The sequence below is a fragment of the Gossypium hirsutum genome, chromosome D08 (assembly GCF_007990345.1).
Source record: "Gossypium hirsutum isolate 1008001.06 chromosome D08, Gossypium_hirsutum_v2.1, whole genome shotgun sequence".
In the NCBI taxonomy this organism is placed as follows: domain Eukaryota; kingdom Viridiplantae; phylum Streptophyta; class Magnoliopsida; order Malvales; family Malvaceae; genus Gossypium; species Gossypium hirsutum.
This window is the reverse complement of record NC_053444.1, coordinates 57,328,281-57,472,459: the sequence shown is the minus strand read 5'-3', so window position 1 is coordinate 57,472,459 and position 144,179 is coordinate 57,328,281. Positions and strand designations below refer to the sequence as shown.

The 144,179-nt window shown below is 32.7% G+C and overlaps 9 protein-coding genes, 2 long non-coding RNA genes and 1 pseudogene across 32 annotated transcripts in view; 6 read left to right on the top strand and 6 right to left on the bottom strand.

Annotated features, from left to right (window-relative positions):
* LOC121219885 (uncharacterized) overlaps window positions 1-2,312 on the bottom strand; it is an 11,440-nt gene extending 9,128 nt beyond the window's left edge. Inside the window, exons 1-2 of the long non-coding RNA XR_005916914.1 lie at window positions 2,277-2,312; window positions 2,124-2,174 (exon numbers count right to left, since the gene is read on the bottom strand). This is a non-coding gene — a long non-coding RNA (uncharacterized lncRNA). The remainder of the gene's footprint in view (window positions 1-2,123; window positions 2,175-2,276) is intronic.
* A 40,063-nt stretch (window positions 2,313-42,375) lies between these two features.
* LOC107929390 (histone-lysine N-methyltransferase, H3 lysine-9 specific SUVH6) lies at window positions 42,376-47,384 on the top strand. 3 transcript variants are annotated; one of them, XM_041098553.1, is made up of 4 exons: window positions 42,398-42,516; window positions 43,223-46,427; window positions 46,662-46,903; window positions 47,233-47,384. In XM_041098553.1, the coding sequence occupies exon 2, from the start codon at window positions 43,257-43,259 to the stop codon at window positions 46,371-46,373; it is 3,117 nt and encodes a 1,038-aa protein (XP_040954487.1). In that variant the 5' UTR covers window positions 42,398-42,516; window positions 43,223-43,256; the 3' UTR covers window positions 46,374-46,427; window positions 46,662-46,903; window positions 47,233-47,384. The 3 variants fall into 3 exon arrangements, with proteins under 3 accessions (XP_016716284.1, XP_040954487.1, XP_016716285.1); XM_016860796.2 differs by having other exon boundaries at window positions 46,662-46,804; window positions 47,233-47,382; XM_016860795.2 differs by lacking the exon at window positions 47,233-47,384 and having other exon boundaries at window positions 42,376-42,516; window positions 46,662-47,151.
* A 2,263-nt stretch (window positions 47,385-49,647) lies between these two features.
* Window positions 49,648-68,173, top strand: LOC107929405 (uncharacterized). 19 transcript variants are annotated; one of them, XR_005916913.1, is made up of 5 exons: window positions 49,724-50,427; window positions 50,501-50,653; window positions 65,994-66,703; window positions 66,779-66,860; window positions 66,944-68,173. XR_005916913.1 is itself a non-coding variant. In XM_041098551.1 (5 exons), exons 1-4 carry the CDS (start codon window positions 50,236-50,238, stop codon window positions 58,079-58,081), a joined length of 501 nt encoding a protein of 166 aa, XP_040954485.1. In that variant the 5' UTR covers window positions 49,728-50,235; the 3' UTR covers window positions 58,082-58,095; window positions 59,537-59,836. The 19 variants fall into 19 exon arrangements, 2 of the variants coding, with proteins under 2 accessions (XP_040954485.1, XP_040954486.1); XR_005916910.1 differs by having other exon boundaries at window positions 49,728-50,427; window positions 50,548-50,653; window positions 66,944-68,159; XM_041098551.1 differs by lacking the exons at window positions 65,994-66,703; window positions 66,779-66,860; window positions 66,944-68,173 and adding exons at window positions 57,529-57,629; window positions 58,027-58,095; window positions 59,537-59,836 and having other exon boundaries at window positions 49,728-50,427.
* Window positions 68,174-77,233: 9,060 nt separating this feature from the next.
* Window positions 77,234-85,506, top strand: LOC121220360 (COP9 signalosome complex subunit 8-like; annotated as a pseudogene).
* A 3,590-nt stretch (window positions 85,507-89,096) lies between these two features.
* Window positions 89,097-90,584, top strand: LOC121219884 (ankyrin repeat-containing protein BDA1). The gene is made up of 2 exons (XM_041098550.1): window positions 89,097-89,741; window positions 89,826-90,584. The coding sequence occupies exons 1-2, from the start codon at window positions 89,214-89,216 to the stop codon at window positions 90,507-90,509; spliced, it is 1,212 nt and encodes a 403-aa protein (XP_040954484.1). The 5' UTR covers window positions 89,097-89,213; the 3' UTR covers window positions 90,510-90,584.
* A 961-nt stretch (window positions 90,585-91,545) lies between these two features.
* Window positions 91,546-92,936, bottom strand: LOC107886418 (expansin-like B1). Its single transcript, XM_016810371.2, has 4 exons — window positions 92,707-92,936; window positions 92,511-92,617; window positions 92,056-92,367; window positions 91,546-91,957 (listed from the first exon to the last, which is right to left on the bottom strand). The coding sequence occupies exons 1-4, from the start codon at window positions 92,840-92,842 to the stop codon at window positions 91,760-91,762; spliced, it is 753 nt and encodes a 250-aa protein (XP_016665860.2). The 5' UTR covers window positions 92,843-92,936; the 3' UTR covers window positions 91,546-91,759.
* A 4,085-nt stretch (window positions 92,937-97,021) lies between these two features.
* On the bottom strand, window positions 97,022-98,125 carry LOC107888059 (expansin-like B1). The gene is made up of 4 exons (XM_016812231.2): window positions 97,975-98,125; window positions 97,779-97,885; window positions 97,331-97,648; window positions 97,022-97,234 (listed from the first exon to the last, which is right to left on the bottom strand). The coding sequence occupies exons 1-4, from the start codon at window positions 98,111-98,113 to the stop codon at window positions 97,052-97,054; spliced, it is 747 nt and encodes a 248-aa protein (XP_016667720.1). The 5' UTR covers window positions 98,114-98,125; the 3' UTR covers window positions 97,022-97,051.
* A 10,795-nt stretch (window positions 98,126-108,920) lies between these two features.
* On the bottom strand, window positions 108,921-110,322 carry LOC107886417 (expansin-like B1). The gene is made up of 4 exons (XM_016810370.1): window positions 110,105-110,322; window positions 109,909-110,015; window positions 109,438-109,755; window positions 108,921-109,339 (listed from the first exon to the last, which is right to left on the bottom strand). Exons 1-4 carry the CDS (start codon window positions 110,238-110,240, stop codon window positions 109,151-109,153), a joined length of 750 nt encoding a protein of 249 aa, XP_016665859.1. The 5' UTR covers window positions 110,241-110,322; the 3' UTR covers window positions 108,921-109,150.
* Window positions 110,323-118,389: 8,067 nt separating this feature from the next.
* LOC107888058 (protein FERTILITY RESTORER RF2, mitochondrial) lies at window positions 118,390-119,997 on the bottom strand. Its single transcript, XM_016812230.2, has 2 exons — window positions 119,781-119,997; window positions 118,390-118,706 (listed from the first exon to the last, which is right to left on the bottom strand). The coding sequence occupies exons 1-2, from the start codon at window positions 119,929-119,931 to the stop codon at window positions 118,522-118,524; spliced, it is 336 nt and encodes a 111-aa protein (XP_016667719.2). The 5' UTR covers window positions 119,932-119,997; the 3' UTR covers window positions 118,390-118,521.
* Window positions 119,998-123,233: 3,236 nt separating this feature from the next.
* LOC107888057 (uncharacterized) lies at window positions 123,234-124,137 on the bottom strand. The gene is made up of 2 exons (XR_001681259.2): window positions 123,660-124,137; window positions 123,234-123,553 (listed from the first exon to the last, which is right to left on the bottom strand). It is a non-coding gene; the product is annotated as an uncharacterized lncRNA (long non-coding RNA).
* Window positions 124,138-126,181: 2,044 nt separating this feature from the next.
* Window positions 126,182-129,103, top strand: LOC107886415 (light-harvesting complex-like protein 3 isotype 2, chloroplastic). The gene is made up of 3 exons (XM_016810368.2): window positions 126,182-126,783; window positions 128,469-128,606; window positions 128,701-129,103. The coding sequence occupies exons 1-3, from the start codon at window positions 126,411-126,413 to the stop codon at window positions 128,943-128,945; spliced, it is 756 nt and encodes a 251-aa protein (XP_016665857.1). The 5' UTR covers window positions 126,182-126,410; the 3' UTR covers window positions 128,946-129,103.
* A 267-nt stretch (window positions 129,104-129,370) lies between these two features.
* On the top strand, window positions 129,371-131,563 carry LOC107886416 (uncharacterized). 2 transcript variants are annotated; one of them, XR_001680761.2, is made up of 5 exons: window positions 129,371-129,666; window positions 129,753-130,028; window positions 130,663-130,848; window positions 130,942-131,076; window positions 131,186-131,563. XR_001680761.2 is itself a non-coding variant. In XM_016810369.2 (4 exons), exons 1-4 carry the CDS (start codon window positions 129,598-129,600, stop codon window positions 131,011-131,013), a joined length of 603 nt encoding a protein of 200 aa, XP_016665858.1. In that variant the 5' UTR covers window positions 129,374-129,597; the 3' UTR covers window positions 131,014-131,563. The 2 variants fall into 2 exon arrangements, 1 of the variants encoding a protein (XP_016665858.1); XM_016810369.2 differs by having other exon boundaries at window positions 129,374-129,666; window positions 130,942-131,563.
* Window positions 131,564-144,179: the final 12,616 nt, after the last annotated feature.

Genomic DNA, 144,179 nt, shown 5'->3' with positions numbered 1-144,179 from the left:
AGTATTTGATGGGTGTTGAATCCACCAATATAAACCTACGCCTTAATTTGTAAATTATGCAGTATAGGGAGTAGGGTCGATCCCTCAGAGACTGGTTTACTGTAAATTGTTGCTCTCTTGACCATATTTATGTCGGGGCAGCTGTCGTGCCCAAGAAATTCGGGGGGATAAAATTTGATGACTTGAAATAAATAGAAAAATAACGTAAAAAGTAAAAGTTGGAAACAGGATAATAAAAATAGTGAAATAAATATTAAGAAAAATTAATTAGAATAACCTCAGCTTTAGGCACGAATTTTCCTCGTCTTTGAACCGATCCTTGAAATTAGATGAACTCCTCTTTTCCAATAAGTTAGTTATAGCTACCAAGGACGCCTTGGACACCAACTCTTCCTTGTGTAAATTAGTTATGGAACATCCCATAACTAACCCTTACCAATCGAACAACCACGAAACATTCGTGATTTAGAACTCCGGCAGCTTTGCGTTCTAGAATAGCCTAGCTCGAACCAATGCCCTCAACCGCGTGGGACATTTAAATCCGGTTACTAATTCCCTTGACGGAACCAAACAACAATCTCCACTTGGCACGCCAATGTGTTCACATAAAACCGATTAGAAACGTTCCTTTCGGAATTCCAACTGTATGTCTAATCACACTAAATCAAACGACGTCTTTTTTAACTTAGTGTTGATCTGACTTTGTGAGTTGACAAAATCATACTCTTAATTCGGAGAAGTAATAAGTATTGGAATATTAGGAGTTAAATGGCTCGGGTTCGTAACTCACGGGTTTTGGCGAGGCTAATTTCAGCCTAAAGCTGAAAATGAGTTTAGTTGGCTAAGGTTTGGGGCATGTTGGTATTGGAATAATTAAATAAGATTGAATAAATGAAAAAAAAATTAAAGTGAGTGGTGAAGGTGACGCAAGGTTGGAAATTAATTGCTAACAAAAAAAAAGGAAAGAAAAGATTGAATTGCAAGAGATAAAAGCTTAATTTAAAAATGAAATGATTAAAAACTTGATGAAAAATTGTATGAAAAGACTTGATGAAAAACTTTGAAAAGAACTTGCTGCAAAACTTGATAAAAAAACTTGGTAATTAAAAACTTGATAAAAGAACTAGATGAAAAATACTTGAAGAAAGAAAAACACTTAATGAAAGACTTAATTGAAAGCTTGATTTATGAATTGATGATTAAAATGAACAATGTAGCCTATATTTATACTAGTATAGAAAATCAAGGAAAATATTCCATAATATAAAAAATATCCCAAAATAATCTCCCACTAAGTCAACAATTTCAGCTAATTAATCTTGGAAAAATTTTTCTTTGGCCCTCATTCTTTGCTTCTTTCTTCAATCTAGCCCAATTGTTTCCTTTTTCTTCTATTTAGCCCCAAATTGCATTCCTGCACAAAATTTAATAAATATAGCAAAATTAGTGGTGTATTTTCAGCTTTTAGATTTGTGCATAAGATTACTACATTTGATAAGATAGTTGGATTTCAGGTTAATGAATTAAATCTCCTTCTTCCTAGATTGATTGATTTGCAATTTTTATCATTTATAGCTTGTTTGCAGTTTTTGATTTGTTTAATTACTTGACTTATGTTCTTTGTTTATATATAGTCACAGATATATATATTGAATGGGGACTAATGCTATTGAAGCATGGGAGACTCCATTTGACTCCTATCCTAGTTCTTTTGAGGTACTATTTTCTAGTTCCTTTCACTTTTTTTCTGTTCTAACTTTGAATCAATTGTATAATTTGATCGTTATCGGGAATAATTACATGCATTTGTTTGTGTTTTTTTTTTTGCTTAAGCAAGTGTTAAAAGCCTTGGAAATTCAATTTGTGGCCTACAAGCTTGAAGTTATAATGTTTTTGAGTTTAGATGTTTAGGTAATTTCATTGTGTATGACTTAAAATTTTAGTTAGTAATAATATTACTAAATAGTGTGTAAAGCATGCTAAATGATAGGTCCAAAGATCAAAAGATAAAATGTTGTTGCCTATGGGATAAGGTCAGTATATCATTTAGAAACAGACTACTCAAAAGAAAAGCAATAACAATAACAACAATAATAACAGTGAGTGACAACAAACCATCTCACCCTGAAGGAAGAACAACACTTTTTAATCAACCATCCAATGTTGCAAACAATCTGCACAAAGCCATTGCCTCCAATTAGGTAAAAACATCCATCCTTTTACTTTTAACAAAGAATTTAACTTAGAGGAAAAACTGTTTTAAAGAATAAATATACCTTGCATCACTATACATATTACTATCTAAGAGTGCACTAATTAATGTAGACTTCCCTTGTTAATTGAGAAAAAGGGTAAATGTTGAACATGAGAAAATAGAGGGAAAAAACACAAGATATCTCTAACTTGTTAGTCTGATTGAAGAAACAAAATATCCTAAGCTCCCACAACCAAGAACAAAGCAAAAAAGAGGGGAGAAACCAGCAAAAACGGGGGACAAACTAGCAAGAACAAGGGAGAAACCAGCAAGAATGAGGGGAGAAACTGCTGTTTTGTTCCCAAATCTGAAAACAAATAAGATTGGGAAAGAAATTAGTTTAACATCTAAGGATAAAATGTTAAAATAATAAATTAAAGTATGAGTATTTTTGTCTTCTAAAAATACCTATTGCCCCAGCTAGAGCTGATTGGAGCTTTTAGCACCAATGGAGATAAGGCTGTCCAGTGCAGCAGAAATTTCTCACTGTGTTGGAAGCCAAGACATCCAAACAGCCAAGCAATTCACGGTAGTGTAGTGAGATTGAAAATCAAGGTAAAAAATTTTAACGCACTATATTGCGTTTGAATCCAAAGGAAGCCTTAATCTGCTGATCTCTTATCATTTTGCTCTAGGGTCTCTTTGGTAAGCTAGTGGGACATGTCTCTTATCATTTTGCTCTAGGGTTTTGTGGTTTTTGGTTTGGCCAGGGTGATTAGTGGTAATAGAGGTAGAATTAGTAAATTTGAATTTAATGGATGAGAAGGAGGTGTCGATTCAATTTCATAGGGATTGGGAAGGGGCTGAGGAAGATTATCGATTTTTCCTGGTGGGAAAAGCCTGGACGAATTGTGTGATTTATTTCTCTTCCTTAAGAAGGACTTTGGTTGATCTATGGCACTCGTTGGGAGGAGTTTCAATCATAGATATTAGAGAGAAGAGGCATTTGTTTCGGTTTTACTATGAAATAGATATAAAGAAGGTAATAGAGGGTATGCCTTGGTCGTTTAACAAACATCTTATTATTTTTCATCGGTTGGGTTAAGGGAAAGATCTATTGCAAGTCTCTTTAGTTTATATGGATTTCTAGGTACAATCTCCCAGTTTGGATAGTTTCGGAGGGTTTGGCATGCTAGTTTGGAAATTTCATTGGACAGTTTGTTCAATATAATGCAACTTTGGTGACGAGGGGGACAAAGAGGTATATGCGAATCAGGGTTAAAATTGATGTGCGAATTCTTTTGAAGCGAAAAAAGAAACTATCAGTGGATCAGAATTAGGAGGGGTATGCCTATTTCTAGTACGAGAGATTAATGCTATTTTTGTGTGTGGGAAGTTAGGCCATGGAGAGGGGTTTTGTCTGGTGAGGATGACAATCTAAGTACAGGAAGTAAAGTTCGGATGGGATGCTTCTTTGAGGGCGCCATTAAGAAGGGAGGCGATGGTGGGTAACATGTGGCTCAATAAGGATAGTTTGGGCAGTAACCAAGTGGGTAGCAACCTATGTGGCATGAATGTGGATGGGCATGGTGAGGGAAGGAGTTTTGGTGATATCCAAATTGTTAATCCTTATCTGAATAGTTGGGATAGGGATGGAGTCATGACTGGGTAGGGAGCTCGTGGATAATTGGAAATGGGCTCTAATTTAGAGGATAACCCATTTGAACAAATTGATGGAACAAAAAAAGACAACGAACACACGATGGGAAAGTAACCAGTTCTGTTAAAACTATTTTACTGAATGAGATTAATGAGATATCGGCAACGGCTGGATAGCAGGTCGGTCGAAAGTAATAAAAATCTTAAGTTGGAACATTCGTGGATTGGGGCATCCACAGTTGGTTAATCGTCTCAAAAATAAGTTGAGGCATGTACATTCCTAGATTTTGTTTATAATAGAGACAAAATTGAATGAAAGAAGAATGGAACATGTGAGATTAAAGTTTAGATATGTTAATGGAATAGGTGTTGGAGCTTATGGATTGAAATGGAGTTTGTCGTTGGGGTGGAGGGGTGATTATATGGTGCAATTGAGGAGTTTTTCATCAAGTCACATAAATGTGAAGATACAAGAAAGAGAGGGTATGTCAACTTGGAGGTTTGCAAGGTTCTATGGTGCACCAGAGGAACAAAAAATATGGGAATTGTGGGACTTATTAAGGAGGATAGGAGATGTTAAGACTTACCATGACTGATGGTGGGAGATTTTAATGAAATTATGTTCTCGTTTGAAAAAATATGAGGCCGATTGTAGAATGAAAAAAACATAGCTCGGTTTAGGGAGGTTTTAAAGGAATGTGATCTAAGGGACTTAGGTTTTACTAGGTAATGATTTACATGGGAAATGGGGCAATTGTTGGAGAATAATGTTAAAAAAATGATTGGTAGAGGGGTAGCCAATTCGGCCTAGTAGGAGAAATTCTTGGGATATTCTTTAAATTATTTGCCTTGTGCCTTTTCTGATCATTACTCGGTTCTAATTGACTTGGGGGACAATAATAGAGGTGGTATGGCTCGAGGCAAGATGGGTTTTAGATTTAATGTGAATTAGATTTTGTTAGAATGTTGTGAACAACAAGTGATGAGTTTCTGGGAGGCAAATACTGAAGAAATTCCTATAAAGTTAGAAAAGCTAGAGAGTGTGCTAAAGAACAAGATAGGATAAAATTCTACTAGTAAAAGGCAAGCTTCAACAGTGTTAAATATACATTTGGCTTATTTGAGTTTGGTTGATCCGGAAGATGAGACTTTAGCAGATTTGGAAGAGGTTAAGTTGGCTTTGAACTTGAAAGCTGATAAGGAAAAGCTATTTTGGCGAATTGGCTTCGGTTTGGGGATAGAAACACGTCCAATTTCCACAATCTAGCAAACCAATGGAGGAAGAAAAAGTACTATGAAAAAGCTAAAAGGTCGAATGGGGAATGGGTAGAAGGGGAGGAGGAAATGGCAAATTATTTTAAGGGGATGTTCGCTGTTTCACAAACAATGAATTGCGACAATATGTTATTTAGGATTATGACATGTATTCAGGAGAGTATGAACAATGAGTTTGTAGTGGAATTTCGAGTCGAAGAAGTTGTGGAAGTAGTAAAGGTTATGGCGTCGTTAAAAGCATCTAGTATGGATGGTTATCCTACGCTCTTTTATCAGAAATATTGGCGCATTGTGGGGGAGAGATATCTTAATAGTGTTTAGATGTACTGAATAAGAGAAAGGAAATAGAAGCTATCAATTGTACTAGTATTGTGCTTGTTCCAATAGTGAATAAACTGAATAATATGTCACAATTTCAACCGATTAGTTTGTGCAATGTGATTTATAAGATAATATCTAAAGCAATGGTTAATAGATTCAAAAATGTGCTAAATAAATGTATTGATGAAGCACAAGCAAAATTTGTTCTGGGTAGGCAAATTACAGATAATGCACTCATTGCATACGAGGTATTACATTCACTTAAGCAGAAATGAGATGACACAAAAAGACATTTTGCACTAAAACTCAATATGAGTAAAGCCTATGATAAGGTAGAGTGGAGTTTCATAGAAAAAGTGATGCATCGTATGGGGTTTTGTGAAGATTGTGTGTCACTAGTAATAGGGTGAGTTAAAACGGTTAAGTATTCAGTGCTATTCAATAGTTTTCTAGGAGAAGAGTTTAAGCCTTCCCGAGGGTTAAGACAATAAGATCCGCTGAGTCCAAATTTGTTTTTGTTATGTGCTGAAGGTTTCTCTACCTTTCTTAAAATGGCGAAGTTTGAGGGGAAGATTAAAACTATTCAAGTGGGTCAAAGTGGCTTGTTTTTAACTCACTTGTTTTTTTGTAGATGATAGTATTTTGTTTGGGGAGACAAATCTAGATAGTGCAAATGCTATTAAAACGATCGTGGTTGAATTTGAGAAGGTGTCAGGACAATTGATAAATTTTGAGAAGTCTCTAGTCTACTATAGCAGCAATGTGCCAAGTGGCATAAAGGAACAAATTGGGGAGGTGCTTGAAGTTAGAATTTCGTGTAACCCAGAATGGTATCTCGACTTACCAACCATGGTAGGTAGACGAAAGAATAAGGCATTTGCTGGCTTTAAAGACAAATTTGCAAAGTGTATTGAAAGCTAGAGAGTACGTCAGTTGTCGCTTGGAGGTAAAGAGGTTTTTATCAAATTAATTTTATTGCCTATTCCAGTTTATACAATGTAATGATTCCTATTATCAGTTACTTTATGTCGTGAGTTGGAAAGTATTATCAGTAATTTTTGGTGAAGAAGTTCTAAAACAAAAAAGGGTATTCACTTGTGCCATTGGAAAATAATGAGCAAACTGAAAACACAAGGAGGCTTGGGTTATAGGGATTTGGCAAAATTTAATATCACATTGTTAGCTAAATAGGGATGGAGATTGGTAACAAAATCAGATTATCTGTTTACTCGAGTTATAAAAGCTAAGTACTACCCAAATAGTGAATTTATGAGTGCCAGTTTAGGATCTCACCCTTCGTATACCTAGAGAAACATTTGGGGTGCTCGGAGGCTACTAAAGAGCAGGGATGGGGTTGAGAGTTGGAAATGGCAGGATGATAAACATTTGGAATGATGCTTGATTGCCAGGCCCTGGACGAGGAAGAGTATTAATATAGAACATTGATATTAATTATACAGTGGTGGTTGATCTTATTGATGCTGAGTCTGCTACCTGGAAGTCAGAAGTTTTGCGAGAGTTGTTTGATGGTAAGCAAATGGATCGAATCCTAACCATTCCAATTGGTGGAGTTCAGCACGGGGATGAGAGGGTTTGGAGAGGTGATAATACAGGGGTATACTCAACTAGGAGTAGGTACAAATGACTGTTTAATAGGGATACAAAGATAAGGGAGGAGGTATAACAAGACATGTTATTACAAAGCTTTTACAAGAAATTGTGGAAGCTTATCATTGCAAGTAAGATTAAAATTATAATCTAGAAATTAGCTAACAATTACATCCCTACTTTTGATCATTTATAGTTAGAAGTTGCTGGTGGTGAATTGTTGTCCATTTTGTCGTTTAATGGAAGAGTCGGTGTGCCACATTTTCTGAGACTGTTAGTTCACCTAGCGTGCCCTGCAGGGTGTGGGTATAGATGTCTACTTTCTAAGGCTGTTAGTTCACCTAGCGTGCCCTGCAGGGTGTGGGTATAGATGTCTTACCTACCAATAAAGGACAAATTTAGAAAATATGGTTAGCAAACATGTTTGTAAACAACAATGTAGCAAAGTGCAAATGGTTAGCTATCGTATTTTAGGCAGAATGGTATCACAGAAACAAAATTTATCATAATGGTGAAAGAAAAAGTGTGTTTGGTCTCATCTCGTTCATTAAAGCCTATTATACTTAAAATAACAACATAGAAGCAACAACAACAACAACAATAGCAACAAACATCATCCAGAATGACAATGAATAGCATCCACCACTATTGAATGTGGTCAAAATCAATTTTGATGCATCTTTTAATAGGCATGAACATAATTCGGTTTCAAGGATAGTATTTAGAGACAATGAGGGGTATATACTAGCAGTGTGTACGTACTCGAATAGTTTTGTGGTAGACCCAACCACAACAGAGGTACGAGCTTGTCTTCAAGCGGTGACAGTGGCTAAAGATTTAGGACTTTGGAGATTGGTAGTGGAAGGGGACTCGTTGACAATTGTAAAAAAAATTCAGTCATTAGGGGAAGAAAGATCGAACATTGCTATGATAATTAAGTAAATTAAAGGAAGGGCACAAAGATTCGAAGAGCTCACCCTTAGATTTGTGGTTAGATCGGCGAATCGAGTGGCACATGCTATGGCAGAGGAATGAAGACAGTGGCCCTCGGCCAGGTTTTCGATTGAAGAGGCGCTGTGAAGGGTGGAAGAAAAGGCTGAAAGGGATAGAAGAAACCTAATGTGAAGAAGTTGAATAGGTTGGAAGAAATGGTTATTGAGGTCTCCGACGGTTCAGATCTATAGGATCCATCATGATTTCTCCAAAACTGTTGATCTGTGGGAAGCAAGACGATGGTTGTAGTTATACTGATGAATGATTCCATGGAGATGAAAGCTGCTATGTTTTGACAAGAGGGTCCTCTCAGTTTTTTCTTCAGTTTTCTGGTTTTGTTGTTAGAGATTGTCGAGTGGATATATAGATGTTTTGAGTCTTGAGGTACTTCTTTGGTTTCTGTCTTTTCATTAATTAGGCACATCCACAGTCAGTTAAGTCACTAACTTAGGGTGAGTTTGGATGGACGGTGCGTTTACTTGCGGTTAGTGTAAAAATAGCAGTGCCGGTGAGATTAGATACTGTAGCGATACTGTAGCGTGAGACAAAAAGTAAGCTAAACGCACCGCACCCAATTGCCTATCCAAACCCACCCTTAGTGACAAGTGTAATCCATGCAATTTGCAATTTCTTTGAAATGATATTTCATTACTTTTTACATCCATGAAAATATAAATATGAATTATTTTAAATATATATTGCATTATAAAATAATATTATGAATCGATAGGTTGGCTGCCAGGCGCAGCCTAGCCTAAGGAATTTGAAATAAAAAAAAATAAGGTTTAACAAGTGGAAATGAATTCTAACACTTTAGTTTATAAATATTGGTAAAGTAAATATTAGCAAATTTTTATACATAAAAATATTGTTAAATAGTTAAATATTTTGATAGATTTTTTTAAAAAAATTTTTTTGGTGAAGCTCGTATTAAAATGCATGGTTTTTTTTATAAAAATAATTAATTATAAAAATAAGCTAGGAAACAAATTAATTATGAAAATGGGATATTTGTTATGATAATTTTGGATGTCACTAAACAAATTAATGTGTCAAGCGGCACCTCCTTAATTAAATAAAAAATTGTTTTAAGGATTAAATGCTAGGAAAATGCATTAAATTTAAGGAAAAACGCGTTAAGACATTAAATGTATGGAAAAGCCATTAAGACGTTAAAGGTTTTTGTCTAGCTATTTTTTTTCACTTTTTCATTAGTTTTTTCTATCAATTTTTTTTAAAAAATTTACCGGTACGGTTAATGTGTCAAGCAGTATCACAAAATTTTTTAACTTTTATTTTATTTTATTTTATTTTTAAAAAAAAGTTCATCTGTGCCGCCAATGTGTCAGGTAACCCCAAAGTTACTATAACAAATACTTTATTTTTGTAATTAATTTATTCTCCACTCCATTTTTATAATTAATTAATTTTTTAATATTATTTTTTATAAAAATTCCAAAATGCTTGCATCTTATAAAAGCATTTGGTGTGGATATTATACATGTTTTTTATTTATTTATGAAGTAATAATATATTATAGGGGATGACATGATTAAATTTTGTCTGTAAAGTGTCTAATTTTAGGAGTATGTTATAATTTTGTCCCATAACTCTTCATATTATTATTTTCAAGATTAAAGTGGATGTGATTGTTAATAGATTTCAAACATGTAATTGACTACTGATTAAATGTTAAAGTTACATATTTTATATAATTAAATTGGTTAATTTATGAGAATGCACCACTAATTTTGCCATATTTATTGAATTTTGTGCAGGAATGCAATTTGGGGCTAAATAGAAGAAAAAGGAAATAATTGGGCCAAATTAAAGAAAGAAGCAAAGAAGGAGAGCCAAAGTAGAATTTTTCCAATATTAATTACCTGAAAATTTTGTTGACTTAGTGGGGGAGATTATTTTGGGATTTATTTTATTATGGGATATTTTTCCTTAATTTCCTATGAATATTAATTTAGTTAACTCCTATGACTAGTATAAATAGAGCATGTATTTTTCATTTATGAATAAAAAAAAACATTTAGCTTTTATCTTTCAAATTCTCTCCTTTCTCACGTAGCCTTTGTTATTTCTTAGTTTGTCTTCCTTCAATTTATTAGTTTTAGTAGCCTACCATCCATTTTACCTTTTTTTTCAACTTTTCACAAATTTATTTATTGTCTTTAGTTTCTTTAACTTTCAATTCCTAAAACTTCCAGCTTGTTACTACTTACCATTTACAACTCCTTTTTCAAAATCCATTTTTCAACCACCCCACTTTAATATATATATTTTTTCCACCCCCATACTCAATCACATCACCCATCTTTTCACCCTTTCTACCTTATTTAATTTATCAAATACCAACATGCCCCAAACCTTAGCCAACTAAACCCATTTTCAGCTTTAGGCCGAAATTAGCCTCGTCAAAACTCGTGAGTTACGAACCCGAGCCATTTAACTCCTAAAATTCCAGTACTTATTACTTTTCCGAATTAAGAGTATGATTTTGTCAACTCATAAAGTCAGATCAACACTAAGTCAAAAAAGATGTCGTTTGATTTAGTGTGGTTAGACGTACAGTTGGAATTCTGAAAGGAACGTTTCTAATTGGTGTTTTGTGAACACATTGGCATGCCAAGTGGAGATTGCTGTTTGGTTCCGTCAAGGGAAGTAGTAACCGAATTTAAATGTCCCACGCGGTTGAGGGCATTGGTTCGAGCTAGGCTCTTCTAGAACGCAAAGCTACCAGAATTCTAAATCACGAACGTTTCGTGGTTGTTCGATCGGTAAGAATTAGTTATTGGACGTTCCATAACTAATTTACACAAGGAAGAGTTGGTGTCCGAGGCGTCCTTGGTAGCTATAACTAGCTTATTAGAAAAGAGGAGTTCATCCAATTTCGAGGATCGATTCAAAGACGAGGAAAATTCGTGTCTAAAGCTGAGCTCATTCTAATTAATTTTCCTTAATATTTATTTCACGGTTTTTATTATTTTGTTTTCAACTTTTACTTTTGACGTTATTTTTCTATTTATTTCAGGTCATCAAATTTTATCCCCCCGAACGTCTTGGGCACGACAGCTGCCCCGACATAAATCTGGTCAAGCGAGCAACAATTTACAGTAAACAGTCTCTGAGGGATCGACCCTACTCCTTATACTGGGATTCGACACCCACCATTTTTGGCGTCGTTGCCGGGGACTGGCAACACTTATAATTGTTTAAATCATCTTCATGACCAGATCTTCATCCGGAGATCTCGAATACGACCCAGAGATCGAAAAATCAGCACGAGCACGGTGAAAAGAAATAGAAGCTCTTAAACGTACAAGTAAAGCAGAAGTTGAGCTAGGACAAGGGCTCTTAGAAACCGACATTGAAAAATTGAGACAAGCAATTCGTGCAGAGGCAATTCGATACGGGAAACAAGTCGAAGTGGTTGATCTTGAGACCGAACCACTTCCTGAAACAAAAGAAGTAGAAGACAACCTCGGTGAACCAGAAAGGATGGCGAACCGAACCATTCGTCAACTAGCCGCTGCTCTCAACGAGCAAACACCGTGATACATCAACTATCCAATTGGAAAAACCTCATTCGAGTTGAAGTCAGGCCTGATCCACCTTTTGCCCACTTTTCGAGGCTTGAAGAATGGGAATCCACATACCCACTTGAGAGAATTCCACATGGTCTGCTCAAGCATGAAACCACAGGGAGTAACCGAAGATGAAATTAAACTTCGGGACTTTCCTTTCTCTTTAGTTAATATAGAAAAATAATGGTTATTTTACTTACCCCCTGGTTCTATTACAACGTGGGATGACTTATCTCGTGTTTTTCTTGACCGATTTTTCCCAGCATCGCGAGCAGCTGAACTTAGGAGAGACATAGTGGGAATTCGGCAAATGGAGAGTGAATTGCTCTACGACTATTGAGAGCGATACAAAAAACTGTGTGCAAGTTGTCCTCAACACGGTTTGACCGAACAATCACTTTTTCAATATTTCTACGAGGGTTTACTCCCTATGGAAATGAAAATGATTGACGCTGCTAGTGGAGGGGCGCTTGTCAATATGACTCCTCAAAGGGCAACAGAACTGATATCCACAATGGCGGCAAATTCTCAACAGTATCGACCGAATTCAGAACCCACAAGATGGGTTAATAGGGTAAAAGTTTCATCCTTAGAAGATAAATTGGATAAGCTCACTAATATTGTTCAATCTATGCTTATAGAAAAGAAGAATCGGACCCAACTGTGTGGAGTTTGTACTACATCTGAACATCCGACGGATTTGTGTCCAATCTTTAACGAAAATTCAATGGCACATGTCGACACTGTCGGAGGTTTTCCGGGACCTCCACAAAGACGATATGATCCTTTTTCTAACACCTATAATCCCGGGTGGAAGGATCATCCCAACTTGAATTACGGAGCTAATCCCCGATATAATCCATCGTACCAACCAAGACCTCCGCAACCGCCACCCAAGCCGAGCACATCTCTAGAAGCTGTTATGGAAAGACTTGCCATCGATGTTGCGAAGTACCAACAGAGGACAGACGCATCAATACAAGAGATAACTAATCAAGTTAGTAAACTCTCGATGGCGGTTAATCGTTTGGAATCTCAAGGTAAATTACCTTCCCAGAAAGAGCCAAATCCTCGGCAGAATGCAAATGCAATAACTCTTCGTAGCGGAAAAGTTCTAGAAACAGTTCCAGACAAAAGTCATGGGTAAGACAACGAATGGGAAAAACAGATCTCTGATCCAAAAGCCAGACCAGAATCAGAAATTCAGAAATCAGTTGTGGCGCCACCTCCTTTTCCAGGGAGACTCGCGAAGGATAAGAAAGAAAAGGAGGAAAAAGAAATCCTCGAAACGTTCAGGAAAGTGGAGGTGAATATCCCTTTGCTCGACATTATCAAAAAAATCCCTCGTTATGCGAAATTTCTCAAGGAATTGTGCACTAATAAGAGAAGGTTAATAGGTAATGAAAGAGTAAATGTAGGAGAAAATGTCTCCGCAGTACTGCAAAAGAAAGTTTCGCCCAAATACAAGGACCAAGGTATGTTCGCTATTTCCTGTGAGATAGGTAATGTAAGCATTAAGAAAGTCATGTGTGATTTAGGGGCTTCCATTAATGTTATGCCTTATCCTATATATAAGCTGATTAACGCGGGTCCTTTGAAAAAGATAGGAGTAATAATCCAGTTGGCAGACAGGTCAGTCATCTATCCAGAAGGGTTGCTTGAAGACGTCCTTGTTAAAGTTAGCGAATTAGTTTTCCCTGCAGATTTCTACATTATTAATATGGAGGACGATAACTCCACTAATTCGTCTGACATTTTGCTTGGAAGACCGTTCCTAAGTACCGCGAGCGCAAAAATTGATGTTCAGAGTGGAACATTGACAATGGAGTTTGATGGCGAAATCGTGAAATTCAAAGTCTACGAAGCCATGAGTCATCCTAACTCATTGTCAAATATTTCCAGTATCGATAGTATAGATTGTTTAACTCAAAATTATTCTGAATATCATGACTTTGATGAGTTAGAAACTGTCCTTTACAGAAGCATTGACATGGATGTATTGAGTCGTCTCAAGGAGTTAGCTGTTATCGAAGATCCGTTGCGAGAAATTGTCAAACACTTGGAGACGCAACCATCGTTGACGAATCGAGGTAACCAATTTGAACTATTACCTTCCCAAATTAAAATGTTGCCTTCAATTTTGCAGCCACCAACCTTGGAGCTTAAAGCATTACCAGACCACCTCAAGTATGTCTTTTTGGGAGAGAAAGACACCTTACCGGTAATAGTGTCAAACAGACTAACCAAAGACGAGGAAGAAAGTCTAGTTCGAGTTCTGAAGGATTATAAGGAAGCTATTGGTTGGACAATAGCCGACATAAAAGGGCTAAGTACATCCACATGTATGCACAGAATTTCCATCGAAGATAACATGAAACCAAAGAGAGATGCTCAGAGGCGCTTTAATCCACCCATGATGGAGATAGTAAAGAAGGAAATTCAGAAAATGTCGGATGCTGGAATGATATACCCGATCTCTGACAGTGATTGGGTTAGCCCGGTTCATGTCGTGCCTAAGAAAACTGGCGTAACAGTGGTGCAAAATTCATTAGGAGAGCTAGTTCCTACCCGAGTCCAGAATGGATGGAGGGTTTGCATCGATTACAGGAAGTTGAACGCAGCTACCCGAAAAGACCATTTTCCACTTCTTTTCATCGATCAAATGCTCGAGCGATTAGCTGGTAAGACTCATTATTGTTGTCTCGATGGATATTCAGAATTTTTCCAAATTCTGGTGGCGCTTGAGGATCAAGACAAAATGACTTTCACGTGCCCCTTTGGAACGTTTGCGTATAGACGAATGCCGTTTGGACTCTGTAATGCTCCAGCCACTTTCCAAAGATGCATGGTAAGCATATTCTCTGATTACGTCAAGAAAATCATTGAAGTCTTCATGGATGACTTCACGGTATATGGTAACTCTTTTAACGAATGTCTCGATAATCTTGCTAAGATATTACAAATATGCCTAGAATTTAATCTTGATTTAAATTATGAAAAATGCCACTTCATGGTTGACAAAGGATTAATTTTAGGTCATATAGTTTCCTCAGAAGGTATTGAGGTCGATAAAGCAAAAACGGATATTATTAACTCATTACCTTACCCCACATCTGTGAGGGAAATTCATTCGTTTCTTGGGTATGCAGGATTTTACAGACGATTCATAAAAGACTTCTCGAAGATCGCGTAACCGCTTTGTAGTCTGTTACAGAAGGATAAATAATTTAAATTTGACCAGACTTGTAAAGATGCATTTGACGTGCTGAAGCAGAAATTGGTCTCCGCCCCTATAGTGCAACCACCAAATTGGAACTTCCCGTTCGAAATCATGTGTGATGCAAGTGATTGAAGTATGGGAGCTGTTCTTGGCCAAAGAATAGGGAAAGAGCCTCATGTGATCTACTACACTTCGAAAACCTTGGATGCTGCCCAAAGCAATTACACAACCACAGAGAAAGAATTATTAGCTCTTGTGTTTGCTTTAGATAAATTTAGATCTTACCTATTGGGAACTAAAGTAATTATCTTTTCTGATCATGCAGCTTTGAAATATCTGATAGGGAAGAAGGAGGCAAAACCTCGACTGATCAGGTGGATTCTACTTCTGCAAGAATTTGATTTTGAAATTTGAGATAAAAAGGGATGCAAAACTTAGTAGCTGACCATCTGAGTTGATTACCGATTCCAGTAGACGACACACAATTGAAAGACAACTTCCCAGATGAAAACCTATTTTCAACAAATGCGGTTCATCCTTGGTACGCAAACATAGTAAATTATCTCGTTACAGGTATTGTTCCTTCGGAATTACCAAGGTCTAAAAAAGATAAGATCAAAAAGGATGCACGGTACTTCATTTGGGACGACCCTTACCTTTGGAAGTATTGCTCCGACCAGGTAATTCGACGGTGTGTAGCAGAAACAGAGGTACAGTCTATCTTAACTTTTTGTCATTCTTATGCATGTGGGGGACACTTTGGACCTAAACGCACCGCACATAAAATTCTCGAGTGTGGACTATTTTGGCCAAGTATATTTTGTGACGCATTCTTATTCTGTAAAACCTGTGAAAGATACCAAAAAGTCGGTAATCTTAGCCGTCGAAACGAGATGCCCCTTAATCCCATCCATATTTACGAAATTTTTGATGTGTGGGGCATCGATTTTATGGGTCCTTTTATTTCTTCTTTCGGTAATTTCTATATACTCTTAGCTGTTGATTACGTTTCTAAGTGGATAGAAGCAAATGCTACTCGCAATGATAATGCTAAAACTGTGGTTTACTTTCTTAAAAGTTCTATCTTTTCCAGGTATGGCACCCCACGAGCATTAATCAGCGACAGAGGAACTCATTTCTGCAATAAACTCGTAAGTGCACTTATGGAAAAATATGGAGTGACTCAACGAATTGCCACTGCCTACCATCCACAAACAAACGGACAAGCTGAAGCGTCAAATCGAGAAATCAAGTCCATATTAGAGAAGACTGTTAAACCTAACAGAAAGGATTGGAGCTTGACACTAAATGACGTAGTTTGGGCTTATAGGACAGCTTACAAGGGACCAATAGGCATGTCACCTTATCGACTTGTTTTTGGTAAACTGTGCCATCTCCTGGTCGAATTAGAGCACAAAGCATTTTAGGCAGTTAAGCAGTGTAATATGGAGATGGAGACCGCATGAAGAGCTCGAAAGTTGGAAATTCAGGAACTCGAGGAAATTAGAAACGATGCATATGAAAATGTTCGAGTTTATAAAGAAAAGACGAAGGCGTTCCATGATAAGATGATCACTAGGAAGCAGTTTTCAATAGGACAAAAAGTTCTCCTATACGACTCCACCTTAAAAATTTTCGCCGGTAAGCTTCGATCCAAATGGATAGGTCCATTTACTATCACTAATTTATTCTCAAATGGTGCAGTGGAAATTCAAAGCGAAGAAACCCGGAAGTGCTTTAAGGTGAATGGTCAACGATTGAAACCCTTCTACGAGAATTTTCAAACGCACACGATTGAGGAGATTGTTCTCGAGGAGCCCAGAATTTCAATAACAGGTCGTCAAGCTAACGACGTTAAACAAAGCGCTGTTGGGAGGCAACCCAAATTTTCTTTTCCTTTATGCAAATAAAATTTTTGGTAAAATGGAAAATGAAAATGCATGTCAAGGATTAGTTCTGTCTAAGGAAAGACTTGGTACTTAAGTATGTCCATTGTGACTCACCTCTCTTTCCTGGGAACTTACTTGGTGCATTTATCACATCTGTTTTACCAAATCTCGTAATCTTGGTTTTTAATAATTTATTTCTCGAGTTTATAGGTTAGCTAATAAATTTGAAAAAAAAACAATTTTAATTTTCCTATTATTATTATTTATTTTTACTATTTTATTTTATTTTCATTTTTATTTTTGCAGGAAAATATTCCAAGACAAAATTAAATTCCACATGTTAACCCACAAAATTCTTTTTATTTTAGCCAAGGCCCACTCTATCTACGAGACCACCCTCCACGATGTTGAAATACATGGGGAGTTTCTTTTTCTTTCTTTCTCCTACTTATCTTTACTTTTATTTTTTAAATTACATTGGGACAATGTAAAATAAGTAGGGGGAGGGAAATATAAATTGGTTCTAATTTGCTTATCTGTCATCGCTATTTTTGCATGTTTTCGGTAAAAGGTAAACTTTTTCTTTTGATAAATTGGGGATGGTACACTTATGGTTTGACCGATTTAGCTATTTAATTCTTTGCATATGAAACTTTTCAATAACTTAGACTTAGTGGGTAAGAAATTTTTTGAGAATTATGAGTTTGCTTGATTGCCTACCTTTTATCATATGTCATATCTTTCAAAAAAAAAAGGGAAACAAATAATAATACTCCTCTGATACGAATGTTAAGAGTGAAAAATTGGGGTTGCACATCGGGCTGAGTAACCGGAACGTGGTGCTTGGGTTGTCATCACATCTCGCGTAAAAAGGTTCGTGTGGCTGTCCAATTTCTTTGCACTCACTCCGCTAACAAGTTATCATGAGTAGGGCGAAATAACCCGCTTAGAGACATCCGAATTAAGTAACCGGAACATGGTGCTTGGGTTGTCATCATGTCTCGCGTCAAAAAAATTCGATAATGTCTTAAGTACAAAAATAAATAAATAAAATAATAAAATGAAAGGTAAGTCTATCAAGCTCTAATAAATTCTGAAATATATTTACTTACTTCTTAGGTTAGGTTATTTGAAATGTTAATGTGCTAGGATTAAATTGTTGAATTATGCAAACCATGAGTATCAAGTCCTATTTTGGAGAAAATTTTTCCTTTTTCAGATACATACAAAATGCTCGAGGACTAGCATAAGCTAAGTAGGGGGGATTTGATTAAATGCTAAAGTTACATATTTTATGTAATTAAATTGGTTAATTTATGAGAATGCACCACTAATTTTGCCATATTTATTGAATTTTGTGCAGGAATGCAATTTGGGGCTAAATAGAAGAAAAAGGAAACAATTGGGTCAAATTAAAGAAAGAAGCAAAGAAGGAGGGCCAAAGTAGAATTTTTCCAATATAAATTAGCTGAAAATTTTGTTGACTTAGTAGGGGAGATCATTTTGGGATTTATTTTATTATGGGATGTTTTTCCTTAATTTCCTATGACTAGTTGGCTCCTAATTTAGTAAATCCTCTAGTATAAATAGAGCATGTATTGTTCATTTATGAATAAAAAAAAAACATTTAGCTTTTATCTTTCAAATTCTCTCCTTTCTCACATAGCCTTTGTTATTTTTTAGTTTGTCTTCCTTCAATTTATTAGTTCCAGTAGCCTACCATCCATTTCACCTTTTTTTTTTCAACTTTTCACAAATTTATTTATTGTCTTTAGTTTCTTTAACTTTCAATTCCTAAAACTTCCAGCTTGTTACTACTTACCATTTACAACTCCTTTTTCAAAATCCTTTTTTCAACCACCCCACTTTAATATATATTTTTTTCCACCCCCCATACTCAATCACATCACCCATCTTTTCACCCTTTCTACCTTATTTAATTTATCAAATACCAACATGCCCCAAACCTTAGCCAACTAAACCCATTTTCAGCTTTAGGCCGAAATTAGCCTCGTCAAAACCTGTGAGTTACGAACCCGAGCCATTTAACTCCTAAAATTCCAGTACTTATTACTTCTCCGGATTAAGAGTATGATTTTGTCAACTCATAAAGTCAGATCAACACTAAGTCAAAAAAGACGTCGTTTGATTTAGTGTGGTTAGACGTACAGTTGGAATTCTGAAAGGAACGTTTCTCATCGGTTTTCTGTGAACACATTGGCGTGCCAAGTGGAGATTGTTGTTTGGTTCCGTCAAGGGAAGTAGTAACCGGATTTAAATGTCCCACGTGGTTGAGGGCATTGGTTCGAGCTAGGCTCTTCTAGAACGCAAAGCTGCCAGAGTTCTAAATCACAAACGTTTCGTGGTTGTTCGATCGGTAAGAATTAGTTATTGGACGTTCCATAACTAATTTACACAAGGAAGAGTTGGTGTCCGAGGCGTCCTTGGTAGCTATAACTAGCTTATTGGAAAAGAGGAGTTCATCCAATTTCGAGGATCGATTCAAAGACGAGGAAAATTCGTGTCTAAAGCTGAGCTCATTCTAATTAATTTTCCTTAATATTTATTTCACGGTTTTTATTATTCTATTTTCAACTTTTACTTTTGACGTTATTTTTCTGTTAATTTCAGGTTTTCAAATTTTTATCCCCCCGAACGTCTTGGGCACGACAGCTGCCCCGAGATAAATCTGGTCAAGCGAGCAACAATTTATAGTAAACCAGTCTCTGAGGGATCGACCCTACTCCCTATACTGCATAATTTGCAAACTAAGGTGTAGGTTTATATTGGTGGATTCGACACCCACCAACTACTGTATTAAAAAGGTGCAAAGTGCATTTATACATGGTGAGTTAATTAGATATAACATTCTCGTTGTGTATAAAGCATTGCATTCTTTTAAATTTGATTAGCGGGGAAATGAGATTCTTTTTCCCGTACAAGGTATATGACCAAGTGAATTGATATTTTGTCGAGGATATGATGCTAGAGTACAGCTTTAGTAGTAGATGAAAGAATTGTTGGGTTTGGGCACCCATAATGGGTGGCTCGTTTGGTTTTGTTGTTAACAACTGCCATTTGAGAGCAACAATTACATGTTTTTTGAATTTAAATTTTAAATAATAAAAAGAACTGCCAAAGTCAATTAAAATTGGATGAAGACAACCAACGTGGAGTGGGTAGGATATAAGTTAAAGGAAGGTCTTTGTTCGTTTTTTTACAGGAAAATAGGGTGTTCATTGAGAAGGAACACACTTCTACTCTCTTGATTTGGGATTTAGTGTTGTGGTACAAAACGTTTTTTGAACGCATGAATTCGTTTCATATCAATATATAGAAACTGTAACTCTGTGACAATCCGGTATTTTTCTTCCCATTTGTCTTTAACCTTTAAATCTCCTATTCGGTGATCCTAAATGGGAGGTAGAAGAATGCCATAATTCCATCTAGAGGGTTATATTAGGGCGACCCATGCAGCTCGTATCTTTTCTTGATTTGATGAGAGTTTTTCAACACTCTTAAAACTAGCTTGGGTAAGCAGATTTCTTAAAGGGACTCAGTTTAGTAGAGGGGATTTGAGATTGACTCACTTGTTCTTTGCACACATTAGCATTATTTTTAGGAGGCTTCTAAGTCAGGTGTGAAAGTTATTAGATCAATTATTCAGGATATGAACTGTGTTCAAGACAGTAAGTCAACTTTAATAATTCTTTGATCTATTTCAATGGTAATGTTCCTGAATCTTGCTAAGAGTTGGTGGTACAAATTCTTGGGGTTTGATGGACCTTTACTCCTAGGAAGTATGATATATGCAGGGATGGTTCATTAAATTAATTTCATCAAAGATGTCAATTTTCAAGTCTAGAAGATCAGTCGACTTACGACGCATTTTTGGATGAGATCCAAATATTTTTAAGTTGAGATGTCTTCATGTTGGTGAAAGAGTTGCCTCTTATATTTGAAATGTACTTTGAATCACCTTATCTTGACTTCAAGTGCTCAAGATATGGTCGTTTCAGTGAAAACTGCACAATTAGAAATTTCTGAATGAACTTATTATGAGATTTATGAGTTTAGGCTTTGATTCAAATTTAAATCATATTGAGTTTGATGTTTAATTTTGATTATATATAACTCCAATAATATATTCATTAAGTTTTATATTTTGGGGATTTATTTATTAAGAATTTTTAAGTATTTTAGACTAATTTAACTTGTAAGATTATGACTAGGTCAATTGCTTGGAGACACCATCCATCTTATTTCTTCTTTTCATTAATCCATCTATCATCTTTTTGTTTCTTTTCTTTAGTTATTTAATTATTTATTTTCCATTAACTTATCATCTAATTCTTTTTGGAAATTTTCAGATTTGAATCCAAGAATTTTGGTCTAGAAGCTACTCATGCAAGAAGTTACTTAGGTTGCAAGAAAGAGTCATAAACTTCGAGTTATTTGTTTGGACTCTTAAAATTCAATCTCGAGCTTCTGCATCACAGGGACCTAAGTATAATGAATGAGAATTTGAGTATTAATGATGAATAATGAATAATGATAGAATGAGGTTCCTAGTGAATAAATACGTCAAATTTAGATTCAATCGGCTAGATTGTGAAATACGAGCATTTCAGATTTAGGGTACAAAGAGACCTAATTGAAAAGTATGTCTAATAGGTTTAATTTAGATGCTTTATAAGTAAAAGACAAAGAAGGCAAGGGGATTGAGGAGCCACAATATTAGTTTGTGCTAACTTAATTTGATTTGATTTCATAATCTTGTTTGGTATTTAAGATTTTAAAATAGTTAATTTTCAAAGGTAATCATAATTGTGTTATGTCATGTTGAGTTGAAAATGAAATGATGTAACAGCCCGATTTTTAGTGGTGACAGAACAGTAGTTTCGAGACTACAAATTTTCGTCATGTCAACTCATAAATATTCTTTATGGATTCATTAGTGTTGCATTTAAGTGATCAAATTTTATAAGGAGCAAAACATAGTAATTAAAGAAAAATGACTAAATTGTAAAAGGTGCAAAATATAGTAATTATAGCATTTAAGTGATCAAATGGCTTAATTAATAAGTGAGGAAGGAATTAAATAATAATTAGGCCTTAATTGATATGTTGGGACGACAAATTAATAGAAAATGATAAAATAATATGTTTCCAATGGTAATTTTGTAAATTAATGAAAGTTAAAACAAAAATTAAAGAACGAATTAATCAAATTTACTATAATTTCTTCTTCAAATGGCTGAAAGCCATAGCTAGGGAAAAGAAGAACTTTGGTTTTCTTGATTCCTTTTCATGTAAGTGAAATTCATACTCTTTTTTTTGTAATTTTTATGTTTTTGAGATCGTTGCAACTAGGTCCAGCTAACTCGTACCTTTATTTTTTAATCTGTTAAAAATTTTAAAAGTTTTCATTGATGAATCTTGAATTTTTTTATGATAACTTTGTATTTGAAGTTTTGATTGTGCCGTTTGCTGATTTTGTGAAGTAATTTTTGTTAGATTTTGATTTAAGGATTAAATTAAGAAAATGTCAAAATTTCAGGGCTTAATAGTAAAATTAATGTTTAGTAGGGACTTTTTAAGGGCCTAGTATATTTATCTAAAAGGTTGACTTGCGAGAAATGGTTTATTTGATGATTTTTGGGTTAAGAGACTAAATTGTAAAAGTTGTAAAAGTTAAGGGTAATTGTGTAAATTTAAAAATAAAAGGGTATAAAGTGTAAAGTGAATTTAAAGGTGTAATGTAAGCTAATAATTGAGAAATCTTACATTTTAGATCAAGACCCTATTGATATACGTGGAAAAGGAAAAATTACGGATTAGTCCTTGAACTTCTACTACTACAATTCAGTCCAAGTAAGTTCGTACAGTTTAGAATTTAACATCTATATAAAATGTTTGATGATATAATGTGATACAATAGATATATTTAATTTTAAGTGATGTAAAGTTATTTGGTAAAAGTTGTTAAATTTTAATACTTGGATCGAATTAAACGCGGGATAGAGTACAATTGAGATATGGTGTGTTATGGGGGATTGGAGTGGAGATTTTTGTGGAGTGATGTATATACATGTTTCCCAAGTAGACTGAGGTTCAGCATTTGTTGTGAACTCTCTTGTTATACTCCTTATTTTGGTGTGTTTTCGGTTGGATTAGCTCTTCGAAGACATTGGTGTGTTATCGAATGGATTGGCTCGTATGAGCATTTGTTGTGTTTCAGATGAATTAGTTCTTATGAGCATCTGGTGTGTTTCGGTTGGAATATCGATGTACTTATATCTGTAAGTCGTTCATCATATTGTAAATCTCTGTAATGTAACTTGTTTAATGATTTTGCTGGTTATGTCATGTATTTAAACTTTGAATTGAATTTAGCAATTCATTAGGTTAAAATTGTGGATGACAGGGAACACATATGGTTGTATTATTATTGACTGATTTGTTATACTTATTTCAGTAAGATTTATCATTTTAATACATCAAACTTACTAAGCTTCAATGAGCTTACTTGTGTTATTTTCTGTTCTTGTAGATACTTTGAAGGTTGGACGGTCGAATCGGCACTCAAGTCACACTACCCACTCATTTTCGGTAGTTTTTGGAATGTTCATTTTGGATTATATGGCATGTTATAGGCTTGTATGTCATTATTATTCTTTTGATATGTAAAATGTTAAAGTATAATTTTAAGTGGAAATAGTTAACCTATATGATGAACTAATGAAGATGTTTTAGTGTAAATATATGGTATGTGTTAATGGAGTGTTGTGTTTAAGGTGCCTATGTTTGGCATATTGGTTAAATGTTAGATGGTGTGATTTAACATGCTTTGAATGATAGTTCTTTTTTTTGTAAAATTGTATATACTTGTGGTATCAATAAGGATACATTGGTTAGAAACTTAGGAGGGTTGATTTAGCATGTTTTTAGCTTGTTTAATGTCACTTTGAACAAGTCTTTTGGCTTGTGAATGGATTACTTAAAGTCCAAGTAAGCTTGAATTGGTTGTGAATGGATTACTTAGAGCCCAAGTAAGCTTGAATTGGTAAACTTGTTGTTTAAGGTTTATTCTGGGTCAACACAGCTTGAGACACGGGCGTGTGACTCAGCCGTGTGAGACACACGGCCTGGAGATACGGCCGTGTGTCATCTGATAAGTTCTTTAGGATGCAAGTCAGTGAGTTACACGGCCTAACACATGGCCTAGCACACGGGTGTGTGGGGCAACTCAAAGAGCTACACAGCCTGGCACACGGGAGTGTGACACGGCCGTGTGACTATACTCAGAGAGTTACACGGGGTGAGGACACGGGCTGGGACACGGCCGTGTGTCCTTAGTTTGACTGTTACACGGCCTAATACATGGGCGTGTGTCTCAACCGTGTGGCCCCTATTTTGGAAAATTTTGCATATTTTTACTACACTTTCCAAACTATTTCAAATTGGTTCCAAATTGTTTCTAGATTATTTTTAGAGCCTCGAGGGATCGATTTAGGGACGTTGTGCATGAGTATGAATGGTTTGTGATGTGATTATTATATTGATTGATAAATGTTCAAATGTTTTTGATTGTTTTGTAATACTCCATAAACCTAATCCAACGACAGAGACGAGTTAGGGGTGATACAAATGGTATATATAGTTGATCACATGGAGATATGATATGCTTTATGTCCTTGATGGCTTGTTGTGATGATTTATAGATGCTTATGACATGTTATGGATATAGAAATGTAATGAAAAGAATTGGTGATATATATGTTTGTAGTATGAGCTTTGACATGGTAAATATTGGTTCGAGTATTAATAGAGTTTTGAATGTGATATACATACTGTGACTATAAAATGGCACTTAATGAATAATTCCATGAGATGATTAGGTATGCTTAATTTCATGAAAGACTGGGTAAGTATAAGAAGGCTATTTGACAATGAATAAGCATTATTAAATGATATCGCATAAATAATTCCAATTCTCTGAGGGTCGAGTACTATCAATAGCTCCAATTCTGGGTAGATTGTGAGCATACGCCAATGTATTAATCAAAACAATGCTCCAATTCCCGGAAGGTCATGAACATAGATTGATACCTTCCTTATAGCTTATGTATTCCTAAAGGATGGGAAAGTTCTCCAATTCCCTGAGAGTTAAGAAAAATACTCTAATTCTTGGAGGGTCTAAGCACTAGGTATTCGTGAGTGTCTAATGATGTAATATCGAAATATTAGTCCATGAGTACGGAACTGGATAATATGGGCTTTAATATAAGTACTAAATTGTTAATCATAAAATTGATATATGAATTGAATTACTTGAATAGAGTAGAAACGAGTGGGCACTTACTTTGTAAACAGAAATTATAGTTAAAATTGTGCTTGGAACTATGGCCAAAATTTCAACCATGAAATAAAAAGTGCAAAAAACATAAAGATCAACATCGAGATTGTTAACACAGCTCGACCTTAGTCTACGTCTACAAGGCCTTACCCAGAGCAGTGATCCACTATATTTCTCATTATACAACCAATGGTTTAAGTCATAACACCGATCTAACTCTCACCAATGTAGCAACCTCACCATTGTACAAAGACCAAATTACTCTCTCACTAAGTTTCCCTATCACATCCCAAAAATTGGGTTAGTATAATCATATTTGAAAACCAATAGTTAGTGAACCGAAAACCATAGTTAGATTAAATAATTAAAATAAATAGGAATAATAAAATAAAATATTAAAATAATTAGAATTAAAAATTACGTTTAGAAATTAAAATTAAGTGTTTAGGAATTAATTTGGTTAAAATGGATTTTAAAAACGAGGTCAAATTTGAAAATAATTTAGAAAGCATGTTTTAATTGAAAATAAGGACTCAATTGAAAAAAAAAGAAGAAACTGGAGGAATTTAAATGGGCAATGGCCCAATTTTTGAAATTTGTTGCCTATTTGACAAACCCACCGTCCCTTCCCTTTCAGTTTCCCCTTCAATCAAAATTTTCTCCAACACCAAATCAGAGCTTTTCTCCCAAAATTGATTCTCAAGCTTTCCAAACACGAATTCCTCTTTTAATTTCAAAGAATACCCGAGTTTTTTCCTTCAATTTCACCATTATCCTTCAAATGCTTTAGCTTAAATTTTATCCTCAACTCGTCGTTTTTGTCAAATTGAGATGAGATTCTGACTTATTATGATTAAACTAAGTGTGTTGTTATTTCAATTCGAGTTTTAATTGATTTAATCAAGATCTTCAAAGATTTATTGAATTTAAATCATTTTTTAGCTTGAAAATGGTAGATCTCATATTACTAAGCTAAGCTTATGTTTTAAAGTGATTTCTAACTCGTTTTGATCAAATTAAAAGGTATTTGAACTTGATTTAACAAATCATTAAGTAATTTAAACAAAATGAATTTTTCCCTTTTTTTTAATGATCATGTGAGCTTGATTTTTTGGAAAAATTAGATCTGTGTAATTAGATCAAATTAATGGTTTAGATATATAATTAGATGATATTTAGGATGTATAAAGTCGAAATCTAAGCTTAGAAACGAGATTTGAGTGGTTAAATATCTATTTCGACAAAACTAGCTACCTTTTCAATATTGTGAATGAAAGGCTTTGATATGTGGTTCTAGAGTGATTTAATTGTGTTTTTTTTGTTATTTTTAATGCCTTTTTTACTATGTTTAATGTGTATGTAAAAAGCCAACTCATTTGGAAGCTTCTATAAGCAAGGAAAAAGGCAAACAAAAGCTTATTTGAGCTTTGGCTTTGAAGAAAAGCTTGATCAAGGTGCGTGGTCTGGTGTGCTATGATTAATGCACAATTAGTGAGTTAAAGGAGGGCTTAAGGGGTCCAAACACCTAATCTAAGTCCTAAGAGTAAGTGTTATTACTTGAGGTTGATATTTTGCAAATAAAGCCTATATGAGTTATAATATGCTTAAGTGAGTAATATGATTATATGTGTGTGAATACATGTCTGAATATGATTTGGACAACTGGTTTTATGCACACACATCTGTTATGTAAGTGCATGTGGCTCAATGAGCAAGTGTTTGCACTTGAAAGTGCATGATATGATATGTGAAAAGTGATGTGAAAGTGATATATGTGTGTGAGTATGCATAAACTAGAAAATGAATGTGTGAAATGGATATATTGGCCTTATGAACTTTTAAAAACATTGGATATAGTTGGCATGCCATAAAATTTGAGTACTTATATATATTCTTTGTTATTGAGACATGTTTGGAGGGATAAGGGAATGTAGAGCATTGTTCCATTCATTGGGACATGTTGGTGTGTTGAAGAGTGTTAGCTTAATGTTACACTTACTTGGGACATGTAGGCTCTTTTGAGTCATTGTGTGATGGAGATCTAAGTATCCAATGAGAGGTATTTGTATACATTTTCATATTCATAAGCTGCCAATGTATTAACATGACATGATATTTGAAAATACTAAGTGATAAATTAGTTTAGCATGCTTGCTTTTAACTTTTGTTTTTGTGGTTTGTTGTAGCATCTTGAGAACTAACTGAGCTTGTTTAAGCTCACACTCTTTTGTTTATTTCTGCAGAGAAATAGCTTGATTGGAGTGGTGAAGTGAGCAAGCTTGTGATCCCAAGGCAAACCAACTCAATTATGTATGTGAGATGGTTTTAGTGGGCAATAAGGGATGTCAATGTGGGTTTATTTTTATGGACTAGACTTTAATTTTGTTTTGGTTTGCAAATGAACTTTCTATGGACTATTTAAGGAATTTATAACTAGTTTGTTGATTTTTTTATTGCTCGGATTGGTGCATGAGTGATGGTAGATGTATGGCTAGGCTTTATGTTGGATTGTATGCATGTGCCTTAGTGAATTATGGTTAGAAATGCTTAAATGACTTGTTGAATGTTTGGACAGATGTAAAGTGACCAAATAGCAAGGTATGTACCTATAATGCACTTTAAATTGCCTTATATGCAAATTTGGTATGTTGAGTAATGGTTTTTGGACTTTAGAAAAGTATATTAGTATAGTTGATGAGTTTGGATGTCAAAGCATGTTAATGTCTAATCTTGGGTGATTGAGCATGACTTATATGATCTATGTAGGCCATATGATATGTTAGAATAGGTGCTTTGGCATGAAATCATAAAAGGGTATGTGTATTTGAGTGTCAAAGTGTCATATGCTAATGCTGCAATTTTTTTTGCAATATATTTCACTTAGACGTCGTTATCGTGTTCTCAGTACAAGCAAACCTTTCCAGGTGATGTCGTGACTTGGTTTTTCGCGTCGTCTCGACGTGGCTACTAAGTGAACTGGGCATGTTTTAATAACTTTACGAATAAGTCCTGATTTTTATACAACTAAATTGGAGGCCTTAAACACCACGTAATGTTTTGAAAATTTACGAGACAATGTTTTATACTATGAATTTCAAAGTGTTATGTTTGATTTCATAAAATTTATGTTTTAGTCCTTAAACTTCATTTTGAAATTTAATAAGTTTTAACTATCATTTTGCATTGAATATTTCAAATATAGTTTAAAATAAAATGCCCAAGGCACTTTTCAGATGGACTTTGTAAATTATAAGTATTTTGCCTATGTTGTGTAAAATGACATTTATACCTCTTCTTTTATTTTGTTGTATTATTATAGACGAAGCATGTTTTAGGCTTTGTATGTTTTAAATTATTTGATTAAGCATGAAAGTGATTGGTATGTTGGGTGATTGGTAAGGAGAGTCACGTAAGTGGCTAATGTGACATTTAAGATTCGAGTCGGTCCATCGTAGTCGGGTTTGGGGCACCACATTCCCCATCGAAAAATTAGTTTTGCAATACAAAAGACTCTTGATTGCTTACAAAAACAATGCACAGATCAAATGTTCTTTCTATCTATTGGTATATTTAACATAGACAGAACTTAAGTTTATATACTACTTAAGTTTTGCTTACATAAGAGTCATAGTCTAATCACTTTTCTATAAAGTCAAGTTAAAAATCAGCACAAGATAATAATTCCATAAGAATCTTGATGCAATCCAATGTCTTTAACTATAGAAAATGACTTTACTTGTTTCGCAAGTAATCAAACTTGAAACACAAGAATCAATCTTCAAGTCTTCAATTCTAACTCAATTGGTCTTCATGTTTTGGGCTCTAACTTGCCCAAATATCTCCACAACAAATAGCCCAATCTTTTTTTTCTAAAATTTGCCAACTATGAAAATAGGCAAGTATGAAAATGAAATAGTGATTGAGTTGTGGTCATTGTTTCAGCAACAAAATTTTTTCATTGCCTTTAAATGTGTCAACAAATAACTTATACTTGAAGTGATCAAGTGGATAACCTAACTCATTAGCAATTCTATATATAATACATTTACTCACAACTTTTTATTATTTATTTATACAACACAAGTAATGTAACACCCATCATACCCGACCCGAACATTAGGTCAAAGCACCGAGATGTTACATTCGCTACCAGAGTAACTTTGGCAATTTCAGATCAATTAATCATTATAAAACTCAAATTATATCATAGCACTTGCAACAACTTATGTACATGCCATATTCTAAAACCAAAATATCAAATCCATACCATTTTCAAGCCTTGGTGATGTAATGAGATGAGATGCGTTGAAATCCCAACCTAAATCTAGAAATTTAATTTGATTATCCACCTACGTGTTTAAAACATGTATTAAGCTCGTGAAAGCTTATTAAGTACTCAGGAATCCAAATATCATTTTTACATTGATTTCTATATATTAAAAATATTATTACTATTACAATTCTTGAATATATCTTAATAATCAACATAGTATATTTTAACAATCAATAGATCATTCCAAATTTATAGGATTAATTAATATGATAATTTACTACTTTTATCTTTTCATGGATTGACAGGAACAAAACTTTTACCACTCTAATTCACTACATTATCACTTCACTGTTTAACAAAAAATGTTATCAGAATCATTTACTTGTCATCTCATTATGTATCATAAACTTTTTATCAGAACTTGCTTACCATAAGTTTTTATTTTATCATTATCTTTTATTATTCAACAGAGGCCCAACGTAGACTTAACATAACACATAGGATATACAAAAATGTTATAGTAATGCACCGAAGTGTAATAACAGAACAAGCCAGCACCCAAGTACGTATTTAGAACAGGACAACACCAAAGTGCATATTCAAAATAGAGAACGCGCTAAATTTTCCTTAATGGTGTGCCATTTATGGAGGTGTTCAAACGGTTGGTTCGGTTAATACCCAAACCGAATTACAATTAACAGAATTACTCAAAATGTTAAAATCTTTAATCATTAATCGAACCAAATTTTTTTTCAAATTCATTAACCAAATCAAAATATTTTGGTACCGAATTAATCGAAAGTTATATGTTTTTTGTCTTTTGATTAAAATAAGTATAAAACATATAAAAAAATACATTGCTAATCTTTATTTTATTTTCTTTAATAGTTCAAAAATCTTTAAATGGATGTGAAAACAACAAATAAGACATTAGAAACAGTACATGAATCTTGAAAGTTAACAACCAAACAAAAAGTTAAACTATAACACCCATTGCCCGCCTCTGTCATCAGATTAGGGTTACGGGATGCTATGACAATTAACTAGTCAATAATACACAATTTCAATTCAAAATTCAATTTAATCATTAATTAATAGATAAACATTCAATAATAATGCTAATCATACAAAAATGAGACTTAAATTGAGCATATGGAACTCTAGAATCGATTCAGAATCAAGCAGGGACTAATTCAAAACAAAATAGAAAAGTAAGGTAAAAACAAAAAAGGGGTCACACAGTTGTACGGCCAGGCCGTGTGACAGCTTGATGCTGTGTGATGCTATGGGACATGTCCATGTTGCTCAATCGTGTGCGAGGACTAAAACTATGTAGGTGGGGGCACACAATTGTGTCTCTAGACCTTGTAACAAACTATGGCCATGTGACCAAATTGACACCTAAATCAAAGAGAGCACATGCCCGTGTAAAGCACATGACCTTCTATCAAACTGTGTGGTAGCCTGTGTGAACCTGAATATGCCTTCGAATGCAAGTCATACAATTACATGCTTACTTAGGCCACGAGTATACCATTAACCAATCGTTCAACATATTCCAATCACACTAAAAACATACAAAAACATGCCATTTCCTTACTTCTAGCCAATATGTTATAAGGCAACTTCACAGACAATATTTTAACCTAATGCTCAACTTCATTTTCTATCAAACTCATACCTAGCAAAACTATGTCATGTAATGTACCATAATGACAAATACGATCAATTTTTCTATCAAGTAACAATTATACTATTATATATCTTAGCATGCATTTATCAACACATTTACCAATTCAACTATTCAACTTGAACATTTCCAAACCAACAATCAAAGTTTACTATCACAACCATTAATCATGCATCAAGTATCCAATGACCAATATATATAACTTTAACACCCAACCATACCATTCACCATGCAAGAAACCTTTCAAAACATTTCCAACCATTATATCACCACATACCAATCCATGATCAACCACATTATCAATCTCAAACATACAACTTATATACAAGAACACATATAAACAAATACAAACTACTCCTATTACATGCCACATATCCCAAATTAAATGCTTTGAAAGTCTATCGAGAGATAGTGGGATAGTGTGATCTTCTACTTGATCCGATTGCCCAGTTTCGCAAAATGATATCTACAAGAAAATAGGAAAAATGACACGAGTAAGCTTTAAGGAGCTTAATAAGTTCATAGGTTGAAACAATACAACTTACCGTATAATCATAGTTTAATAATTAACAAGTTCATTAGCTAACATTAATCTAGTCATCCACAACCATTCAATAGGTGAGTTTCATATATACAAAGCATTTAATAATCTCATTTTTACAATATCATTCATTACTAAGTCATGATATGGTATCGAAAATCATGAGAACATATAAAAGTTATCAACAATGCATCATAACCCAATATCAAATACATATCATCAACATGTCAATTAACCATTGAAAATTTGCTTGATGAACAATATAAACAGATACAGATATGTGGTTATCCACCCAAGACACGCTAGGATGCTCAACAAAGCCAATCCAACCAATAACATGCTTGGGCACCAAGTGCCAAGCCCGTAGGCTAACATCCCTCTAGAAACACGCTTGGGCACTAAGTGCCAAGCCCGTAGGCTTTACATTCGCCCCTAGAAATATGCCAAAATTACTATAAATTTAACTTAATAATCCGTAACAAATGTTGGACTCCAGTATATTCAGTGAATAATAACAAGTCAAGAATCGTCATCTCATCACAAGTCAATCTTGTACAATATGCAAAATAACCTATTGGCATGCCAATTGTATCATATCCTATGTTCACCCGGGCTCATTACAAATCATCATATAACACTTCACAATTCAATTACTTTCTCACCTTGTATTAGTTTATAACAAATCAATTATACATGTACATTCAACAATTCACAACCCAAAAATCAATATAGCATTTCAAATATACTAATCCAAACCGTATGAACTTACCAAGGCTAAACTGTAAAGATAGTAATATCAGGGACTAGCCAGTAATTTTCTCTTTTCTACGATTTTCTACCGGTTCTTGATCTATACAATAATTTATTTCAATTATTAGTCCCAAATACTTTTCAAAAATTCATTTAATGCACATGACTTCTTTATTGCCATTTTTCATAATTTTCCTAAACTTTTACATTTTATTTAATTTAGTCCCTAAAATCGAACAAGCTTATTTTTTTCATAATTAAGTCCAAAACTATTATGCTGGATCCATTATCATCCTAAAATAGCCCTCAAGTAATGAAATTTACAAGAAATTCATGTCATTTTCAACAATTTAATAATTTAATACCTAAACTCAAAACTATGCAAAACCACTTTACAAATTAGTCCAAACTCATTATCGAGCTTCAAACTAATATATTAATAACTAAAAAGTTCCAATAATATCAATGAAAAGTTTTAAAAACTTTGATAGAATCACAAATTAGTCTTTGGGCTAGATAAATTAAGCTGCAACAATCTCAAAAACATAAAATTTACGAAAAACCGATTAAAAAAACACTTACATGCAACGGATATAATTAACTGAATTCTCCAAGATTTCTCTCCTATGGTTTTTGGTCACAAAATGGTGATATGAAGAAGATGACACTTTTGGCTTATTTTCATTATGTTTTACATTTATTTAGTTACTAATTTAACCTTAAATAAATTTGTTAATTTTCATTAATCAATGGCCTTTAACCGTCCATTAACATGCATCATGGTATAATTACCACATAAATCCTCCTACTTTAATTATTTAAGTCATTTAGTTAATAAAAAACCAATAGCGAGTGAATTTTGCAATTTTTACAGTTTAGTCCTTTTTCTTTAATTAACTAGTCAAACGTTAAAACTATTGGACCAAATTTCAACACACTAATATAGTAACTCTATAAATATTTAACGAATGTTTAACATAAATATTTACAGGCTCGATTTATAGAAACGAGGTCTTGGTACCTCATTTTCCAAAATCGCTTGACTAGAAGGACAAACCACTTGTACTTAAATATTCGTTCAATTAGTAGGAACTATCAAATCAAAATTCTATATAATATTATATTTGACTTATAAATATTAAATAATAATATTTACGAACTCACTTGTCAGATTTGTGGTCTCGAAACTACTAGAAAATGGGTTGTTACATTAACAATCATATATAATATATTATTTATTTTGGTTAATTGGTTAATTCGGTTAATTACTCAATTTCGAACTAAATTAACATATAACCAAATTCCAAAACTCATTAACCGACCTCCGACCGAACTAAATTTGGCCATTGACCGATTAACCGAATTGGATCAATTCGGTCAGTTAATTCGATTTTAATCGAACTATGAACACCCCTAGCCATCTATATCCCACTAGTTCTCATCTCGTCTACTTGGGTGATTATATCAATTTCATTTCCTTATTTCAAAATAGAATTTAAATACTTTGGACTTACATCAATTTAGTCCACATTGTAACAATTCATAAACAAAATTTCCAACTTTCTTTAATACATATATCTTACTACTTTTGCATATTTCGCAATTTAGTCATTTCTCTTTTTCAAAATTCTTTCGTTTCATTAAAATAATTCACATAATAAATACAATTTAATAATTATTTCTATCATTCACTATTCTTTGCAATTCAATCTCACTTTCACTTTTCATACATTTACTATTTCATCACACTTTCTTACACATTCTATTTATCAATATAATATTTCACAATTTAACTATAATTTTACACTTTTTTAAATTTAATCATTATCTTTTCACAACTTAAAGAAAAATTGTAATTTGAATTATAATAATCATGTATTTTTGTATTCTTAACAACATTCTTCACTTATTAAATATTTTCTTGTAAACTTTCATAACTTTTCAATTCAGTCCCTTTTGATATAAAAGTTCAATATTCACTAATTAATCATATTAAATCATTTTTTTTCTTGTTACACTTTAATCATATAATTTATCTTAATATCTTATTTCACATATCAATTTTTATATATTTCACTTCTATTATCTCATCCACATATTTTCTCAAGTTTGACAATTAGTCCTTGTCATAATAAAAATTCCATATTTTTCCACAATTTCACATGTTACAATACTTAATGCATATTTCATAATCTCATAACACATTCTTTAAGCTTTTATCATATTTTATTTATTCACATATTAGATTGTTACACACTTTATTTTACTAATTTACCACAAAATTTCACCAAGCCTACATTTTAATCCTTAGTAACAAGAGAATTCATGGGTATTTACCTTTTCCTACTTCAAATCACTTGCTCTTCATTTTTCCTCATCACTTAATTCATTTTCTCATTCTCTTTCTTCATCAACATGGAAAAAACATAGAACTTTCTAAAAGTAAACTTTACCTTAACATCGTTTCCATACTTTTCTAACAATATTAAACTTGAAAATAATATGAAACCTTAATATTCATACCTTGTTCTCTTGGAATCAAGCTTTAGCTTTATTTTCTCTCTCTGTGTAACACCTCCAACTTGTATCCCTTGCCGGAACCAGATTACGGAGCATTACCGGAGTTTACAGATCAAACGGATAGAAATTTCAAACATTTCATATCATCAAAACAAGTCATCAAAGTCCAAATTATAAACATCTCAAATCCAAATCACTTTTGCCTAGTTCATGAGCACTTAAACATAGAATTAAATTCACATGCACCTATCTAGATTTAGTTCAATTTATCATGCCATAATATGACTTCAAAAACAAACACATATTTATATGTATAAAACCAACCAAAATTAAACTTATAACCTCATTTACAATCAAACCACAAAATAACTATTATTTAGACACCTTAGGACATGTCGACACAAAGGATAAACATCACCACATTTGAGTTCGGGGTCGTTGTTGGATGTTAAATCGGTGATCAAAAGTTAAGTACCTAACCTGCGCACGGGAAACAAAATCGTGCACTGAGTATAAACTCAGTGGTATTTCTATAATCCGAATATTTAAAGATAAGAAATTACAAGTATACAATTGAAATATAAACACATATTAATATTTAATTAGTATAACAACCATTATTTCATTTGTTTCACAAATATCTCAATTCTCATACTTGCTATATAAATAGATTTTCACAATGTATTTCAAATTTCATTAAACAATTGCAATATCCATTCCATAGTCATTTCATGAGTATATAACTCATACATTCCATATATTTACAACATATTTCACATTCTATTTTCAATTCACTATTTCACTTCCATTTTTCATACCATACCATTTCAATATCAATTATAAAACTTTATTATTCATTTACCCCTATTAACACGATTGGGACTCAGACGAATACACGGATCCAACCAAAACACACCAGTTTGGCACCCAATTCCTCATCGGATTATTCGAAATATTAAATTGACACCTAGTGTCTCATCGACTCAAAGTCGAAGAAATTCCTGAACTCTTCCAATCCTATGGCATGCCATCTATATCCAACTTAGCCCGATACAGTTAATAGAGTTTCAATTCACTTTTCAAATACAATCAATATTCATTTCAATTCAAATAATCAATATATTCAATATATATACCAATTCAATCAATATAAATTCAATAAATTCATCACATACTAAATCAATCTATTTCAATTGCAAAATACAATAATTCTCACCTCAACACTTACCATATACATTAAATTGAATTATAACAATTAACAACTAAATTCGGATTATAAAAATACAAACTAGAAATTTTGAGCTATTCCTTGTCGAGTTTATCTTTCCCCTTTTTAGTCGAGGATTCCTGTACGACGTTAGCTACGAAATTAAAACAATTAAAATTCATCAATACAATACAATTCAATTGCATATTGCATATTGTATATTTTAATTTTTACTCAACATTTGTCTAAATTCTAATTTAGTCCCTAAACCAAGACTAATTTTATTTCTTCACAATCAATTCTATATTTTCATTCAATTTCCACTTTAAACTAGATTTAACTCTCTAATTTCATTTAAATCCCTAAATTTCAAAATTTTCACAATTTAGTCCCTATTACTCAAAATTTACAATTTATTCTACAATTCAATCCTTTTTCACTTCTAACTTAAAAATCTATCAATTTAATCCCTAATACTAAAATTATTCAACATTAAAAACATTTAAAAACTCAATAATTTCTAAAATTTTGACATGGGTCGGGTAGTATTTAATACTGAGATTCTAAAACCATAAAAATTAGAAGAAAAAGGACTAAATTGACTAACCAATTAAACTTTGAACAATTGAAGCCCCTAAGGCCGTGGCTTTCTCCTTCCTTTCTTTCCTTTTTTTTCTTTCTTTCTTTCTGTTTTGTTTCTATCTTTCTTTCTTTTTATTTATTCTTTATTTATTTTGTTTTATTATGATATAATATAATATAATATAATATAATATAATATAATATAATATAATATAATATAATATAATATAATATATACTTAATAATTAAGTAAAACATATTTTATTATAATATATATTAAATTTATAAATTGCCTCATTAAATAACAATGGTATAATTGCTTCTTTAGTCCCTTTAATTTTTCTTTAATCTATAATTCAATTTTTACCCTCTATGCAATTTAGTGCTTATACCTAATTACTTTTAATTCAAGCAAATTCACTTAATCGAAACCTAATTAACTACACAACTAGCTTCGTAAATATTTATCAAAAATATTTACGAGTTCGGTTTACGGGAACGAGGTCCCGACAATGTATTTTTTTAATTTGATCCTTTTTAATTAATTAACCATCGAAACGTTGAAATTTCTTAACGGAACTTTAATATTACCTTAATGCCACTCCGTAAATATTTTTATAAATATTTACGGCTTAGTTTATAAAAACAAGGTCCCGATACATTATTTTCTAAAACCATTTGAACTTAATAAATCACTTATATAACATAAATTATCAAATCAAAAACTTTTTTTTTAAATCACATTTGACTCGTAAATATTAAATAATAATATTTACGAACTTACTTGTCGAATTTGGTGACCCCGAAACCACTGGTTCCGACACCACTAAAAAAACAGGTTGTTACACTCTCCAACTTCTATTTTCTTGAATCTAAATTGATATTTTTACTCTCCATAGTCTCCTTATTATTTCTCTCTCTTGGTGGTTATGGAAATTCCTTTGATTTTTCGGTGAAAATGATGAATTTTTTATTAAAAGACCAAATTGTAAAGAAAGCAAAATTTTCTTTCTTCTCTCTTTCATGGACGTTGGGAGTATGAAGAATTTTCTTCATCTTTCTTTCTTTTTATATTAATCTTTAATTAAATAAAATATTAACAAATATCTTATAATAAAATAATAAAATATTCAACCAATCATGTTTTAACACTTTTCTTACTTACTTATTATGTTTCTTCAAAATTTCATCAAAATTTCATCCTTAAATCACTACTCACTTTTGATAAAATTGTGATCTAGTCTCTCGTATTTATCCACTTATTCAATTTGGTCATTGCACATCAGTTTCATCTCATAAGAAATTGGGTTATTTTCCATTTTGGTCTTTAAATTTTCTCATATTTATGCTTCAACCCCTCAAATTTTGAATAATTGTACTTGAACCTCAAAACTTTTTACATCTTTATTATTTAGTCCTTACTTTAATTTAGTATACCACAACATAATTTTAAATTCAACTTTCTTTGACACTCCTCAACCTTCTCTTTTATCACTTTCATTTTCTTATTTTTCTTTATCGAGAAATCAATTATACACAATATCAATTTATTATTACTTTTAAAATATAACAATTTTAGGGGTGTTACATGTAAATTATATTTGTTTTATCCATTTTATCTAAAATGCCATGAGGTTAGTGTTAAGTTTTTGAATTTGAATTTTTTATTTTATTTTACCAAAGTTAAAGGAGGCTATTGTTTTCTTTTAATTTATTAAAAATTGATATCAACTTTCAAATTTTAAGTGTAATTGTGAGTAGACATAAATTTCAATTGTCATGTAACACCCCCGTACCCGACCTGGTCGCCGAATCAAGGCATCAAGATGTCACATTCATTGCCGAAGCAACTACTAAAAATTTCAGATCAATGTATCATATTATTTAATTAATATAGATCATTAACTCATTTCAGTAATAATTGAATTTACGATAGAACTAATTATGAGTTAAAGGAGCTCATTAACACATCCGCAATTGATCAAAGGCCAAATTGTATAGTTCATAAAAAAATTTGAACTGTCGTCACGACGTTGGGGTTTCCACATCGTGAAATGACGAACTTGTCATCGTGACGTCGTCTCCATTTTCCTACAAGTTCCACGCTTTATTTTTATTTTTTTATATCATTACATGAATCGTATTCAGATGTCATAACCGCCACTTCATTTTACATATCATCCACTTACATCTATTTCTAATCTCAAGTCCTCATAAAAACATGATATTCAATCCAAGATAACAAAGTTTATAAAATTAACCCAAATATTAAAGTTTTACAAATAAGACCATTGGAGGACTTGCACTTTCAAAGTAGTTTATCCACTTTATGTATATTTCATATTTATTTCTAAATTGTGCCAATCAATTTAATTCTTCGTAAAATTTTAACAAGAATTCAATATCACATCAATTAAAAATTATTCACTTATTATTTTATCAATTCGTTTAAACATATTCACATGTATTAATCATTCCATCACTTACAACCATTTCGAAACATTTCAAATTCATCTACTATATATATATATATTTATATTTTTTTTCCTCCTCCTCCTCTCCATTCCACATCCTTTATGTATATATTTATTAGAATCTTTAGCTTTTTGTATATAAGATGCTTATATGTAACATTGTCTATAATCCCACTATTTACTTATGTGTTCATATCAAAACTGTCCACTTGAGGCATAGTCACTAAATTATTTATATCTTGAGCTGCAGAATTCGAAATTAAGATCCGCTTGATGTTTTTGAAACTAGACTCAAATATATTTTTTGACCATAAAAATTTCAAAATTTATAATTTAGCCAATTAGTACAGTAAATTCTTCAAATTTGCCCATGTTTTGTTGCTTGACAGCTTCGAATTTTCTTTACTAAAAATAAATTATCTCTTAGTACAGGGTTTGGATGATGTTTTTGTTTGTTCCTATTGGAAATAGACTCATTAATAATTTAAAAATATAAATTTAAACCCATAATAATTTTTTTACATTTTTTTATGATTTTCCAAAATCAAAACAGGAGAACCCGAACCCACTCCTACCTTATTTCACAAAAATTAATATATCTCAAACTATAAAATCTCGTTTCTTTCACCGTTTCTTCCATATGAAACTCGACTAATAAGCTTTAATTCTATATTTAATTCAATCTCTAACTAAATTTCTATAATTTTAGGTGAATTTTTCAAAGTTAAGTCACTACTGTTGTCCAAACTATTTTAATGAAAATATTTTCTTTTCCAAGGTTCTTTGCACTATCTTTCATTCAATCACACATAATTGTTATACTTTGGATTACTATACAATTTAGTCACTTATGTTTATTTGTAGATTACATATTCATTTCTTAATCTTAGTACTTTTCACCATGCAAATCACATTCTCTGTTACCAATTTAGTGTTTTAAGTCTCTATTCTTCATCAAATACTTTCTATTTCTAGTATTTAGATTAAATACATGTTTCATACATCTCACTCAAAACATCTTTAACTCAATCTATTGAAATACAAGTAGGTTTAGTATGAAACTTACCTCATTTGTCAAGAATTTCTTCATTTCTTCTTCATTTCCATGCATTTCTCATCTTCACCACTTTCCTTCCTTTTTCTTCTCATTTTCTCCACTTTCATCTACTATTTTCTTCTAAATTGATGAACATATCCTCTAGAATCTCTACTTCATCTTCTCTCTTTAATATCTAAGGAAATTTTCAAAAATTTTGGGTAAAAATGTAAGTTTTCATGGCAAAAGACTAAATTGTAAAGAAAAGAAAACTTCATTTCTCACCTTTTCACTCACGTTGGAAGGATGATAAATTTCCTTCATCCTTCCTTTCTTTTTATACTACCATTTTCTAAATAAAATAATAATAAATATCTAAGGAAAATATTAATAAAATAATATTTAACTAATTACTTAAAAAAAATCACCAAAATATCATCAACGTCATCATTACATTCAAGAATTCTCCCTCTTGCTAATTGACCATTTTACCCTTTATGATTTTTCAAAATTTTATCCTTGAATCATCAATAATTTGGTAAAATTTACGATTTAGTCCCTCACAATTCTTCACTTATTCAATTTGGTCCCTGCATCTAATTCCATATCTTAATAAATTGGATTATTTTCACTTTTGGTCCTTCAACTTTCTCATTTTTACACTTCGATTCCCTAAATTTTGAACATTTATACTTGAGCCAAAACTTTTCACATATTTACGATTTAGTCCCTTCCTTAATACATCATGTCATGCTTCTTAATTTAACTCTCTTTTGATATATTGCAACTTTCATTTTCTTTGATATTATACCTTATTTCGGTAAAATTTTATCTCATATTATTTACAACCAAGGGGGTTTTGAGGATGTTACATATCAAATGTTATTAACTTATTACATATAAATTATTAAATTATTATTTTTTTAATGAGTTGTTGTTGTGTTCTAGAAAAAAATAATATGATGCGTGAATTTTAGTTTAATTAGTCGATTTTAGTTATGATTGTTTTGATCCTTAGTTTATTTATATTATAATAGTTTGATTCTACTTTATGATTGTTTGAACTTGTATTTGTATTTTGCTTAGATTGTATTTATAAAACTTAAAAAAAAAAAACAATGTTACTCAATTTTACTAAAATATAAGGCTTAAGTTCACATTTGGTACTTGAACTGGACACATCTTTTTCTTTTTTCTAATTTGATGCCTAGACTTTTTTTAACCCAATTTAGTACTTGGACTTGATATTTTTTTTCTAATTTGGTACTTAAACTTTCTTTTAGGTTAATTTGGTACCTAAACTTATCAAATGTCATACAAAGTACCTAAAAAACTAATGATGTTAATTTTTTTTTACAAGGGGACAGAAATAGCTAATATATTGTTGACATGTGACAAATGACTTGAAATTTAATAGTAAGAATTATTTCATTTATTTGGAGTTTTCTATGTTTCACTAAACAATATGCTCGAATTTTAGTTTTCATTGGGGTTGAGGTTATTTTGTTTTTTAATGCCATGAATGATTCAAGAGGGATTACATGCTTTAAAGTATAGTTTGATCTTCACAAAGCCCTCAATTCCACAAAAAATATTGTTAGTATTAGAGGAACTGTGTTAAAAAATTATGTTTTGAGGTATGTTTAACGAATTAATATTGAATAAGAAAATATAAATTTTAAAACCCAAAAGAAAGAAATTCATTATTTTAAGATAAAAAATAAATATAAAAGTAATTAAACATTTAAAATATAAAAAAGGAAAAAAAATTATGTCATCTAGTATATGTGGGTCATACATAAATTAATTTTACTAGTCATAAAAAATAAAATTATTGGTATATTGAAGTAATCTATATAACGTCTAGGCCTTATGAACTTAAATTTTTTTTAAGTACCAAATTTGGTAATTTGATACACTTTTTTTTAACACATTTGGTATTTTTTTTTCTAATTTGGTATTTTGAAGTAATTTATATAATATCAAATATCAAATTGGATAAAAAAAATTAGGTACCAAATTAGTAAAAAGTGAAAAAACCCTAATGCGAAATTAGAAAAACATGTCAAGGTGATATTCAAGCCAAAATATAAGGATTAAGTTTTAAAAAGATTAAAATAGAGAAATTAATTCTCCATTTTTTTGTAAAGTAAAGGATGAAATTTAAAATAAACCATATATTTTTTAATTTGCTGTTTGACCCTTTTAAAGTTAAAAGAAAAAATGAAACTGAAGAGCAGAAGAACAACTCTCTCTCGTTTTCGACAATTTCTCTCATCTTCTTCCTACACTTTGGTCTATAAGTGGCCATATGGTTTGAAGATAATTAATGGTGATTATTCCATCCTAATTGTATATAATTTATAATTTCTTTCTTTTCTCATTTTATCTCACCTTTTCTAAATTCCCTTTCAGGTTTTTCTTACTTCTCTTAATTCGATTGCAAATTATTATGGATTTTGATGTGTGTTATTATTATTATTATTTGTTTTAAATGATTTCATAATGAAAAAAAGAATCACCTTTGGAATATGTTTTCCCATTTTTATGAAGATCGAGCTTCGACTCTCTGAGTCTGGTTTCCAAAAAGAGTTCTGGAAAACATTATACATGGAAAAAGAAAAAAAAAATAATTCTTGACTGTCTTTAGGTCCTCGAGAGGTTACGAGAAAAGAGACTTATGAAGCGCATTATTATTTTATCCCTGTGTTTTTTCCTCCTCTGCTACTGTTTGGTTGGATACGGAGTTTGAATTTCATCCTTGGGATTTACTATTTGCTTCGTTTCCCCCCATGTTTTTGATTGACATGTTCTTCAGTATCGGGGCATAGCTTTAGGTTATTTGGTGGCTTGATTTGATTGTTAAGATAGCTCTTTTTGCTAGTTTGAGAAACTAAAGTCCCATGGGCAGTAGGTTAGTTTTCATTATTTTCTGATTTTAGCTTTATTCATGGTTAGAGAATAGAGAATTAGGTTAGTTTTTGTTTAATCTTTGAGCTAATAGCAGCTGAATGATATTAATATTATTGTTTTCTTAGGTTGTTTTTGTGCAATTCTAATTTATGAGTTGAAATGGGGGTTTCCGATAATATGTTGCATAAAGAGATATCAATGGTGGCAAGTAGTAGCCATTCTGAGGGAAGATCAGGAAGGGTGCCAACTGAAAAAGGACACGTAGCCCCTGCCCCCAGATTTAAGCAGCGTAAAGTTTCGGCTGTTCGGGATTTTCCGCCAGGGTGCGGCAGGGTGGCTGCACCAATCACTAGACCAAGTGATCAAGCACAAGGACAGGTAGTATCCGAGTCTGAAAACCCAGCATCATTGCCTGATTCTGTAGAGAGAGTTCAGTGTGAAACAAAGGTTTCAGAAGAATCTGAAAATGCGACTAGTTCAGTAAATGAAGTTTCTGGTTCGCAGAAGGATTTGCCTGAGGAGAATGCTGCATCAATGACTAGACCAAGTGAGCAAGCACAAGGGCAGGCAGTGTCTGAGTCTGAAAACCCAGCATCATTGCCTGATTCTGTAGATAAGGTTCAGTGTGAAACAAAGTTTTCAGGAGAATCCAGAATTGCGACGAGTTCGGTAAATGAAGTTTCTGGTTCGGAGAAGGATTTGCCTGAGGAGAATGCTGCTATTTCTGAAGAGGAGGTTCCAGAAAATGGTGTGGAGTTCCATCCTGGTGAGAGCAGTTTAGCAAGAAACTATCGTCCTCGGAAAGGAGTCACTGTTGTTAGACACTTCCCTCCATTTTGTGGAAGAAATGCTCCACCTCTTAGTGATGAGGAGCGCATGAAATGGCTTACCTCTCTAAAGAACAAGGGTTTCAATCTAGATAAGTTTGTAAATAAAGAGAAGCCCTTGGAAAAGACCTTATGTACTGATGTGAGACAAGCGATAGAGGATGTTCAGGAAATATATGCTCTGGATGGTAAAGTAGAAGGTAGTTCTCCTAGGCTCCCTGTAGAAGAAATTCAAACTAAACCTGAAAAGTCAGCTTCTGAAAAAGTGGGAAAGCGAGGTGCTTATGAAGAAGCTTCTTCCAGGAATGATGTGGAGGAGGATGTGGAAAATACGAATGAAAACAACATCAAGCCTTCTTGTGAAACTTTTCCAAATGAACCTGATAGCAACTCTGAGAAAGTAACTGAGACTAGGGATGATAGTAGAGGTTTGGAGGAAAATCCTATACGTGATATTGTAGTCTATGAAGGGGGAGATAGTTTTGAGAAAAAGCTTTCTGTTTCATCTGCTTTTGAGGGTCAATTGATGGAGGAGGATTGCATTTTTGTCAATGAAGAAGGCAACAGTTTTGAGAAAAAGCTTTCTGATTTATCTGCTTTTGGGGATCAATTGCTGGAGGAGAATCATGGGAGTCAAGAAATTCTATCAACTTCTCCTCATCGACAAGGGAAAATCAGCTTTAAAGCTGACCTGGCTGGTGGTTCATTAAAAAGAAAAAAGAGGAGCAATGCCACGAGGAAGAGTTCTTCCAGAAAAAGGGCTCATCAAGGTCAGGTCATTGTTTGGAACAAGGAAGACTCCTTAGAGCAGGATGAGCTGCACAAAAATGATAATTTTGCTTGGAGATCATACAGTTATGATGTGAGTCTTCCGCCTTGCCCCAGTAGGTCGGATCATGATAATGATGAAATGACTACTCGGAACAAAGTGAGAGAGACATTACGCTTATTCCAAGCCATTTTTCGAAAGCTCTTACAGGAAGAAGAATCCAAGATGAAGGAAAAAGGAAAGGCTCCTAAGAGGATAGATATTCTAGCTGCAAAGATTCTCAAAGAAAAAGGGAAATATGTTAACACAGGCAAACAAATCATAGGACCTGTTCCTGGTATTGAAGTTGGTGATGAGTTTCAGTATTTTGTTGAGCTCAATCTTGTTGGCCTTCATCGCCAGAGTCAGGGTGGTATAGATTATGTAAAGCAAGGTGATAAGATAATTGCTACCAGTATTATAGCTTCCGGGGGCTATGAGAATGATTTGGATAATTCAGATGTCTTGTGTTACATGGGTCAGGGAGGAAATGTTATGCAGAAAGGCAAGCAACCAGAGGACCAAAAGCTTGAAAGAGGAAACCTTGCTTTGGCAAATAGCAGATTTGTCAAGAATCCAGTGAGGGTGATTCGTGGTGAAACAAAGTCTTCGTCTACTTTGTTGGAAGCTAGAGGTAAGACATATGTTTATGATGGACTTTATTCGGTGGAGGAGTTTAAGCAAGAACCAGGACCACATGGGAAGCTGGTCTACAAATATAAGTTGGTCAGAATTCCGGGTCAACCGGAGCTTACATGGAAAGTTGTCAAGAAATCTAAGGTGCGGGAGGGGCTCTGCGTACATGATATTTCACTAGGGAAGGAGGTAATCCCAATTTCTGCTATAAACACCATAGATAGTGAAAAACCTCCTCCATTTGAGTATGTATGCCACATGATCTACCCTGACTGGTGCTGCCCTATTCCTCCCAAAGGTTGTGGTTGCACTAAAGGATGTTCAGAATTAGGGAAATGTTCTTGTGTGATGAAGAATGAAGGAGAGATCCCGTATAACCATAATGGGGCCATTGTTGAAGCAAAGCCCCTTGTCTATGAATGTGGTCCTAACTGCAATTGTCCTCCTTCTTGCTATAATAGAGTCAGCCAACATGGCATAAAAATCCAGCTTGAAATCTTTAAAACTGAATCAAGAGGCTGGGGTGTTAGATCCCTAAATTCTATCTCCTCTGGAACTTTTATCTGTGAGTATGCTGGAGAGCTCCTCGAAGATAGGGAAGCTGAAGAAAGAAAAGGGAATGATGAGTATCTGTTTGATATTGGAAATAACATTGACAGTTCTCTCTGGGATGGTCTTTCAAACCTATTGCCTGATGCGCATTCAAGTTCTTGCCAAGTTGTACATGAAAGTGGTTTCACCATTGATGCTGCACGATGTGGCAATATTGGGAGATTCATAAACCACAGTTGTTCACCTAATTTATATGCACAAAATGTCCTTTATGACCATGAAGATATGAGAATCCCGCACATAATGTTCTTTGCAGCTGAGAATATTCCTCCTTTGCAAGAGTTGACATATCATTACAATTATATGATAGATCAGGTCCGTGATGAGAATGGTAACATAAAGAAGAAAATATGCTACTGTGGTTCTTCTGAGTGTACTGGTAGGCTGTATTAAGGCATGCCAGTAAAAACTGCTTGGATTCCTGAAGAAGCATTGAACATTTGCACTGTATGTGTTTTTTCCCTCATATCCTCTTCATTTATTAGGTATTTATGCATTGACTTAGTGTTATAATATATACATGTGCGTGTATGTATGTAGTTCTTAATCAAATTAGTGCTGTCTGTCATTTAATACTAATCCTTGTTGCTTGCTGCAAATTACAGTCATATGACACGATGTCATTTCTGCATATGTTAGTACCTGGCCTGCTAATGTTTCTGCTGCATTTTTTTTTTGCAGGCATTTGAATATTCAGAGGCTTTACTATAAGCAAGCTTCTTGTTGGTGTTCAAATTTTGTGCTTGAAAAGACCAGATCGATCATCCATGCCATCAATTGCTGGGATCAATTTTGCATTTGAATATTCAGAGGCTTTACTATGAGTAAGCTTCTTGTTGGTGTTCAAATTTTGTGCTTGAAAAGACCAGATCGATCATCCATGCCATCAATTGCTGGGATCAATTTTGAGGAAACGGTTTTAGGTTCTTATTTTTCTCAGCTGTTTATGGTAGTTTTTTTTCTTTTAAAACTATTTGGCAAAATGCTTGTAGCAAGCATGCAAGGAAGGTTGGTTAATTGCAGTCTTGTATTAGGTTCTATCATCTAATGTTATGGATGTACTAGTCACTAAGCAAATTTGTATGCCCGTATCATGTTGATGTATTTTTTAGTTTCTTATGTGTTTAGGCTATTTTTATTTATATAAATTTTGATATCATCTACATTTTGAGATGATGGTTCTGTGTTTGTTTATTCTTTCACGTCATGTTTTAAGGTTTCTTTTTTAATGGCATTTTCTTTTTAATTGCAGAAAATGATCGAATTTCGACGTGAAATGTTCCCTTTCTCGACGCATTTGCCAGGGGATTTTGACCTGGATATTGCAAGGCTAACAACAGTTTTCAAGTGTATTAACAAAACTTCATGAATGCTACGGTGAATAAATAAACTTTTATTAATTTCAAATTTGTTTTTAGGAAAACTACACCAACAATCATTAAACTTCGATTAAAATAACATTTCAGTCATTAAATTTTTAAAAGTGACAAACCAATCACTAATGTTTACAAAAAGTGATAAATTAGTCACCAGCGTTCATTTTTTGTTACAGACTTAACGGGACAGTTAACGTGGCCTATTATGATGCTTCATTGGACTTGACTGGATTTCCATTTAATGGATAATTAATTTTCACTGTATGATCCGACAAAAATTAATTTAATGTGTCAAAAAAACCAACTAAAACATGAAAAGAAATTGAAGAGGCAAAAACAATTTCGTTAAAGAAAAAAAAATTCAGGAGAAAAGGGAAATCAATTGAAATTTATAGGGAATTGTTGGAGAAGGGATTGAAAATATTCGAAATTGGGAAATTATTGTGCAAATTTTCAAGATTGTCGGAATGGTTAATAGAAGAGAACTAGCCGAAGGTCTTTCATTGATTGTAACGGGTAAGTTTATTTTGAATTTGAGTTATTTTGGGTTTAAGAAGTACATGGTTCGGGCTTGGTATAGGGTTTAATAATGATTCTAATTTGGGTTCATCGTTTTTCGGTTTTAGGGGGATTTGGGTTTATGATTTTTTAGATTTGTTAGTTCAAATATGTTGTAATCGCTCGGGCCTGACATGGGGTTGTGCTTTTATGCTATCAATAATTTTAAGTTCCTGAGAACAGCCATGAGTTTATGGTTTCTTGGTGTAAACTATTTGAATTGGAATTTATTTAAAAATTTGTTTAGGGTCGTAAGCTATTCTAATTTAATGGGAGTGAAACATGTTTTGATGTCATTTGTTTTGTGTCATGAAACAAGTTGTGGATGCATGCAAAATTTAGAGAGTGCACCAAATGTAGGAGGGTTAAACTTAGGGCACTGGAATTAATTGACGAAAGATTTATGAGTATCTATTGGAGACCCAAAATGCTGGAACAACAACAATCTGTTATTTGGATAACAAATTGTTTCAAAGGATGTATGTCTGTCTGTAGGCATGCAAAGATAAGTATAATGTTGGTTGTAGAAGGATAATAGGTTTAGATTAATGTTTCTTAAAGGGTTACCTTGGTGGGTATCTATTGCCTCCACCAATGTCCCTCAAAACCATTGATCCAAAAAAAACCATAAGTTGGTTTTTCATTTCAACAACCACAATAAAATTACAAATAACAACACCATCAACCATATTTTTCTCTCCCTCCTTCTTGCATCTTCCATTGTCATGATTTTTTTCAAAACACTCAATAACACAATTCGTAAACGGGGCATCAATGGTAGATCAAACCAGGTGAAAAATGGCATGCATTTTGAAACCTACTCTTATACTTCTTGCACTCAAAAAACCTCATACCTGGGTTTTCATTGGACCAAAAAGTCCTTAAATTGGTTGGGTTTCAACAGTAGCACACCGGATTCACAATGGGTATCTCTATTTCTTCTTCTTTTTCCAGCTAGGGTTCTTCTATTTAGCTAGTAAAAGGATTTGATATGGACATATGGTCATGTCCAACGTGGCACTCTAACGGGCCACGTTAGCTGTCCGTTACGTCTGTAATGGAAAAATGGCTCAAGTGACTGATTTGTCACTTTTAAAAGTTTAGTGACTGAAATATTATTTTAATCAAAGTTAGTGATTGCTGGTGTATTTTCCCTTATTTTTAAGTTAGTATTTGATTCAATATTATTTGATGCATTATTAGTAGAACAAGTAGAGTTTAAATGATATCATGTGTTCTTTGTTATATCTTTTTTTATTGTACTTGATAATAATTCATATTTAAAATTATGTGTATTTTTTAATGTTAATTTTCTTTCTTTTGTTTGCCAATTGAGTCTCAGTTCAATTGGTATCATCATTAGTGTAAAAAGATGTAGATTCAAGTGCGTTGAAGCGCATTATCCTCTTATTTAAGGGTTGGGGAGGGACTATGGGTAGTTTTAAGTATTATATCAAAAAAAACAAAGACTAAGAATTGTGATGTTATACTGATATGAAATAAATAAATGTTTTATTTTTTAGATATCAACTAATCAAATATAAATATTTATATTATAAATAAAATAAACACATAAAAATAATATTATTCTGGAATATGATTTAATAATTTAAAAGAATTTTAAATAATTTTTTTTGAGCAAAATTGAACTGGGCTTTATAAAACAATAGCATAGTGTACAGGAAATAAAGTTTTAAAGACCAAAGTCATTAGGGCGGCCCACTTACCATCCTAGCAAAACAACAGAGAAATAAATAAAAGAGGAAACTTTTGAAAAAAAACAAAACACCTAATTTAAAGCCCACTCACTCGGGAAATTCATTATCCGTCCCATCAGCTATCATTCATAAGTGCCTGACGGTTTCACTTTCCTAAAAACATCCTTTTCCATCCAAAGCAATGCTCCCCTGATTTCCAAAGAATCATTTCCGCTTCAAAACATTTTACTCCGACGTTTTGATTCCCATGGAGCAAACACTCATCTTCCTCACAAAGCTTCAGTCTGGTTCTCTGATCCATTCGTCTTCTAGCGTTTTGACTGCATGACTTGGTACCGCACCTTCCAGGTAAAACCCTTTCCTTTGCTTCAGACTTTCAGTGGCTATTATATCTGCCGCATTGCTTGCTGTGTGATGGACATGCTGAAATTTTATGGATTTGAACTCTCTCTGTATAGTCTTTATATCGTGTATGATGGAGCATATTTCTGATTTACCTCTGGATTTTGAAGTGCATTTCCTTATAACTGAAATCGAGTCCCCTTCAATAAAAATTTTATGTTCTTTCATTTCTAACCCCATTTTCACTGCCTCTAAACATGCATGTGCTTCTGCTGCGAAAGCCGAGTCAACATTCTCGTATATGGTCGCTCTGGAGGCGATCACTCTTTCCCTTCTGTTTCTGGCAACTATTCCCGAGCTTGCTCTAAAAGCCCCCAATTAAAACCCACATCAAAGTTGATTTTTATGTCTTCTCCAGGAGGCAGAACCCATGAGTCTCTGATAGGTGCCTTGGTAAGTCCGTTTTCCTCTAATCTATCCAGCTTCGTTATGTATTTTTGAATAAAGAAGGCAATATCTTTACTAGATTTCTTTATCTTTTTCATGCACATACTTGTTCCTCTCTGTCCGAAGGACCCAAAGGGATACGCAGATCATTCGCCTCTGGGGATTTGAGCAATCATCAAAAGCCCAAGCAAGCCATTCAAACCAGTCTGGAATAGATTTTGAAGTAACCATTGTAAGTTCACTAATTGCCATACTTCTATTGAAGCAGGACAATGAAGAAAAACATGTGTCATGTTTTCTACTGCTTCCCCATATCTTGGGCAGTTTGTGTTTGTTACTAATCTCTTGAAATGTAGATTTGTTTTCGTAGGGATGTAATTTCTTGAGATGCGCTAAACTGTAATCTGGATTTTAGAAGGGAGTTTTAGGCTCCATAGTTCTCGGTAGAAATTCCTAGTTAAGAGTTGTAATGTATTTAACCTAAGAGTAGGAATACCCAATTCATTTAGGGATAATCATGATTACTATTAGAGCTTTATTTAGAAGATGACATGATATTCCTATAATTGCTGTCTTTTTAGATAAAAAATTTGAGAATTCAATAAAAGCACTTATTGGAGGAATTCAGTCTAATTTACATACAGGCGTAATAGGATTTAAAGTTAAACCTAATTACTTTATTTCTATTACAGATCCTCTAATAGAAGAGTGTCTTTGCCTTAGAATTCAGACAAAAAATTTTGATATTAATGATTTAGCAGAAGATCTAGCAATCAGTTGGACTTCTATTAATGAATATACAAATACTGCTGAAGTAGAAATAAAAGAGATTAATAACAAAATTATTGTACTCTTTGAACCAAACCGGTTCACTACTGAAATCCAGCCTAAATTATTAGATATAAGAGATCTGTCAATTCCTAGAGATTGGATGATAGATAAAATTAGTAATGCAAGTACTTCTAAACCAGTAAGTACTATAGAATACATGTCATCTGGAAACAAATTATATTTTAAAAATAATTGTATAACCAATGCAAATGAAAATTTAGTTTTACTTTCTAGTTCTTAACCCGAAGAAGAAGAGGATAATATTAGTACAAACAGTACACCAATAAGAATTAAAACTGTACAAATTCCTATATTTCTTACTGAACCCAGTACTAATTCTAGAAAAACTAGAATGGAAGAAATACAGGTTTCAACGATTGATAAAAAGTCAAACGTTGGAATAAATATAAGAATTACATTCCAGTTTAGTAAATATAAACCATATTCTCTAAACGCTATGATAGATACTGGAGCTACAATCTGTAGTTGCAGAATGAATGCGATCCCTACAGAAAAATGGGAATTAATAAGAAAACCTATAATAATAAAAGGTATAGATGGTAATAAAACCATTATTAATTATAAAGCAAAAAATATACCAATCTACATAAACAATGTTAGATTTGTAATTCCTAAAATTGTATGTTTTCCTAGTATGCAAACAGATATATTATTAGGAAATAATTTTATACTTAGACATTTACCTTTTACTATTGACAAAAATAGTATTTGGTTATCAAAAGAAAAAGATTTTATAAAAATACCTATTGAAAATAATAATAAAGTCGTGTGTAATAAAAAATTTACACCTATTAAATTAGATAATTATTTCTAACAATTGCTGATTTTTTAAGCAGGTCTTATGGATAAAGGTAAAAAACCTCTACATCAAGAAATAGTTGGTGAATGGACAACCGTTCACAAAAAACCCATCAAAGGGAAAGCAGAATCAACATCCAAAAAATGATTTGTACCTGCACAACAAACACTATTTTATCCTAACCAAGGATATTATGTGTCTTATCCAATAGTAAACTAACCACTTGGATCAAATGTTTTAAATTACCCAATGATAAATCAACCAATGGGAAATACTTTTTCATTGACCCCAAACACGGTGGGTCAATTACAATGGTCCCAAAATCCGAATTTAGTATCACAAACAAGTTATGCTGAAGTCATTAAGGGAGCAGAGAATTTGTTGAATCAACAAAAAATTCAAGAATTAAAAGATCTTTCAAAAATTAAAGATTTTTATAATCCTAGTTTATCACCAGAAATTTATGATTTTATAAATGAAATATGGAAAACCCATATTTCACAACAGAGTCAATTTCCGTAGAGCTCTTACCAGATTTTCATTATTTTTAGTTGAAAAAACAACTAAAGAGAATGAAGGTGAAGATTTATTACTTAAATCCATTTTATATAGAGAATGGGATGAATTCTAGTTAGAATTCATTGATATTAAGGAGATAAACAATCTTCTTGATATTTTTCAATATTTTATTCATAAAGGAAAAAATAGTCCTATTATGAATAAGATATTCAGAATTTGTTTATATAACAAATCTAGACAAATTCTGCCTGTGGAATTATTCAACAAAATTAATGAAATTATTTGTAATCAACAGATTCAATTCCAAAAAAACTTTTTCTGAATATTTTCTACAATCTTATGTTTTTACAAATTTTTTTGGAAATAATTGTCCAACTATAAAATATAGATTGGATCACGAACCATTTGATATAACCAATATTGAATGGGGTTTTGTTATAGAAATAATAGTACAAAATTTCTCTTTTCATCTTCTATTAGATTTTCCAGCAATAGTAAAATCCTTTTTACAAACCATCATAAACAATGATGATTTCTTTTACTATTTTTATATTCAAATTAGTACTTTTATAGGTATTTCTAAAAAAGAATTTTTTTCGGCCATACCAAATATGGTTTATTCATACTATGCTTGATAGTCCTCGATTATCAGCTTTAAATGAAGACAAAGAACACCTGGCAAAAACAATTGACAAGTGTCAAAAAGATCCAAACTATTATCAAATCCAAATCGAAATTGATTTAATGGCTAAAGTCAGATATCTTCTTCAAGAAAGAAACTACTACATCAGAACTGATGGAAGAAGAATAATGGCATATTATTCTAGAATTGGTGATAAAGACGAAGAATCCATTCAACTATTAAAAAAGATAGCAGAAATGGATATTAATGATTTCCTGCCTCATATTCTGCAACAAATCAGAAGCGCATGGGAAAATTGCCATCAAGATATATCTAAAGTTCATTATGATGGTTAAAACATCCAGATGAAGACAAAAAGTCATACATCAGGAAAATTATCAAGAAGGTTGAAGTCAACAAAGATGGTAACCTGATGAACAATCCACATACCAACAAAAAAGATTGAAAACGTGGAAATCATGATGATGTAAGCCATGATGGAAGAAATCATGAAGGCTAATCAAAGACATCCAGATGCAGACAACAAGGTCCTGCAACGTGGAAACTGTCATCAAACTAGTGATGATGTAAGCAACCATGACACAAGCAAGTGATGGAAGCGGCCATTAATACAAGCATGCAAAGTGGAAACAACCAGAGCCATGCAATTAAAGTTACAAAAAGACAAATGCGACGTGGAAGCAGCCACATCCATTTGAAGCCGAATCCTTATCAGAAACACTGTTCGGGATTCAAACAACAATTGTATAGGATTTTTAATCTCCTCTATAAATAGAGAGGAAAGTTCAATTGTATAGCATCTTGTAAATTCCGCATAATCTTTCTCTTAGAATTCGATCTTGTAAATTACCAACGACTTTTCTTTATAATAAAAGAGTATATTCCTTTTCGCTCTTACTCTCAAATACTCTACATTATCCTTCCTCCCCGCTTGGTATCAGAGGTGCCGGTGTAACGACTTTCTGGAGAAAGTAGCGTAATATTTATTGTAAATTTTAATCTTTAATTTACATTTCTGTTTGTTTCAAGATTATTTGTTTCAAAACCTATATATGTTAATTTGTCTTCTTGTTGTCGTTGAGTCCGGGGTGGACGTTTAGGCGTTTGATGAAGACGTTAGGATTACAGGCTGGTCTTAAGTACCCGAAGCAAATAATATAGAGCAAATCGAGTGTCAGTTTAAAGATAAAACTTGTGATCATATTATGCATATAGACTCTAGAAATGAAAATAACATTTCATTTGTTAAACCATCAGATTCTAACATTTCATTTGTTAAATCACTCAGAGATGAAATGTTATTTTCATTTCTAGAGTCTATATGCGTAATTTGATAACAAGTTATCTTTAAACTGACACTCGATTTGCTCCATATTATTTGCTTCGGGTACCTAAGACTAGCCTTTAATCCTAACGTCTTCACCAAACGCCTAAACGTCCACCCCGGACTTAACGACAACAAGAAGACAGATTAACAGATATAGGTTTTGAAACAAATAATTTTGAAACAAACAGAAATGTAAATCAAAGATTAAAACTTACAATAAATATTACGCTACTTTCTCCAGAAAGTCGTTACACCGGCACCTCCGATACCAAGCTGGGGAGGAAGGGTAATGTAGAGTATTTGAGAGTAAGAGCGGAAGGGAATATAGACTCTTTTATTATAAAGAAAAGTCGTCGGTAATTTACAAGATCGAATTCTAAGAGAAAGATTATGCAGAATTTACAAGATGCTATACAATTGAACTTTCCTCTCTATTTATAGAGGAGATTAAAAATTCTATACAATTGTTGTTTGAATCCCGAATAATGTTTCTGATAAGGATTCGGCTTCAAATGGATGTGGCTGCTTCCACGTCGCATTTGTCTTTTTGTAACTTTAATTGCATGGCTCTGGTTGTTTCCACTTTGCATGCTTGTATTAATGGCCGCTTCCATCACTTGCTTGTGTCATGGTTGCTTACATCATCATTGGTTTGATGACAATCTCCACGTTGCAGGACTTTGTTGTCTGCATCTGGATGTTTTTGATTAGACTTCATGGTTTCTTCTATCATGGCTTACATCATCATGATTTCCACGTTTCCAATCTTTTTTGTTGGTATGTGGATTGTTCATCAGGTTGCCATCTTTGTTGACTTCAACCCTCTTGCATGTTGTTGAGATTCATTTCTTCGATCTCATCCAAATGTAAAGAATCTGATGAGAGTCTTGGTGGTGAGTTACACATCTCCCATGTATATTTGATTTTTTCTGTAATGTGAGATGGAAATTCTTCTATCTCCATTTCAACAATATTTTTTAATAGTTTCACAGATTCTTCATTTCTTTCCTCCTGGATGTTTCCATTCGGAAATGCTAAAATTCTTCTACCATCCGTCCAGAGTTTGTAGACTTCATCATAGAGAAGATAATGGGCTTGTGATAATATAATCCTGTTTGGACTTGATAATCTTCAAACTTATTATAACATTTATCAATTGTTTTTGACAAATGTTCTTTATCTTCATTTACAGCAGATAATTGGGGGGTTCTAATCATCCTTTTAATAATCCAAATTTGATACGGTTGGTAGAATTTTTCTTGTTCAGCTATACCAATTAGACTACTAATATCAATATGAAAATAGTAATAAAAATCATCATTGTTTATGATGTTTTGTAAAACAGACTTTACAATAGCTGGAAAATCTTTTAAAAGATGAAAAGAAAGATTTTTCACAACTATTTCTTTAGTAAAACTCCATTCAATATTGGTTATATTAAATGGTTCATGATCTAGTCTGTATTTTAAAGTAGGAAATTCATTATCTAGATAATCAGTAAAAACATAAGCTTGTAGAAAATATTCTGAAAAAGCTTTTTGAAATTGATTTTGTTGTCTGCAAATTACTTTATTTATTTTTGTGAATATTTCTACAGGTAATAATTTCCTAGCTTTATTGAACATACATATTCTAAATACTTTATTCATAATAGAATTGTTTTTCCCTTTATGAATAAAATATTGAATAATATCAAGAAGATTGTTTATTTCCTTAATATCAATGAATTCTAACTGGAATTCATCCTATTCTCTATATAAAATGGATTTAAGTAATAAGTCTTTAGCTTCATTCTCTTTAGTTGTTTTTCAACTAAAAATAATGAAAATCTAGTAAGAGCTCTACGGAAATTGGCTCTTTGTTGTGAAACATGGGTTTTCCATATTTCATTTATAAAATCATAAATTTCTGGTGATAAACCAGGATTATAAAAATCTTTAATTTTTGAAAGATCTTTTAATTCTTGAATTTGTTGTTGATTCAACAAATTCTCTACTCCCTTAATGACTTCAGCATAATTTGTTTGTGATACTGAATTCGGATTTTGGGACCATTGTAATTGACTCACCGTGTTTGAGGTCAATGAAAAAGTATTTCTCATTGGTTGATTTACCATTGGGTAATTTAAAACATTTGATCCAAGTAGTTGGTTTACCATTGGATAAGACACATAATATCCTTGGTTAGGATAAAATGGTGTTTGTTGTGCAGGTACAAATCCTTTTTTGGATGTTAGAATCTGATGGTTTAACAAATGAAATGTTATTTTCATTTCTAGAGTCTATATGCATAATTTGATAACAAGTTATCTTTAAACTGACACTCGATTTGCTCCATATTATTTGCTTCGGGTACCTAAGACTAGCCTTTAATCCTAACGTCTTCACCAAACGCCTAAACGTCCACCCCGGACTTAACGACAACAAGAAGACAGATTAACAGATATAGGTTTTGAAACAAATAATTTTGAAACAAACAGAAATGTAAATCAAAGATTAAAACTTACAATAAATATTATGCTACTTTCTCCAGAAAGTCGTTACACCGACACCTCTGATACCAAGCTGGGGAGGAAGGGTAATGTAGAGTATTTGAGAGTAAGAGCGGAAGGGAATATAGACTCTTTTATTATAAAGAAAAGTCGTCGGTAATTTACAAGATTGAATTCTAAGAGAAAGATTATGCAGGATTTACAAGATGCTATACAATTGAACTTTCCTCTCTATTTATAGAGGAGATTAAAAATTCTATACAATTGTTGTTTGAATCCCGAACAGTGTTTCTGATAAGGATTCGGCTTCAAATGGATGTGGCTGCTTCCACGTCGCATTTGTCTTTTTGTAACTTTAATTGCATGGCTCTGGTTGTTTCCACTTTGCATGCTTGTATTAATGGCCGCTTCCATCACTTGCTTGTGTCATGGTTGCTTACATCATCACTAGTTTGATGACAGTTTCCACGTTGCAGGACCTTGTTGTCTGCATCTGGATGTCTTTGATTAGCCTTCATGATTTCTTCCATCATGGCTTACATCATCATGATTTCCACGTTTTCAATCTTTTTTGTTGGTATGTGGATTGTTCATCAGGTTACCATCTTTGTTGACTTCAACCTTCTTGATAATTTTCCTGATGTATGACTTTTTGTCTTCATCTGGATGTTTTAACCATCATAATGAACTTTAGATATATCTTGATGGCAATTTTCCCATGCGCTTCTGATTTGTTGCAGAATATGAGGCGGGAAATCATTAATATCCATTTCTGCTATCTTTTTTAATAGTTGAATGGATTCTTCGTCTTTATCACCAATTCTAGAATAATATGCCATTATTCTTCTTCCATCAGTTCTGATGTAGTAGTTTCTTTCTTGAAGAAGATATCTGGCTTTAGCCATTAAATTAATTCCGATTTGGATTTGATAATAGTTTGGATCTTTTTGACACTTGTCAATTGTTTTTGCCAGGTGTTTTTTGTCTTCATTTAAAGCTGATAATCGAGGACTATCAAGCATAGTATGAATAAACCATATTTGGTATGGCTGAAAATTTTTTTCTTTTTCAGAAATACCTATAAAAGTACTAATTTGAATATAAAAATAGTAAAAGAAATCATCATTGTTTATGATGGTTTGTAAAAAGGATTTTACTATTGCTGGAAAATTTAATAGAAGATGAAAAGAGAAATTTTGTATTATTATTTCTCTAACAAAACCCCATTCAATATTGGTTATATCAAATGGTTCGTGATCCAATCTATATTTTATAGTTGGACAATTATTTCTAATAAAATTTGTAAAAACATAAGATTGTAAAAAATATTCAGAAAAACTTTTTGGAATTGAATCTGTTGATCACAAATAATTCCATTAATTTTGTTGAATAATTCCACAGGCAGAATTTGTCTAGATTTGTTATATAAACAAATTCTGAATACCTTATTCATAATATGACTGTTTTTTCCTTTATGAATAAAATATTAGAAAATATCAAGAAGATTGTTTATCTCCTTAATATCAATGAATTCTAATTGGAATTCATCTCATTCTCTATATAAAATGGATTTAAGTAATAAATCTTCAGCTTCATTCTCTTTAGTTGTTTTGTCAACTAAAAATAATGAAAATCTGGTAAGAGCTCTACGAAAATTGACTCTTTGTTGTGAAACATGAGTTTTCCATATTTCATTTATAAAATCATAAATTTCTGGTGATAAATCAGGATTATAAAAATCTTTAATTTTTGAAAGATCTTTTAATTCTTGAATTTGTTGTTGATTCAACAAATTCTCTGCTCCCTTAATGACTTCAGCATAACTTGTTTGTGATACTGAATTCAGATTTTGGGACCATTGTAATTGACCCACCGTGTTTGGGGTCAATGAAAAAGTATTTCCCATTGGTTGATTTACCATTGGGTAATTTAAAACATTTGATCCAAGTGGTTGGTTTACTATTGGATAAGACACATAATATCCTTGGTTAGGATAAAATGGTGTTTGTTGTGCAGGTACAAATCCTTTTTTGGATGTTGATTCTGCTTTCCCTTTGATGGGTTTTTTGTGAACGGTTGTCCATTCACCAACTATTTCTTGATGTAGAGGTTTTTTACCTTTATCCATAAGACCTGCTTAAAAAATTAGCAATTGTTAGGAATAATTATCTAATTTAATAGGTGTAAATTTTTTATTACACACGACTTTATTATTATTTTCAATAGGTATTTTTATAAAATCTTTTTCTTTTGATAACCAAATACTATTTTTGTCAATAGTAAAAGGTAAATGTCTAAGTATAAAATTATTACCTAATAATATATCTGTTTGCATACTAGGAAAACATACAATTTTAGGAATTACAAATCTAACATTGTTTATGTAGATTGGTATGTTTTTTGCTTTATAATTAATAATGGTTTTATTACCATCTATACCTTTTATTATTATAGGTTTTCTCATTAATTCCCAATTTTCTGTAGGGATTGCATTCATTCTGCAACTACAGATTGTAGCTCCAGTATCTATCATAGCGTTTAGAGAATATGGTTTATATTTACTAAACTGGAATGTAATTCTTATATTTATTCCAACTTTTGACTTTTTATCAATCGTTGAAACCTGTATTTCTTCCATTCTAGTTTTTCTAAAATTAGTACTGGGTTCAGTAAGAAATATAGGAATTTGTACAGTTTTAATTCTTATTGGTGTACTGTTTGTACTAATATTCTTCTTCTTCGGGTTGAGAACTAGAGAGAAACTAAATTTTTATTTGTATTGGTTATACAATTATTTTTAAAATATAATTTGTTTCCAGATGACATGTATTCTATAGTACTTACTGGTTTAGAAGTACTTGCATTACTAATTTTATCTATCATCCAATCTCTTGGAATTGACAAATCTCTTATATCTAATAATCTAGGCTGGATTTCAGTAGTGAACCGGTTTGGTTCAAAGAGTTTAATAATTTTGTTATTAATCTCTTTTATTTCTACTTCAGCAGTATTTGTATATTCATTAATAGAAGTCCAACTGATTGCTAGATCTTCTGCTAAATCATTAATATCAGAATTTTTTGTCTGAATTCTAAGGTAAAGACACTCTTCTATTAGAGGATCTGTAATGGAAATAAAGTAATTGGGTTTAACTTTAAATCCTATTACGCCTGTATGTAAATTAGACTGAATTCCTCCAATAAGTGCTTTTATTGGATTTTCAAATCTTTTATCTAAAAGGACAGCAATTATAGGAATATCATGTCCTCTTCTAAATAAGACTCTAATAGTAATCATGATTATCCCTAAATGAATATATCTAACCTGAGGATATTTCTTTTTAATCTTCTTAATTTTTTCTTTAGTAAAGAGTAGAATTTCTGTTAATCCCCCTCTTGTATCTTTAGCGATTGTATTACCGCTAATTTTTTCTATGTGTCATAAAAAGGAAATAAATTCTTATAAAAATGAAAAAATATTTTTATTAGAAAATTCCATAAATACTAAAAAAGTACAGACTATTATTCACCAAATGAAAATTGGAAAAAATGATATTATTACTTTTTCAAATTTTCAACCTAAAAAATATTATACTTATATTGAAATTAATTTTCAATTTAGAGAATATAAAAAGTATTCTCTACATGCTTTATTAGGCACTGGAGCTACAACCAGTAGTTGCAGAAAAAATGCGATTCCTATAGAAAAATGGGAAGTTATAAATAATCCTATAAGAGCAATAGGAATAGATGGTAACGAAACCATAATTCAATATAAGGCTAGAAATATACCGATCTACATAAACAATATTAGATTTGTTATTCTGAAGATTTTATGTTTTCCTGAAATGCATGGAGACATATTATTAGGTAATAATTTTATATATCAACACTTACCTTTTTCTATAGATAGAAATTTTGTTATTTTATCTGTGGAAAATTTCTCAATGGAAATACCACTTGTAGAAAACCATAAATTTGTGTGATCAAAATTTTATTCCAACAAGGAAGGAACAAATTAAACAACTAGAAACAAATCATTGGTTGTTTAAAATTCTTGATAATAATTTTAGTGAAGAACCATTAAAATTATGGAAAAATAGTCCAAGATACTGTGAAATAAAATTAATTAATCATAATAAAATCATTAGGGTTAAACCTATAATCTATACTAAACAAGATATAGATGAATTTGATGTTCAAATAAATGAACTTATAGAAAAAGGATTAATAGAAAAAACTAGTAGTCCTCATTCCAGTCCAGCTTTTATGGTAAGAAATCATGCTGAAATTAAAAGAGGAAAAGCTAGAATGGTTATTAATTATAAGAGATTAAATCAGAATACTATTTTTGATGGATATTTTATTCCACGAAAAGAAGTATTAATTAATCAGGCTAAACATGCTAAATACTTTAGTAAATTTGATTGTAAATCAGGATTCTGGCAAATCATGCTAACTGATGAATCAAAACCTTTGACAGCCTTTAGTGTTCCTAATGGTCATTATCAATGGAAGGTAATGCCATTTGGTCTATGTAATGCCCCACAAGTTTTTCAAAGATGGATTCTATTTTTAATAAATATAAAAAATTTTGTGTGGTATATATAGATGATATCTTAGTCTTTTCAAAAACACTTGAAGAGCATAGAAAACATCTAAATATTATTTCTCAAGAATTCCTAAAACATGGAATTATATTAAGCCCTAAAAAATAGAGCTTGAGAAAACAGAAATTAAATTTTTAGGATTAAAATTATCAGCTCATGGTCTTCAACTCTAAGATCATATTATTGTAAAAATAAAAGAATTTCCTGAAAAAATAGGAGATAAAAAACATCTTTCACAATTTTTAGGAATAGTTAATTATGGAAGAACTTTTTTTCCAAAATTAGCTAAAAAAATAGGAGGATTATATGATAAATTAAAAAAGAATATTTGTTTTTGTTGGACTAAACAAGACGAAGAAGTTATAAAAAAATATAAAAACAGAAATTACTTATAATCCAAAGGTTTATTTACCTAAAAAAGGAGATAAACTAATTTTAGAAACTGATGCATCACAATATTATTGGGGATGTATTCTAAAAGCCAAAACAACTAATAATAATGAAGAACTAATATGTGGATATAGCTCAGGAAAATTTAAACCTAATGAGATTAATTATATTATTTATGAAAAAGAATTGCTAGCTATTAAAAAAAGGATAAAAACTTTCATTATTTATTTAGCACTTGAAAAGTTCATTATAAGAACTGATAATCAGGCAGTCAAACAATTTCTAACTAACAATAGTTTAGAAACTGTTCCTAGAAGAATTAGGTGGTATAATGATTTATGTACTTTTAATTTTGAAGTTTTTTATATTAAAAGTGATGAAAATCTACTTGCTGATTTTTTGAGCAGGCCTTATGGATAGAGGTAAACAACCTCTAATAGTTGGTGAATGGACAACCGTTCACAAAAAACCATCAAAGGGAAAGCAGAATCAACATCCGAAAAAGGATTTGTACCTGCACAACAAACACCATTTTATCCTAACCAATGATATTATGTGTCTTATCCAATGGTAAACCAACCACTTGGATCAAATGTTTTAAATTACCCAATGGTAAATCAACCAATGGGAAATACTTTTTCATTGACCCCAAACACGGTGGGTCAATTACAATGGCCCCAAAATTCGAATTCAGTATCACAAACAAGTTATGCTGAAGTCATTAAGGGAGCAGAGAATTTGTTGAATCAACAACAAATTCAAGAATTAAAAGATCTTTCAAAAATTAAAGATTATTATAATCCTGGTTTATCACCAGAAATTTATGACTTTATAAATGAAATATGGAAAACCCATGTTTCACAACAAAGAGCCAATTTCCGTAGAGCTTTTACCAGATTTTCATTATTTTTAGTTGAAAAAACAACTAAAGAGAATGAAGCTGAAGATTTATTACTTAAATCCATTTTATATAGAGAATGGGATGAATTCCAGTTAGAATTCATTGATATTAAGGAGATAAACAATCTTCTTGATATTTTTTAATATTTTATTCATAAAGGAAAAAACAGTCCTATTATGATTAAGGTATTCAGAATTTGTTTATATAACAAATCTAGACAAATTCTGCCTGTGGAATTATTCAACAAAATTAATGGAATTATTTGTAATCAACAGATTCAATTCCAAAAAGCTTTTTCTGAATATTTTCTACAATCTTATGTTTTTACAAATTTTATTGGAAATAATTGTTCAACTATAAAATATAGATTGGATCACGAACCATTTGATATAACCAATATTGAATGGGGTTTTGTTATAGAAATAGTAGTACAAAATTTCTCTTTTCATCTTCTATTAGATTTTCCAGCAATAGTAAAATCCTTTTTACAAACCATCATAAACAATGATGATTTCTTTTACTATTTTTATATTCAAATTAGTACTTTTATAGGTATTTCTGAAAAAAGAAAAAAAATTTCAGCCATACCAAATATGGTTTATTCATACTATGCTTGATAGTCCTCGATTATCAGCTTTAAATGAAGACAAAGAACACCTGGTAAAAACAATTGACAAGTCTCAAAAAGATGCAAACTATTATCAAATCCAAATCGGAATTGATTTAATGGCTAAAGCCAGATATCTTCTTCAAGAAAGAAACTACTACATCAGAACTGATGGAAGAAGAATAATGGCATATTATTCTAGAATTGGTGATAAAGACGAAGAATCCATTCAACTATTAAAAAAGATAGCAGAAATGGATATTAATGATTTCCCGCCTCATATTCTGCAACAAATCAGAAGCGCATGGGAAAATTGCCATCAAGATATATCTAAAGTTCATTATGATGGTTAAAACATCCAGATGAAGACAAAAAGTCATACATCAGGAAAATTATCAAGAAGGTTGAAGTCAACAAAGATGGCAACCTGATGAACAATCCACATACCAACAAAAAAGATTGAAAACGTGGAAATCATGATGATGTAAGCCATGATGGAAGAAACCATGAAGGCTAATCAAAGACATCAACCGCATTAAATGTATTGGAGATTAGTTTGTCCCTCCATTCTCTTTTATTACTATCAATAAGCTCTGCAACATACACCAAAGTAGAGGTGCTCATGGGCCGGGCCCATAAAAAATTTTGGCCCAGGTCCTAGGCCCGGGCCCGGCCCGAAATATGGGCCTAAAATTTTGCCCAGGCTCGGCCCAGGAAAAAATCATAAGTCCGAACCCGGCCCATTTTTTAATAAATACCAAAAATTTATTTTAAAAATTAAAAAAAGTATTTTTTAAATATTTTTAAAATATTTTAAAATTAAAAAAATTAAAAAAAAGTATTTTAAAAAAATTTTAAAATTAAAAAAGTATTTTAAAATTAAAAAAATAAATATATTTATTTTATTGGGCTGGTCGCTTATTTTTTAAACGGGCCTCATTTTTTTGCCCAGGCTTATATTTTGGGCTTATATTTTTACCTAAATCCTCTTATATTTTGGGTGGGCTGTTAGGTTGGGCCGGTCCTCTCGGCCCATGAGCACCTTTATACCAAAGTACAATTATGGGTTTTTTACACAAATAGGGTAAGAAAAAAAAATCTACTGAAATAGGGTGTTAGAAAAAGTATTTACTAAAATGTGTTACTTTTTTCATTGGTTCTTATTAGATAGGCGCCAATGAATAAAAAATAATAAAAAATTTTTTGAATAATTTTTTAAATATTTTTTAGTAAATTTTTTTAAAAAATACGGATCAAAATACGGGGTCGGGTCGGGTGGCGCCTATTAGGTAGGCGCCAATGGTGGCCTTCTGTCCACCGTCGCACGGCTTCACCAGCAGCATGGTCTTGTCCCATCATGTTTGTTTTTTTTGCCTATAAGTAAATGGTCCCAACATACAATGGGGACGGTAGAGAAAAAAAAGAGAGAAAGGAGAAGAAGAGAAGAAGAAAGAAAAAAAAAGGTAATGTATTATTTTAGTAAATAGTTTTGTTTATAATTTAAAAAGTTTATAGTTTGTGAATTTTTTAGAAGATACTGTGAATTTTTTGTTATTAATTATTAATTATAAATTATCTATATTTAGTGTTTATAGTTTGGATTAGAATTTTGTATGAATATTCTAATTTTTTTGTATGAATATTGTAATTTTTTATGAATATTGTAATTTTTTATAATTAAATTTGTATTTATAGTTTTAGATTAGTATTTTGTATGAATATTGTAATTTTTTGTATGAATATTGTAATTTTGTATGAATATTGTAATTTTTTTGTATGAATATTGTAATATTATAATTTTATATGAATATTGTAATTTTTTTGTATGAATATTATAATATTGTAATTTTGTATGAATATTGTAATGTCGGGATATATTGTAATTTTTTGTATGAATATTGTAATTATTTTATAATTAATTTGTTACTAATTTAGGATTATGTTATAAATTTTTGTGTGTAATTATTTAAAATTTAATTTATTAGTAATTTAGGATTAAGCTATAAGTTGTTGTGTTTAGTTTAGTATTTGATGAGTTTAACATATAAAGTTTATAAAAAAATTAAAAATCATTTTATTAAAAGTTTAATTATAAAAAATTAAAAATTATTTTATTAAAAGTTTAATTATAACTGACTTTTTTAATCATATAGTTGTTGTTAACTCATTTAATTTTTATATAATGTAACTTTTATATAATTTAATTTAATTTGATTTTGTATTTATTTAACAGTAATTATTGATTTTTTGAAACAAATTAACTGAATTCATTTTTTGATTGCAGATTTGCAGGAAATGGGTTCTCTAATTAATAATAATAATCACATATCAAGTACTATTAATGAGATAGTAATAAAATTTTTATTTGATATTTATGTTATTTGCTGAATTAAATTATATTATATTAACTATTTTGCTAATTTAATAATGTCAGGGTCCGTACCGCGTATTGAGGGGCCGTGTTAATAGTGTAGGGTTTCAGCCAGATGAACGCCTAATACCATACTTAGAGTTAGCCGGGTTCTGATCAGCGGCATTGATCCAGACTTTTGATCTGCAATATGACTTGATTTTCGCTTTAGTTGAGCGATAGCGTCTGGAGACCTATACATTTCATTTGCTATGTGGAGAGTGTACCGTCACTCTAGAGGATGTTGCAGTACAGCTCGGGCTTCCCATAGACGAGAATGCGGTCACGGGCTTAAGTTCGATCTCTAGGCCGGCTACCCTTTCCAATGAATTACTTGGACGCTCGCCAAGTCAGGGGAAATTTACCAGTTTATGATTTTCATGGCTAAAGGCCAATTTTGAGCATTTGCCAAGTACTACTAATGAATGGGAGGTGATGCAGGTTGTTCGAGCTTACATTATGCACCTTATAGGGGGTGTACCCATGCCGGATGCAAACGGCAGTAAGGTCCACTTGATGTACTTACCCCTATTATCCAATTTGCGTAACACTCATTCATATAGTTGGGGGTTCACAATTTTAGCCATGCTGTATCGCGAACTTTGTTGGATGACAGATCCTTCTGCGGTTGACATAGGCGGATGCCTCATACTGCTGCAGTCGTGGGCACTTTACCGGATGCCATTCTTGGCATCCATTAGTCATCAATCATATGTACTTCCACTCGTTAATAGGTGATGAATTTTTACTCATTATAATAATTAGTTGACTTTTTTATATTATATTATTTTAATAATTTGTTTTCGTAGGTGGAGTACTAATCCAGGTATCGAGAGGTCACTGACGGTTTCAATATATCGTCTAATGATAGAGAATCATGCTGGAAAGGGGGTAAGTTTTTTGAATATAAAATTAATTTTATTATTTTATCTCGCTCGACCCGCGTTAATATAACAACGTTACTAACTGTGCAGTTCATTTGGATGCCGTATTCTGCTCTAGAAATTATGACAGTTATGCCATCATCTGCCCACGTCCACTCAAACCTATGGTGCATTAGCGCGCCCATTATCAATTTTAACGTAGTGGAGTGGTATCATGGCAATCGAGTATTCCGGCAGTTCGGTTGCATATAGTATATCCCGACACTGCCAGTACAATTGGGGGAGATCCATGGGATGAGCAAGAGGGGGAGGTATGGAGATAATTGGGGAGAAGTGCACGAAGAATATATTACGATATGGAACAACTGGTTCGGGAAGGTACCTCAGATGGATCGTGCTCTGGATTTGCAGCCATCGTTAGAGTACATACAGTGGTACTGTAAGACAGGGAAACCATTTCTGTTTGGTGGGCGGTCGATTGTAGTCCCTCTGCATACGACACGAATTACGCAACCCATTCCAGATCTGCATCATACACCAAAGCCAGAGCCAAACCTAGAGCCAGTGCCAGTGCCAGAGACAGAACTACATTCTAGGGATAGTTCTTATCATCCATAATTGGGGGGCGATGACTATTTCTCGGCCTCGTATCCACCTCAGTACTCCGCTCCTTCCGACCAATATCCGCCGTCGTACTCTTCTCCTCCTGGATCAAGTTCATCGATGGCATTTGAGACATATGATTATTCATCTATGTTTCACACACCCTAACATACTATTGAGGAGAACGTTGATGACCGTAATCGCCCTCAACGTGTGCGTCGAGCTCCACAAAAATATACCCCTAGAACCACACCATCAAACCATCAATTTTAAGGGTTTTTTATGTAAATAACTGCAACAAATTGTAGACAATTTTGTGATTCAAACCATCTTTATGTAATGAAGTACATATCAATTTCTATTTGATTGAGACGATTGTCCAACATGGTAGTTTTGGAGAGGGCATTTACTCCGATTATGACCGGCTAATCTGAATATGCCATACAAATTCCCGTCAGATTTCTCCCTAATGTCCATTTCGTTATGGATTCTGGATAATTGCGGACGACCTTTCAGGTTTCTACGTAACCTTTTGTCTGGGACTAGCTCGAAGGTCGTCGGAGGTACCTCCCAGGTAGATAGGTCAGGAAGCACGGGGAACTTGTTTTCCCATACACGCAACGTGCGTTCGATGGTGTACACTTCATCGATAAATTATTCTACATTGAGCCCAACTTTAGCACAAGCTGTCACGACGTGTGCACATGGAAAATAAGGTGTTTGAAACGTCCTGCAATCGCACCGTCTATTTCGGAGATCAACTCCGTAGGACCTAGGTGTTATACCGAGTCGACAACTGATGGTCTCTGTAACTCGAAACATTTTATTATGTCGTGAATATACTTCTACTGTCCTCGACCTCGCCATCCGATGGTTTACAACCATTGAATCCCTAATGCCTTCGACAAAGACATGTCCCGCCTCCAACTGGTTCACTTGTTGCTGACCCATTCTTGGCATCAAGGTAGCCAACCTGTAGAATGTTACCGAGAAGACAAATGAAATTGGAAGATGTCGTGTTTTTAATAACACAGCGTTGATCCCCTCTACTAAGTTTGTAGTCAATTGACCATAACGAAAGCCCCCGTCAAAACTTTGAGCCCATTGCCACGGCTCCATGGTACCCAACCACTGCCAGAAAGATGTGTTGGTTTGACTCTCCATGTCACTCTCAAGTCGGGCCATTCTTTGGCGAAAAATGTGTGGCTCTAGCTCATACGCTGCATATGTATTAAAAAAATTTAAGTTACAGTATTGCTCTAAAACATTAAAACTTATATTGAAAAGATAAGGTAATTCTTTACCCATTCTCACAACTTGTCTCTTCCAATCTGCATTCTTATAATCTCGCTGGAAGTTAGTCGCGATGTGCCAAATGTAGTAAACAGATCTCCATGGTATACCAGAACGCCGAATGGCTGCAATTAATCCTTTCCCTCTATCAGAGATGATGCAAATATTATCGTTGCTAATAACATACCTCCACAAGTTGGTAAGAAAGAACTTTCACGATTCCATGTTCTCCTTATCGACGATGGCAAATGCTATCGGGAGCACGTTCCTGTTGCCGTCTTAAGCAACTGCAAGAAGTAAGATATGTGTGTATTTTCTATATAGCCAGGTTCCATCTACTTGCACAAATGGTTTGCAGTGGGGAAATGCGGGCACACATTGATCAAACGTCCAGAACATCCGATGGAAAATTCTTTTTCTCGATTGTAGTTGGTCATTTGGCCCGTAATAAGATTGTGTCTGCAACTCAATTACAGTCTCCGGCACGTGTTCCCTCATGACGGCTATCCATCCCTGTAACTCATTATACGATGCATCGAAATCTCCGTACAATTGCTCCAGTGCCATCTGTTTAGCTATCTATGCCTTCCGATATGATACTCGATACTGGAATCGTGCTTGTATTTCAACAATCAGTACCGAAACTTTAATGGTTGGCATGTCTTTCACTATTGGCATGATGCATGTACAGATAGTTTTGAATTCAAGTTTTCGATGATCTTCTGTCATACGTGTTGAAGTGCATGTGTGAGGCCCAACAAATTTTCGTATCTCCCACATCTACGACTTCTGCATAAATGCAGCTCGTATCCGCCAATTGCAGCCTTCTGCCAATCTCCAACACTCTCTAATATATAATGTTGGTTTAGACTCGATGACTTTGTAATCTACTGATATATTCATGCTATACCGCTTAATGGAAAACATGCATTCTTCCTTACTTTCAAATCTTTGGCCCACGCATAACTCCTCTGGATCAGAATATACGCCCATTCGGTTAGTATGTGGTATTTCAGGGTACTCCAGAAACTCAGCTGCCCGTGCCGCATCGGGGTCTATCCGAGATATGTGTGCCCTAGGATTATTGTGTATCATAATATGACGAATCTAGTTTCCGACTGAAGACGCATTAACGTTTCCATCCTCATTCACGCCTTCGTCGTCAATATCATCCAGGACCTCATCCGCGTCGGGATCACTCTCACTATCTACTTCGTAATCAACAGGATCATTACTATAGTATACATCATCACCAACCACATCAGTCTCAGCTGCAGCATTAAGATCAATATTTATCCCATGTATAGTTGATTGACTATCAACATATGATACCGGAACCACCATACTCGGCGCTTCAACTCCATCTTCTTCACCTAATGGAGTGGGATCTTCAGTTGCCTCCACACCGGCTAACTCAGCAAATAACTGAATCGGTGCATTTTTGTTACTCTGAGTCCCACAATAAAGAGCGACCATTGTCTCCACGTCTTCATCGTCTACAAGTTCCATTTCGATAAATTTTATTGGATCTGTTGAAACTGGAAACTTGTAGAAAACTTTTGATATCTTTCTCCCACAGCGTCTATAAATTTTTTCACTAATTTTTTCCTTCATATCATCAAATGAGATATTTCTATCAAATCTCATTGCTACTTGTTTGCGACATTCAAATATACATCCCACAGTTGTCAAAATTTCTCCATCGAAATAAATGCATACAAAAAACTGATTCTCCATTTTCAATACTAGATCTGTTAAAAAGAATTTCAAATTTCTTAAAACAGTTTCAAAATGTAAACAAATTACATAAAAAATTTAATGCAAAATTTTTCATTCAGAAGCTAACAAAATTAATAACTTGACAAAATAACTTTCAAATAATAAAATTACTAACAAGACTCTACATTTTATTTAAAAAGAAATAAACCAAAATACCTTATTTTTTTCTTCTTTTCCTTTCTTTTTTTTCTTCTGCTTCCTTCTTATTTCTTCCGTTTCTCTAGTAAAATTTATGTCTGTGTTGGGGGTATTTATAGGGAAAAATCAGACTATTGGCTCCTCTCAGTATGACACCAATTATGGCGCCTCCCAGAAAGGCACCACCATTGGCGCCTCTGAGATAGGCGCCAATACTATGTATTATACGGGTTATATACAAACTGGAAAATATTTAATTATATTTTATTAAAAAAATTATTTTTTTATTCATTGGCGCCTATCTAATAGGCTCCAATAAAAAAAAAGTAACCCATTTTGGTAAATACTTTTTCTGACACCCTATTTCAGTAGATTTTTTTTTCTTACCTTATTTGTGTAAAAAACCCTACAATTATCAATTGGATGACTTAACCTGTAATTATCATAACCTGGTTACCATGCATGATTAAAAATGAAAACATTATCGCCCTCTCTCACTCTCCAACACGTTCCTTCCTGAAGCACTTTCTTGGTCGCCCATATACTCTACCATGTGTAAGACGCATTTGTTTTTAAAAATCTGAATTTGGGTAACTTTTGGCTTTAAGAACTGTTGCCAATAATGAATTTAGGTTCGTAATAAGTCTCCATCCTTGTTTTGCTAATAAGATTACATTAAAATTTGCCAAATCCCGAAAACCCAGACCCCCGTTTTCCTTCAGATCACATAACTTTCCCCACGTACACCAATGCAAACCCTTTTTTCCTTGAGATTCTTGCCACCAAAACCTGGCCACTTTTCCTTCCATTTCGTCACATAGCAATTTTGGGAGTAGAAAGCACGCCATAGAATAGGTTGGGATGGATTGTAAAATTGCTTTGATGAAAACTTTTTTTCCTCCTAGCGACAAGAATCGTGTGCTCTAGTTATCTATTTTCCTTTTCGTATGATCCTTTAAGCTTTGAAAAGAGGCTTTTTTTTCCTTCTACCGACTACATTAGGGATGCCTAAATACTTCTCTAGGTTATTTAAGTATCTCACTCCCAAATCTCTAGGTTATTTGAGTATCTCACTACCATATCGTTGGATAATTGCAATCTTACATTTTCAGGAGTATTTGTACTAAAGAAAACCGTAGATTTGTTAAAATTTACACATTTCCCTGAACAATTTTCGTATTCTTTCAATATATTTTTCAAGGAAATTGCTCCTCTAGTTGTAGCTTCCCCGAAGAGTATGTAATCATCGACAAAATGTAGGTGTGAAATTGAAGGCCTACTTCGACTTGCTTTAACCCTTTTTAATTTCCCCCCCTTTCAATAAGACGCATAAGAGTAAATAAACCTTCATTGCAAATCAGAAAGAGAAAAAGGCTTAAAGGATCCTTTTGCCTTAGCCCTATTGTAGGTCGAAATTTGTCTCCTCACAACGTGTATATTTACTAAATATGAAACAGTTGAAATGCACTCACACCGTATCCACCCAAGCCTTCGGAAAACCCATTTTAGTCATCATTTCTTCCAAAAAACCCCATTTCACTTTGGCATAAGTTTTATTCATGTCCAATTTTAGGGCCATTAACCCTTTACTTCCTCCCTTTTTTGACCAAAAGTATGCAATATTTCATATGCCAATAAGATATTATCTGATATTAGCTTGCTCGAGATGAAAGCACTTTAAGAACTGTCTATACATAAATCTAGGATCGTTTGTAAGCGGTTTGCCACAATTTTACCCACCACCTTATATATGACCTTACATAAGCTAATAGGCTGAAAACTAGTCATATTTAGAGTGTTTTGGGTCTTTGGGATTAGAACGATATTAGTAACATTTTAATTTTCTATGCTCTTTTTTCCATTAAGGACACTTAAGCAAAATAGACTAACATCCTTTCCTATTAGCAATGTTGAAAGAAAATGGCCAGAAAATCGTCAATACCTGGTGCCTTAGTAGGTCTCATATCCTTTACCGCGACAAAAACTTTCTCATGTAATTAGGGCTTCGTAAGCTCGTTATTCATGTCATCAGAGATACAATTTTCAACCTATGATAAAATATATTGCATATTAGATGCCCTTTTTTTTATGTGAAAAGACCTTCAAAAAATATTTTGCAATATACGCCATCTTGCTGTGATCCCTCGTGACTGTATCATCTTTAGTCTCAAGGCAATTAACTGTATTCCCTTTCTTACGTTGCGAAGCAAAGGAATGAAAGAATTTTGTGTTTTTATCTCCCGCCTTAAGCCAATTAATCCTCGCCCTTTGTTCTCAGTACAGTTTGTCCTTATCAGTATCCTAATTTAATTGGATTTTTACATCGATTAAATCATTTAAAATTCTATTTTGTCGATCTGCTTTCTATAAGTCCTGTAACTTGCGGTACAGTCGCACTTTAAGTTCATTTTTTTCCATTTGATACCTCGGCTCCATCCCATCAAACTTCTGCCTAGGCCTTCCAATTTTTGTAATAAATCCCCACTTGTCACACTCTAAATTCTTTAAACTTCCTACTTAAATGTCTCCTCCATCATCCACCAAGCTTCAAAATAAAAGTCATTTTTGTTCCTCTTTGTACCTTCATGTCTTAATTGAATTAGAATGGGACAATGATTAGAGAAGGAGTGTGGTAGATGACGAATTGAAGCATGTATAAGCACTAGCCAACTTGTATTCGCCACTCCCCTATCAAGTCGCTCCATTATATTGGTTCCGCGAATTTCCCCTTTCCCACGTAAATTATGGACCCCAAAAACACACATCATAAAGGCCATATTCCGATAGTGTTTCCCGAAATTGCTCTATTTGTTTTCTTCTCTTTGTAGTTTGCCCTTTTTCTCAAATGCGTATAGAATTTCATTGAAGTCTCCACAAACTAATCATGAAAGATCAAAATTCATACTCAATCTTCTCAATTCATTCTACGAGTCATTTCTCCCGTTTGTATATGGAGAATCGTAAAATCTCGTAAAACACCATTCTAATTGATTCTTCTCTAACTTGAACATCACATCTATATAGTTGCTAGAAAAACTCCGTAATTTAATATCTGCCTCGTCCTTCCATGCTAAACATAAATAATGATCACTAAACTAATTATAATTACGACAAAGGCAAGCGCACCTATCGAATGATAGTATAGCTTTGGTAAGTAGGGAATATCGTATCCACGAGGACTAAAAGTACTAGTAATTACCGTTTTTCTATTATTGAGCCGATAAATTGAAGTGATTGTTTTTAATTTAAATATATTAATCTGAATATATTAATCTAATTTAACTACGAACGTAACAGAACGAAATAGGAAAATAATCGAAGATAACCAATGAGAAAGATAATATCCAGGAAAGAATCCACTTAGACTTTTCCTATTATTTTGAATCTAAATTAAACGATTTATTCAGTTGTGTCTTGATCCGTAGAAATCCCTAAATTATGTTAATATCCTTTTTGAGAGAAATAACAACTGACTCTAGGTTGATTAATTGAAATCTCTGTCTAATTAAAACCCCTATCGTCGCATTAACTTGATTTATAAATTCCTCTATTAGATTTGACTCTAATCCGATAGATTTATGTCGTCCTATTTCTAGGATTGCATGCAATTCCACTCAAGTATGTTAGATATACTTTTAAACAGGGACTTTCGCTCCACTGAAATAAGCACATTAAACATGAATTAATATCCTAAAAATATTAAAACATGAAATAATTATACATAAATGAGAACATGAATCATGTATTTATCGTGTAAAAAAAATTAAATAATGAAATTCATTATAGGTTTCATCCTCTCTAGGTATTTAGGGGATTTAGTTCATAATCTTGAATAGAAACATCTCAAAGTTAGGATAACAACAAGACATAAAGAAACTAAATAAAACTTCAAAGGAAATTAAATGGAGATCTTTGATCTTGAAGGAGATTCACTTTCGATTTGATTTCTATGGCGTTCTTCGAGTCTTTTCTTCGATCTTCTTTGAGTGCTCCCTTAGGTCTTTTTCTAATTGGTATTTATAAACTTTAGAATACTCCGAAATCTTAAAAATTTGGTTTTTCCTTATTTTTGAAAGTAGGGTGAGATATCGACACGGGCTAGCACATGGGCGTGTGGCCAGCCCGTGAGGAAATGCCCAGGTCATGTGAATCTTAGAAACAGCTCTATTTGTCCGATTTTGGCTCGTTTTTTACTCCTTTCGCTCCCGAATGCTCTCCTAAGTATAGAAACATGAATTTAAAGGATTAGGGGCATCAAATTCACTAATTTACATCATTAATCATCCAAAACCGCATTAAGAATGAGATTAAATATGTTACTTTTACAACTTATCAAATATCCCCACACTTAAGCATTTGCTTGTCCTTAAGCAAAATCCTCAACTCTCATTATAATTAATATTTCTTAACTTATAATTTCCATCAATAATGTCTCAAAATAATTTACAAATAGTCATGCATTGACAATTCAACCAAAAGAGCACTAAAGCCTCAAACAATCCAAGCTAACATTTTTAAATACGAAAACATAGGTGTCTCCCCTTATTTAAGCAGTTACATTTAACTCAAAATCGACAAGAATCGACAAGAATCGACATCCTCACTAAAGATTCACTCAAGTCACTTAAAGTGTTTAAGGTTCAAGAATAAGCACTCAATAGTCAAACATGAAAAGTTATTACCATAGGCTTGCATGAAAATCAAATCTCCACCACTATAAAATGATATGATACACAAATCAAAAGGTCTTTAAGAGGTTGTAATGGGGCTTAGGTTAAGGGTGTAGAGAAAGGCCGAAAAAGATGGTTAAAATCGAGATTAAATTGATAAATTACCAAACTAGAAAAAATTAACAATTGTTGAATTAAAAACAATTACATCAACTGAAAACTATTCAAGAATAAAAACGAGCTTCTTCCCAAAATATGAATTTAATTGTTCAAATTTAATCAACATAGAACTAAATAATAATCAATATATATTTTATATTTTTTCAATTTTTTATACAATAAGAAATAATTTAGCAAATCAAACAAAAGAGCATAATTAGGTAACTAACCAAATAAAATCTTGACAAAAAGGGAGTCAATAAAACGAGAAAAAGTTTCAACGGAAAAATAATGAGTTATGGGTTAACATTAATGGGTAAATTAAGAGACGGTGCGTTTGGCTCAACGGGGTTCACTAAGGGTTAATTATGTAGGTAGGCTTTTTATGGGATAAGTGGGTTAAAACCTAAGTGCCTTTATCATCTCAATATGTCAAATCAAAAGGTGTGGTCTCGACATGTATAATCGACGCAAGTTCTAGAATAACAAATCAAATTGACACACTCATAACCAATAATAAAATGAGCAAGAAAAATGTATGCTCTAAAGGCTCAAAATCTCACTAAAAAATCATGGTTTTTTATGTCATTCTTGCAAATTTCAAACTTCAAGATAATACTTTAATTTAGAGAAACCACCTAAAAATTTTAATTTCTGAAACATAGCCTATCATGCTTGATTCTCTTGTGTCTTAAAATTTATATCAACCAATGCATAATTATCGACAAATTAATCTAAAACACATCAACAAAAATTCCAAATCGACAAAAATTCATTTTAATGGAAGTATGAGAAAATTACTTAAATATAAGACATAATTCATGGATTTTCTAATAATTATATAAATAACCTTCCTACACTTAAGATATACATTGTCCTAAATGTACAAATAGATATAATCACAGTATAAACAGAATATCATAAGAAAGGGAGAAAACTAAAGCTGCCCTAAATATTGGATGAAATTGCCAGAATGATGAGAAGCAGAATTGTAGATAAATCTAGATGTAGTGCATGATTCCGAGCAAACTAATAAGAAAATAAACACAAATAGTGAAGAAGATTAAGGGGTTATAACTCGAGTAGAAACAATCATAAAAATATAGTTCAAAAGATAATAATTAAAAGAAATACAAGAAAATAAAAAGAAAACAAAACAACTAAAAAGAGAAATAAACATTAAATTAAATTAAATTAAAAAACAAATAAAATCAATAATCCTCATCGTCGGAGGCATCAGTAGGGTGAGTCGCGGTGCCGAAGAAGAGATATGGAGGTGCTGACAGATCTACTGCAGTGTCACGTCAATACTATCAACTACATGAAGAGACAAAAGCATCTATTGAGCAACAAGAAGATGAGTTCCTTTTTGTGGTGACATGTTTCTCCAATGATCTTGGTTGATCGAAAGCGGCTGCACAAATCACATGATCAATGATCCAACAATTTTCAAAGAACTTGATAAAACTATCATTTCTAAAATAAAAGTTGGAAATGGTGAGTTTATTCTAGTTAAGGGAAAAGGAACAGTGGCTATTGAAAGTTTAACAGGTTTGAAACACATAATTGTTGTTCTATATATGTGCCTAACATTGACCAAAATCTTCTTAGTATTGGGCAATTGATTAAAAAAGGTTTCAATGACATATTTGAAGACAAATGGTTCTTGATCAAAGACTCAAAAGGCAAAGATGCATTCAAAGTAAAAATGAAAGAAAAAAGCTTTGGTCTAAATCTAATGGATGAGAAGCCAACAACAAAGCAATTGCTAGAGACTCCTCAGTACTTTGATGACAACATGATGTTCTAGTTCGTGACATAAGAACTTTATCTAAAATTTATGAAAGGTGCAATGTTGTTGTATTTGAGTCTGTTGAGTTTAAAAAAGCTGAGAAAGATGACAAGTGGATTAAGCAATGAGAGAAAAGCAGCTCAAGGCATTCCAAGTTAAGGGACAAGAGGAGAAGTTTGCATGTTAAACAATGCCTCATATAGTCTTAAACAAACTTCTAGGCTTGGTACAGTAAGATTGATGAATATCATTTGGAAGAACAGAAGATTGGTGAAATCAAGTCTGTTTTTTGCAAGACTGAAGATCAAATAGCATATATGTTAATCAAGGCTCTTCCAAAAGTTAGATTTAAAGTTTTAAAAAATAAAATAGGCTTTTACAATTACTAAGGCAAGGAGAAGTGTTGAGAATGTGCCTTGGACTTTCTCTGCAGACCAAGGTTTTAGGAATTTTTAATTTTTTTTTAATTTTGTCACATGATTTTAGGAGTAAGTTCAATGTTTGTGTCATGATTTTAGGAGTAAGTTTAACAGGTTTCTCTTTTTTTTTTTTTGCTTATATAATCTGAACAATACAACAGATTATAATGTGCTTCCAATATATCTTTCTTTCACATTTTATGTTTTTCATATTTTTTGTTAAAATACCAACACAATTCATCTTCTCGGCCACATCTACGTTGATGCTATGTAAATCCATTTATTCTTTCTTTTTTTGTTTGAGTAATAAAGCTATGTTTGCGGGGCTATATTCATATTATGGGGATGGTTTTGTAGTAATGATGCAAGGTTCCTTTGGAGATCAATACAGCCAGCGATAAAGGAGAGCCAACCAGAGTTGGTGGCAGCCTGGAAAATAGGTAGAAGCCGTGGACAAGGGACTATGCTGGTGTCTATGACGCTTTCGTGGCTTTGATTGGACTCAAGAAACTAAAGTTCTTGTTGGTGCTTTCTCAGGCAAGTTTCTTAATCTTATATTAGTTTTAAGAAGAGTTAATTATAAAATTTAATGTATAATGATTCAAACGCAATGGTATGGTACAATAGCAATGAAGCGTGGATCCTAGTTCAATTCTTTGCTTTGATTGAGATGCATGACATAGAAGGAGCAGAATCGTGAAAAAAATAAAGGGCACTCAGTATCATAGAACGTCTAATTATCTAGGACTCTAGGCTCATTTATTTGCTGTCTTTTTTGTAGAGCTTTACACTAAGAGGATGTTTGAACTGTTGCTATCTACTTATTCAACAATAAGCATCCAAGATGCAGCTCAATATCTTGGGATGAGCGAGGAAGAATCCACAAATTGTAAGTACATGCATTGTAATTATGTTAATGCTGTGAAGTTTCTACTATTTAATATTTATTTTTAAATGTTTAACCGCCTTTCTGCAAGACAGAGACATGTCTGGTTTATATCAATAATAATAGGTGATAACAATGTCAAGAAGTATCTAATGGTTATGGTTTCAACATCTCTAGACTTCAAAACCTCTTCCTTACCAAAGATTGGAAACATTTGTGCTCTCCATACATTCAAAATATATAAAACATGAGACTCAAAAGAATTGTGGCCAAGAAAGCTATCTTTTTTAATCTACTATTAATTACTACGAATATATTGTTTTTACTTCTTAGTTTTAAGAAGCCTAATTGATGGCCATAAAAAAAAGACCCTAAATTGCCAGTAGAAAGCCACATACTAACAGGCATATGCCAAACTAGGGTAAATGATAACCATATGGACTACCATCCAAGTCTAACTATACTAATAGATCATGTGCTATTAACCTTGCATGTCCAAAATGGATATGCTTTTTGTTACGAAATATTGCTATTGATGGTTCAACTCATCAAAGGGGACTAAAACTTTAGGATTCGTTAGAGAGAGACCCAAATCTCTTCTAAGTTTCTTGATAGAAATTCTACTTAGTTTTTATTGTTCCATATGTCCATTTAAATGAGGATCACTATTATTACACGAATCGCACTCTTATTCTAGAAAGGAAATAAGTTAACTGAAATAAAAGCACAACAAATCCTAAGGAAAGAAATAAAACCACAACCTAAGCCTTAATTGAGGAATCAAAATTAGAACCTTTTCTAACATAGATTCGGCCCATAACACTTTTCCTCTTTGCTAGAATGGCACTAGCAAAGCTTATCCATTATGGAATTAAAGAATGCATCATCTGGAATAGAGACAAAGGTAATAAAGGAATTATTGAATCATAATATACTAGAATGCATTGGTCAATACAACCATTTGCCAAGGACATTCAGCAGATGAAAACTTTCTTCATCAACTTTGTTGAAGCCGTGGCCTGCATCGCAACAAAGAACCAACAGCAACAAATTGGTCAAAAGACCAACAACAGTAAATTGTACAATTTTAGCTGCTATACTATTTTGTAGCAAAGAAATGGAGTTGGTTCAGTTATAAAATTACTTTTTGAATATTTGTTCCTATGGAACTTAGCCTAAATCTTTGTAATGAGTTAGCTAAGTTAGTAGGAAAGATTGACTGATGTAATAGCTGGTATGCCAGCTTTCTTTTGTATACAAGTTGCTATATTTTTTTTTTGGTAAGTAAGAGCAGTTAAATTAGTAGGTAACTGTCAAATACTTTTGTAACCATCATATATTCAAAGTTTGAATGAAATTATGATGACTTCTCAGTTACAAATTTTATGCTGAGTTCTTTTCTTTTGTTTTTCTTTCATTCGTTTTTTTGCTTTCTTTGCTACTGCCATTTATCCAACAAATGGTATCAAGAGCTTTCAGTCTTTGAGGGCCTTGGTTGTACACTGTCACTAAGCAAATTGTGTTTGAAACAAAAGAAGAAGAGGTTGTTTTGCTTGCTGAAAAATGAGTTTTACACCACCTCCTCCACCTGTCTTTGCTGGAGAAAATTACAACATCTGGGCAGTGAAAATGAGAACATACCTGCAAGCACACGACCTGTGGAATGTTGTTCTCAATGACACTGAGCCACCACCATTAAGAGCCAACCCGACCATAGCCCAGATTAGGCAGCACAATGAAGACTGTGCCAAGAAGTATAAGGCTATGTCGTGCCTTCAAAGTGGAGTTTCTGATGTTATTTTCACAAGAATAATGGCTTGTGACACTCCAAAGCAGGCCTGGGACAAACTCAAGGAGGAGTTTCAGGGGTCTGACAAGACCAGACAACAGCAACTGATCAACATGAGAAGAGATTTTGAAAATCTCAAAATGAAGGACTCAGAAACCATCAAGCAGTATGCTGACAGAATCATGACTACTGTCAACAATATAAGGCTGCTTGGGGAGGAATTCAGTGACCAAAGAGTGGTTGAGAAGGTCATAACAACCTTGCCAGAGAAGTATGAAGCAAAAATTTCTTCTCTGGAAGATTCAAGGGACTTGTCAACAATCCCTTTGACAGAGCTTATAAATGCTCTTTATGCTCAAGAGCAGAGAAGGGCAAATAGGCAGGAGGACCACTATGAAGGAGCTTTTCAGGCTAGAAGCAGAGAAAGCTCAAGTGCAAACTTAAATGCCAAAGGCAAGAAGCCCTGGACTGAGAAGAAGAAGAAAGAACTTGTCAAAAGGAAGTTCCCACCTTGTGTCCATTGCAAGAAGACTACTCATCTTGAGAAATACTGCTGGTACAGACCAGATATTCAATGTAGAGCCTGCAAGCAATTTGGCCACATCGAAAAGGTCTGTAAGAGCAAGCCAAAACCACAACCACAATTTCAAAACCAAGCTCAAGCTGCAGAAGAGGTTGAATCACCTGAAGAGCATGTCTTTTCAGCATCATGCTTTGCAAGCTCGAGCAAAGTTAGTAAAATATGGTTGATTGACAGTGGATGTACCCACCATATGGCTTCTGAGAAGAGTATATTTAAGGAGCTTGACACCACCTTCAAGTCCAAAGTTAAAATTGGAAATGGTGAGCTGCTGGAGGCAAAGGGAAAGGCAAGGCCTTGATAAGCACCAAGTCAGGTATTAAAACCATTTCAGAGGTTCTCTATGTACCTGACATTGACCAAAATTTGCTAAGTGTTGGCCAGCTATTGGAGAAGGGTTACTCTCTGATTTTTGAAGGCAAAAACTGTTTGATCAAAAATGCTGCTGGTGAAGTGTTGACTACAGTGGCTATGCAAGACAGAACCTTCATTGTGGATGTGAATCAACTGCAAGCCAAGGCATATGCATCTCAGTCTGATGAGACAGACTTGTGGCACAGGAGGATGGGGCATGTGAACTACAATTCACTGAACATGCTGCACAAAATGGATTTGGTCAGTGATATGTCCAAAATTGAGCCAAAGGATGCTGTATGTGAGGTCTGTCAGCTAGGCAAACAAACCAGATTACCCTTTCCAGTCAACAAGGCATGGAGAGCACAAGGGAAGCTTCAGCTTATTCATACAGACATCTGTGGACCAATGAAGACTACCTCCTTAAATGGCAGCAGGTACTTTGTACTCTTCATTGATGATTATTCAAGGTTCTGTTGGGTAAATTTTTTGAAGCATAAGTCAGATGTTTATGACTCCTTCTGCAAATTTAAAGCCTTGGTTGAAAACCAAGCAAATTGCAAACTAAAATGTTTGCGGTCTGACAATGGTTCTGAGTATGTATCTCAGAAGTTTCAAAAATTGTGTGATGATGCTGGAATTCAACACCAATTGACTACTGTGTACACACCACAGCAAAATGGTGTTTGTGAAAGGAAAAACAGAACAATCCTTGATATGGCTAGGTGTTTGTTATTTGAGGCTAAAATGCCTAATGTTTTTTGGGCTGAAGCTGTGAATACAGCTATTTACCTGTTGAATAGGTTGCCAACTAATGCAGTCAAAGGAAAAACTCCCTTTGAAGCCTGGTTTGCACAGAAACCATCTGTCTCTCATTTGAAGGTATTTGGCTGTCTATGTTATGTGTTGGTACCTGAGGAGAGAAGAACTAAGTTGGACAGGAGGTCCATGCCTGGGGTGTTTGTTGGCTACAGCAACGTGAAGAAAGGATACAGAGTCTTTGATCCACTGACCAAGAAGGTTGTAGTGAGCAGAGATGTAAAATTCAGTGAAGCAAGTAGCTGGAAATGGGATGGAATTGAAGCAAATTTGCCTGATGGAGAAGAGATTGATGTTGATCTGCAGCAAGCTGAAAATGAAGAAGTAACTGAAAATGGCTATGATGATCAACCTGTTCGAGGCACCAGGACATTAACTGACATCTATGAGAGATGTGCAGTAACTATATTAGAGCCTTCATGTTTTGAAGAAGCTGAAAAGAAAAATGCTGGCAGGATGCTATGGAAGCTGAATTTAAAATGATTCAGAAAAATGATACATGGGAGCTTGTAAACAGACCTGAAAACAGAAAAATTATAGGTGTAAAGTGGGTTTATAGAATTAAGAACAATGCAGATGGCTCCCTTAATAGACATAAGTCCAGACTGGTTGTTAAAGGTTATAGTCAGCAGCAAGGGGTTGATTTTTCTGAAACCTTTGCACCTGTTGCAAGGTTGGATACTATCAGATTGCTGCTAGCTTTGGCAGCTCAAAAGCATTTGAAAGTGCATCATCTGGATGTTAAGTCAGCCTTTCTAAATGGCTTTCTTAATGAAGAAATATTCATTGAGCAACCTGAGGGTTTTAAGGTCACTGGTGAAGAACAGAAGGTCTACAAGCTGAAAAAGGCTTTGTATGGTCTAAAACAGGCTCCAAGGGCCTGGTATGAGAGGATTGATGGCTACTTAGCAAGGCTCGGGTTCATAAAGAGTATCAGTGAGCCTACACTCTATGTTAAGAAGGATCAGGAGGAGACCTTGTTAATTGTTTCCTTGTATGTTGATGATCTGTTGGTTATTGGCTGCAAAGATCAACTTATTGAAGACTTCAAGAAACAGATGCAACATGTCTTTGAGATGACTGACCTTGGTCTGATGACCTACTTTCTTGGCATGGAGATAAAACAAGGAAGTGATGGCATTTTCATAAGTCAGCAAACATTTGCTTCCAAGGTGCTTGAAAAATTTTGCATGTTGAAATGCAAACCAGTCACTACACCAGTTGCATTGGGAGAAAAATTATCAAGTGCCAGTGAACATGATCGAGTAGATGAGAAGGCATATAGAAGCTTAATTGGTTGTTTGCTTTATTTAACAGCAACTAGACCAGACATTGTCTATGCTGTTAGTCTACTTTCAAGGTTTATGCACTGCAGTAATGTGGCACATCTGAAGGCAGCAAAAAGAGTATTAAGGTATGTCAAAGGAACCATCGATACTGGTGTGAAGTTTTGGAGGGCAAAGGAGCTGAAACTCGTAGGCTATTCTGATAGCGATTGGGCAGGGTCAGTTGATGACATGAGGAGCACTTCAGGTTATTTTTTCACCTTAGGCTCGAGTGTTTTCAGCTGGAGTTCGAAGAAGCAACAAACTGTTGCACAATCTACAGTAGAGGCTGAATATATCTCAGCTGCAGCAGCTGTGAACCAAGCCATTTGGCTTAGGAAGATTTTGGATGATTTGAATGAAAGTCAAGTTCAGCCTACTAAGATTAGAGTGGATAATCAATCAGCTGTGGCCATAGCCAAGAATCCAGTCTTCCATGGTAAGACTAAACACTTCAAAATCAAATTTCATTTTGTTAGAGAAGCTGAGCAATCTAGGGAGGTTAGCTTAATTCATTGCAGCTCAGAAATTCAGCTAGCTGACATTTTAACTAAACCATTGGGAGCCAACCGATTTAATGCTTTGAAGGAAAGGATTGGTGTTTGTTGCATACAGACCAAGGAGGAGTGTTGAAGCCGTGGCCTGCATCGCAACAAAGAACCAACAGCAACAAATTGGTCAAAAGACCAACAGCAGCAAATTGTACAATTTTAGCTGCTATACTGTTTTGTAGCAAAGAAATGGAGTTGGTTCAGTTATAAAATTACTTTTTGAATATTTGTTCCTATGGAACTTAGCCTAAATCTTTGTAATGAGTTAGCTAAGTTAGTAGGAAAGATTGACTGATGTAATAGCTGGTATGCTAGCTTTCTTTTGTATACAAGTTGCTATATTTTTTTTTTGGTAAGTAAGAGCAGTTAAATTAGTAGGTAACTGTCAAATACTTTTGTAACCATCATATATTCAAAGTTTGAATGAAATTATGATGACTTCTCAGTTACAAATTTTATGCTGAGTTCTTTTCTTTTGTTTTTCTTTCATTCGTTTTTTTGCTTTCTTTGCTACTGCCATTTATCCAACAAACTTAACTGTGAGGAATGAATGGCATGCAGGAAGATGGTGGACAAGGGAGGCGACTTTAAGGGAATTTAATAGAAGTGCTTTGACTGTGCAAAATCATAATTTTATGTGTGTAATGAACTCTTTTAATTTCACTTGTCCTTATGTTCTGCTTGTTGTGTTTCCATATAAAAAAAAAGTTTTGGTTGATTAGTCTGGCAAAAGAGGATCATAGACTTTGCAAAGAGTCTCCAATCTTCCAATGTACTCTTTTTTCAAGGGTTGTTTTAGATTGCTTTAGTGCTATTTGGACTTCTAAGAGATCAAAGATAAGGTTAATTTTTTGTCATCACAACTGTTTGGGGCTTGTTTGTAACCTAGTCAAGGCTTTCAAGTTTTTCCGAGTGTTGAACTAGCTTTGGTTTTATGTTCATGCATTTGCTGCATTTATTTTAGCGCTTGAGGTGGTATATTTGGCAATGGGCTCTTACTGTCAAGTCTCAATCCTGTTTTCAGCTTAACGCTCCACATTCTGTGTAGTTAACAGAATGTAGTGTGTTACTATGCGCATTGTTTTTCGGGTTGTTGATGGTTATATGCATTGGCTTCAAGTTGTTTATGCCTGTTGCATGCAGATGCCCTCCAACGAGGTTGGATAATCGATCCCGCTTCTCAAATGTTAATTGTGACAAAGCAGTGTATCGTGAAAGAGCAGAAACTAGACCCTAGCAAATTGCAGCGACTGACGGCATACGTCTTCCACCTTGAACATTAAACCAGATTTGTAAACTTCTGACTTTTTGACTGCCTTGTTGAATCGAATTCTTCAACCAAATTAATGCTTTCGTCCAGAATTTGGGAGCTTCTGCAAATTTCATTCATCTTTGTTGTCTTACATGCCCCCGGTTTATGTTTGGAACAGTTTACTCAAATATAAAATCTAGGTCTTACTAGCAGAAGAGAATTGGAAGCAATTAAGCATGCTCTTGGAACCACATATTTGCATCTCCAAATAGAACGGCACGCCATTTCAATAAATTGATCTTAGTATCATTAGGTAAATTTACCTAAAGTTTGTCTTACACTGAATTTAAACAAGTTATTTTAATCCAACTAGTGGTTAGGAGACAAATTAGTTTAGCTTAAGCTATTGACAGGTGAAAATGAGACGATATTCATTTACGATTTTTTGTTTGTTCATTTTTATATGTTTATTTATATTAAATCAAAGTTTTTTATATCACGATTTAAGAAAATACATCAAAGTAAGCTATTAAAATAATCACTTTTGTTTACTTCAGATTATATTTAAGTCACTTATGTTTGAAATGTTACGTTTTGGTCACGTTAACATGTTGTAACATTTTAGTTACTGAGTCATTAATTGTCGTTAACAGTGTAACGGTAAGTTGACGTGGCACGTTAAATCATCATTTCAAATAAAAATCTTAGGTTAAATTATGCAATTGGTCCCCATATTTTTCATTTTGAGCAATTTAGTTTTTTTTCTTTTATGTTCTTTTAACTTTCCCTTTTCTTTATTTTCCATTCTCTTCTGTTTCTCCCTTTGTTTTCTTCCCTTCTCCATCTCTTTTAACATGGTTTTTCTATATTTTTCATTTGTTAAATTTTTTTTATGTTTATGAAAAAAATGATAAAAGCTATTCTCACCCACGGTTACAAATCCTAATCGTCCATCATCACTTTAGCAAACCAATTTGGATCTCTCAATGGCTTTGTCCACAAGCTCTCCTCACTCGAAGACCTCGCTAGTTGTGACTTATGGCAGTCCACCCTCAACAAAGTTTCCCGAGCCCGTTCCCTTAACCTCCTAACCAATCCCCACGACCACCTCATTTATCTTACCTACAACATTCTCGCCCTCTCGAAATGACGTTGTTTCACTAATTCTTCAAACGAGCTCTATACTTTCAATGACTAAAACGACCACCATACGAAACTTACCATCAACTTTACTCAAACCAGTTTGGTTCCATGCTCCCTTTCTCTCTTCGGTTCATCCATACTCTGCTTCCAATCAAGTTTGCTTGGGAATATCCAAGAAGATTTAAATCAATTTTATTGTTTGCTTAAATTTATTTGTCAGAAAATAAAAGAAAAGGAAAAAAATAATTTACACAATTCTGTAAAAGTTTGGAAACAGAAAAAAATTGTTTTGAATATAAAGAATTCAATTTATGTTTAGATTTGATTAATGATATGGTTTTTTTATATATATTTGACTAGTTAGATCCAATTTTAGTTTCAAAATTAGATTATATTCAAATTGCTATTTGATTAAAAATGATTGATATTCGGTTTCGATTGAAATTCAATTTAGGAATCATGTGAAAAAAATAAGGACTTAGTTTATTTGGTGAGCAAAAATTCTGCAATGAAGAATATGAGAAGAGAGAAAAATAAAGGGGAAGAAGAAAATGAAAATAAAGAAATAAAAATAAAAAAAATTAAATTGTTCCAAAAAAATAAAAGTATAGGAACTAGTTTTAACAAATAAAAAAACATAGAAAAACTACATTAGAAGAAATGAAGGAAGGAGGAAAACAGAGGGAAAAGGAGAAAAGAATGAAAAAAAAGAAAAAGAAAGTTTAAAGAACGTAAAAGAAAAAAATTAAATTGTTCAAAATGAAAAAAAAATATGGGGACCAATTGTATAATTTAACTTAAAATTTTCGTTTGAAATGATGATCTAATGTGCTAAGTCAGCTTACTTACACCGTTAACGACAATTAACGCTCAATGACTAAAATATTACAACACGATAACGTAAGTGACTAAAATATAACATTTCAAATATAAATAACTAAAATGCAACCTGAGACAAATAAAAGTAACTATTTTAATAGTTTACACAAAAAATTATTATTAAGTATAATATTAGGCTATTGTTGGGATAATGCAAATGCAAATGTTAAGTCAAAGTTTTTCTTTATTGAAAATTTGAAAGTTTAATGGAGTAAAAAGTCCTCAAACTTTTTAAAAAATGTAGTTAATTTTTTTTCACTCAATTGGGTACTTAAACTTTCAAAATGTATTAAAAAGACCCTCAAATTTTTTCAAAAAAGCAATTAAGCCCATATATATATATGCACTCAATTGGGTACTTGAGCTGTTAAAATGCATCAAAAAGACCATTTGGCTGTTAGCTTTAACAATGTAACATGTGGCCAAAAAATTATAAAAAATATAAATAAATAAAAGGTATAAAATTATTAAAATTTAATAAAAACTATAAAAAATTATAAAAAATTGTAAAATTTTATAAAAATCATAAAAAAATTATAAAATGCATAAAAAAGACCCTTTAACCATTAAAATTAATTTTTCTAAAAAATTTTGAGAGCTTTTACACACCCTTAAGCCAACTTTACATAAGTTATTATGTATACTTATTATAAAGTCCTCGAGTTAGTTGGTATCACAAGTTAATTAGGTATTAGCTCAGTTAGAAAAAGACAAAAATAAGCTCAAGTAATTGTATTGTATTGAGGATGTTTTTATATTTTTATATAGAAAAATAAAAACACATAATGGCTCTTTAATTTTTAACATTTGTACTTTACCATTCAACCAAACATTTATTTATTTGTAATATAACTTTGATATATATATATATATTTATCCTTTCTTTAAACATAATTACAATACAATAAAATAATAAAAATACAAGATAAATGTTAAATTAACTATAAACGTCTTTTTAGTTGAATTAATTAGGAATATTTTTATAAATTAAATGGAGAATGGAAAATTTGCAAAGATAAGGATGAAAAGTCAAATTTGTAGAAGTAAGGGAAAAGTGAGGAAATCATTTAAATTAAAAAGTTTAAGTTGGAATACATTAGAGATTAATATTAAGAATAGAAATTATTTTAATTAATGATTAGCTAAGCTATAATTTGAAATATCAGGTGTTTAGTTAAGAAAACTGAATGGGCTGGCAGATGCTTTCTACATTCTAATACAAATATATAATTGTGATTGTTAAGTTAAGAGAGTCAAGTTATGCAAAGTCAGAGTAATGCTTAATGCCTGTTTCCTACAACACATGTACAGCATGTGAATGTTTCCATTATCACCTTGAATCATGTGCTTATGAATGCTTTAAATATATTAGACTTATCAAATTTTTGCAGTTTCTGAATTATTAATACAAAAAATAATAATAATAACCTGCCTTCATTACACTTTCCATTAGCTGGCATGGATGATTATTTATATATATATATATATATATATAGAGCAGTGTAGTCAGCGCTGCTTCATGTATGAACATCAAATATTCACTCAAGACCTAAGAAATGTAGTTTGAAATTTTTTTGTTTTGACGAATATACAATGTAAGGTACATTATGGAAAATTCGAATTCAAAACATTGAATTAAATTTAAGAAGGATTATTAATCTGTTGTGATGAGAGGGAAATTGACTAAGTTTTCAATTAATCATAAAATATATTTAATATATTTTGATTTCTATATTTTAAGGTGACAGTGTATGTGCCATGGACCATATCCTACTCCTTATATTAGAATAGTAATTCAGCTGAAGCAATCTCCAGCAAAACTAAGTCTAGGCTACGATAGTGTTCTGTTTCAAATGGATATACATATGAGGAATGCTGCTTCGAAAGGAGATGTTGAGATGTTATATAAAATCATAGATAGAAATCCTAATGTATTGGATAATATTGACAAACATCCCCGTTGTTGAAACTCCTTTGCACGTTGCTGCAAGTGAGGGACATACCAGTTTTGCTATAGAGATCATGAGGCTGAAGCCATGTTTCTCCCAGAAGCTAGATGGCAGAGGGATGAGCCCCATGCACCTTGCCTTGGAAAACAACCAGATCTCGACTGTGCTTCGTCTCCTGGAGACGGAGAATGGGGAAGACCTCGTCCGCAACAAAGGCAAAGACGGTATTACTCCTTTGCTTCATGTGGTGAACCAGGGAGATCTCCGTCTCTTGGATAAATTTCTCTCGGCTTGCCCCACTTCCATCGTTGATATCACCAACCAGGGTGAAACTGCATTGCACATCGCTGTGAAAACCCGCAAAATCGAAGTTTTAGATTATTTATTAGAATATCTTCAAAGGTCTTGGAAAAGAGAGGCCCTGAACCAGGAGGAAAGAGTCCTCAACTGGAAGGACGAAAATGGTTACACCGTATTGCATACTGCAGTGGAATTGAATCAATTACAGGTGATAATCTTAATTGCCAATATATATATATAATCATTTTATTGCTTAATTTGTTGATAATTATTCCTCCTCCTCCTCCTGCAGATGGTGAACTCGTTACTAAAGACTAACATCAATGTGAATGCGGAAAACCTGAAAGATTTAACAGTTCTGGACATGGTTAACAAATCAGAACCAGTTAATACAGAGATGAAAGGCCTCTTGATTCAAGCAAGAGCTCTAGAATTTCACTCGATTCAGATCAAGGGTACTACAGATTCCATGAATCAACCAAGTACCAAATCAAAGGTTAGCTGTTTTGGAAACGTGATAGGATTATTGAAAGGGCAGAAAGCAAGTATCTCCACGGAATCAAGGGATGCATTGCTTGTGGCGGGTGCACTGATAGCGACAACCACATTCCAAGCGATTCTGAGCCCGCCAGGAGGGCTTGGTCAGGGTGAGAACAATGAAGGGAAGGTGGTGATGAAAGCTTGGGTATACATGATATTCGTAATCTTGAATGGTACTTCGTTTTGTGTGACAGTCATAACCATATTTCTTCTTCTCCCACACGGCTTCTTTGGTTGGCTATTGACGGTATCCTTAGGTCTGCTGTCTGCTGGTTACCTGGTCAGCTCAATGGTCATATCGCCAAACCTGGAATGTGCTTTGTTTAATTTGGGTTTATTCATACTGTTTGTAGCGTTACTAGTTGTGGGTATTCTGCTTTCATCAAAGCGTCAACGGTTCATCTCCATCAGAAAATTCTGCAAATGCTGCAAGTAGGACCTTCCATCCGTGGACGGATCTCTCAGTCCAATTATTTGGGTACAAAAAAGATATCTCCTCATTTTGTGTGAAGTGCATCTTCTTTGCAATTAAACTTTTTCTTTTAATTTTATATCTGAAGTAAATTGGTAAGATAATGACCAAAATCATTCAAATTTATGACTTCGACATTTTCTTTGATAATAAAGGAAATATCATCTTAGAAAAAGGTACAACCAGCAATTGGACCCAATACAATGGTTGCAAAGGCTCAAACCGAGCCAGAGAACTTAGCCCAATCAAACGCACAGAGCCCTAGCTCTTAAAACATTCGGCCACCGCCACCACATCTAAACATATAAACATTGCAGGCTGCCTATGTTCACATTACATTATTAATTTACTATTCCTTTTTCACAAAATTTACTTATAATGAAATAACAAATTCATCTAGAATCAAATTATTACACTACAACACGTATAATTACACACATATTCAAATAAATTTACAATACAAATGAATTAAAAATTGAAAAATCTAAACTACACTAATTAATTATACTAAAAACTCATATATTACATTAGTATATAATGAGTTTTTAAAACCTATACATATAATCGCATATGATGAGTTAACAGGTCTTTTATTTATTATTGTATTTATGCAATAAAATTTATAATAAAATTAATCTGAATTTTGAAATATAAAATTGTAAAAAATTAAATTCATGACAAACTAAATTCTATTTTGGTGAAGAAGAGGGAGAATGATGGCATATTTTAGCTTTCAAATAACCTATAAGTTTAGGGTTAGAATCAAATTTATTGAATGTTTTGTCAAAAAGAAAAAAGTAAAAGTTTAAAAAATAATGATACGTCTATATCTTGATTGTTTTAATTAAAAATTAGTAAAAGGAAGAAAAATTTTAAGACTATTTACTATTGAAGTTGAAAAGTGATTTAAAAAAAATGTAGTGAAAAAAGAATTTTAAAAAATACTTTTGTTTATCAATTTTAGAGAAAGTGCAAGATTGAAATTATTGAATGAGGAAAATATCTAAGGAGCAACTTTATTCATCATTTCAATCAATACCCAAACATCAAGCAAAACTACAAATACCCAACTCTTTTTTATTTTGTTCATTCAGCATAAGGCCAAGTTTGAGCACTTTGCTGTCCTATAATAAACAAACATTTAATGACATGATAACAATAACAAACCAACTATAATTGAGAAAGTAATCCACCAAGTGCTATTCTGAGGTTGTTTAATAAAGCTGAATGTCCGTTTCATAAGCAACTCCAGCTTTCCAGTACTTAGGAATGACATTCGGTGCCTGCACCCATGTCAATCCGGCGCTGCCCCGCACTTGGAACCTCAAACTGATGTCTCCTGATGGCGGATTTGCCATGTCGAAAACGGCGCCAAATGCCCTCCTCATTCCTATCCATTCTTTACAATCCTCCTGCATATTTATATCACCATCAAAACTAAATACGTCAACTCCTTTTAATAGCAATGTAAACATCAAGGGTTGGCATAAAGTTAAAGCACTTTGATTACCTGCCAAATATCGACGGATAGGATTTCACTTTTACCAGCTTGGTATAACACTACAATGGCCAAGTAATTTGGGTATTTGCTATGTTCCTGAACCTTAACCTGGGTCTTGTAACCACTGTATTGGCAGGGGATTCTTTGGTACTCTACATCAACAACGCCGTAAGCAAACAGATGTGCCCCGGTGTCTGGTCGCGCCATCCTTGCATATGCGGGGGGACTAAGGATGAAATCGGTGTTGTCGCCTTCGCCATAGTCGGTCACCACTATGTTCACCCCATTATCAGCACATATTTGAGGGTTAGTGCACCTAACCTGACATAGTTATTTCATTAAACAAATACCAAAGTGCCATTAGTCAGCAACATAAAATAACAACCCACTTGTTTATAATTTGAATAGTCCCAAAGCTATAATTAATCATACATACATATAATTTAAGGGTGTTGAAGATTTACCTGATAACAAGCACCGCAGCCAGTTCCATTCTTGTAGAGCCTGGAAACCCCGGCGACATTGGCATCATTGACACTTCTTCCATATTCTCCAAATCCGCAAGCTCCACCTAGATTCACGTGATTGTTAGCTCATATATGCAAATATTTAATGACAAAACAAACAAGCATATATGAATTATAGGAGAAATGTATGTACTTGGAGTGCCTAAGCAGTCAGGACTGCCGTAGTAAGTTGCTCTGGACTTGACGAAATAGTCCTGAGAGTAACACACTGCAGGTAATAGCACCATGACAGAAACTAGGCAATACTGAAGTTTCAGTGAGAACCCCATGTTTTTTTTGGCTACAAAATGAAATCAAGCAAAGAAAAGAACTTAAAAGTAAAGGAGAGTGAAGCTGAATGAGGTTTGAGATAAGATGGGAAGCTAAGCAACCAGAATATCCCATATTTATAGCAAAGCAGAGGGGAAAGAGGCTGCTGTTGAGCAAATTGCAAACACCTTTTTTCTTCCACTACTTAGCAGTAGTTAGGCCAAAGTCCAAATGGGTTTTTAAGGCTTGTTGAATTAAGATGAATGATGTGTAAATTGTAAATGCATGTACCTTATGTAGACCCCGTTATTGACCCCCCCCCCTTTTTAAGACCCCTTTTTGAAGTTAGGATATGTATTACATTAACAAATCTTCTGCCTAACTTTTGTGAACATTCCCTTCGCTTTTTGGAAGATTCGTGTCTGTATCTGCAGGTTCATTTTGTAAGTTTACGCATGACTTGGTTTTGGGACTAAACCAAAAAAGCTATCTTGTAAGGCACTACAAGGACTGTGAAACCAGTAAGCAGGCAGCTAAGATCACTGAACACTATCACTTAGAGGTGGAGAATTTGAAGTTAAAGACTTGAAACATTAGGGGCAAGAGCACTCACTGATTTTCTGTTCTCTTGGGTTTGTTGTACTTTGTAGAACAAATTGATGTTGACTGATTATTTTTTTCCGAATTCTTGGCACGTTTGAATAAATTTAAAGGTATATGTAGGAAACAAGATTACAAGTGTGAATTTCCAATAGGATGATTGTGGATAATAATAAAAAAGGAATTAAGTAGTATTTTTATTTGTTAAGTGGAGGTGGGTAGGTACCTCATCTTCCCGTTCTTCCATTTGGGGATTGTCAGCACATTGGGTTGTAAATACCAGAGAAAAACAAGTACGATATTAATTAGGCTAATCATGGACTTAAGATAGACGGGTTTTCATTATAATTAGATTTATCTACGAATTAACCATATCTATATTCCCTAAAAAACAAGATTTATAAAGCAATTCTATTTTAGCAAAATAAATCTTAGTATCTTTATTTGAAAATGTTATAAATTTAAGATTAAAAGATTTTATATATTTAAATTATTAATAAATAAAAAACATTATATATAATAATACATAATAATTTAATTGATGTTTACGATACTTAAAATTCATCAATCTGTCTAAGAATATACGGGATGATTCGATGGTGTGGCAAGCTGAAAACTCTGCTGATTACTTGATTCGGAGCGACTATAAGCTTCTCTTGGAGGATTCGATGGGGGTTGATGATGCTGGGGCTCATAAACAAATTTACAACAAGCTCTGGAATTTACAACTACCGGGGAAAATTAAGATTACAATTTGGTGCCTACTACTAAATTACATCCCAACCTATGTTAACCTATACAACAAAAGAGTGGCCCTGCACAAGTAGTGTGGAACTGGTTTTCAATACATTGGCTAGGGAACATACAAGAAACAAGATTTTGGGACTGGTTCGAATATGTAATAGGAAGCAGTTCAACTATTAACAGAAGCATATATAGTGGTGATTACATGGTCCTATGGAATTCTCGAAATAAACATGTTATGGAGAACACTATTCAGTCTACATACAAGCTACTCACAAAGATCCACTTGATGAACTGGGAACTAAATTACTTGTTATGGGGAGAATCAATGTGATGGGATGATCTCTTCCAGCTCTTACGGCGGTAAAAGTTAACTTTGATGTAGCGTTCAAGGACATGTACTTGGTAGTGGGGTGGAGATTAATTCTCACATCTATGATGCTTTCATGTAGTGATAGAGTTAGAAAATTTTTTGAGTTCAGAATTAAATTATATATTTTTATGATAATAAAAATTTAATTTTACTATTTTAATAATCTATATTTTTATAATTTTTAAATGATTAAATTAAATTTTTATTAAGAAGACCAAAATATAATTTTACCATTACTAATTTAATTTTTTATAAATTATATAATATTTAAATAAAAAACTTTCTATTTTAGAGGACCCGGACCCCTACCCACCTCTTGGCTGAGCAACTGTTTTCATGGCTGAAGCATTGTCTTCAATCTTTGCGGTTTGCCAAGGACATGGGGTTCACCATGATGCATGTGAAAGGAGATTTATAAAGGCAATGCAAAAAACACTAGACAAAGCCTATATTTATAATATTTTGGATTCTGATTTAGTATGAAATTTATTGTATTACTACTTGTAAGATTCGTCTCATGACGGGTCTCAAATTATTGAATTCAAAAGGTAACAAATAATCAAAATATATAACTTTTCAAATTAAAAAATAAAACTATCACTTATAATGAAATCAGTACTTATAAACATTTTAAATATTTTAGAAAACACATTAAATTTATTGTTATAATTTCTTTAATTTTAAAGAACATTGAACAAAGAAATATAAGAAAAGTATCTCTTCAAAGAGTATTATATTATTATTATTATTATTATTATTTTATTAGAGAGAGAAAAATCACAAAATTTAAATTTGTGTTAGACTGAATTTTTTATTAATTACACATCACTTCTGAGGAGATTTACTAATACTACAACTTTTTTAGTATGACTTTTGAATTAAATTTTGAGTTTTATATATAAATTTTTATACTTATTTATAAAATATAGCTATATTCAAATAGTTGCTTATAAAATTCAATACTTAATTTTTTAATAATTAATTTTTTTAATTTATCAAACACACTTTAAATAATATATAATAGAATATGAGTTTGACAAGAAACTTGTATAGTAATTTCTTATAGAATAATTAATAGAATATTAAGAGATTGAAGGTTAACTAAATAAAAATTTATTTTGGAATTTTTTTAAGTATGTCCTTCGAATTGAATTTTAAATTATATATTATATATAATTATATTAAAAAAAGTCGTTTATTTAGATAGTCACCTTTCTTAACAATATATATTAATATATTGTCTATTGACTATTGACTTTCAAATCATTACAATACCTGTCTCGAGATATAAACCTTATTGTCTTGAGATATCATACTTCAAAGCAAAACTGTGAAAACAAGGGAAGCATGACTCGGGACATAACTTCATTGTCTCAAGATGTAACACCCCATCTTGATAATTTGTGTTTGGATTCACATCCTAATTTTGTGCTTGACTTTGTATGATTTCAGGTTACTATGTGAGGACCTATTTGCCCTAAACTATATGTATATTTACTCACACGAAATGAAATATTACATTTATGCCACGTTTGTTAGTTTAAGATGAATGTTTGAAACTATTATGAGTTGTTCCGGAATGAATGTGACATCTCGCATTCAAATTCGTCGTCTGAGTTAGGTGTAGGGTGCCACACAAAATAAACTATACCATATTAATAAGATAAAAATTCCAAAATAATAAATTTTAAAAACTTAAGATTTATTATTATCAAACAAAATAATTATATTCAACGCTAAATTTTTATTAATATATCAAATAATTTTATAATATAAATCTAATGCTTATAAAATTCAATACTTAATTTTTCAATTCATCAAACACACTCTAAGTAATATATAACAAGAATAACAATTTTGTAAGAAACTTGTGTAGTAATTTCTTATAGACTAATTAATGGAATATTAAGAGATTGAAGTTTAACGAAATGAAACTTTGTTTTGGAATTTTTTGTAGTACGTCCTTGGAATTGGATTTTGAGTTATATATATAATTTTATGTTTATTCATACAACATAACTATGTTCAAGTAGACACTTATTTAGATAGTCACCTTTCTTAACAATATATATTAATATTCAATTAGATAAATATTTAAAAAACGCAAATTTTGATTAACATTTAAGAGATAAACATTTGATAACTATGAGATATAATTCATCATCTGTAATTTTTTCCTTTTAATTTTTGGATTATTTATAACTTTTCAATGATAACTATAAAAACATTATAAATATTTATAATTTCTTAAATTTTATGGAAGATTGTAGAAAGAAAACATAAGGAAAATACCTCTCAAAAGAGAACTTTATTGATTACACACAAATAAATATATCAGGGAAACTACACATACCCAACCTTTTGGGTTTATTCAGCACAAAGCAAAAGCTTGAGCACTTTGCTTGCTGTCTTATTATAAATTAATACACACTTTATTTTTAAGAAAATATAATAAACAAACACTTACTGACGTAATAACAAAACCAAAGCAACCATAGTTGACACTTGTGGTTTACTGAAGCTGAATATCGGTATCATAAGCAACTCCAGCTTTCCAATTACGAGGAATAACAGCCTTTGGCCATTTGATGCCGGCGTTGTCCTGCACTTTGAACCTCAAACTCATGGCTCCCAATGGTGGATTTGGCATGTCGAAAACTGCCCCAAATGACCTTCTCATTTCTACCCATTTTCCCTGCATTTTACCATCAAAACTAGTTACTTTCAATTCCATTTAATAGCAGTATAACATCAAAGGTTGGCATAGAGTTAGAGCACTTTGATTGATTACCTGCTGCCAAATATCAACGGATAGGATATCACTTTTACCAGCTTGGTACAACATTATAATGGCCAAGTAATCTGGTTTTCTGCTATATTCATGAACCTTAACCTGGATCTTATGACCAACGTATTGGCAGGGAACTCTTTGGTATTCCACGTCAACAACTCCGTAAGCAAGCAGACGATCCGCGGTGCCTGGTCGTGCCATCGCTTCATTTGCGTGGTGGCTGAGGATGAAATCGGTGTTGTCGCCTTGGCCATAGTCAGTCACCACTACGTTCACCCCTTTCTTAGTACAGATTTGAGGGTTTGTTGTGCACCTAACCTGACGGGGTTATTTCATTTAAACATCATTAGTTGGCAACATAAAAGAACCAGCCGAGAAACAACATTTGTGATCAAGATATATATATACATAATATCGATATTATAATTTAAGGGTGTTGAAGATTTACCTGATAGCAAGCACCACAGCCAACTCCATTCTTGTAGAGCCTATAAACCCCAGCGACATTGCCACTAGAGATATTTCTTCCGTATTCTCCAAACCCGCAAGCTCCACCTAGATTCACGTGATTGTTAGCTCATATATGCAAATATTTAGTAATAAAATAGGCATGCATATCTGTATTATTGGAGAAATGTACATACTTGTAGTGCCTAAGCCGTCGGAACTGCCATAGTAAGTTGCTCTGGTCTTCACGAAATAGTCCTTTGAGTAACACAGTGCAGGTAATAGCACCATGACACACACAAGACAGTAATACTGAAGTTTGAGCGAGAACCCCATGTTTCTGCTACCAAATGAAACCAAGAAAACTTAAAAATTAGAATGAAGATGAATGAGGTTTAAGGTAAGATGGGAAGCTAAGAAACTAGAATACCCCATATTTATAGCAAAGCAGAGGGAAAAGATGCTGCATTTGGATGAAGATGTAGGATCGTAAACGGTGTACGGTATGCAGACCCTTGTTATTGACGCCGTCCTTAACATACTTATTTGAATATATATGGGATATTTGTATTTATTGTATTATGTTAATAAATGTTGTGTATGACTTTTGTGAACATTCCCTTCAGTTTTTGGAAGACTCGTGTCTATATCTGCCGGTCTATTTCGGAAGTTTAGACGTAAGTTACTTCGGGAACTAAATTATTTGTTTAAGCTATTGGTTTAAGACTAGAGATGCAGACTTTATTTCTTGTAAGTTGTTTTTCCTCAAATATTTGGATGCCTCCAGGGAGTCAAGTACGAAGATTTGGTATAAACAAATAACAAAAGCGAAGGTCGATATTCTGAGGCACCTCCAGAAAGCTATCTTCTAAAGCACTACCATGAGATGACTGTCAAAAATTGGGGCTGAGAGCTATCATTAATCTTTCTGTTTTCTTTTGCTGGCTCATGTTTGTACAAGTAGTTGATGTTGAATATTTATTCTTCAAAATCTTGGCAATTAGATTACAGGTGTGAATTTTTGTTGGAGCTAAGTGCAACAAATAGCAAGGTTCAACAAAAAGCTTGCCGAGCAAGAATCGAGACTTGCGGCAGAAACAAAGAAGAAAAATGAAATAAATTTTAAGCAAAGCTAAAATAGAGAGTATATGGATGAAATCTTGATTGAATTCATTCATTTTTTTAAAATGGCATAAAGCCTATTTATACAAGCTTACAACTTGACAACTTAGTTGGAATACAACTAAGTTACATCATTACATCCAAATAATAATAATAATAATAATAATAAAACATGTGATTGCTACATGCTAACCATTGCTTCAATACTCCTCCTTGGTTTGCATGGAGCAAACACCTAGCTTCCTTCTTAGACATTCGAACCTTGTGACATTAAGGGCTTTAGTCAAAATGTCTGCAAGTTGATCCTCAGAATTACAATGGATCAGCTTCACTTCCTGAGCTTGCTCCATTTCTCGAACAACATGCAACTTGATGCTGAAATGCTTTGTTCTTCCATGGAACACTGGATTTTTAGCAATTGCAACTGAAGATTGGTTGTCACAGAAGATCTCAGTAGCTTCCTTTTGATGCACTTTCAAATCAGCTAAGATTTTCCTTAGCCAAATGGCTTGGTTGACAGTACTTGCAGCTGCCACATATTCTGCTTCAGCAGTAGATTGAGCCACCAGACTTTGCTTCTTCGAGCTCCAGCAAAACATGGCTGAACCAAGGTTGAAAGCATACCCTGAGGTGCTTTTCATGTCATCTATCGAGCCAGCCCAGTCACTATCAGTGTAGCCAACCAGCTTCAGATTTCCTTCCTTGCTGTACCTTAAACCATAGCTCAAAGTGCCTTTGACATATCTAAGCACTCTCTTAGCAGCTTGTAAATGCTTTTTATTGCAACAATGCAAGAACCTTGAGAGCAATCCTACAGCATACATTATGTCTGGTCTAGTGGCAGTTAAATATAACAGACAACCAACTAGACTTCTGTAGGTTGTTTCACAAACCTTCTCAAAATCACCTTGGCTCGATAGTTTTTCTCCAACAGCAACAGGTGTTTTAGTTGCTTTACTGTTTTGCATGGAGAACTTGGTCAGAATCTTTGTGGCAAAGTTTCTCTGACTTAGAAATATCCCATTTTGTGCTTGAGTCACCTCCATTCCAAGGAAATAAGACATTTCCCCTAGATCAGACATTTCAAATAATTCTTGCATCTTGGTCTTGAAATCGACCAGCACTGCTCGATCTCCTCCTGTCACCAGCAGGTCATCAACATATAGGGATACAATGAGCTGTGTTTGTGTCCCTTGCTTCTTGACATATAGTGTTGGCTCACTCTTGCTTCGATCGAATCCCAAATTAGTCAAGTAGCCATCGATTCTGCTGTACCAGGCCCTTGGAGCCTGTTTTAAGCCATATAGGGCCTTCTTCAGTTTGTAGACCATATGCTCTCTGCCAGCTATCTCAAACCCTTGTGGTTGTTCAAAATAGATCTCTTCATCTAAGAAACCATTCAGAAAGGGTGATTTCACATCGAGTTGATGGATCTTCCACTCGAGCTGTGCTGCTAAGGCAATCAGTAATCTGATGGTGTCTAGCCTGGCCACTGGTGCAAAGGTCTCCAGGTAGTCCAGGCCATACCTCTGACTGAACCCCTTGACAACTAGCCTTGCTTTCAGTTTGTTCAAGGTACCATCAGCATTTTGCTTGGCTTTGTACACCCATTTCACCCCAATTATCTTCCTTTTGACTGGCCTTTCAACTAATTCCCAGGTCTGGTTCTTCTCAATCATGCTAATCTCCTCAGCCATTGCCTGCTTCCACTCTTGCTGAGCTTCAGCCTCTTCAAAATTGCTTGGTTCAGCTATGGCTACATGAGCTCTTTCATAAATCTCAGTCAATGGTCTTGTTCCTCTAACTGGTTCATCATCAATGTCCATTTCAGGAACATTTTGATCTGGCTCAGCTTGATCTGCTGCAAGTCCTTCTGAAACTTCCTCAGGTTCATGTTTTTCCCAGTTCCAACATGACTTTTCATCAAATACCACATCCCTACTGACTGACACTTTCTTTGTTGAAGGATCCAAGATCCTATAGCCCTTCTTAACAGTGCTGTAGCCCACCAAAATACCAGGTCGAGCCCTTTCAGACAATTTGTCCCTTTTGACAGCAGGTACATGAGCATAACAGATGCATCCAAAGACCTTCAGATGAGCCAGTGATGGCTTGAATCCAAACCAGGCTTCGAATGGAGTTTTTTGATCCAAGGCCTTGGTTGGAAGCCTATTTTGAATGTAGTTTGCAGTGTTAACTGCCTCTGCCCATAGTGCTTTAGGCAGATTCTTCTGAATCATCAAGCACCTGGCCATATCCATCAAACTCCTATTCTTCCTTTCACTTACACCATTTTGCTGAGGTGTATATGTGTTGGTAAGTTGATGTTTGATGCCTGCCTTATCACAGAAGGCTTGGAACTGAGCTGAGGTGTACTCAGTCCCATTATCAGACCTTATGGACTTCAGCTTGCAACCTGTTTCAGTCTCAGCAGCAGTCTTGAACTTCCAAAACACTGAGGCCGCCTCTGATTTCTGTTTTAGGAAGTAAAGCCAGCAATATCTTGAAAAATCATCAATGAACAGTATGAAGTACCTGTTTCCACTTAATGACCCAGTCCTCATAGGGCCACACACATCAGTGTGCACCAGTTGGAGTTTTTCAGAGGCTCTCCAGGCTTGATTCGAGGGAAATGGGAGTCTGGCCTGCTTTCCTAGCTGACACACTTCACACACATCATCATGATCCACTGAGTTGATAAAGTTTTCAGCCAAGTCCTCTCTGACCATTCGAGCCATCGATCTGAAGTTGGCATGTCCCAGTCTTTGATGCCAAAGCTTGGATTCATCTGATGTGACTGTGTAGGCAATGTCTGACTCCCTGGTCCAGTCAACTACAAAGCTCTTATTAGCCATAGGAACTGCCATCAGCTTGGATCCACTTGGATCATTGATTTGGCATTGGTTGTCTTTGAACACAACAGAATAACCTTTCTCCAGCAACTGAGCTATGCTGAGCAGGTTTCTGTCAATTTCAGGCACCAAAAGCACATTTGAAATCACTTTGGCACCTGTGGGGGTGCATATCAGCACATCACCCTTGCCTTCAGCTTGAATAAAATGTCCATTTCCTATCTTGACTTTAGTTCTGCAGCTTCTGTCTAAAGACTTGAAGATTGCAGCATCAGGTGTCATGTGGTTGGTGCATCCACTGTCTAGAAGCCAACCAGATGAGAAACTTTCTTGAGCAGCTGAGCATAACACAGCAAAGACTTGCTCCTCTTGGTCACTGTCCTCCTTAGCTACTCGAGCCTCAGCTTTCTTCTGTTGAAACTGACTCTGCCTTGATTTGGCCTTGCTCTTGCAGACTCTCTCAACATGACCCTTCTTTTTACAATGCTGACATACAGCATCTGGATTGAACCAGCATTTTTCTTTTGGATGACCAGCCCTTCTGCAGTGCTTGCAAGTCTGACCCTCTTTTCTTGCAACATCAGTCCTTGGCTTGTCTCTCCAGGCCTTCTTGCCTTTGTAGGCAGTGTTTGTTCTTGCCTGAAAGGCACCTTCTTGATGCTCCTCCAGTCTGCTTGCTCCTCTTTGCTCTTGAGCATATAAAGCATTGATCAACTCTGTCAGGGAGATGGTGTACAGGTCCCTTGAGTCCTCGAGAGATGAGATTTTTGCCTCATACCTCTCGGGCAGAGTTGCAATAACCTTCTCCACTATCCTAGCTTCCTTGAGCTGCTCTCCAAGGAGCCTTATGCTGTTAACCACAGCCATAATCCTGTCAGAGTACTGCTTGATAGTTTCTTCTTCCTTCATCTTCAAATTCTCGAAATCTCTCATTAAGTTCAGCAACTGTTGCTGCCTTGTCCTCTCTGTCCCTTGAAACTCCTCTTGCAACTTGTCCCAAGCTTGTTTTGGTGATTCACAGGCCATAATCCTTGTGAAAATCACATCTGACATTGAGTTCTGGATGCAAGACATGGCTTTGTGCCTCTTGGTCCTCTCATCAGCATGCTACCTGATTTGAGCCACTGTTGGATTGCCTCTAAGTGGCTCTGGTTCAACATCTGAGTTGACTACCTCCCACAGATCGAAAGCTTGTAGGTAGGTCTTCATTTTAACCTCCCATATGTGGTAGCCTTCTCCATTGAAGACTTGAGGTGCAGCTGGTGAAAAGCTTGATGAAGCCATGAATTTGTATAACAGATCCCTTAAGAAATAGGCTCTTGATACCAATTGTTGGAGCTAAGTGCAACAAATAGCAAGGTTCAACAAAAAGCTTGCCGAGCAAGAATCGAGACTTGCTCAGAAACAAAGAAGAAAAATGAAATAAATTTTAAGCAAAGCTAAAATAGAGAGTATATGGATGAAATCTTGATTGAATTCATTCATTTTTTTAAAATGGCATAAAGCCTATTTATACAAGCTTACAACTTGACAACTTAGTTGGAATACAACTAAGTTACATCATTACATCCAAATAATAATAATAATAATAATAAAACATGTGATTGCTACATGCTAACCATTGCTTCAATAATTTTTGAAAATAATAATAATAATAATAATAATAATAATAATAATGGTTTGAGTTGTATTTTTATTTGTTAAGTACGGTAGGTAGTCAGCAGCACATTGGGTGGTACGATACCAGAGAAAAACAAGAAAGATGGTAAAATATGAATTAAGCTAATAATGGGTTTTAGAATAAGATGTGGTCACTTGCTTCTCTTTTTGATTATCTGATTTCTCTTCTTTTCTATTCTATTGTCTCATTACTTATTACATCTTTAATTTACATCTTTTTGTATTTATTGTATTATGTTAATAAATGTTGTGTATGACTTTTGTAAACATTCCCTTCAGTTTTTGGAAGACTCGTGTCTATATCTGCCGGTCTATTTTGGAAGTTTACACGTAAGTTATTTCGGGGACTAAATTATTTGTTTAAGCTATTGGTTTAAGACTAGAGATGCAGACTTTATTTCTTGTAAGCTGGTTTTCCTCTAATATTTTGATGCCTCAAGGAAGTCACGTACGAAGAATTGGTATAAAGAATCAGCTGACGGAAAATAAATTACAAAAGCGAAGGTCAATTTTCTGAGGCACCACCAAAAAGCTATCTTCCAAGGTATTATCATGACTGTCAAAATTTGGGGGGGCGGGGGGCGAGAGCAATCATTGTGGATAGTGAAAAAAGTTTAAAAAAGTTATATTCTTATTTGGCGATTCTCAGCAGCACATTGGGTGGTAAGGTAGCAGAGAAAAACAAGAAAGATGGTAAAATATGAAAGTTAAGAAAAGTGTAAAACATAGACTAAATACTGAGCATATGCAGAAAAATAAAAGAGATGAGAAAATGAATTCCTTCATTCTGTTTGATGGATCATTTTTTGGTACATTTATACTAGAGATTGAGAGCAAAAATATCTTTTAGTAATGGAGATCAATAAGAGGAGAAACTCTTGGCTGTTGTGAATGAGGACAAAGGTTAGGAGCCTCCACTGGTCATTTGACACCTGTCTATCCTAGTAACAATGAATTACTCTAATGATGGGTTTTAGAATAAGATGTGGTCACTTGCTTCTCTTTTCAATTGTCTCCTTACTTATTAAATCCCACTGTTACTCAAATACGACCAGCACCTCAGATTTAATATTCTGCATTTGTATTTATCATTTTCGCATATTTTACAATAAAAAGAACGATATTTATAACGTTTAGATCCACACATGCCTTGTCCTGGCCTTTCTGTGAGCGTTTTGCCAGCACTTGATCCATATTTTCATTTTCTCAAACCGGTTTATTTGAATCGAATCATACCAAAAAAGTTTTAAATTTCTAGAATTGATTAATCTTATTTTATTAACAAAAATTTGACGAATAAATTGACTAGAAATTTTGTTACAAAATCATAAATTGCCACCAAACATATGTTTTTTTTCAAATATATAATTTTAAATAATCACCAATCACACAAATTAAATGAAATATCATTTAATAAAAAATAAATTTTCAAAATCGATTTAAAAGAGTTTCACTGTAATTACAATAAGACAATCTTTTAACTATTATAATAACTACATTTATCTAAAAGGTAATCGAGTAGCGGATAGCATGATAGATTGATCTAAGAATGTTGATTCATACTCCTCAATATATTGTTTGTCTGCTATTGCATGACGCTAATGGCTATGAAATTTATATTTAATCTTTTTTTCAACAAAAAAGTTAAATATTTCTATGAGTCCCTGTATTTTATAAAAGTTGTTGGTTTAATACATATTTTTTAATTTATGTACTTTTTGAATTTTTAAACTAAACAATAATTGTTAAATTCATTAAGTTCAGTTTTTTTATTTTTGAAATCTAAATCGGTAAACTTATTATCATATTTATTATGTCATGTCAACTTATTATTTTCATATCTTATTCATTAAAAATTCGGCAAATAGATTATGATTGTCATTTATTCTAAAACTGAATAAATAAATAACACCCAACCTCCCACTATATTCAACAAGTAGCATTCATTTAAACTAAACTACACATCCACAATATAAATTGCGTATCTAGTTTATATCCAATCATGTTATTCGTTATAAGGTATTAGAATTGTAGCATCCTACACTCGACCCGATCACCGAGCCTAAACTATAGAATACCACATTCATCGTCGGAGCGACTACGATCAATTCTTTTTAAAATTGGCATCTAGTGCCTCATCGGATAATCCCAAAAAAATAGATTGCACTCATTGGTGTGATAGGAAGTATAATTTGTGCCCAACACTCATCGGCACGTAGTCGAAGTAACATTTTGGCACTCGGTGCCTCATCGAAACTTCTGGAGTAATTAGTTTGTAACCAGCACTCATTTCAATGTCTGAAGGAAAATGCGTCTAATGCTCATCGGCATATAATCGAAGTAACTCACCTCAATCTACCCTATATTTGACTTCACCTGATCGATTAATAGGGTAATCATTTTCCAATGTATGATTGAACTTGATTTACATTTCATCATTTCCAATCTATCAACCAATAATTCAATTTCATTATAAGTTCTATTCTCATTCTATCGATCTCAATATCATCAATTCATCAATCAATATATCATTACATACATAGCATAGCATGATTCGTCTCAATTTCAAACAAATTTCACAAAGTTATGATATTTTCAATTTAATTCAATTTAACATTTTATCTCAATAATCAATCAAGTTCACACCAATATGATTTGATCAATCATAATCAACTAATAATTTATTTTATAACTCTTCTATTATTTCCCTCCTCTTCATTCCGCATCCTATATGTATATATATTAGAATCTTTAGCTTTAGTATAACATGTTTATATGTAACAGTAATTATAATTCCACTATTTACTAATAAGTTCATATTAAAGTTGTCCACTTGTGTCATAGTCATTAAATTATTTATATCTTGAGCTACAAAATTCAAAATTAAGATCCGCTTGTTTTTTTTAAAAACTAGACTCAAATATATTTTACCATAAAAATTTAAGAATTTTTACTTTATCTAATCAGTACAGTAAAATCTTCAAATTTGCCCCTGTTCTGTTGCTTGAAAGCTTCGACCTTTCTTTACTAAAAATTAATTATCTTTTAGTACGGGGTTTGTATGATGTTTCAGTTTGTTTTTCTTGAAAATAGACTCATAAAGCATTTAAATATAAATTTAATATCTTAAAAATTTTTGTACAATTTATAATGATTTTTCAAAATTAGAACAAGGGAACCCAAAATCATTCTGACCTTATCTCATAAAAATTATTATATCTCATAATCTACAACTCCATTTCTTACACCATTGCTTTTATGCAAAACTAGGCTCAATAAGATTTAATTTCATGTTTTATTCAACCTCTAAATCGATTTGTACAATTTTTGGTGAATTTTCAAATTTGTACTTGCTCTTCCATGATTTAAGTAAGTTCTTCTCATTTCATTGTCCACACTCAATAATCATAATCATAATCATAATCATAATCATAATCATATTCAAATTGCTATCAAACATATACAAATTCATAATTCAAATACAATCATACCATATGAACTTAATTTACAAAAACAACAAACAAGTTGAATTTGCAGGGAGTACTAGTCGATAATTTTAGTTTTTCCGCGATTATCTCTAGTTATCTAATTCTTGATCTATACAATAATTCAGATCAATTTATCAATTACAAACATCTTATATCATCCTCTTATAAGCATGTATCAGTTTAATTTTATTTTTTGAATGTTCTATAAATTTTTGCATTTTATCCAATTTAGTCCCTAAAACCGAAATAGCCATATCTTTCAAATTTGAGTTTCGTTTTCCAATCCGATTTCAGTCTCATCCTCTATAAACTCTCTACTATCTATTTTTATCAAAATCTCATATCAGCTTTACAAATAATTCACTTTAGTCCTTATGATACAAAATTAACATTTAAACTTCATAGCTTAATCTTTTTTATATTTAAACTCAAAATTTAACAATTTAGCACCAAAAACTTCAATAAATTATTAATGACAATTTTTGAAAACTAATATGATCTCAAAAACATAAAATTCACAATAAATGGACCTGAAATGACTTACCAATCGAAGGTTTGAAATTTGAAATAACTTGAAACCCTTTCTTCTCTTTAGGTTGGGCCAAGGAAAGAAGAAATGAAAAAGATGATAGTTATCATCTTCCCCTTTATTTTAATGTTTTATACGGTATAAAAATATATATTCATCTACCTACCGGCCATCATCATTAATAACTCCAGCTTTGTAAGAACAATGGCTTAATAACCATTGTGGTCCTCAAATCTTTTATAAAAAAATATAATAATTAAATTTTAATGATTTAATCCTTAAACCTTAATTAATAACCAATTCAGCCAAATTACTAATTTGGAATTCAATTCACTTATGAAATAATCCTATAAATAATTAATAATATTTACGGGCTCAATTTACGAAAACAGAATCCTAAAACTATATTTATTGACACTATTGACTTTTGGGTTGTTATAAGAATAATTAAACAATTATGAATTTAATAATTCTAATTGATAAGCCAAATATTCTAAGTTATCGATACGAGCCCTATATTCAATAAACCTTAATATTTGTAATTAAGCAAAGAATTATAAACACTGAAAAATAAAGAATAAAATTATTTTAAATTTCACAAACTAGAACATCCAAAACTTTAAAATTCCTTTTACTAGGAAAAGGAGTTTAGCAACACATATTCAACATTCTCATCACCAAGCCTCAAATGTGATTTTGGTTAAATATTTTTTTGAAAGACCACCATTATTTTATTAAATTGTAACAAAATAAATTTTTGTACTTTTTGTAACAGAAAAAACTGTAATAATAACAATGTATGTAATTTTCAAAAAAGATTTTAGAAATTGTGATCTAAGTATAGTCTTTTATAATTATTCTCTTTTATCTATTTATTTTGTATCTAATTTTTTATATAATATTTAGATCTATTTATTACTCTTATTTAATTTTTAAATAAAAAGATTCTAACTCACGTCTTATTATACTGACAATAATATCGATCCAGTATATAAAAATTATGTGACTTTTTATATTTTATGTTGGTAAGTGAAGTTAAGCATAAAATCATGTAAAATTAATGAAGGCTTCAAGATGAATAATTATTTCATTTTCGTAAAGTTTTATATATTGTCACTGTACATATGTTAGTGTGTAAAAGAGTTATTGGTGAATAAACTTAAGAATAAACTGAAGCTCAATGACCTTTCGTATTTTACATTGATGGAACAATAAACATTGAACAATGTATAATAAAAATATCATTTTAATAAAGAACTTGTATCCAAATAGATATTTATTTAGATAGTCAAATCTCTTAGCAATAAATATTATTATTCAAGTAAATATTTAATAATTATAATCATTTATCATTTATAATTATTTTTCTTTTTTGAACTTTTCAATTACTTATTTTTTTAATAATTGTAACTATTAAAAAATTATAAATATTTTGGAAGATTATTTAATATATATATATATTCAAAGAAACATAAGGAAAATCTCTCTCCAAGAACAACTTTATTGATTTCCCACAAACATATCAGGCAAACCTACACATCCCCAACTTTTTATGTTTATTGAGCACAAACCCAAGTTTGAGCACTTTGCTGTCTTATTATAAACTAATACACTTTTTTTTTTTTAAATATAATAAACAAACAACTTACTGACTTTACAACATTAACATAGCAACCATAGCTGAGAATTGTGATGCAGTTTACTAAAGCTGAATATTGGTATCATAAGCGACTCCAGCTTTCCAATTAGGAGGAATAACATTCGGTGCCTCCACCGCCCATTTGCTGCCGGCGCTGTCCTGCACATTGAACCTCAAACTGATGGCTCCCAATGGTGGATTTGACATGTCGAAAACTGCCCCAAACGACCTTCTCATTTCTACCCATTTTCCCTGCATTTTACCATCAAAACTAATTACTTTCAATTCCTTTTAATAGCAATATATAACATCAAAGGTTGGCATAGAGTTAGAGCATTTTGATTGATTACCTGCTGCCAAATATCAACGGATAGTATATCACTTTTACCAGCTTGGTACAGCATTATAATGGCCAAGTAATCTGGGTTTCTGCTATTTTCATGAACCTTAACCTGGATCTTATGACCAACGTATTGACAGGGAACTCTTTGGTATTCCACATCAACAACTCCGTAAGCAAACAGACGATCCGCGGTGCCTGGTTGTGCCATCGCTTCAAATGCGTGGTGACTGAGGATGAAATCGGTATTGTCGCCTTGGCCATAGTCAGTCACCACTATGTTCACCCCTTTATCAGTACAGATTTGAGGGCTTGTTGTGCACCTAACCTGACAGTTATTTCATTAAACAAATACCGAGTGGCATTAGTTGGCAACCTAAAATAACCAGCCACTTGCTTATTGGAGTAGTCCGAGAAACATAATTTATGATCGTTACACGCATAATATCAATATTATAACTTAAGGGTGTTGAGGATTTACCTGATAGCAAGCACCACAGCCAATTCCATTGTTGTAGAGCCTGTAAACCCCAGCAACATTACCATCAGAGATATTCCTTCCATATTCTCCAAACCCGCAAGCCCCACCTGGAATCACATGATTGTTAGCTCATATATACAAATATTTAGTAAGAAAATAAATATGCATATATGTATCATAGGAGAAATGTATATACTTGGAGTGCCTAAGCCGTCAGGACGGCTATAGTAAGTTGCTGTTGACTTGTCGAATTTGTCGGAGTAACACAGTGCAGGTAATAGCATCATGATAGACACTAGACAGCAATACGGAAGTTTGAGTGAGAACCCCATGTTTCTGCTACCAAATGAAACCAAGAAAACCTAAAAATTAGAATGAAGATGAATGAGGTTTAAGGTAAGATGGGAAGCTAAGAAACAAGAATACCCCATATTTATAGCAGAGGGTTGCAAGCTGTGTATACATGAAGGGAAAAGGTCGACCCCATCCTTAATCCTTATTTGAATTTGGGAAATGTAATTAATAAATGTTGTGGTTACCATCATATATTATGTTAAATTATTTGTTTATGCTGTTGGTTTAAGACTGGAGAAGCATATTTTTTTGTTTAATTTAATTTTTTCCCAATAATTTTGATGCGTCAAGGAATTGTTAAGTATGAAGAAATAGGATAAACAAAAGCAATCAGCAGACGGAAAATAAATAAGAAAAGCCAAATTCAATTTTACCAAGTTGTTCAAAACTACCTGTAATTCAACATCTATATGCCACGAAGGTCATTGCCATCTTTATCTGTAAAATAAAAAAAGTGATTCTCATTTTCCCTGTTTTTCATCAACTTTGTAACTTTGAATACAGATTAGTCTAAGTATATATTTTAGATATTAAATGAAGTTAATTTACCCTTCAAAATAAATTTTATAATTATTTTTCTAACATAACTTTGTGTATTGTAATTTTTTTAAAAAAAATTGAATTTTTATTTTTATTTCTTTTCAATGATTTAAATTTGTAAAATTTTAAATTAATAAATTATTTATGAAATTATTTTAAAAATGAATATTGATAGAGTGTGTTTGATTTTTAAAATATTTTTTCCTAACTTTGTTTAGTAATAAAATCCAAATATTCCAAGTAGAAATGGCAATGGAACGGAATTGGGTGGTTTTTTGCCCTCACAACCTTAACTTGATATATTCAAATATAACTCAATTTTAACTTCACCTAATATGTTTAATGATATTATTAATTATTTTCTATGTATAATTATGCTAGAGTAAATATTAATATAAATATTATTATCATGTATTTTAAATCAATATTATATGTAAAGGGTATTTTGCTAATTATTGTAGATAATTAATAGAGAAATTAAACCTACTTTAATATCTGGTTAAAAGAACAAAACCAGCCCTGTTAGGTTAATTCGAGTCGTTTTATTATTTTACCATGACTAATTCGAAGATAAAAGAAAAAAGAAAAAAAGAATTATATCCCACCAACACTAATATCAAGATTAAAGCAGCACGTATGATGTTAATTATTGACAGAGTAAGAGCATCCCACAATAAACCTATCTTCTAACTGTCAAACATTGTGGGTGACCATTTGATGTTGAATAATTCTTTTCCATAAGAAGAAGAAGAAGGGTTTAAGTTGTATTTGGCAATTGTCAGCAGCACCAAGAAGGATGGTAAAATATGAGTTACGCTAATAATGGGTTTTAGAATAAGACGTGGTCACTTGCTTCTCTTTTTAATTATCTGATTTCTCTTCTTTACTTTTTCTATTTTTAAGAAATTTGCCCAAGATTTTCTTTCCCCGCTATTACCAAAAAGAAAGAAAGAAAAATACCCGCGATTAGCATCACAGATTTAATATACTGCATTTTGACTTTAATAATTCATATAAAGCTTGTAATTTCATCCCAACTTGTTTAGGCTTTTTCTTTCCAAACAAAATCAAATCTATTGTGAATTATCTTTCAAAAAACAAAAATCTTATGAATTACCTTGTATAAAGATTAATTAGATATCCTAACTCCCATGTGTATGAAAATTAGGTATTTAAACTATACATAATAATAAAAATATACATAATAAAATTAAATCTGAAAATTTTGATCGAACGATCAATTTAAAATTTTGCTAACCCAATTGGTATAGGTTTAAATTCCATCCTATTCTTAGTTTTATAGGTTTTTAAAATAAAAAGCTAATGTATCCCATAAACAATATAATTTATTTTAAATATGAAAGGACATTAATTTAACTTTCCTAATTGAGTTGGGACTCGGTTGATGGTTGACACTAACTCAGTAAATGGCTTTATAATAAATATAGATATACAACCGATAAAGATAATAAATTTTACATATTAAAATAAAAATTTATAGAACATATTAAAATGAAGTTTTAGTTGAGTGATAAAATGTATCTTTGTAATTTTTCTAACCGAGTTGGTGACCCAATTGAGGGTGATACCAACTCAGTTAAGAGCTTAAAAGTAGTAACTATAGATATATAATTGATTAAAGTAATAAAGTGTGCATACTAAAATTAAAATGTATAAAAATATTAAAATAAAACTTTAGTTGAGTCGTAAAATGCATTTGATTTGAGTTCAAATCCTATTATATACATACTTTTATTAGTTTTTTTTAAATAAAAAATTAAAGGACCATTGAATAATATAAATTATTTTAATTATAGAATGATATTTTCGTAATTTCCTTAACTAAATCGATAACCCGATTAAGAGTGACACTAATTTAATAAAAGCTTAAATAATAGTATAGATATTTATGATATCAATTGTAGATGAATTTGTACAACTTAGTATTTGCAAGTAAATTAGACCACATTTAAAGAGTATGTTGTTTTTTTGACATTTCAAAAAAAAAATTAATAAATTTCACTTCAAAATAATTTGAAGATATAAAATAATTCTAGAGCCATCTTTTATTTATGGTGAGAAAATACATTTACCATGGATAGCGATATATGTAATCTATTTTTCTTAATGTGTCATTTCATCTTTTTCATTTCATTAACTAATGCAAGTCCTCAAGGTTACACTATTGATACGGGGGTTGCGACCAAGATCGAGTTGCCAAGTCACGAGAAACTCCTACGAAAACCCTAAACAATCAGATCTTAGAAATTGAGGATTTTTGGGCTGATTCCTTAAGATAGAAAAAGGCTGAAAACACAATAAGAATAGAAAATAAATTAGATAAAGATTCAACGCAAGCCGAAATAAAGAAAGAATTGACAGCAAGAAATTAAAAGATAAGTCCTAAGAAGCCTTGAAATCCCGAAAGATCTCATAACTCCCTTCAAACGGCTCTAATCTCCCCTCCAAAGAATATCAATGGCAAGAAGAAGGCTGAAGATGGCTCCCACAATCAAAAGTTTGTTAAAACAACTTCTAAAGAAAACTTAAGAGAGAATTCTTGGAGGAAAACTCAAAGAGAATTCTGCACTTAAACAAATCTGATATTTTTGATATAATTGAGAAATTCTTTACAAGGTGGCCAGCCATGCCTTTAAATAGGCCTTATAACTTGTCCTAATCTAATTAGAAAACTAAAATAAAAAAACTCCTAATTATTTTAATATGGAAATTCGGTCAAAGGTCTTTATTTGGGACTCTTGGACTGAATATTTACATAAAAATTTAAACTAAGTAAATAAAAAAATAAAAATAAAAATAAAACTTTACAACTTGGGCCACTTTGACAATTTGGCCTGATTTTCAACTAAGTATGTATGGATTTCTTGATTGGGCTGGGAATTTGCTTATTGGGCCTTGCCTTCAAGAATTTGGGCTTTTGTGACTCGTATCATTCCCCCTTCCTCAAAAAGATTCGTCCTCGAATCTGAAAAATCAAATGGACTCGACTTTCCTCGATCGAACGGGGCTAATGGCAATTGAGTCCACTTTATAAGCAGAATAATAAGGGTCGATTTACCTTTTCCATTTAATACAAACCTTCGCTCATCGGGGGCATAGTGTAGTCGAAGCTCTTCGGGCTCATGTAGTGTGATTTTATCTTTGCCTATGTTGATCGTTTGAAAGCGTCTTTCATTTGAGAGGTATTGAAGTTGAAAGTTATCTTGAGGTCTTTCGGGAACCTGAAAAGTAGTAACACAAGAAAAATTCATATCTTGGTTAGTTGAAACATTCCTCACTACCCTTTCCTCGTCTTTTTCTTTTGTTTTTTTTTCTAACTCATTTTCTCTTCTTACTTCAACTTCTTTTTCAATTTTCTTGTCTGTTTCACATTCCTTTTCACCCTCAATCTCTTTTTGCTCTTTTTCATTCTCTTTTTCTTTTTCCTCACTTGTTTTAACAATAGAATTTTTCAGTTTGATTTGGTCCTCATGGACTTGTTCCGGAGTGAGCAGCACTAAGGTGATTTTCCTTCCTTGATGCTTGAAAGAATACCTATTTGTACGACCATCGTGAGTGACCTTTCGATCCAGTTGCCATGGTTCTCCTAGCAACAAATGGCAGGCTTGCATAGGCACTACGTCGCACACAACTTCGTCTTGATACTTACCGATAGAAAAGGCAATGCGCACTTGTTGAGTGACCTTAAATTGGCCTTCGTTGCTAAGCCCTTGTAGTTGATAAGGTTGTGGATGCTTGGTAGTAGTTAAGCAAAGCTTTTCCACCATCGTCGTACTGGCTACGTTCGAGCAACTTTCACCATCAATAATAACTCTACAAAGCTTACCTTGTACATGGCAGCGAGTATGAAAGAGATGTTCTCGTTGCTGCTCGCTCTTTGGTTTTGCCAAAGAAGGTTGCCCACGATCATGAAAATCATCATCCATTCTAGGGACACATCGAGGGCCACGCCTATGGGGCTGGTTATCCCTATCTTCGTTGATTGGATCCCGATAATGAGGATCTTGATTCAATCTCACCTCATTGAAAGCGGTACTCAAGGTGCGAAGTGTGGCAGCGTGTTCATCTAATTGTTGTTGGAGTTTTTGAAACATGTCATAGACATCATTATGGTGAATATCACCTTTAGACATTTTCCAAAAACCTGCAAAAATAAACACTCAACACTCAAAAATAAAAGTTAGCAAACCTCACCATTAATCACTCAAAAAGAAAATTCAAATTCTCAATGAGGTGGAATTCAGTCTTGTGAGTCCTTTAGGAGAGTTTATATCAACCAATTACAGAGTGGATGAACCGATCTACCAAAGAATCCTAATGTGCACTAGGATGCCAAAAACTGACGAGACACCAATTGATTCGTGTTGCACCGAGGAAGAATTGGGCACACGTTGAAATCCTACTAACACAAGAAACAAGAAGGTGTTAGATAGCGTAAAGGAAGAATAAAGGCAAACAAATAAAAACCTATAGCTAAGAATCAATAAAAATTGCTGAAAACAGAAAACCCGAAAAACTGCAGAGTAACTTGACAACTTCGTTCGAGGTGTTCCCGATCTCAAAAAATCACAAAATTTAATCTGGAATGTCCTTAAATATTGAATTTTTGATCTGGAAAGTTTGGGCACCAAATACAACCAGCTGAATTTTTTTAAAATTTTTATTGGATTTCGTATTTTTTCGATTTTTTGACTTTTTCGACTGATTTTTTTTGCGGGAATAATTTTTTTATATTTAAATCACAGTGCCACAAATATTTATGTAAAATTTCAGATCAATTGGATAATATTTACCCACTCAAATGAATTTTTTTTGAAAGATTTTTCTGGGTAAAACTGCTGTTTTTGCTTTAAAAAAATTGAGATCAATTTAGAAATCAACTAAGAACACCCAAAACGCCCAAAATCTGATACCAAATGATACGGGGGTTGCGCGCGGACCAAGATCGAGTTGCCAAGTCACGAGAAACTCCTACGAAAACCCTAAACAATCAGATCTTAGAAATTGAGGATTTTTGGGCTGATTCCTTAAGATAGAAAAAGGCTGAAAACATAATAAGAACAGAAAATAAATTAGATAAAGATTCAACGCAAGCAGAAATAAAGAAAGAATTGACAACAAGAAATTAAAAGATAAGTCCTAAGAAGCCTTGAAATCCCGAAAGATCTCACAACTCCCTTCAAACGGCTCTAATCTCCCCTCCAAAGAATATCAATGGCAAGAAGAAGGCTGAAGATGGCTCCCACAATCAAAAGATTGTTAAAACAACTTCTAAAGAAAACTTAAGAGAGAATTCTTGGAGGAAAACTCAAAGAGAATTCTGCACTTAAACAAATCTGATATTTTTGATATAATTGAGAAGTTCTTTACAAGGTGGCCAGCCATGCCTTTAAATAGGCCTTATAACTAGTCCTAATCTAATTAGAAAACTAAAATAAAAAAACTCCTAATTATTTTAATATGGAAATTCAGTCAAAGGTCTTTATTTAGGACTCTTGGACTGAATATTTACATAAAAATTTAAACTAAGTAAATAAATAAATAAAAATAAAAATAAAACGTTACAACTTGGGCCACTTTGACAATTTGGCCTGATTTTCAACTAAATATGTATGGATTTCTTGATTGGGCTGGGAATTTGCTTATTGGGCATTGCCTTCAATAATTTAGACTTTTGTGACTCGTATCAACTATGCTAGCAAAAAGATTGATTGGACATATAAGATTGAGGTTCAAATAATTTATAATTAAGTTTCGACTCTACATCTTACAACATTATCTAGTCCCAAAGTCATTACATCTCTATGTTCTAAATATGTAGTTTTCACACACATATGCATGTGATAGAATTTATAATCTAATTTCACTTTCTTTTTTTTTTTTGAAGTTGAAGTTGAAGTTGAATTGAATATTTACATCTTCAAAAACCTAATAAACAAAAAACAAAATGGTATAAATATTCCTAAAATAAATAAATTAGTCTCTCTAAAAATTATAAAAATTCAAAAAAAAACTATAAAATATTAAATTAGATTTTTTTCTAAAGAAAAACTTTAAAATGATAAATTCAATGACGTTTTTTAAGACCAACCTTTTAAATTTTGACATCAATTATCTTTAAATATTTTAATTAATTAAATTTTATAAAAATATTTAAAATTTCTAATATATTTTTTCAAATTTTTGCTCATAATACTTTAAAAAAATTAAGAGAATAAAGTTTAAAAAAAATTATGACTAAAAGTCAAATGTGACAAATTTAGTAGGATGGAGGGAGTACTAAATTATCTTGCAAGAATTTTTAAATATATATATATATGGTCTCAAATTTATTTATTCTAACTTAAAAATGTAATCATGTTGTCAATAATGTTTTAATTTGAGCTATTTATTTTTTAAAAAAAATTTAGCTGGAACAAATCCAATTTTATTTTATTCAAATTAATTTGAAAAAACTTAAATTGAATTAAAATGATAAAAAATACTCCCCAACTCGACAAACTCAAACTTTTTCACTCAATCTAACTTAATTCAGTCCAACACCCGCCTCTACTTTTTTAGAAATAAAAAACAATGTCATTTCCTAAGATTTGTGAAAACCTTTATTTGTTGTTTCATCATTAAATGAACAAAATTAATATTATTTTGTTGGTTTAAAATTTTTTCTTGATCTAAGTTAATCTTTAAATTTGATAAATGTTCGGACTTAAGGGCACGTTTGGTTCGCTGTATTGGATTAGAGGTGTAATGAAATAGAGGTGTAATAGCAAATCAACTGTTTGGTTGAATGTAATGGAATAGAGGCATAATAGTAATCTTGTGTTTGGTTGAATGGAATAGAGGTGTAATAGCATAATAGAAAAAACTAAAATGACTAGAATACCCTTAGCATAAATTTATTTTGGTAAATGATTATTGTTATTGTTATTTAAATTTTAATAAGATTATTATTATCAATAATAAATAATTTAATCATATTTAAACATAATTATTATTAAATATATTAAATATATTATAATTAAAATATATAATTTAATAAAATTCTTAATAATTAATAATCTTATATAATTTACTCAAATCATAATATATGATACTATAAAAGATAATTTGAAATGATTAATATTAAATATATTTTAATTAAAATATATGATTTAATAAAATTTAAAATAATTATAACTAATAAATTATCTTATATGAATTTGTATAATTTAAAATAATTATTATTACATATAATTTAATAATAATATATAATTTCATAAAATTATTGATAATAAATTTTCTTATATGAATTTATATAATTTAAAATAATTATTATTAAATATAATTTAATAATAAAATGTTCTTATATGAATTTACTAAAATCAAAATATAACTTGAGAATTACATTCTGCATCTTTTGTTTATCTTTTGTTGGTGACATCTTTTGTTTATCTATATCTATACTGATTGAGTTGATGTCACGAGAATAGAAATATAGACTTTATAATAAGTATAGATGATATTTAATTTAGTCCTTTTTAACTAAATATATTTGCATGTTTGGATTAAGTCTACAAATAGTTCAAATATGCAATTGGTTTCAAAAATAGAAATATATCATGAAGAACGATATGCAATGGGTTCTCAAAAGTATATAACATGAAGAACAACATGCAATATAGGTTTTAAAAATGTTATCAATATGTAGAGAATCTCTCATCATCTTCTTCGGTTGTCCCGGTAATATTCTTCGCTTTCTTTATCCTTTAGGAAGCCTAGAAACGCGAGGAATTTGAAAAGGAAGAATTCACCTGACCAGTTGCCCCCACCACCTCCACCACCATCATCGTCACGGGGAGGAAATCCTGAATCACCATCATCTAGCTGCGGTGACTTCTCATTTGCTGCATTTCAATACATGATGTTAGCTACGCTTTCTTTAAAATTATATGGTGTTCAAGCCAGTTGGATATATGATATATCCCACCATAGGTAAGGGAGTTCCTTAGGGCAAGGGATCTATCCCTGTCACCTGAAGGCTTAGGTGTTCATCACCAGGATTTTGCAAATAGCTACAACAAAGGCTATTCAAATAAGAACAAACCCTGAAAAATAAGGATATCAAGATACGAATATGTGTCAGATATGGAAATATTCAGTTTTCTCTAAGTTTTTCTGTATATTTGAAGAATCCTTTAAGGATCATATCCCATACCGATGGCCAAACATGCATCCACACGGGTATCAAACAAGGATCACATCCCAAACATACCCATATCCTTATTCGACACTTTCCCCGAACCCAAGTAACATGGTTTTGTGTGTGGACATGCTTATATACCATTTAATGTATTCTTGACAGAAACTATGATGAAAATTTTCACTTTAAATATTTTCCAACAAAATATATTGTATAACTTTCTCAAAGAGGTTCTTTCATCGTCTGAAACCAGATACTTTAAGAAAAATGAAGACTCTAACAGGGGTATAAAAAAGGGATACTTCAAGCAAAATGAAGAGTCGGAGAAACATAGCTCTGTATATTCTCTCAGTTGCTATATTTTTTGGTTTTCTTACCTTATTCTCTGAATTTTCTTCCTCAATGAGGTTCTTTTTTATTTTTTGATTCTAGCTTTGCCCCTATGGCATAAACCTTGTGATGAATTAAAAAATTAAAGAAATATATAAAAATGGGTAAAATTACAATGAATCATTACTCCAAAGTTATAAACTAGTTATTCTAATACGATATTAAAATGCCAAGAGTGCAAAACAAATATTTTTCCAAGGATACCATATCAGAAGGGACTTAAAAGGCCAACTAGACAGAGAAATTCAAGCAGATGCATCGCCGTATTTCATCATTGATATGTTGCATTTTGGATCATAATTCAAATTCAACTACATATTATAGGTTAATATCCATCAGCATTAGATATTACAGCATGCACAACTGCAGTAGGAGTTTGAAAGATTACCCTCGATAGAAGGCAAGCCAGCCAAAAATGCTGACAAAGCAGGTGGTGTTGCTTTCAGTACTTCATCAAATGCCTTGGAGGATACAACGTCTACCATTGAAACTATGGGATTGGACAATGGGTATGAAGCAGCACCAACAACTGTAGCCATGGGATTCGACAAATTGGGAGCAGCAAGAATTGCAGTAGTGGTGTTTGATGGAACCGTAGTTCCTACATTCAAACAAGTTCAGTCAGTTAAGTATCTAGCATTTCAATATGATTCAACAAGCATACAACTATGATAAAGAGGAGCTACTCTTAGCAACTAGGAAAAATATGACATAAAAAGACATCAACTTATTTTTCCCATGAAGCAAAAAAAGAACATCTTAACACCATACATCAATGGCAAGCAAGACCAAGTCATTTTGCCTCTATATTAATGGATTTTCTAGCAGCAATCTGAAACACAACTCCATAAGTTAAGCTATCATAAAGATACAATTATGGCTATAATAGTGCTACAGACCTTTATAAACTTTAAAATATAGCAGCCAAGTACATTGAATAATAAACTTGAGCAAAAGGCTACAGAAGAAAAAAGCAAACTGATTTCTATGATAGAGAAATCAATGCCCGTATTGATAAAGAGAAGGCCAACAACCACAATAATGAAGAGACATTTAAGCCATCTAAGAACAAACATAGGCATCCATGTTAATCAGATTCACCATTCTGACCATGCAACAACTTATAGAAAGATATAGAAAAAAAACGCTTATGAAAACAACTAAACATGAAAAAATACCTGCATATATCGCACAACAGTACTAGTATAATCAATAGCTCTCTTTTGGGTCAGCCTTCTCATTCTTTTCGCAGCAAATTTGTCACCATGAGCTGAAAGAAGTATTTAATAGAAAAAATAAAAGAATTTTGTCAGAATTAAAATTTAGATAGCCTAACTTTCCAATCATTTCAAAGGAAAACCGTAAACTCAACAATTTCAAGGATTAAACTGTAGGGGTTTTAAGCATTTTAACCATCTGCTTTGAGGCCAAGGAAGTATACAGCAGTAAAATTTTGCAATTTTCTCTCAAGGTCTGCACATATGTTCTATGCTTATAATCAAATTTCCTTCTAAAAGTGACAAACAATCCAAACTAGGAACACAGTCTAATTTGAAGTAGAAATCTATTAGACTGTTGTACCAAAGACGATTTAGCACCAAAACTTAAGATCATAGTCAAATATGGTTCAATGACAAATATATAATTGCAAAATCATCACATCAATGTCTCCTCTCACATCCTCTTCAACTGTCATTACAATTTCTTCAAACAAGATGTTCCAGAACCAAACATCCATTACTCATCATCATTGGTTTTCAACCAAAAAAAAAACATAAACAGATCAATAAAAGTAAATGCATTGAATTTCTCCAGTAAACTGCATCATCATCCCACACGGGAGCAACTTCCTCTTTCTTACACTCCCACAAGAGGGACCCTAAATACTCCCTACGATCTTCAGCACTGTCGATAAAATCACAGAAATTTACTTAAGAGCATGAGTCAAAACACTCTTGAAACTGCTTGTGCTCCATGCAATAAACTATAGCTCAACAAACAACCCAATTTACCTTGTATTATTATCAAAGAAACCGACAGTGATACTTTGATTAGCAACTGCCAATTTGTGTTCAGCAGAAGCTCTGACTTGTTCTTCAACAGTTTGAACCTTATCAAAGAAAATATAATCAAACACAATTCAAGGTAAAACAAAATGGTACGCAACAGAAAACACTACTTAATGATTAGGAACATACTGTTTCAAAATGTAAACAAGTACATCCTTCTTCTGGCCTAGCCTATGAGCTCTTGCTTGTGCTTCAAATCGAGACAGAGAATAATTGTCGTTTCGCATCCATTCTGAGTTATCAATGCATATCATAGTAGCCTAATTGATCGATTTGAAAATTAAAAACCAAAAAAGAAAAATCAACAAAACCCTTTTGAGTAACGAAAAAAGAAGAAGAAAAATACTAAAATAATTGATGATTTAGAAGGAGATCAAAAGAGGAATCTAAAATAGAATAGCTTACCTCGAGAACCATGGCTAAAAAACCGACAAAAAACACAAAATAGAAATGTTAAAAAGAATGGAAAAATCAAAGAAAAAAATTACTTGAAATATGGGAACAGAAGAAAAAAAAATTACAGATCTGTGGGAGAAGATGAATGAGAAAATCTGAAATATGGCAAGAAAGTGAAAGAGAAGATGAATGAGGGCAGAAATTGGAAAATGGAAAAAGGAAAAAGAGAGCCGGATGGAATAGCCAATCGGATATGTGGGCAATGAATGGCTATTCAGCGTTTTCCTGTAATAGGGAGGGAATGGATTCAGGCCGTAATACCAATACAGCCAACTAAACTAATGTTTGGTGGTGGGCGCACCGATTTGGGGGGAATGCATTCCTATTCCCCCAACCAAACATGCTCTAACAGCACGTTTGGTTCACTGTATTGGAATATAGGCGTAATGGATTAGAGGCGTAATGGAATAGAGGCGTAATAGCAAATCAATTGTTTAGTTGAATGTAATGGAATAGAGGCGTAATAGTAATCTTGTGTTTGGTTGAATGGAATAGAGGTGTAATAGCATAATGGAAAAAACTAAAATGACTAGAATACCCTTAGCATAAATTTGTTTGAGTAAATGATTATTGTTATTGTTATTTAAATTTTAATAAGATTATTAATATCAATAATAAATAATTTAATCATATTTAAACATAATTATTATTAAATATATTATAATTAAAATATATAATTTAATAAAATTCTTAATAATCAATATTCTTATATGAATTTACTCAAATCATAATATATGATACTATAAAAGATAATTTAACATAATTATTATTAAATATATTTTAATTAAAATATATAATTTAATAAAATTCTAATAATCAATATTCTTATATGAATTTACTAAAATCATAATATATGATACTATAAAATATAATTTGAAATAATTAATATTAAATATATTTTAATTAAAATATATGATTTAATAAAATTTAAAATAATTATCTAGATTCAAATTTAAGAATTATTTACATGAACAAAAATATAATATTTGTTTCTAAGTTAATTATTTTAATAAAATAATTAAATATTTATATAACGGTGTTCTCATCTTTTGGTATTTTTATATGCAATTTTAAAGATTGAATCCAAACTTAAAAGAATATTTATTTGTAAGCATTTCACCGGTTTACTTCAACTCAATTATTGATTAATTTTTAATAAACATAAATTCAATAACCATTACTATTATCTTCTGAATATTGTACTGAATTTTAGACAATTTTTTATTTTGAGAAAGGAGTTCATCATAAATGCATCACCCCTTGTCTAGTTCTCTAACCAAAGCAGGATAAACAGAATGGAACAAAAGAACATCAAGTAAAAAATAGCTGTATCTATCGAACACTGCATTTCAGGGCTTAAATTAAGCATATGTCCCAGTCCATGATTACACAATTTTGAGACAAGATTGGAAGTTCATTGTAGTTTAGATAATTGATTTATACATGGAATTAATTTCAAGTGTTGTTTACCTCTGATCCTATAGGCTGATATACCACAGACTTGCTATTTCCAAAGTTGAAAACTACCCTCACAGCCGTTAATGTATTAACAAAAAATAATAAGACATGATGTAACTATCTAAGATGTGGGTTCGCTACCGCTCGGCTCATCCAACATCTCAACCACAGGAGCATACTGCACAAGTTAAAAGCAGGAATGGTGAGGGATGATGTTGTTTATATACATATATATAGAGAGAGAGAGATTGAAGTTCATGGAGATGAAAAAATCAGAGAGAGACCTCATCATTCTCTTCAAAGTAGATTCCATCAACTGCACTTTTCTGCTGGAACTCCCATCCTAAACTATTTTCAAGCAGCTCTTTTAATTTCCTTGTCTGCAAAATTCACATATATTGAAACTCAGGATTTTCACTTCACATAATTTACTGATACCTGCCGCTTGCAAATAAATAATTGCAGGGGACTAAAAGTCATCCACATTCTCCCATCAGATACTAGCCAAATCACCCAAGGATTTTAAGGGTTTTCATATACACACAGTTCAGGCAGTCTTTATATCTAACAATCAGGTTTAATTAGTTAAATATTGAAGATAAAAAGTACTATATGAATAATAAGCCTAGTCTCCATTTGTCACCATTGACTCCTTTCAAGAGGAGGAAAAAAAAAGGAAAGGGATAACTATACGGAAGAAATAGGTGAAGTGTAAAAACCTTCCTAGTTCGTAACATGTTTTGGCAAGTATAAAATTGGTAAGAATTGAAACGTAGAAACACATAAAGGGGTGTGTTATTTGGTATTATATCACATCTAATAAATCTCGTGTTTCTTGTGACCTTATATCCAAGTTGAGCCCCTCACCTATTGACAATTGGTTTTAGGTTGGATGCTTAACAATCACACAAGAAACTTTCCTTTTTCTTTTATTTTTTCAATTCAAGAGCAGGAGAAGACCATGGTCATATTAATACTTGCCTTTGGAAATCATATTTTTAAATGACAACAGAAGAAGCAACAAAACTACTCAAATAATAGGGCACTTTACCTTACGTTAAGGCCCTAGATTTAAACTATACTTAAAAGATAAAAGATATTAGCATAAACCATGCACATGGTGACAAATGGAAATAATTTAGCATAAAAGAAGAAAGCTTCTTTGCATATTCATCTATGCTAGTTGATTAAATGGAAATAATTTAGCATGTCAGAGGACCTAACATTCTTTAGGGCCTAAGATGAAACTTAAATGATATATGACTATGCATGTCAGGACTTTTAACATTCTTTCTCCTTTTATGTTACTAAAAGCTTGTCCCTCAGAGAATTTTGCTTTTTTGATCAGGTGACGGAAAGCAAATTAGATCAGTCCTAGCCTTTAGAAGACAATTCTAACTCAATTTCAAACAATGGAATGCACTAATTTCTCGTCCCGCTGTTGTTTTCCTCTTTCTTATTATTTAACTAATGAAAACAACAAGCAATAGAGTTTTATTCAGGCAAAAAAATTCTTGTCTTCAACTGAAATTATATCATTCAATTTTCAAAGAATCCAAAGTAGGGTTTGATTTTTTCTGGTAGAAATTATGTCTATGCAAGCAAATATTTTTATGACCAAAACATTAAAACCATCGGATACTCTGTGTTAAACAAGCAACTTCTTTTGTGTTTTGCAGTGTTATTTACAATACAAAACTATCGTACATGCTTATACTTGATATGATAAAGGCAAACCCAGTTCAGTCTATCACAAATCAAACACCTAAAAACCAACCAAAATAAGAAATTCACAACAGTATCATACTGTACCAAAATCAGCAGCAGCACAATGAAAGCAACCACAATCCAAGGCAAAGACAGACAAAGAAATGAAAAGTTCAAGATTCATACCTCAAAATCAGTCTCCAATGAAGCAGTGGATTTCAAAAACCACAACAAATGACAGGGAAAAATGAAAAAAAAAAGATCGAGAGAGATTAAAAACCACAACAAATGACAGGGAAAAAATGAAAAAAGAGACCGAGAGAGAGAATCGGTAAAGAAATGGGAGGAGAAATCAACGAGGACAGAAAAAGGAGAGGGTGGAGGTCGATTTGGGAGGGAGGGTAAAACAGAGACTGATTTGGGAAGACGGACGTAATAGGGCTAATCGTCGATTTGGGAAGGGAATAGAAAAGCAAAGAATTTGGGGAATAGGTCGGTAATGTAATAGGCGCGTAATCGAGGCGTAATGGAATACCTATTACACTGAACCAAACAGGCTGTAAGTTTTCTTGCTGTCTTTAATCCTTAAATATAGTAATTATTATTACATTGAAGCTTGGAATTTGATTAGATGTATTTTTTTAAAGAAATATGATAGACTGTGTAAAGAAAATTAAATATTAATATGAAAACTTATGAAATTCACAACTTCAACTAAAATCAGAGCGTATTAATTCAATCTTGAAACGACAATAAGGTGATTTTATTTCCCATTACACGTGTCGAATTGGTAAAGCTTCACCCTTTCTTCCACTTTAATGGTATTAATTACTAGTAAAAATATAATTCATTTATGAACTCAATATTAAAATATATTTATGGTAACTTAATTTTAACTCTACTATTTATATATTGTGTCAATTTAGTTTTATTGTATAAGATAATTACAAACATTAAAGGTTAATTTTTTTTAAAACATAAAACATAAAAAATAGTAAAAATAAATATTTTACTTTTTTTAATAAACGTCCCATTTAATTCCAAACCCCATTCTTGGGAAATAAAAAATGACCTTGGATTATTTTTCAATCCCTAGCTTAGCAGTCTTACATGAAATATGGAAATGGTTGGACAAAGTGAGCCCAAAGTATCGAACTGCAATAACTTCCAATTTTTTAAGTCAAATTGGTGGATGGCTGACAGCCTCAAACACCACACCCTTCTCCCCCACAAACTGAACTCAGCCATGGTCTGTAACTGAAAAAGAAAAAGTTCATCACTCCATCATCGTCCTCAAAAAACCAAAACAAAACTGAATACACGAATCTATGTCAATATCCATGGCCTTGTTTTCTCCTCCTTGTCCTACCTCCTCTGTCAACCCCAATTTCACCCACAAACCCACTCTTTTTCTCCCTCTTAAGAAACCCTTTCTTTCGCTTTCCACTCCTAAGTCTTTACCAGACAATGGAGCTGGAGTTTCAGCTTCTGTTCCTGCCGTTGAAGACCCAAAACCCAGTCAGAATGACCCCGTCCTCGAAAAGGCCGTGGAGGGATCTTCTGGGCCTAACGGGGCGGCTACCAGCACTGAAATTGAGGTTTTGAGCAAGTTTGAGGATCCTAGGTGGATTGGAGGAACTTGGGACTTGAAACAGTTTCAGAAAAATGGCACCACTGACTGGGATGCTGTTATTGATGCTGGTAAGTTTTCTTTTTCTTTTTAATTTTTTTTTCCAATTTCTACTTGCAAAACCTGAATAAGTTGTTATTTTTTGTTGGTTTCTTGAAAGGGTCTTAATGAAACTGATGTTAAATGCATTTCCTTTGATTCAAACTTAAAGCATTTTGTTCCCTTCTTGTTCTTTGATAAGAGAGAAGGACAGAAGGAATGGTCGTTAAAACTGTGACTGCAAAAAAGCTTTCCATGACTGGCAGTGGCTTATCTTAGGTGGGTAACAACAAGGTTAGGTTGTTTAGCTGATAATCAACAGATGCGGTGGTACTTAGAACAGGAAATGACTATGTTTGTAGAGTTAGCTGATAGTCAACAGATTGATACATTTTGTACTTGTTAGAATGGTAGTTCAAAGTGGGGTAAAGCTTAATCTTTTAGTTTCCATATTGGGTGTCCTACGACTATGCTGTTTAGCTGAAATAGGACGGTGATACAGATGACAGTAATGCTATTATTGTGCATTAATAATCGACTGTTCACATATGCAGTAAGCGGTATTATTGATTCAGAACAGATTAGTATTAAGGTGGTACAAAGGATATTTGGTAGGTGTCAGGTGTTCTGGTTTGTATTCATTGCAAGCTCTACTCCCATTTGAAACCGATTTAATGAAAAATACTAATACAACAAACTCTTTCTTTTGTTAAACAAAAGCCTATCTAGGCTTGTGCTCGGCAACATCTAAATGGAAAAGGATACTTATTAAAGAACAAAGAAACATACTTGGAGTCCACCGACACTAGAAAACAGTGGTTAGTGGTTAGGCCAGAAGATTAATGGGGCCTTTTTCTGATTAGATGTTGTTGAGGCCTAGACAGGTTTTTTGTTATTGTAAATTCCTTATGATTGTTTTGGTATGCCCCGTCCCTGTATTCTTTTTTGCTCTTGTACAGTTAAACTAAGTGAATCCTGTGAAAAATCCTGACATTCGCTAAATTAATGTATTAGATTTATCAATGAAAGTCATTAGCGTAAAAAATGACATATAGGCTATTAGTGTTGTTGATGTCCTTGTTGTGATGGATTTGGCTTAAGAATATCCTTTGAAGAGGGTTAGCTGAGCTTGGACACTTGGGGTTTTTGCAATATAATGTGAGCTAGGAGTCGTCAGAGCTTATGCTCTGGGACCCTATCTGATGCTTATATCAATGAGTGTAGTATAATGGAGAAGGCAGCATAGACAAGAGCATGTACAGAGAGTGAGAGTCTAGAGAGAGAGAAAGAGAGCTGTATCTGGGGAGTCTTTGGGCTGCCCGTTTCTTGGCCATTGGTTGCCTGTTTTGGCTTGTTGGCATGCTAGTTTGCCTAGTCTGCATAGTGACCAGTTTGTTGGCCCTGCAACCTTGATTGCCCAAGATCCTTCCCGACAAGGCTGCCAGCTCTTGATAGTTGTTGTGCCAAGCGGCCCACTCCTTGATCATTCTAAGTGCTTGGGCTCTTGTGAGCTTGTGACCTGTTCATATATATTAGTATAACAAGTGTCATCTGTGTTTTTACTAAACTCTATGTTCATTTACATACATTATTCTTGCTTGACTTTGAGGGTTTGAGCCATTGAGGCAAATACATGCTATGTTTGAAATTCTAGTCTAATTTTTCCTGTTGATTCTATCATTCCTTTGTTTGTGACAAACTTACTTGAACTCCACAGAGGTCAGGAGGAGAAAATGGCTCCAGGATAATCCAGAAACTACCAGTAATGACGACCCTGTAGTGTTTGACACTGCCATCATACCTTGGTGGGCATGGATGAAGAGATTCCATCTACCTGAAGCTGAATTGCTTAATGGTTTGTGCAAATCTTTGTTGTTCTGACATTGTGGCTCCAGTAGTCGCATTACCGGTTTGTTTAACCCCAATTCAATGTTATGAGTTTTATGCAGGCCGTGCAGCAATGATTGGGTTCTTCATGGCATATCTGGTTGATAGCTTGACTGGAGTAGGATTGGTTGACCAAATGGGCAACTTCTTTTGCAAGACCCTATTGTTTGTAGCTGTTGCGGGAGTGCTTTTAATCAGGAAGAATGAAGATTTAGATAACATCAAGAAGCTTATTGAAGAGACAACCTTTTATGACAAGCAATGGCAAGCAACTTGGCAGGATGACAATAGTTCCAACAGTAACTAGTTCAATTGTAGTTTCTTAACATTTTTTTTTCACCAATGCCGTATTTTCAGCTCTTCCCTGTTTGTAAGGAAACTTGAAATATGAGTACTTTCTATATGCCTAGCTATGTTGTGTGCGTGATTTTTTAGCCTCAACGAATATATGAAAGTTTCAGCTAATGCTTTCCCTCGTATTATATATTATATATCACAAATAATCAAGAACTGGACAATTTCTTTTAATAGAAAGTTTAGATTTTTTTTTTTTTGTTAGGTGTAAGATTTTTGGTTAAGTTAAATGGCAATGTCAAGTGGAAAGCAATGCAACAAAAGATTGGTGATTCATCATCAGCCACTTTTTTTTTCTTAATATAATTTTTTATGGGTTGAAAAAATTTCAGAAAATAAGTATGGTTGGTTGTTGTACCTTTTTATTTAAGAAATTGTTAATGTTAAAAGATAATTAAATTATACCAATATGTATTTCCTTGCATGAGATTCACATTTTTCATTATGGTCAGGGCCAAGGGTGCCGTTTAATTTGCATAAGTTTCATCAATTTGGAACCTTTTTAGGAAATACCGACGAGGTCGGTTGATCGATTCAACCAATGATTCCAAGGTCGGCTTTCTCTGTTTGGCTATTGTATTATCTTTGTGTTTGCAACATCAAATATGTCAGCTTCCGATGATTTCTCCAACTCAAATTCTCTCCTTGTCAACAACAGCATGCCAACCAAAACGGTAAGCCCCCCTCCCTCCGGTTTCATCTCCAGGTTCTGAATCTTATACATGATGAAGCAAATAAATAACTTGGGATGATTTTTCAGGCAACATACTATGAACAAAAGGCCGTGTTCGTAACTGTTTATGTAGAGAAACCCAGGAGGAGGGCATCGTTGAAGCACATCCCTTCTCTTCACCAGATCATCAATCAAGAGCTGATTCAACATAATCATGGTGGAGCTGGCAAAGGGTACAATAGAAGAGCTGAGCTTCTTCACTACTCTCGGCGCCTAAGGGAGTCTGCTCGATCATCCGCATCCAGAGCTTTACAGTCAAAGCCTGTTTCTTCCATTGATCAGCAGCAGCCACATTCAAAAAAAGTATTTCACCCACTAATGCTTTAACTACATTAGTTAGAACATGAATCAGAATTATTATATTGTCATAGTCTCTTAAGGTTTTGCCACTCCCAAGTGTATCTCTACAAATCCAAACTCGAAATATAACACGCATGAGTGTAATTTGCTGAACTGATACCAATTTATATATTAAATCAATTGCTATCTATTTTGTAAGGTGCACTCATTTGTATGTTATATTTCGATTTCTTAGGAAGCCTACTTAAAGGTGTGGCAAAACCTTAAAAGAATTTCGATTTTATGTTGTTACGAAATGGTCTAGTGAGTTGTGTCGGATCATGACAATAACCAAAAGAAAAGAAGAAGAAGAGCTATTTCAGTCCTTGGATCCTTTTTCTTTTCTTCCACTTTGGAGTTACAGTCAAATTAAAGAGATTAAATTTCAAGTTTGATGAGATATTTGCTTCATATAGCCACTAGTATAGTCTTTTTTTTTAAGTTGAAGCAATGTGGATTAAAGAGAAAAAGAAAAAGCAGAACTAACTAAATAAAGGGGTTGTTTGATTCAAAATGGGTCCATAAGCATTTATTGTCAAAGAAGATAAAGAAAGGTTAGTTGTGATTCCTCTCCCCTTTTTCATTTTTGATGTGGTAGATTAGGGCTGTCCAAAGAAAGGCAACATATTCCAGGACTCCAGCTTGTTTTGACAAATGGGGAATACTGGTCCCAAGTGTTTTTAGATCATTGAAGAACCTCCTCCAATCCAAGAAAACTGAGAACAAAAGGAAAGATGGATCCACAAGCAATAATAAGATCAAAGCTGTAATGAAAAGCCTACAGGTGATGTGTAAAATTACCATCATTCTTATGACTTAATGAGTTGTTCATTTCTTCATTGTTATAAAGGAAACGGTCCCCCTTTCTTTCTCTCAGAGTCAGATGCAAAAGAAATGGAGGTGTTTTTCAAAACCAAACTCCAGGTTGCATAAGAATCAGCATCGGTAAAGCCCAATTTTAGCTGGTTTCCCCGTAAATTGTTGTAAATGTTTTGGAAGAGGTGACTATTGGGTGAGTTATATGTATTAGCACGAATTTCTACGTTCATTTGTAGCTTGTAGCGGCAGAGTTTGCTCTTTCTTGAACAATAAAGTGACGATTATTTGTTGACACGTCTCAGATAAATTTTCTATAATGTGTAAAGCATTCGTTGTCTCAATTGCTTGTAATATGAGCTATAGGGGCGTTGATCCATTGCATCTGAGTTTCAATACTGTTGGCAACACCTGGAATAGCACAAAGAAATTGAACGTAGCGGTTGAAATTGGAAATGAATTTACGGCTCCTGGTTCGCCAAAAATCAAATGGAGTAGCTGGGACAAAGTTGGTTTGTTAATTGAGCTAGAAGGGGGTTGAGCAATATGGAGGCAGCTTTACGGAGCTCTGATCGAGTTGTTTTCGGATTCGATTTCAGATATTTCTGGATTGGATCAACTTAGGTTTAGATATTTTCACATTCAAATAATTTTATGCTTGAATTATCTTCGGTTTTTGGCTATTGCTCTTTTTACCAATTGAATTCCTTCCTTTTTTTAGAGAACCTTTTCCTAACTATGCTGAAATTCTGGATTTGCTAGTTTTTCCAACCAGTTTTTTTAACTAATGTTATGACAGGCAAAGTGAAGTAAAGAGCAAAACAAGAAGAGGATCAATACATAATCTTTGTTAACGCTACTTAGATTTATCAATCCAACTTTGTGCAACAATTGATCTAAATAATGTATTAGCTAAAATTCAATTCATCTAAATAACTGCAACCCTAATTGAATCAAATTGTTACAGTTACTCTCAAAATATCCTCACCTACAAATAATAAAATTCTCTCCATATCTACTCTTCAATGTGTAACTAAGCTACCCATACTCTTCAGTAGGGTTTTAAACGGCTTTAATCTTTTATTTAAAAGTTGAAATTTATCATTTAAATCATCTTAAATATTTATCTAAAAAATTCATTTATAAAAAAATCTTCCAACAACTTCAAATAGTCCAATCGGGATAAGGATAGTCCTTAGATAACACAAACTCTTCTTCTCCTTTAAGAAGTCATTTGATTAGGTTAAAACACAAACATGAGTTCAATTATTTTTTCCCTTCATCACCAATCCATTGTTATATAAGGCCCAAATAAAATGAAACACGATCAAATATGCCAACACAAAATCTTTGATTGTTTCAAACTAGTTATTCCAACGGTTGTTTTGACATTAAATGAAACAGGTAGTCAAAGTATCTAATAAATATAAACATTAATTATTAATGACTTTTATTGATAATAAACAATTAATATAATTATATAATATTTATAAATTCAGATTTTTTTTTTTACTCTAAACCGGATTTAACTTAAGTCATTGGTTACTTGTTCAGCCTTTCTTGGATTTAAAATTTTCGGACATAGATTTTGTAGACTCAAAGATTTCATTTATTTCCGAGCTTTCTTTTTTTGGAGCTTTTAATTCAATTTGTATCGTATCAAAATCTATCACAAATTGGTTAGGACGAGTTTTTGGGCTTCAGCTTTACCTTCGTAAAGTGGAAAAAATGTTTAAAAGATTAAAATTTTAAGGGGTAAAAAAATAGAAAAATTAGAAGTAAAATTTTACTTCTTATAATTCACAATAGAAAATTTGAAATAAACATTAATTTTCATTGGTAAAATAAATTTTTAAACTTTTTCAAAAAAGTCATTTAAACTCCTCTAAATATTTTAAACCCAAATGAATCCATGAACTAATAAGTTAGACCAAATAGGTCTTTTCATTGATGTTGACCATTAATATTTAACGGCAACACTAATGTGGTTATTAATAAACGCCACATCAGCACCAATTACTAACGTGGAAGTGTCACACCACCATCTAAGACAGTATAAAAAATAAAAATCAAATTTACAATTATTTTAAAAATAAGTACACAATGAATCTAGACACTCATTTGTCTAGATTCATGCTAAAAACTATAAAAAAGCATAAATTTATAAAAAAAATTTCAATTTATAAAAATTATTATAAATTATTTTAAAACCATAAAATTTTATAAAGTTCATAAAAATAATTTATTAAAAACCATAAAAAAATTTAGAAAAAAATGTTATAAAATTTATTAGAAATTAATTAAAAATCATAAAATTTGATAAAAATTAAATTATTTTTATAAAATTTTATGAAAATTATTTTTCTCATTCTGATTAATTTATTTTATTAATATAAATTGAGAAAATTGAGAAATGAGAGGAAAAATATAACAAAAAATTTCTCAATCTTGATATTATAATATAAGTTATTTTATATAAAATAATAAATAATAAATTATTTTTTATAAATTTTATATGATTTTAATTAATTTCTAATAAATTTATAAATTTTAATTTTTTATAATTTTTTATAACTCTCATATTTAGATTTATCTTAGTATAGTTTTTATAGCATTTTGGAGGTAATTTTTGCACTTAGGTGTTTATTACATTTTATTATTATTTAGCTTAATTATGTTTCATATGATTTTTCTAATTTTTAGAGTTTAACTCAGATTTACTTGTTACTTTTCTCTATACATTGTAGGCTTTACATGAAGGATGGAAGGCTTGAACTATAAAGTAAAAAGTAGTGAAGAGGAGTCTTCCGCTCCACCGAATTTCACACAATCTTCAATTCAAAATTTTCAAATAGCAAACAGTCCTCCCCATCACAATTCGACGTCTGGTGGAGTGAAATGATTAAAAGCCTAAAAATAAAGAGAGACATGATTTAAGAAAAAGAAAAAAGAAAAAAGGGAAAAAGAGTAAGGAATTAACTTGGAGGCTAAGAAATAATTCTCTCACACCAAAAGAAACTCCAAGCTTTGTAAAGACGAGAAGAAAAAGAGATCCAAAGCGCTCAGCATTAGTTTAATAATTATTTTTATCTCTAGATTATTATTATTTTACTTTTAATGTAAGTTTATTGAATTTCTTCTTGTGATGTTTTCTTAACTCAACATGAACTAAACCCTATTTTTCTTGGAATAATGATGAATCCTATTTTTTAGTTAATTAATTATTTTCTCTTCAATTGTTTTGATTTTTGTTAATTATTAATTCAGTCCCATGCTTATTTAAATTGCTTACCTGATCACCAAATTGCATTAATTCGATAATCTTGATTTGTCTTTAAAGAGAGAATTAAGTTTGAGATCTCAACTGGATAGATTAGGATTTACTTTAGTAGTGCTGACGAATAAGTTAATTTGCAGCTAGGATAGGAATATACTTAATGCCCTAATAAACCCAATAGGTTTGGTCGGGGTGACTTCACCCAACATGCATAGTATAGGAATATAGCTAGTGGGAAGGGGGATTAACTTAGTTAGATATCGGAAGGGCCTAGTTAATACCATTGAATCTTGGGTTAGTAATTACATAAGTTGAACGATTGGATGAGAGATAATTGATTAACTGGAATAGGTGAAGTTAGAGTTCCAAGTTCTTAAAATTGATTGAGAAACTTATAGATTTTAATTGTTTTAGTTAAATAGAATTTCCATAATTTCCTTAGCTTAATTTTAGTAGTCATTAGAAATTATTTTCTTGATTCGGATTAGATAAAATTAAATAGTTGGTATTAGTAGCTTAGAATTTGGTCTTTATGAGAACGATATCTTCTTATCACTTTATTACTTGATTTGACATGTGCACTTGCACAGTGAATTTTTGCACGCCAATTTTAATGATTTCTTTATAATTTCATAATGTATCTAGACAAATGGGTGTCCAATTCAAATGATCCGAGACAACAATTGTCCAAATTCATTATGTTCTTATTTAAAAATAATTTTAAAAAATATTTTGTTTATATTTTACCAGTGTGGCGTTTGTTAACAACCACGTCAGCATTGTTAAATACTAACGGTCAACGTCAATCAAAGGGCTTATTTGGCCAGTCTTATTAGTTCAAAGGCCTCAATTGTGTGCAAAAAAGTTTAGAGGGGTTTAATTGAATTTTTGAAAAAAATTGAAGGCTTATAATACCATTAAGCTATTTTCCTTTCGTCCACTGTTTTGTAGAGTTGAAAATCGAAAAGAATGAAAATGAAACTTAAAAAAAAAAAAAAGAGAGTATAATTTTGAACTATTATACACCCCTTCCTTATTTTCTCTTCTCCTACAGCTTCAATTTAAATTAATTAATTTTTTATACATTAAGATGAAAATAATATTCTTTATTTCTATTTTTTTTCTTTTTCTTTTTCCCGATCATTCTCCGTATCTGTAACTAAGCAAATAGTGAAAATTTCATGTTGACTGAAATCTGTCTTTCCATATTATAGGGGGAGAGTCATGAAGTTCAACCTTTGCATGTTTTAGGAGAAGTCTCAGCTGAGCACTCAAGGTCTTGGCGGTCCATCACATGGCTCAACATGGGTCTTACCAGTGGAGCCTCTTGATGGAGAGGTTTGATATTGGAAGCATCCCCCATGGGCCCAAATCCCATGAACAAATTATGCTCAAACAAGAGCCTTCTGGGGCTCAATTACTGTTTGCAGTGACTTCCAATCTCCAAACTTAAAACATAGTACTACAACACATTAGCAATATTAACTAATATGAAAATATACCATATTTATTTCTACTCTTTATAAATTAAAATTTTAATCTATATTTTTATTTTGAAAATTTTGGTATTTTTACTTTTCAAATTTTAGTTGTTATTACTATTATTATTATTTGTTAAATTTGTTGATATGGTATTTAAAAAAAAATCAGTTGGTAACAGTGTAACTAAAAAAATGACCTTGTAATGAACTTGAATTTAACAAAATAATTTTAAAAATATTAATAGTTAAGCCTGAATTTTGAAATCTAAAATTAGATAGACTGAATTCCTAAAACTAAAAATACAAAAACTAAATTTTAAATTTATGAAAAATACATGAACTTATGGCATATTTATTTTTTTGGTTTCCTAATATATCCACTGGAATAAGTTCAATGATTAATGTTCTCACGTGTAGATGCTTGTCACGGGTTTTAATTTACTAAAGTTCATAAATAAATGGTGTGTTCAAAATTTTATAAGGTCTAATTCTTAATTATTAGCTTATAATATTTTATTTTAATTTAAGATTCTCTCTAAATTATCAAGAAAATCAATTAGTAATCCAACTTAATCTCCATTAATATATATAAAATGCTGAAGATATATTCCTTTGAAAACTACTTCAACCCCAAAATCTATCGGTTAGGCAACCAATCAAATACAATTACTTGTATTGTTTGTACCTTCATGAAGCATAGCATATTCATAAACTAGTTAAAATCTCAAACCTATGCTTAGATAGCCAATCATATATAAACTTGAACTTAAAGCATGTTAGAGAATTTTGGAATCATTTGTACAATTTTTTTATGGGTTAAATTTAACTAGATTATCATCTTGTTTACCCTTTGAAAGGCCAAAATAAAAACACCCTTGCTTCCCAACAATTCCATAGAGAGAGAAAGTATTGTAAGATGCGGTTCAAGAACATCCTAATGGTGGCTCATAAGAGATGACCATTGGGAGTGAAAGTATTGATGAGGTCCCACAAATACAAAAAAAGAAAAGAAAAAAAAAAGCACCATTAGCCTCCACCACAGCACCACCGACCCATTCCCTTCACCACCCCTTTGCTCCCATTCTCACCTCAACCTCTATGGTGGGATGCCTCAAATCAGGCTTTACCAAATGAGGAATATTATGATATACATTATCTTTCTTTTGTGGAAAAAAAGCTTATTATCTTTCTCTTTAATTAAAAACTCCTTTTTTCCCTTAAAGCTATCATTAGTGGCATTAATATGTCACAAATTCCCCTTTCTAATGGCTTTTTCTTTGGTCATGAAATTCCCTTCCAATAGCTTTTCTTTTTCATTACCTCCCTTGCTAATCTAATAGCTAAGGAGGCCTTGGTTTAATAGTAAGAAGGATGCCACTTTGAGGTTTTTGGTTCTGATTTATGTGGATTTAATTCAAATTTATTCTAACGAGTAAATTTGAGTTGAATTACTTATTTATTTTTTGGTAAAAAGATATTTTATATGGGTTTTATTCATTGTTGATAACTTTGATAAAATATTCTTATTCAAATGATTGTTGCTCGTAGAATATTATTACTATCCTTGATAATGTCTAGTTTGTGGGAAGTTTTCAATATCAAATCCCATTGACGTTCTTTTGACTTAAAAATACAAATGATTGTAATGCTGCACCATTTAATATTAGTTGAAAAATTCTTCAGGTTAATTAGTCTTTGGAAAGTGTTTACTGATGCAAAAAAACCCCAAGTGGTAGCTTTTCACAATAGCTTTCTTTTCACCCCCCACCCCATCAATGGGATGAAGAGACACCATTTGTAAATAGGGTATCTCCGATAAGGTTATAAACATTCTAACAGGTTTACCTGCACGTATATATGTGTATATAAAATATACGTGTAGCAAGTAATACCATAGAACTAGACTAGCACCTAATAAAGATTCACCATATCTTCATGCAAAACAAATGCTCTGAGGCTTACAACTTGATGCTGATTTTCCATTTAAATATGGGGTTTCACTTATCCAAGACAATTGAAGAAAATTTAGTGTAATGAGTTTTATCAATCTTGTCAATGTCTTAATATTGTTGTTTTCTGAAAGAACAAGAAGATAAACAAGATACAGGGACAAGCAAAATAATTCACTTTGTAAAAACTTCATTCACCTATATATGAAAATAATATATCCGCTTTTTTTAAAGTTTTCTATATATTTAAAGAATCATTACAATGAACTATGTACACAACATGAGTATTTTATATATATATAAAGAGTCCTGTATGTTTGGACCAGATCATTTAAATCAGTCAATCATTATACTACGAATTAAAGAGTATATATACATGCAGTGGGTGGAGGAGGGAAGGGGAAAGGCATCTATTTCTGCTCAATATTAATGCAGTCAACTTCAGCAGATAGGGTTATATATATATATAGGAGGCATAGGAGCGGACCTTAAGATAGTTGGTTCAATGAAAGTTGGGAGAATGTTTAGATGTCAATTCTTTTTGGTATGAATAATGATAAATGTCAATTCGTGACAGCTGCATTCACTTAAAAAAAGAGATTCCTCAAACATTGATACCCACAGTTAATAAGGTTTGAATATCATCAAAAAGTTGGCGGCCATACACTTCACATATATGTTTGTAGTTATCTCATTTTTCTAATGCTTAAATAAAATGTGATTAAGTATACTTGAGTTTACGATTTCCGTATTAATAATAATATAATGACAATCGAATTAAAATTCGATAGATTAAATTAATTTAATGTTTAATATAATTATACACATAAAATCTTTGTTTTGATTTACTTCTTTATTCTCATACCCTTTGATTGTGGATTTCGATTCAGGAATTGTTGTGGCTTGGGTTTGCAATAAAGATTTAAGACCTTAGAAATTATGGAAGATCTTTAATGAAATTGATCGTTATATTGCTTTCATTAGGGAGGTGTCCTTCGTTAACATCTTTAGGGATGTCACTAACCTTGCTTTTTCTCGTACTAACTCAGTGTTTTTAAGCACTCTTTATTTTTATGCTTAGTTATAATATTTTGTCCATGGATGTTTTATCCTTATGCTGAGAAAAAAAATAAATATAATTTTTTATGTAAACATAAAATGATATTATATCATTACATTATTAATAATTTGTGAAAATTGAATCAATCAAAATTTCATATATACTGAATGTTGGAATATTTTCAAAATATAAATAGTGTTTCAATAGTTGCAAATGAAAAGTTATGCGTAACAAAAAGTTATGTCACTTGATTATTAACAAATAGTCATAATTATTCAAGTAGATATCTATTGAATAATTATGTTTATTGCTAAATATATGACTATTTATTCAGGTAGTTATGCCCCTATGAAGAGACATTGTGACCTCTTATAAATAGGAGTGAAATTTCATTTGCATGACACACCAAAAAACATAGAAACAAAGTTTCTTTCTATTCTCCCACTATCTTTTATATTCTTAGATTATTTTATAAAGAATTACCGGAGAAATTTTTTTATAGAAATTGATATTCTTGTTATGCTCCGCTCAGATCTCAGTGGACTGTTTTTGTTAATGCAAAACATAGATAGTCATTGGGCTTTATTGGGCTTCATTGTATCATCGAGGTTCATTTGCCAGTAACTTTTTCACACATCATAATATAGGTGGGGGCAAATAGAACCTGAAAAAAAGTGGCACTGATACACGCCTTGAGGCCTTCGTTAATTTATCATAAGTTTATTTTTATCCCTACACACCAATAGTTTTAAGGTTCTATTTTGCAATTTATGAGAAATTAAAGAAGGCATGTCTGTTGACCGAGTATTCACATGCCACTATAAGCATTATACTATGAGGATTTATATTGACAAATGTGATTGCATCAAGATCAGTGAATTTGTGAAATTTTGATTTAGAAAATATATTTATCACAAGAAAAGGTATGTCAAATTTGTTCTTTAACTCTTATTGCATGCTAGTTCATTGTATGCATGACGTTTTAAGATGCATGATTATGATTGGTATAGAATTATATAATATATATTATATATCATGCAAGAAAGAAAGAAAGAAGATGGATGGATGCATGAAATGAAAATGCACAGTTGGGAAATGATCTGTTAATGGATCGAAACAATATTTTTGTTTTGAATGGTAATGACATGGTTCAAACATTAGTTGAACATGCTTCTATCCAATAGAAGCATTATGACCATTCATGAAAACTTTCCTAAGCCAAAAAATTATGTTATTGAAACCAATAATTATTTTTAAAAAGCTAAGTTGAAATGGCTTCTTAAAACCAAAAAGTGCAACTTAAAAAGTGATGTATTTAAAGAGTCACTTATCAGTGCATTATAAATAAACAATAAGTTTGGAGAATTGAAATTTAATTCATTCCATCTAATTTGTGAGCGAATTTTTTAGTACAAAGGTATCCGTTCTTTTTTATGATATATATTCAATTTGAGATATGATATTATTTATTTATTTAAATCATGATATTAATAACTAGAATTTGGATGATATTGATGAGACATCATTTTCATTGTTAAAAATGAAAGTTTGCAGATGATCATATAATATAAATAATTTTAGTTGTTGTTTTGTTAAATAACCTTAAACTAAATAATTTTTATATATGACTGCACATTTTTTATTCTATGTTATAAAGTTTGTGTAATGCCCTCAACCTGACCTGATCTTCCGGATCCGAATCTTGGGTGTTACGTCCTTCTTACAAATGTAACTTAAAGTTTTTTCTTTCTTATTCATTGAAATAAACATTTATCTATGAGTATAACAGAATCTCTTATGATGTACATTGTATAGTTATAGTTACAACTCAATAAAATTTCAGACTTTCCTACTTTTTCTCTTGGTCTGCTGTGTACATATTGAATTTCTACTTAAATGACTTATGCACAGATTTTGACACGCTACTTGTTTTCCACTGTATGCATCACAACTCAATGCGTCGCTCCTTCAGCGCATATTCCTTTATAGACATGAAAACAGAAACAACTTTTGTAAGTTCGTAAGAACTTAGTGAGCTAAACCTTGGAATACATTTTTTCATTCATTCTACGTTGCATATGTTATTTTGTACATCCTTGGGTATTTCTTGACCTTTCTTCCTTCTTTAGCAGGTATAGTACTGAGGCTACCATCTTTTTTTCTTTTGAACCATTTTCCCTCTCTTGAGCGTACTATACTTAACATCTCTTTTCTTTCTATATTCTTTCTTAAATCTTACCTTATTATCAGGCTTGATATCTTTTTCCATACTTACTAGTCTTATCATTTTCTTCGGGCGGGGTAGACTACACCCAATACTTAACTCACAATTTTCCTAGATTTTCCTTACTTCAATGCACTTTTTATACATGCTTTCAACACATAACCTTGCCTCACCACGTACTCTAGCACACACTAGCATTTATATTCATCTATTGTAACTATACGAGGTTTGTCATTCATTCGGTGTTTGCCTAAAGGCATTGTGTTCAAATGGTCATCACGAAATCCGTTATTCAGATTTCACCACGAAGGCGTTCCTTTCCAAAAATAGCCACAGAGGTGTCCTTTTACGGGAATTGCCACAAATACACTTCTTTAGATTGCCCCACAAAGGCATCTCCTTACAGATTACCCACAAAGGTATTCCTTATCAGAGATTTTCCACAAAGGTATTCCTTTAATAGAAATAGCTATAAAAGCTCACTTTTATAGAAATTGGTGTTTTTGGCGATAAGGATTCTCCTAAACTCACTATCTTGAGGTTTGCCCCTCACCGTCTAGTACTCATCCAACCGCCATTTAAATCTTTTCCATATGATGCCATAGCCCAGTTGTGGTCTTACACTATATGGTCTTCAGGGTGCCATAGACTCGTCCTTATCAAATATTTGTGTTTTTAGTCCCGACGGACCCCTTTAGATGACTCCAAAGACAGACATAGACACTTCATGTAAACTCATACTTGATAGACTCATTCACATTTGACTTACTCATGACAAACTCTTTCACAACAGATTTGTTCATATTCATATTTCGTATGAATCATTCATGCAAGTTCATCACACACACATTTATCAGAATCATCGCATCATACATTCTTAGCTCATTTTCACATAAGGTTCTAACATGTAGAATACATTTGTAAGAGTCAGTTTAGGGACTCACCTTATAACTTCAAAGGTAGCTTAAACTTCAGATTTAGCCTTTTCTTCTTGAAATCAACCGCTTGAACTCTAAATCCTTCAATCAGCCAGATGTTACGGCTTCCTCGCCTCAGCAAACAAAGACTTCGTTAGAATCTATTCGAGTAACCTTTATCATCACTTTAAACCCCAAAAGTAACACTAAGCTTTATTTCTTCAAGTATACTTACAGATTTGTGTTCCCTTAACATGCAGAACCTCATAATGTACCTTAATGGGAATAAAATCACTAGTAAAAATTGGGGTTTCAAACTCATTTATTGGGAGGCAACTTTCATTTGTTCATTGCCTTTATCTTTAAGAAGGAAGATAATCCCCTTAACTTAACCCAAATGTCCTTTTAACTTAACTCGAGTCTTCATGGGACCTTGGTGAGTGTCACGTTAAGACTAAGTGGCTAATCAAAATTTGCCACGTTTAAGAAACTTACCTGATACTCCTTCAGCCTTCAACTTTTCTGGTTCACGTTACGTTAGTTCCCAACCAACCTTCCTTATAATTTAACTAGTATGAGACCACATTGGTCCCTGGAGGTATTATGCCTTATAGCGTGACCTCAAACCTTATAACCATCCTTTTCGTAACCATCACTTTTTTTCACTTATCATCCTAATCTAACGAGGAATCATTGTCCACTTATTTCCATATCAGAGTCTGCCCATTCTATACACCAAAAATGCATTTGGATGACTACTATTATTTAGTCAAATATTCCTCCCTATGATTCCTTAATCGTTTTTGTTATAGAGGGCCGTATAAACAGAACATTCTTAGTTCGCCTATTCTATATGCCAAGATGGGTCTTTTTGGTTGCCTGTCATTTTTCTATATAACTATACGCCTAATTCAGAGACTTATACACACTTACCATTATTCTTTGAATCATCGTACTTAACTTAGCCATAAGTTTTGTTCCTCCAGAATACGCTAGACTAAGGCGTCACAAACGCGCTCAGAAGGCAACTTATACTTAATCCAATCCTAATGTTAGACATTTAAAACTATCCTCTTAAGCTTTATTCCTATGGACCATGTTTCAAACTTTTAGGACTTCGCCCAAATGCGTACTTGTGAACTTCTTTTTCTTAAATGAATCCATTGCTTTACTTATTCAGAACTTATTCTAAAATTCTTACTTCTAAAACAACACCCGAATATTAGGGCTTCGTTGGGCAGAGTGTTACAGTTTGGACTAGATATGGTTTTGACTAGAAATTAAATAAGTCACATGCATATGTATGGTTAATTTTTCTAGTCAATGTGTCAATGTATAATAGTAGAAAGCATTGGCTTATATAATAAGATCACTATTCTGGTATGAAATCTTCTAGTGAGAATATATAACGTGGTAATCATATATTTGAAATTGAGATCATATTGGGCATATTTACGATGATGCATGTGGTTTTTTTATATATTTGGCGATTATGAAATTAATTTCTTGGATATCAAAAAATGAATAAAATGACCAATATGAAACCATCATGATAAGAAAAGATAAAGTGATCATTGTAATTTGGTAATAGTAGAAAGGATATCCTTATTAGCATTCTTTTACGAAAGAATGAATAATTGAACATGATAGAGGTGTTCGTCTTGTGAATTATTTTCAAGACACAAATAAATATAAAATTTCATCGTGTGGTATAAATTATAAACATATAGGTGAAAAGCTAAAAATTTGGGGATGAGGTGCAAGCCTATAATATTTGAGTCACCCATGATGAAAACTCAACTCAATACTTGGTATAACCTCAAGTCTTGAGTTCAATAAGACAAAGGACATCATCAGTATGTAACTGCTAATACTGTAAAATAATATATAATATATCATCCCGAGGTAAAAAGTGTTATGCACCCGTAAATAAGGAAAGAATGAGAGCATTATACTCTTAATATACCCATAACATAAATATGTTAGAGTGTTATAATTATAGGAACACTCTTGATGGGATTTACCTATATAAGTGGAAGTGTGGCTGCTTCTAGGAGCTCAATGGCATGACTTTGACATCACTCATGAAAAGAGGTTATAGACACATGATCATAATAGTGTCCCTAGATATTGTGCATTAACTGGTGTCGGAGTCCTTGTGTGAGATGTGTTCGATTAATTAAATGGAATAATTGGTTCAAAGCATAGTCTACCATACAATTTTGATTAACTTTAACATGCTTTCACTAAGCGAAGGTTCAATCGTAAGGCACCTTCATTCATGTAGTTGATTTTCAAGATTATCAAAATCTAGAATATTTTGAGAATGGGGGGAGATTGTTGGAACATTTTCAAAATATAAATAGTGCTCCAATAGTTGCAAATGAAAAG

Coding starts and splice junctions, on each gene's coding strand:
- LOC107929390 (XM_041098553.1), top strand. CDS start 43,257: ATGGGGGTTTCCGATAATATGTTGCATAAAGAGATATCAATGGTGGCA.
- LOC107929405 (XM_041098551.1), top strand. CDS start 50,236: ATGTGCTTCTGCTGCGAAAGCCGAGTCAACATTCTCGTATATGGTCGC. Junction 50,428..50,500: donor AGTCTCTGATAGGTGCCTTG/GTAAGTCCGTTT, acceptor TATCTTTACTAG/ATTTCTTTATCTTTTTCATG. Junction 50,654..57,528: donor TAGATTTTGAAGTAACCATT/GTAAGTTCACTA, acceptor TCCACGTTGCAG/GACCTTGTTGTCTGCATCTG.
- LOC121219884 (XM_041098550.1), top strand. CDS start 89,214: ATGTATTGGATAATATTGACAAACATCCCCGTTGTTGAAACTCCTTTG. Junction 89,742..89,825: donor TGGAATTGAATCAATTACAG/GTGATAATCTTA, acceptor CTCCTCCTGCAG/ATGGTGAACTCGTTACTAAA.
- LOC107886418 (XM_016810371.2), bottom strand. CDS start 92,842: ATGGGGTTCTCACTGAAACTTCAGTATTGCCTAGTTTCTGTCATGGTG. Junction 92,618..92,706: donor TGACTGCTTAGGCACTCCAA/GTACATACATTT, acceptor ACGTGAATCTAG/GTGGAGCTTGCGGATTTGGA. Junction 91,958..92,055: donor TATCCGTCGATATTTGGCAG/GTAATCAAAGTG, acceptor ATAAATATGCAG/GAGGATTGTAAAGAATGGAT.
- LOC107888059 (XM_016812231.2), bottom strand. CDS start 98,113: ATGGGGTTCTCGCTCAAACTTCAGTATTACTGTCTTGTGTGTGTCATG. Junction 97,649..97,778: donor GCTGTGGTGCTTGCTATCAG/GTAAATCTTCAA, acceptor TAACCCCGTCAG/GTTAGGTGCACAACAAACCC. Junction 97,235..97,330: donor CCGTTGATATTTGGCAGCAG/GTAATCAATCAA, acceptor GGTAAAATGCAG/GGAAAATGGGTAGAAATGAG.
- LOC107886417 (XM_016810370.1), bottom strand. CDS start 110,240: ATGGGGTTCTCACTCAAACTTCCGTATTGCTGTCTAGTGTCTATCATG. Junction 110,016..110,104: donor TGACGGCTTAGGCACTCCAA/GTATATACATTT, acceptor ATGTGATTCCAG/GTGGGGCTTGCGGGTTTGGA. Junction 109,340..109,437: donor CCGTTGATATTTGGCAGCAG/GTAATCAATCAA, acceptor GGTAAAATGCAG/GGAAAATGGGTAGAAATGAG.
- LOC107888058 (XM_016812230.2), bottom strand. CDS start 119,931: ATGGCTACAGTTGTTGGTGCTGCTTCATACCCATTGTCCAATCCCATA. Junction 118,707..119,780: donor TGGCTTGCCTTCTATCGAGG/GTAATCTTTCAA, acceptor ATTGAAATGCAG/CAAATGAGAAGTCACCGCAG.
- LOC107886415 (XM_016810368.2), top strand. CDS start 126,411: ATGTCAATATCCATGGCCTTGTTTTCTCCTCCTTGTCCTACCTCCTCT. Junction 126,784..128,468: donor GGATGCTGTTATTGATGCTG/GTAAGTTTTCTT, acceptor TGAACTCCACAG/AGGTCAGGAGGAGAAAATGG. Junction 128,607..128,700: donor TGAAGCTGAATTGCTTAATG/GTTTGTGCAAAT, acceptor AGTTTTATGCAG/GCCGTGCAGCAATGATTGGG.
- LOC107886416 (XM_016810369.2), top strand. CDS start 129,598: ATGTCAGCTTCCGATGATTTCTCCAACTCAAATTCTCTCCTTGTCAAC. Junction 129,667..129,752: donor ACAGCATGCCAACCAAAACG/GTAAGCCCCCCT, acceptor ATGATTTTTCAG/GCAACATACTATGAACAAAA. Junction 130,029..130,662: donor AGCAGCCACATTCAAAAAAA/GTATTTCACCCA, acceptor TTGATGTGGTAG/ATTAGGGCTGTCCAAAGAAA.